This window comes from Lutjanus erythropterus, chromosome 18, assembly GCF_056507025.1.
Source record: "Lutjanus erythropterus isolate fLutEry1 chromosome 18, fLutEry1.hap2, whole genome shotgun sequence".
Lineage (NCBI taxonomy): Eukaryota > Metazoa > Chordata > Actinopteri > Lutjaniformes > Lutjanidae > Lutjanus > Lutjanus erythropterus.
This window is the reverse complement of record NC_139334.1, coordinates 36450548-36585000: the sequence shown is the minus strand read 5'-3', so window position 1 is coordinate 36585000 and position 134453 is coordinate 36450548. Positions and strand designations below refer to the sequence as shown.

General features: G+C 39.0%; 2 protein-coding genes across 2 annotated transcripts in view; one reads left to right on the top strand and one right to left on the bottom strand.

Moving 5' to 3' along the window:
- Positions 1–14892, bottom strand: part of vrk1 (VRK serine/threonine kinase 1) — a 17749-nt gene extending 2857 nt beyond the window's left edge. The window contains exons 1-11 of the mRNA XM_084742713.1: positions 14737–14892; positions 14337–14499; positions 13809–13864; positions 10363–10432; positions 9680–9767; positions 8866–8974; positions 7922–8014; positions 5990–6122; positions 4536–4656; positions 4265–4323; positions 2164–2333 (exon numbers count right to left, since the gene is read on the bottom strand). Of these exons, the coding sequence (XP_084598839.1) occupies positions 2164–2333; positions 4265–4323; positions 4536–4656; positions 5990–6122; positions 7922–8014; positions 8866–8974; positions 9680–9767; positions 10363–10432; positions 13809–13864; positions 14337–14499 (1062 nt within the window). The 5' untranslated portion in view covers positions 14737–14892. The remainder of the gene's footprint in view (positions 1–2163; positions 2334–4264; positions 4324–4535; positions 4657–5989; positions 6123–7921; positions 8015–8865; positions 8975–9679; positions 9768–10362; positions 10433–13808; positions 13865–14336; positions 14500–14736) is intronic.
- A 6911-nt stretch (positions 14893–21803) lies between these two features.
- On the top strand, positions 21804–119606 carry LOC146311411 (protein phosphatase 1 regulatory subunit 37). Its single transcript, XM_084743011.1, has 9 exons — positions 21804–21963; positions 52204–52304; positions 52486–52605; positions 56478–56625; positions 61353–61508; positions 62277–62389; positions 70056–70197; positions 71641–71807; positions 117754–119606. Exons 1-9 carry the CDS (start codon positions 21804–21806, stop codon positions 117904–117906), a joined length of 1260 nt encoding a protein of 419 aa, XP_084599137.1. The 3' UTR covers positions 117907–119606.
- The last annotated feature ends 14847 nt before the right edge of the window (positions 119607–134453 follow it).

The following is a 134453-nucleotide window of genomic DNA, read 5'->3' as shown; positions in this document are numbered from 1 at the left end:
AAGTTCATTTTTACAAGAAAAGTTGCAAAAATGTTTGTGAATGCTGTCAATTACAGTTCTTAGAAAGACTGAAAATCAGAATCGGCCAAAATCGAAATCAGTAGGTCAGACCAGTCAAAAAATCAGAAATCGGAATCAGCCAAGAAAATTGAAATCGGTGCATCTCTACTCTAAACTAATGTTTAAATGTCTTAAAATTAAGACATTTATGTTTTTAACTAAAATCATGAAGAAGAGAGTTTGTCAAAGCTCTCAGGGCTTGCAGCGTTGTCTGACTGGTGAGTTTGATGAAGAGACGATCACTGAGGCGAGGCCTTGACTTGGAGATGAGGCAACTTGACATTCTGGAGCCTCCAGCCTGTTGTGTGTGAAGTCTGAACAAATGCAATTATCACTCTGCCATCTCAGCAGTCACCTCACACACAAACATCCAACCACAGAACGACAAACAGAAACATTCTGGCTTTTCTTTCTTCTGCTTGTAAAGTGCATTTAAAGAGTTGGGTCAACAAAGATGAAGGTTTCTCAGAACCACTGCTAATACAGCAAAGACAAAAACTGACTGCATCATCTCTGTCCTCTCTACAGAAATCAAACCAACTGTGGGCTCTGCTGAGGAAAGAGAAAGGAAAGGTTGCCACTGAGACAGTCCTGCACTTAATGAAGGCAATCAACTCCTCCGTCCATCCTCCTCCTCCTTCCTGGGCCTCTATAATGAAGCTCCACTCTTAGCCTGAACTATCACTCACCCCCCTGCCCCCCTTCCCATTTTTGCCTCCATTTTGACAATTGCTACCTCATGATCACCATGCGGCGCCTGCTGAGGTGAACAGATTGGCGGGATAATTACATACAATAACCAGCGCCGGGGCCCGGTAACCCTTCGGCTGGCAACGCTACGTCCCCGGTGGCATCTTCCATATGCACAGAGAGCGAAAGAGCAAGAGAGGGAGAGACAGAGAGAGGGACCAGAGGAGAAGAGATGAAACGACAAAAAGGAAGATGGAAAGCAGGAAACCAATATATAAATAAAAAGAAATAACATAAATATTACAATACAGACCTATTACAGTATTGAAACTTTGAGCAACTGTGTAACCGTTACTTCTCACTGTAAAACACTGCTTATTAGTGGTGCAACGGGTCACAAAACTCATGGTTCAGATCATATCAATGTTAAGTGAATGAAAAGAGAGGCTGTAGATGGAAAAAAGACAGAGCTGCTCTGAGCTGAGCTGTGTTGAAGGGAAGGCAGTAGATATCCCTCAAGTTGCAATAAACATCATAATCTTACAATCTATTTTAATGATGACGGGCCAAATCCGAGTTACACCACTGAAAATACCTCCAGCCTGGCCTGAGACTGACACCTATGTCTGGTTCTAAGGCCAAACATAGATAAATACTAATCTTTAAAGAGCCACATTCCCCCCTGGTCTGTTATTTATTTATTATTTATTATTATTTGCTGCAGTGTTTCTTACAGGACCTCTATTTTATTCATCCATCTAGATGTTTTTGGTGGTGGTAGAGTTTTGGAGGCATCAACCATAAACATGTCTGCCTTCTCTACAATATAATGGGATCAAATGGCTCTCAGCGTGTGGTGCTCAAAGCACCAAAAAATACATTTGAAAAACTCAAAACCAGTGTCTCTTTCCAGAAATCATGTTCCTGTTACCAATCGTGTATAGAATCATTTTTTCAATGAAAAAGAAAAAAGTTTCAGTAGATTTTCATACAGGAGGAAAGTAGTTCCTACATAAAACTATTCACAAGAAGGTGTGCATATTACTTTGAGTAACCTGGTCATGATTTATGGAAAGAGATGTTGTTGTTGAGTTTTTCAAATGTATTTTTTGGTGCTTTGAAAACCACAGGACTAGTGCCATCTATTTTCATTATATTAGAGAGAAGGCAGACATCTCCACAGTTGATATCTCCAAAACTCTGCAACTCACAACAACACAGTATAGAAAGATAGACAGCACTACAGGCCAGAGGGAAAATATGTATGTTTGATTTTGATTTTGGGGTGAACTGTCCTTTTAAGAACTGCATGTACATATTTCCATATTAAATGAAGCAGAGAGGATGTTAATTACTTGAATTACCCATGTTGCTGGTTTCTGTGTGTGTGTATGTGCGTGCGTGCATGCTGACCTTGGCAGGAGATGAAACAGCTCCATTGACAGGAGTGAACTCCAGCTTGCCGTCATCTTTTGCCTGCACAGCCTTGAGTCCAGCCTGCAGGATGGAGCGCAGCTTGTCGTATGATGGTTTGTCCTGGTATCCCAGAGATTTCACCTCCTCCATGAACCTCCGGATCTCATCTACAACACAACAAAGCCACACTATGGTGCACTGCAAATGGAAAACAACACACTGTTGTCACCATGATGTTCTGCTCTGGTCTCAGTGTCCTGCTTGATTCTGTTTGGTGTGACTTTCCTCAGACTTGACACACAACCACAAACACACACATAGATGTAGTTGTAAACAACAGTTTGGTTGTGTTCAGTGGAGCAGAAGGGAGGAGGTGTGACGTTTCATGTTTGTCTCCTCTGCTTGAACAGATACACTGCCTGTAGGTCAAAGTGTCAACATTAAAATGGCAACTCTTACCACAGCGAGACAACAAAACATCAACGCTGCCATTTACAGTCTGTACGAAATTTATTTGCTGCAGTGTTTCTTACAGGACCTTTATTCTGATAAGAACCAAGTAGGTCTACGGTTAAAGGATTAGAATTACATGTGGAATGTTAGAAATGACGGCTGTTATTCACCGGCATAAAGGAAAGGTTGATATTAAAATATTTTATAATGATTCAATATAAACACTCAACAAAAATCTAAAGGCAACACTTGTTTCTTATCATCAATAACAGTGTCCTATAGATTGCTTGGTAGCCCACATCCAAGTAGGTTGTATGACTATACAAATTAGCTACCATTAGCATGATCCTGTAGCAGCTGTAACACCCCAATGAATATTTCTTCCCTGAATCTCTCATAACAATGAGTTCAACATTTCAACTGTTCACTGGAGAAAGTGATTAGCTGGTTCATGAAAGTGCCGCTGACAAACGCACCAATTTTATGAAAAGTTGGACATGGCAGCAGGGTTATAGTTAAATAGCCAGCTAGCCAAACTCAAACCTTGCCTATCTTATCCCTTTTGTCTTATGGCTTCAGCGGGACATCCTCGACAAACAGTTGAACTGGTATCACTGGGCTCAGTGGGCTGCTGTCTCTCTGCTCTCAGCTGCCAGTACCTTCAGGCTCACTAGACTGAGATGATTAACTGTTCACTGCGCCAAATGAATAATTTGTTATTTTAAAACGTTTGGCTGCATCAGCCCCAGGGGGTTTCCAACCTCTTCACTCTCAGTTTTTTTGTCTCATCTTTACATTTATTTTCTCTCTTTGGTTTGTCCATCTTGTTCAACTCCACTAATTATGAAAATGTTTTAAATTTATCCACCTAACAGAGACAAGGAAAGGGCGGAGCCCAAGTAAAGTTAGAATGCACTAGATCAAAAGGAATTGGCTGGGAGAGATGCTGACAGATGTAATAACCAACCACAGACAGTCAGACACACAGCACTCAATTATTTTTATTTAAGTGGGGGCTGGGGTTATTTAAAAAGATGTATGTCTTTAGGTGGCTATACACATTTTGAAAGTTTAGATTGTAAAAGGTCTTAGAACACTATATGATGGCCATTCCTGTGATGCTCTCTCATTTCCCATAAGCTGCTGCAGCAGTTATGGGATTGTTACAAATTTATTACATAGATTTAGTGGACAATTTAACCACTTTTCACCACTTGAGAACTGATGAAAATGGTCACAAATCCCAAACCTGGACATTTCTGTAAGAACTGCATTTTTATGCGAATGGATGGCGAGTACTTTTGTTCTGTGGATTGCTCAGAGACCTCTTTATTAATCCATCATTCAAATGCTCCTGATCTCTAGATTGTGGCTTTGGAGTTTCACGAGGCTGTGAATATCCTAGAGGTCACTGTAGGTCATTTTATACAGGAAGTTCAAGTTTAAAAAAATTGTCTCACTACAATTCAATGGTTACTATGGAGATGTCCATCTTCACACATGAATACGACTGGGTTCTTTGAATCAACAAGAGTCTCAGCTTTCCAGTAAAACCCAATTCATGCAATTCCAGTACTGTTTGTGAGCCTCAGTATGCAGAAATATTCAAATAGAATAGACAAAAATAACACTGTGTCTTTCTTACCTGGCTTGTCTTGAGAGGAGAAACACTTGGTCATAAATTCTGAGAGGTTTTCTCGACTCCTGTCAGGGAGAAACGAGTAGCATTATTTTCTGCAGATTTAAAAATTCTCAGTTTAACACCCCTCACTCTACTTGAAAGGTCAAACTACTAAATTTCTTTGTAGAATAATCATTTTTTCCAAATCCCAAACTTTTTCTTGTGTGGCCGCAGCTGTTAGCCTCATAAATTCACTGAAAGAACCCTGAAATGAATGAAGGTGAGCTCCTCCCACCTGATTTTGGAGTCTCTGACGTAGAGGGGGTCCTGCAGCTTGTCCTCCCAGGGCAGCTGTCCACACAACCATTGAGCCATGCAGTAGCTCAGGATCTCCAGGTCAGCCCGCCTAGATGGAGCTAGATCCAGACAAGCACATGAACAGCAGCAAACACCATCAGCACCTTCCTTACTATACCTCGCTTCCAACAAATCCATTAAACAATTCAACATTTTGAAAAATACCCTACTTTACTTTCTTTCTGAGAGTTAGATGAGAAGATTATTATCAGTCTCATGTCTTACTGAAGTTGGAGTCAGGACTTATCCTAACTTGGCATGAAGAATGCAAACAGAGAAAACAGCTATGTAGTAGACAATACTGTTTATCCACTGTGGCTTTCCTTTTTTTGCCTCAGTGACTTTACTTAACTTACACAGAGTGATGCAATCAGTGGAGTAACAATCAATCAGTGTGGATCGATGTACTGATTCAACAATCAACAATTTAATAGCACTGATGGACAGTAAAAACATTGACTGACAATTATCTTAAAGAGTCGCCTTTATTTTGAAATTTCTATATATGTGTGTCACCATTTCTGTGGACGTCCTCACTAAACATTCTTAAAGTGCTACTGATGCACTGATAATGGCAAGTAGCCAAGAAAAAGACGATGCAGATATTATCAGGAATAAATCAGCAGTGTAGAAATCTATGGAAAAAACACACTGTTGTCCTGGATGTGCATCCAGTCCATTAACCTGTCGCTCTCTCTATGGCAATATTAGCTGCTCTGTTTCAGAAATGTCAGGCTGAAGAAACGTGAATGTGGGATGAAATTCAACTGTGGTTTTCTGGTGGGAGCTGCAGCCAGTTGTGAGTAAGAATAAGTATAAATAATGCATATTATTTGTTCAGCTATGAAGCAGAGAGAAAGTCTGCTATTCACTAGCCTAGTTTATGCAATGTATGGTGACTAGCAAAACACAATTGTTTTGTCTATGTTGTCTGTTCTTGTTGTTAAGCCATGTTTGACATGTGTTAGTGCAGTCAAGTTAAAGTAAACTAAACCAATTACAATTATTTATGTGTCATTTTTCTTTGATGGCCAAAAGCAGAAAAGAAAGAGGCTGCAGCTTCTTCTGTTACTTAAATATGGACATGATATCGGCTCATATTGGTCACAGGACCCTGAAGTGACTGGCAGACTTTGTGATATTGGCAGAGATTGTATAATCATCCAAAGAATCAATGAAATAATGTATCATGATGAAAATTGTTATTTACCCCTCTTAGTGGCAAAATAGCAAGAGTATCACAAGTTAATGATAGCAGAGATAATATTCAAGCTGTCAAATTATCCTACTTGTGTTCACACTGTAATTAGTGTGATCAGTGGCAAAACTCTGATGACATCACAGACCTAAAGACCTGTCAGTCTGGTTTTAACACGCAGTATTTGGACCTACATGCTCCTTTGTGGGCGTCGATGCTTGTGAACTCGATGGTTCCGTCGTGACATCTCTTGGGGTCTTCCTTGTACTCTTTTACGACACTGTCAGGTGCGTACCTGTATGCCAGCCCATAATCTACTAAGTAAACCTATAATTCACAAATACACCAATTGAGACATGCATGCAGAGGTACACAGACCAAGAACAAGGTCACACTGTATACTTTATACATGTAAACAAATACATTTATGTTTTCAGGAATCAAACTTTATTTGGGAAACCAAATCCACAACTAACTGTAATTTAGGGTCTTAGTTTTCATCCAAATTCAAAATATTGTAATTGAAGTTTTTGCACAGTTTCTTGATACTGGGTTTGAACTGGGTGTGCTTATGCTCTTCTTATGAAAATTATGTAATTAAATCTGCAAACAAATCATGACAAAATCTATGACATGCATTGTCCTACTCACACAGGTGAAATAAAACCTCTCTGTTCCCACTTTATTTTTTTAATGCAGAGACAACTCAACACGTAACTGAAGCTGTTGAAATTTATTTTGCATAATATGGTCCAGCAGAAACTACTGTTTATGTCAAAGGACTCTGCTGGCCAGGGTTGCCAGGTCTGCGTTTTCCCTGCAGAATCGGGTTACCGTGGGATTATTTTTTTTTGTTTTGCATACAAATTACATTAATAACATCTATTAATACACATCCACATTTGAGATGGACACACAGACCTGGCACATATCACATGAACGTCCTCATAAACACACACATTAAGTGTGTCTAGGCTCTCCTCTTGTCATTGCCACTTTTACTGGCCATTGGGCGAGTTTTATCACACACACACCTGCCAACCTTGCTGGTGGCTTTGGAGAGAGCATAGAAGGCAGCTTCAGTTCCCCATCATTAAAGGCTCTCTGACATCAAGGTAGAGCAGTGAAAATATTATAAATACAGCGTACTTTTAAACTGATGCAGATTTTTTTTTAGGTGTCTATAGGTGTGTTTTGCTGCTGACTCTGTCCACAGAAGTATGTTTCTCTGTTTCTCCTGAGGAAGATCAGTCTAAACGTGATCAGCCACACCTACACAGTCTTTAGAAATGGTCTACAAAGTGAAATAAGCTGTTATATAATAACATTTTTATTTTTACTATTTCAACCTAAATTTGCAGAGGATTTAAAATGCATATTTCATGTACACAGAGATGGTCAGGGACATGTTTAGCCTTGTGTAGCACAAAGAATCAAAGTATAGGGAACAGATGATTCCGGCCTGGAATTTATATTGCAATTCCACCTACATACGCTTCATTATTGTGCTTGTGCATTGTGCTTATAAACTACAGTTCATTATTGTCTTTAATAAGGAAAAATACAATAATTAAACCAAACCTACATCTCAGTTACTCCAGGGGAAAACATCAAAATAGCATAGCTACACAAAGAAAAAACAAACAAACAAACCCTTACCTAATATTAAAATCCTGAGGGGCCGATTTTGTCATTTATAAATAGCTATTTAATAACACCACCAATGATACATTATTAATCTTCAAATTAAATATTTGCCCCTGCCTTGTTTGCTAGAAAAAGCTCTTAGCTGCTGCCATCTAATCTCCCCGTTTGGAACACACACACACACACACACACACACACACACACACACACACACACACACACACACACACACACACACACACACACACACACACTCCTCTCTAGACTTAATTGAATCTAATGAAGCAGCACAAGTGTGTTATGATCAAAAAATACAATCATCTCCCTGCTTTCAAGGAGCAGTGCTGGGGTCAGAGGAGCACTTTAGCTTTCCAAGATTAACAAACGCAGCACTGAAACATTTCAGGTTCTGGAGGCACATTTCCTTTTTCATTCCCCCAAAACAAAATGTGATCTGATCACGTGATGCTTCTACTGACCTGGTTGGGATCACTGTGGCTCAGCATAAGGTTGGATGCCTTAATGTCAGCATGCACATACTCATGATCATGGATGTACTCTACGATATCAAGCTAAACAAGAAAAAAAACAGTGACACAAATATTAGTACTGAGAAAGAAAAAAAAACATGCGAGTGAGGGAGGTACAGCACCAATTATTTTTTAGGCAGACAGCAGTACTTTTACACTCCATTCTGAAGTTAAGACTAGGGCTGCTCCTAACCATTACTTACTGACTGATTGATTAATCAATAATTAGTGCAGTTCTAGCTATGCCGATCAGTTCCACCTACATTAAGGGAGTACTAGCTGCAGAAGAAAAACAAAAACAAAAACAAAAGCCAAAAGCGAGTCGAGCCAAGCCATACTATGAAGTTGAAATACAGCTTTAGTTTACTTGGCAAGCTTACAAAAAAGGCTACAACAATACCTTCAGATGTCATCTGTCATGTGACCAAGAGTATCTAACATGACTAACTCTGATCACCCCAGCCTCACCCATTATGTGCATAATGAAGATGACAGAAAAAAGTTATTACTGCCAAATGTAAATGCAATGTCCCCATGTTTAGACTTCAATATTCAGATACAATGTGGCTGCAGCATGATCAGAAACACACCCATCATCCTGCAGTAATATCACAAGCTAGAAATAACTATAGAAATGATATGAGGCTGCAAAACAGCATCAAAACCACCGTGAATACTGGACACTGTGGAGGCTACAATGGACAAGACAATGACAAAAACTGTACACAAGCCACTTTGGGGCTTTAAATGCAAGGGAGAGTTTAGAGCTGTCGGCACAGATTCCCTCAAACTGACACTCCGACAATTTAATGAAGCTGTTGTTTACCACTTGACTGAAATTCACTGGAAATAATGCAAGTAAAATAAAAACATTTGATGATGAAACAACCAACCAGTCGAAGACCGAGCTGCAGGACCAGTTTTCGGGGGAATCTCCTTCCACATTCTTCAAACTTCTTCTGCAGGTCTGTGCCCAGCCGGTCAATAACCATGAACCTGTACCTGAGGGTATACAGAACATTGCTTCAGTACCTCTGATTTACTACTGATTTACATGTTGGTGTAACTGAGTTATCATTTGCAGTAAAAGCATATATGACATATGGTACTGTGGAAGAGGACAACTTTCCAGTGGACGCAGACCCTGAAGATAATGGTCAGGGAAACAGTTTTACATGGTGTCATTTGCAGTAGATCATATTTTGGTACTGCCCTTCTTAAACTTTTTGTGAAACTGGTTTGTTTTATATCCTACAAGTTAACAGAGATATGAGATATGAGTTCTCAGTTAGAACTTACATATCCTTACAGAAGAAATGTATGCTCTTTAGAAATATATGTTGTTGTATTTACATAAGACATTTCTCTGTAAAATCGAACGCTGTTGAAATTATAGACCTACTTTATTATTATGAAATGTAACTTCCCCTAACTGTTTTACTGCACAGTTATGAATATTAACTTTTCTGTGTTTTTCTTATATGTTGCATGTTTAATTATTCAAATAAGACCTGATATTAAAATAGTTGCAAAACACAAGGCACTTTTACATCAGGAAAAATCTGATCTTGTTTTGTCTTCTGTAAGATGTTACTTTTATAAAACTAAAACTAAAAATGATTAAAATCTTTCCTCCAAAAGCTAAAAGCCTGAGTGTGCACCAGTACTAAGTGTGGACCCTGTGAGTGCTCCTGGTCAAAGTCTTACCTCTTCCCTCCTTTCTCATGCAGACCTGAGCCCCAGTACTTAGGAACTCCCAGATTTTTCAGCTTGTGAGACTTCATCCAGCTCTCAACTGCAGGATAAGAGGAAACTTATCAACAATGTTTGAAGTACTTTTTCTGGCCAAAATGTCCTAAATCTATGTACAGAAATGTATGAAATGCATACCATGTAAATGTGATGCATTTTGAATACTACAATGTTAACTGGTGTGGGTGTAAGTGGGCGATGGCGGTGATGCTCAAAGTAATAAGAGTATAATTCCGTGGGGGGGAGCTGGGCAGAGCGGCCGCAAGCTAATCTGCTGCTGGGACAAATATTTACCAACAACATGAGATTCCAGCATGAATAAAATATGAGCCTTTGGTTCCTTAGTAATATAACAGTTAATTGTCAGGGGAGATTGACATTTGGATTGTTATTATATAAAATGCAAAGCTGTGGCCTGGGGGCCAACGGCGCTGCCACCAAAAGCTTCCTTTCCTCTGCAGGGCCTCTCCCTGCATCAGCTACAAGACTGTCTTTTTTAATTAAGAAAGTTGTCTTTCTTTTATTTGTTTGCCCTAGTGGTGAGAGACTATGTTGTGTTATGATCACAAGGCTAAGTCTGGCTTATTGACATACTTGTAGGTGTTTGTGTGTTGATAAGGATTGATAAGGTGGCTTACTCAGATCAGGCTTAGCAGCTCTCATGTAAAACTTGAGCTCAGAGAACAGTGGTCCATTTTCACTGGGCTCCTGTGGACAAAAAAACAAATGCATTCATGGCCAGATTTCATTTAACACGTGTTTAGACCAAAAATAGCGCTGCAAAAACAAGGAGCTGTATTATTTAGGCTGTGTTGCTGCATGTGCAGGTGAAACAATGAAATGCAAAACTTTGGAAAGACATCACTGGCCCAACAGGTGGAAGGTAAACACAATACAACAGTCACATCAAAGGTCAAATGACATCTAGGGCTTTGCATTTGCACAACTGTGATTAAATGGTGCTAGATCTTGTTGGTTTATGTTCAAACATAACACTGAGGCTAATCAAAGTCTAATATGAGGTTGCTTGACAACTGGATGCAGTCTGATATCTGCTGGAAGGGTTATTATATGGAGCCTCAGCATCGCCAAACAGTCGGGGCTTTGGGAAGATGTAAATGTGAGTATTCTGTTGTTCAATACACCATGAAGGTGTTAGCTGGTGCTAATTTGTCAGAACCAAGGCTAACTTGGCTATGAAGCAGTTCTGATTATTGATTTGCTCCATGTCAGGAATGACGATTTTTCAAAGGGACAGCTACCACAATATAAACAGCAGGAAAAGTTACTGACTGAGCTAACGTTAATTAAACAGTGAAATGCTGCATTGTAGAAATTTGGTGTCATTAAGGAGGACAGCAGTGTAACATGACCAGGCTGAGTCAAGTAAAGAAAGGATCTGATTTTCATCTGCTATATTTTAGTTGATAGTTGTTGTGGAATTTGCCTCACTTGCCTCACTAGCTCTTAGACTGTTCCCTGAGTCTCTCTTTATATGGGTGACAATGCAGTTGTGAAGGGTCCAGTCATAGGTCATCTAACCTGAACAGGCACACTAGTAGTTGGTCACTCTGCACAACTACAGTCCACAGCTGCACAAGTAGGAGAGTAGTGCATCCCCCAGATACTTTCTCCTGAGGTCCCAAGGTTATGGCTTATCGGGCAGACAGACTGTCTCCACATTCTCTAGCAGGGCACAATACATGAGCAAGGCCGACAGATACAGTGATTTAGAGCAAAGAGGTGCATAGCTTCTTGTTTTGCACTTATGCCCAATAGAATTTGTGTACACATAGATAGACACATCAGGCCCATACATGGTGGCGTGTCAAATTCCAGCGAATGTCAGGGGACAGTTAAATACCTTCACTCGAGAAGTAACCTTCAGAATTGGGTTGGCAGTCACAATATTCTCAGTGTATTGCTAATCTGAATTCTCCTCGATCGAGCTTCATTAAATACTCCTGTGTAAGTCATCTGGGACTCCCAAACTCTTCTTCAATGTTTGAGTGAACCATTCTTCAGAATTTCCACTACAATAGTGATCCATTAAAATATATGTCCAGATACAAATCATTACGACTGGCTCAGAACATCTCTACTTTCTACATTGTGAATGGGCTGAACAGCCACTAACAGACAGCAAGTAGAACCAACAAGTGAGACTACGGCTGACAGTTAACTAGACAGGGCCTAAAGGTTCAGAGAAGGGCTGCACAATTGATTGCAATTAAAAATAAAATGGCACTATGGCCAAGCGCAATATCAAAATCGCAGAATGAGACACAAATTGCAATTTTCTGAAAAAGGAAAAATGTGTGAGAAAACAGCATTATAATGAGGTACTGTAGTGCTGCAGAGAAGACCTGGATTAAAAATCTCGTTCTTCAGATGAAAGAAAACATGTTTGCTTGGTTTAGACCACAATAAATGTCATCACAATTTTAAGAGAGTTTTTTTTCATTGAACATGAAACTTGTAATGCAAAATGGATCATTTCCACTAATCATACCACAATCACAATTTCAGTCAAAGTAATCGCAATATGACTTTTTTTTTTAACCAAATCATACAGCCTTTCATTCAGTCAGCTGTTGACTTGGTGTGTAATATCCTGACAAACAATGGATAGCTGCAAGGATAATGTTGAGGAATATTTCTGTATAACCCACCTTTTACTTGATTTGGCCAATTTTATGACATTTTTGTAAACTGAGAATCTACAGGTTATAAATGTACTCCCTTAAAAATCTTTAAACTTGGAGACTGATGGTTGTTATAGAATGTGAGTTCTCTTTCAACATGATTCACTGTCAGGTTTCACTCTGATAAGTTTTCATCTTTGTGTTTTGAGCCAACCCACCTGGTTTCTTTTAGTCAAACACTTCTGAGGAAAACCTGTCTACGTCTAACTGGTCTTAACTCATTCCAATCAAATCATGTACTTGAGCTTGCCAAAGGACAATGTGACCACTTTTGGGGCCTTTGTTCTAACCCACTGTATCTACTGTCCTCTCACACTATGATTAGAAAAAAAAATATGCCAACTGGTTTGACAGCTTCTTAAAAACAAAACAGATACCACCGTGAACAATATGTAACTGAACACTAACACCATTTACACCTGGTATTAAAATGCAATCTGTATCTGGATAAGTTATACAGATAAGGAAAAAGCCGATCCTGAAAGGTGTAAACACCATGTGATCAGAATGTGTGAATCTGGAGGTAGTCCATCTGGCATCGTGTTCGGATCTTATGTAGATGTAAACACAATCTCTACATCAATCTGGGTAACATATCTGGATACAAATCACACTTACCAGGTGTACATGGGGTGTAAGTTACTTACTTAGGTGGGCTAAAATTGTATCTAGGACCAGTGTTTCGCCTATAAGCAAATAGAATATCCAGGTCACTTGACAAACTTGTCAGTACAGCATATAAATGGAGAGGCAAGAGATTTATCTTATTATCTTTATTTTACTTATCTCTTTACACAATCATTATACCTGTGGTATTTGTGCGCTATGTATTGATGCTTAATATCCAGGTCAATTAACACACACCAAGGAGAGGAGTGGGGCGTCATCTTATTTCTTGAAACTTCATTATTTTCAGGTACATGCACACACTTCATATGCAGGTCAATTCACACACCTGTGAGCAGGCTAAAGCATGTACAGTACATGAGAAACTGCACTTACATGATAATGTCAGCACAACAATTATCACGACAAGCACCAGGTACATATCGATAATGAAGGAGGAAATACTTATCATAGATTCAGGACTATTAGTGTCCAAAGGGAAAACAGTCCTGCAACTTCACATGCAAAGTGCACAGTAATGGTACAGTGTAATGGTACAGTGATGCAAGGTATTAAGCTAAGTTTCCCCTGATCGTCAATGTGCATAATTGATGGTGTATTGTATGGCTGCAAGAGCTCTTCTGGTGCCCACAGACATCCAAGATCCAAAAGGAAACAGGAGGTAGTATTTTGCTTTTTAAAGGAAATGCACGTGATGTATATAAAACATAACATCTATAAACCTTTCAGGTTCTGAGGTTGTTTAGACTTACCACTTTGATGACATAGCGAGCATCCGCACCCACAGGTTTTGCAGAGTTCTCATTAGCTGGGGAAAAGAAAGGGAATCATTTCTTACCAATGTAGTACTAAAGCTGCTGAAAACTGTTCCTCTTACCTGGAGTGCTAAATAACATTTACATTGTTTTGGTGTGAGCTGCGAGTTTTGCTATGTGTATGAATGTCTGCCATCAGATAAATGGAAGAACTATTTCTTTTCTACATTACTACATCCACCATCCATATCACTGTGCAGAAAGTAGACAGGCAGACATCTCCATATGTAATTTCTCGAAAATTCTGCCACTCAACAACTATCCAGACAGATTAATAGGACCACAGGTAAGAAGAAAAATGTGTATTTTTAATATTTGGACTAACTGTCCCATTAAGGCGCTGTGTTATGTCAAAGAAAAACTGCTGAATGATAAAAAATCCAGTTGCATCATCAATAGATGTACTTTAGCATTGCATGTTTGAACTTTTAAATGGGTCATCTTCAGCCCACCGTCTATTCTTACCCAAATATATGAGACCAAAGCCGCCCTGGCCGATTGGAGCCCCCAGCTTCCAGGCCTTCTTTCCAGTGTCTGTCAGTACCTCTCCGGGGGGGAACTCCTCTGCCAGCTTCCTTTTAGCTGGAGCTCTGCCTTTCCCTGCCGCCGCCTTGCCTTTTGGAGGCATCTGAAAAACACACAGTCATCTGTGGCGTTAGATAGTGCTACACAGCGTCGTGCAGAGTGGATGAGGATTTTCAAAGCATAGTTTAGCAGAGCTAAACTCTTGATCGCGAACAGACAATTGAGTTACCATATGACCTAATTTGAGCTGATCGAAACAGGCTAACAAGCTGAATGTTCTTCTGTTTACAAACGAAGTGAGCTAAAAGCGAACCACATCCTGAGATCTCCCTGCTGTTACCTGTTAGCTAGTACTGTTAAGTGTCTGCACCTCTTCCGTTCAGTAAACACAACTATTTAACATTACAGCTACCAGCATGTGTCGTTCTAAGCTAACAGACCAACGAAGAAGAAGACGACAAAGCTAACAGCCTCCTGCCTTAAAACAATAAAGTAGGTGGAGAAAAGCTACGTTAGCTGCTGAACCGGCTTGTCTAAAATTACGTTCTTTTAACTGTTCGTTAGCTCTCATGCTAACTGTTAACCGCGCTGTCTCGTTAGCATCGATATCTCACGTTAGCTGCTGCGTGACGACGTTTAAAAACAAAACCTCCAGGATATCTAAGAAGACGACATAACACTGACACTCACACAGTTTATGAAACGGCAGAAATTAATACACACCGTGACTTTTTTGGTTTATTGACTGTCGATTAAGCTGTAGGTATACCGACCAAACTTCCCGCAAAACTACCGGTCAGGAAGTGGCGTCACGACACTTTGCTACTCTATTGGTCGGTTACACTGCGTAAATTAACATAGACTCATAACACATAACACATAACAGAGACTCCGCGTAAGTATACGTGCTTTGATTTCTCCAGCTTCCTGTAAAAGCAACAGAAGAATCCGCACAGTATTCCTGACTGACAGTATTTCGGTCCCGTATGTGACAGCAACCTGGAACAAGTTTGTTCAGGATTTATGTTGGGAAAAAATATGGACTCTTCCTAATAGATATTTACTGGTTAACAAAGTTAAAGAGATTACCTTTAAGCTCATTCACCGTTGTTATCCTGTCAAGTCATTTTTAGTCAGGTTCAAGAAGGACATTGACACCATACGCACTTTTTGTAACATGCATCCAGAAACTGTCTACCATTTGTTTTGGACTTGTGAACACACTCGGAGTTTATGGCGAGGCATTTGCCGCTTTATATTGGACTATATCTATGATGCTTTTGTACTTTGCTTTAAGGATGCACTGTTTGGTTTTACAAGTTATAAGAAAGAACTAGAAAATGAGTTTTTTCTATGTAATCTCATTATATTGCTGGCCAAGTTCTATATCCATAAATGTAAGGTACTGAAAATCAAACCCTCTTTCTGTGCCTTTAAAAAGGAAGCAGAATCCTACATCAAAACTTTACATACCTCAAGTAATAGAAAAGCTGTGAAAACCCTAATATTGTGCTCTAAATTTAAGATTCTGTTATAATGTTAATTTGTTTTTGAGACAATTTTATTGCATATATTTTATTTATTTATATTGCAACATATTTGTAACCCCTGGCAGTGCCTACTTCTCCCTTTGGTGATCCTTGTTCTCTGATCCAGTGTAATAATTTCTCAGATCACTGCTGTTATGTTTTGCATAATGCACAATAATGGTTATAAAAAAAAAAAGCATACGTGCTTTGAACTCTTGGTGGGAATATATGATGTTTGAGTTTACTTAATAGGTACGGAAGAAGAATTTTCACTAATTTACAGTTAAATATGTCAAACGAACGTCAAACATAAAATTAACTTCCATGTTTGTTCTCAAGGAACAGTAACATCTGTGAAAGTAGAATAATAATCACTTGTGAAGGGCATGTTGGCAGTGGGGGGGGGCGTAAGTGCAGTGTCCCAGCAACCATTTTGTAATGTTAACACAGGTGTTACTAATGATGCTAGTTAATGTTGTGTTCCATTCAGCTCAGATAGAGTCAGGGAGCTGCTGTTGTGCATGTTGTCTGACTGGAAAGGCCCTGCTACACTAAACTGACGGGACTTTAATTAATATAACTGATAACGCCTGTGTTTACAATACTATTTCATATCAGTAGAGCTGCTGTGACAAAAGTAATTTTTTAAACTTTACTCGACTGTTTCCATTTCATGTTATTTTATACTTGTAGTGCATTATAAATGAATGAATGAATGAATGAGTGAATGTTTTTTTTTTTATTATTATTATAGTTTCATGCACAAGCAATGTGCCCAGCCCAAACAGGCTTACAAGACACCATTATTTAGAAAACAGACCAGGAACCAGAGTAGCAATATAAATTACAATTAATGTTAAATAATGAACCATCCTGATGTTTTTTCCAAGCTTGAGAAACAAAGTTAGCCAACTGCTCCATTCTGTCATCATCAGAGCACCAGAAGATGTCTGGATTTTGAACAGACATTTCACCGAATATTGGTATTCTTTACTCATCATAAAAAGGACAATACAGAGGAACAGAAGTTTCATTCTCAAATTCTCTTAAATCACACACTGCACAGAACCTGTTGTCCTCCTGGATGTTTTTAAGTCTACCAACATCAAGTTTCAGACAAAGGATTCCTGTTCTCAGCTGTGCAACTAAACACCTCTGACTCCTTGATAAGTTGGGTGTAACATAAGACTCAGACTGTAATTGCTTGATTTAAATATATGTTTGTAATTTTGGTTTTAACAAAATATAATTTAACCATTTTGTCTCAAATCTAACAAGTAACTTTATTCAACAATTGTGTTTAATTGTGCAGTTTACTCCAAAGAAAAACCTTCTTCTTGACCCTGTTTTCTGACATATTAAGCAGATGATTCCACAGTCTTATCATTTCACATTTTGGCTTTATTGAACCAGGAATCCAGCCCAGATCACCCTGAACAGACAAACCACCCAAAGCATGCCTGTCTAGATGTTACAGGGTTAAATATATATATATATATATATATCTGTGATTGAAGTGAGTTGTAAGCAATTTGTTCCCTCCCACCCCCTCTTTCCCAAAGTTGCGAAAGCTCATGCAGGCTGCAGGAGCACTGCAGGAACACTGCAGGAGTACAGGGCACAATATTGTATATTGATGACAAATCATCTACTGTAAGTTGATCAGCTGTTTGTAACATTGTTAATTGTTAGTCAATGTTAAGTTAAGCCTGTTAACCTGAAAACAAAAAACCACTGCTCTGAAATAACACACTGTGAGTTTGATGCCTGCCTGTCTTCCTGCCTGCCAAACTCCATTAACATGTTGCTCAATTTAACAGTTCTAAACATCTACTCTTTCTATAAGAATATTTAGGATTTCTTACAACTCATAAACAGACAGTTACTTATTCAGTGAACATTTGGCATCAATTTGAACTCTAATTAACACAAAACAGGCAAACAAAAGTAGTTATTCTGGCCTGAAATAGAAATTTCATAGAGGGACGCTGTGGCTGTCCATCCTAATTTTTCCAAGTCCAAGGTGATGTCTTTAAATGTCTCCTTTTGTCAGTCTAAAACGTGAAGATATTCAGTTCAATATGATAACGAACAAAGAAAAGTGAGAATATTTCTGTATTTTAGAGGCTGAAAACAGCATTTTCTGCCATTCTGTATGAAAAATGACTTTAATAATTAATCAATTATCAAAGTAGTTTATTAGTGTAATTGTTTTTTGGTGAGCAGCCAGATTTACAAACCCATCATGGCATTTTCCTTGCCCTTGGCAAATGAGCAGTCTTTATTGTTGAGCCCAGTGTTAATATTTTTCTTTTCACTAAGCCATGTGTCTTGTCACTAATATTTTTGGAAAGTGATGTCTAGCTGCAAATAAATCACCACAGTCACCTCAGTCCTTGCTCTTGGTGGGAACTGTTGGGTTTATAAAGAGTACGGCGTAGACCTGCTTTATATGAAAAGTGCCCTGAGATATATAAATAAAATTTTATTGACTGACTTGCTGGTGCTTAAACAATGAACATATGGATGTAGATTGTTATTGGCATATTCTGCTTTACAAAGGAAACAGGCACTTCATTTATTGCCAAAAATGAGTTATAATCATTTTTGTGACATTAAAGACAATCTGTCATGTGGACAAATATCTTCTCTTAGATGTGTTGTATTTTGAAGTAAAAAGGGGGTCAAAATTACAGTAACTGCAAAATGCTGCAGAGAAACCACAGCAAATCACCATAACTTCAGTTACTATATTCAAATATGTTAAGAAAAGTCAGTCAAGTAACTCTCAGACTGAGCACTACAATGACTCTGATCCCAGCTGTGAAAATACATTACATTGAAATAAAGAAATCAGTGTCATGTTTAATCAGAAAAGGTTCAGTGGTTTATAATGTAACTTCAAATTCTCAGAAACATTTCAAAACCAATGAAATAATTTGATTTTAAAACTTACTTGGAACATCACAAGTGTACTAATAAATGTAAATAAATAATGATAATGACAACGTAAAGAGTAACAGTAAAAGGTGTCATTTTTATTTGACATCATTATCAGGATGTTATCATATCTGTCATTCTTCTGCTTTTTAAAGCTAAAGTGATCAGATGAAATGGAAGTTTCTATCTTTTGTTTTAGTGTGACCCAATATTTTTTGGTACGCTCTGCAAGGGTAGAACACAGGAACTTCCAAATAAGGTCAAAGGTTAAACCATGATTGATAAGTAGAAACAATAACTATAAAAGCTATAAAAGTGACACATTTCCAATGATCTGCCTGCAAGTATTTTGGTGCAATAACAAGAAAACTTTAAAGTCATTTTTCTCAGTTCTGCACTCTGGGAAGAAGATTTTTTTTTTTTTTTTTTTTTGCCTTCCAAAGGCAGTGGCCAATGTGTAAATACACATGCAGCTATAAGAAGTTCAGCTGGGACCCACTGGAAATCCTGCTGTCTCATGGACTCAGAGGGATGGAATCAAGACCAGCTGGATGCTCTGAGGACAGCTCATGATGTGGCACATGTGAGTATAACACCATTAGTGCTATATGAAAAATGTCATAATAATTTTACATGCAGAAAAGAAAAATGCTACTCACAAATGTTGACTATCAGTGATATGTGTGTTCATTCTCATTCTTTCATGTCTATAATAATTGATAACTTATGTTAAAACTCATTTTTTCAAGGTAACACAGCACTACAATTTACCTGATTAAATTTTGTATTTTCTTAATGCTTTATGAACATGTAGACAGTTGGGCCTGTGTCTCTTGAGGATTTAAGAGTCCACTTTATGTAGATTTTTCATGGCTTAAATTTCTTGCTTATCCTTCATGCTTTGAGAGTTTTTGATAAATGTGACTGTAGCCTCGGGTCCCTTTCTTTGGTGTGTCAGCAGCTGATAGAAAAGGAGAAGAAAAGTGGAATTAATTAATAGCTAATGCAATGATAGCTCCATCTGTGACCTCAGCACATACCTTACTCTGTGATTTTGACACATAAGTCTCATTGCAAACCTTAAGGGAGAAATCAGCTTACCATATTTTACCTGCATCAAACATCAGGTTGCATGTTTAAAGAGAGTGTGAGATTTATGGGGTTCTATCTGCAGAATATGGCAGAAATGGAACATAATATTCATGTGTTCATTAGTGTATAATCCCCTGAAAATAAGAAGCCCTTTGTATCTACAGAGGGAGCGGGTCCTCTTCCGTGGAGTCTGCCATTTTGCACTGCCGTGTTTCTACAGTAGCCCAGAACAGACAATCCAAACACAGGCTCCATACATTCTCCTACACCGGGGGTCTGCAGCCTTTGGCTCTGGAGCCACATGTGCCTCTTTAGCCCCTTTCCAGTGGCTCCCTGTGACTTTGGCAAAAAAAATGCATTGAAAACATTGATTTTTTTTTTCATTGTTGTAGGTCGAAAAAAGTCGAGACAACCCAACATACTGCAACAGAAATCTTAGGTTTTGAAAAAGTTTTTACCAACTACTGATCTTTTGTTGAGATAATTTACTTCTTTCTTTAGACAAACTTAAATCTTTGAGTTTAAGAGACCCCAAAATGTATTTCAAAAATTATACTGTAAATTCATTCAAGTGAAAGTGAAGATTTAAATTTTTATATTTTTGATTAAAATCATTTTATTTTCAGGTACCAAAATAATGACAAATCAGGTTCACAACTCACTGTGACCAAATTTTGAAAAGCATTTTTTTTTTTGAGTTTCTAAAACTCAAGTTTCAATTCAAGTTTATCTGAAGAAGAATCTCAAGTTTAAAGTTTATTTCAAAATGTAAGAGCTTCAGTTGGGTTCAAAAGTCAAAAATCTTTTGCAGCACTTTGCCTTGAAATTTTGAGGCATGTCAGCTATTTCTTTTTACAGGGTAAAGTGATTTTTCCATTTGCCAACTGTAAAAATATGTAGCCTTTGCACCAAATTTTTAAAAAAGTGTTAGTATTTCAGGTTTCATAGTCTGCATCTATGGCCTTTCTGTGTAATTTTGACAGTGGCTTGTCTTCTTGAGTCTCTGTAAGGTAGCTATGGATGCTTTAAAAAGTCTTCAGGGAAAAGAAAGAATTTAATAGCTCCAGATAGATTATTTCCCCCCTTTTTTTTTGGCCAAAAATGGCTCTTTTGATTGTAAAGGTTGCAGACCCCTGTCCTACATGCTTGGTTGAAAGGGGAGGGTGAGGTCAGGTGTTTGCAATCTGCAAGGTCACCACTAAATGTCACTAAATCCTACACACAGGACCTGAAAGATGAATTTAGGTCATATAATATAAGAATAATAAAGAGTCAGGTAAAGCACAGCACATTTTTAAACATGATCACGCCTCAGAATCCTGTTTCTGCAGGCACTTACACCCTCATGCTCCTGCATGTGACCTGCCTCATTCTGAACCAGGAAAACGTCTGGTTAAAGATATACTTTCCTCTGCCATTCCTACTCATCTCATTGCATATATTGTCCTGAATGTTGCTGTAAATGCTGAATTTGAATCGGTATGTAAATGTGTCTTATTTTGAATGTGTCATTTGATACAGACATATTGGGTTTCACTTGTAACCCAGAGCACAACTCATGAATAAGATATTGTTTCTTTAGTGTCTTGTCTTTCCAAGTGATCACAGAGTGGAGAGAGCTGCACTTCACATCAAGAGGGCCAACGGTGCAACTGCTCGTACATCAACTGTTGTCCACATTTCTGCTCCCTCTTTAAATTAGTATTACTTCAGTAAGTGTTGCCATGGCTCTTAGAGGTGATTGGCTGTGGCAGCTGTTGACATGTTGAGTGTTTTCTGCTAAGTGAACTGACCATTTGTTTTTATATTCCAATCAAAAGCTCCACAGCAGAGTCCTAACAGAGGGATGACCCGCTGCAGTGACAATGATGAGCAGAGTGATGATGGAGCGGAGAAACCCAACAAGAAGCAGAAGAAGAGAAGTAAAGGAGAGAAGCATGTGTCTTTCCCCCCTGATGAAAAGATTGTATCTGGCTTTGCAGAGCACAGGAACACGGACAGAGAGGGTGAGCTGCTCTTTAACTGTGTGTTCAGTCTGTTTTAATGTCAAGATGAGATCATGCTGACAGTTTGGTCATCTCAATGGGAACAATTATTGTTTGAATGAAAATACCAAATAGTTTAGTATGAAGACTGTTTCATTTTAAGCTTCTAAAATAGCAGCATACTTTTGTTGATTTTTTTCACTCATTCTCTATTGCATATTCTCACTGATTTGGTCTTTACTGGATATTAGTGTGTGCATTGTTTTAGGTAGTCTGTTTAATTTGTCTTTTATTAATAAAAGATAGTATTGGTTCCAACACTAAATTATAATTACAAAAGTTCAGTCTTTGAAGCTGGACCAAAGTTATATGTCTAGCTATACAGTGGAAACCTAGACCAGGGGTCAGCAGCCTGTGTTCCCAGAGCCACATGCAGCTTTTTTGCCCCTCTACTGTGGCTGTGGTTTTCACAAAAAAACAATTTATGAATAATGGTTCTTTTATTTTCTGTCTTTTATAATTGTCTCTTTATTTTAAGTTTCACTTATTGTTGTAGGCCTAAAGTGACTCTTACATTCTCCAATTGTAAAAGCTTGTAGCCTACACCAAATGAAAACAAGGCCACAGGCCAGCTCTGGATGCCAAATCCAAAGAGGAAAAGTCTGAGAGGAAAATAATAATAATAATAAATATATAAAATAATAAAAATAATTATGGCTCTTGGCAGATTATTTTCGTTTCCGATCAAAAATGGCTCTTTTAATAGTGACAGTTGCTGACCCCTCACCTGGGCTAAGAAAACAATAATCACAACAAATAATAACGGCACAACTGAAAGAAAAACAATGAGATCAGCCTGCAGTAAAGAAACACTACTGACACCAATGTGGCCAAGTGTCTTGGGCTGATCTAACTGAGCAGGTTTAATAAGAAAAGAAAATAATAAACAGGACATGGAGACATAGTGTCAGTGCAATTATCTGTAGGTAATTTCACTAATGGAATATTGCCAACAAGGGGGCACACTATCTCAAGTATGAAAAAAAGCTTTTAAATCACAGTGTTATGGTGGTAGAGAGCTCAGTGGTCGATGACAGTCAGCCATCGATGACTGGGTCCATTGGCCCATGCCTAGCTGCCAGTGGACAGACTTTGACAATATGTATTAGGCCTGGGCAATATCAAACTATTATGATATATCAGGGCGATGAATAGAAATGCTGAAGGTGTGATTTTCAGTAAAATTGTGAGCTAGGCAATGTTAGATAGTATATGCTACAATGACTTCTATCACCAGTTTTTAATGATTAGGTTTTCACGCAAATTCCGTGATATACCATCAACCCCAGTGAAATATCAGGAAGGTATGAAAAAATAGATACTGCCCAACCCTATTATTAGTATGTATCAAATTGTTCCCAATCAGATGCTTTTCTCCAAGACACAATGAACAGTCTCTTGCATTTCAATTCATGAACTCTGTTATTTAAGGATTGTCCATCATTTTATCCATGAAGTAAACAAGCCTGCCCATGTCTGTAAGCATCATGTACTCACATTCATATGAGGACAGACAGACACAGGGGCTGAGCACAGCAAAGAAGACAGAGTAGTGCAGACATACTAACGTAGTCAAATCATTGAAATGAAACATTGTTTTTTCAACTTTTTGGTGCTGGCCCGATTGGGCAACTGGCTGATTGAATTTACTGACCTTTTCACTGAATGGAACAACAGACAATCATTGCTGGACCCAGCTTAGCACACAGACTGGAATCAGGGGTTGACAGCACCTGGTTCAGTTCAAAGGGTTCAAAAATACACCTACCAACTTCTAAGTCTCCCAAATTTACACATACAGTATCTCATTTGTTTCGTCCATACACAAACAGAAATGTAAAAATGGACACTAACTATATTCTTTGGCAAACAGCCAGAGATTTTGTCCTAGAATCTCTGAAAAGTTCTTATTTCAGGTGGTAAAGAAAATCAGCAGTGGCTGAATTTTATTCTCGTTTTTGTGTTTTACTGAGGTATCAAATTATGTATCTAGAATCATAGAAATTCACTAGTATTGATGTCGAATTCTACGTTTCTTTAAGAGACTGTCCTTGTCTTTATTTCTCTTTCTTTTAATATCTCATTTTCATTAGTGTATCACACTAAAATGTCTGAAATGCAGTCTAGCTTTTGAAGGATACAGAAGGATCAAAACGTTTAAGTGTTTCAGTCATAAAATCCTCTGTAGTCTCTCACATCTGGAATTTCCCATCCCATAAGGCTGTGGTTGACAAATCGAGATGCCTTATTGGTTGATTTATTGTGCAGACAGACATTCATGTCCTTCTCACTTCTCAGTGACTGCCATCTTCCCTGTAGTACACACACACACACACACACACACACAGTTTACCGTATGGCATTTTGGAGCCCCTGAAGCACTTGTGAACGGTGGCTGGTGGCTCACTGGGATGCGGAGGCATTAAAGCAGTGAATGAGTGTATTCCTCTATTTTAGCTGACAGCTGCCTCACCTTGACAGAGGTAACGGTGGCCTACCAACAGAGCTGCAGCAGACACCAGGTCCAACCCAGAGCGCACATCCTGCAACAGCTCCAGGTACACAGCTTCACACATCACTGTTAGTCTCTGTAAGTGTCAGTCAAACAGCGTGAGGTTGGTCCTCGTGTTGGATTTACTGTTGAAGTTTCTGTGGTGATGTTATCAGAGGCTATCACTGCTCATTCTGCAGCACACTAACTTACTGTTTTCAAACACTGTAAAATGAAGAAGTACAGTAATCGCAGGGATGGTTTCACTAAACATGGATTTTAGAGTCCCTCCACGAAGTTCAATGTTGAGATTGTAGCAATTCATGTAAATTCAATCAAACTGTGCAGCTTTGGAGTTTTGTCAAAAGTCTGCAACTTCTCTGCAAAGATGACCAATAATTGTTGCTTTCTGCAAATTCTAAAAACCATAGCATCAGACATGTACATCTCAATGGACCAACTCAATGTTATGTTTTATTATCCATTATTTTTGGCGTTTATATAATTTTTTCATTTGTCATCGTTATTGACATTTATCAATGTTCAATGAACTTTTATATTTCATAATTTTGTGTCTCCTGTTTTGACTGAATTTGAGCTCCAAAAAGATTAGCTTCTTTATGAAATACCCCCAGGAGCACTTCTCAATTTACAAATAAAACGTTGCTTTTGATTTTAATGAGTTATACAAAAAAATCACAACTTTGTTTTGCAATTTTCACTTGCTCCTGCAATTTCTTTGCAAAAAAATGAGACAACAAGAGTTGTGATTTGTTAGAAAAGCTGCTGTATAATAAGGCATTTTAGGTCTCAACAATCCCCAAAACAGCCTGCAAAGTCCTGGAGGGCCTGACTTTAAGCTAGCACAGATCAGACCTGCTGTATTACTCATACTGTAAGACATTCTTTTGTGATCTTGATGACATGGGGGCGGACAACTTACACAAGAGTTCATAGACAAGGTGGAGTCATTTTGAGCTTATTCCAGTTGAGAGATTTGCAATTAATGTTTATGATTTTAAAAGGCAATTTGAAAATGTGTGTGTATGTGTGTGTGTGTGTTAGTGTGTGTCCACTGCCTCCCTCCTTCCCGCCCCAGTTTCTTGTTGTGCTCTCATTGCTACAGTCCATCTCCTGTTGCAGACTTTTCTTGGGGTCTTACGACTAGACCACCTTGTTTCTGGCTGCACTAAAACATGTTTGAGTTGCTTGTTCAACTCTCAACACAACACATCCTCACTCCCAACTCATCAAACAAAGCAGCATGATCAGTGGCCCTACTTTCAAACTATGAAGCTGTATGTGCCCCTCTAGCATCAGTTTTGATTGTGCAGGTTAGCAATAATAAATATGCAGAGGGTATTTATGGGTATTTTTTTCAAAATAAAAGCAGAAAAACTACTTGGGTAGACTTAGGAAAAGAACATGGTTGGCAGGTTTGGGCCTGGTGGCTAACAGTCATCAACCACTGAGGCCTCTAACATCCTAACATTGTGATTTAAAAGCCCTCTATAGTTGGTAGTGTGTGTCCTCTGAACTGTTATGAAGCAGGAGTTGTTACTGTAGCTCTGTTTTTGACATGTTCCCTTTATTAATTTCTCATTCAAACCTGCCCAGTTATATGAACCCCAGACTCTTGGTTACATTGGTGACAGTGGTGTTTCTTTTCTGCAGACTGCTGTTAGTGTGTTTCTTTCAGTCGGATCATTGTTATTTGCACTATTGTTTTCTTAAAGGACCAGTGTGTAATAATTTCAGGAATTTATGTACATAAATGAGATATATTATATATAAGTATGTTATTTATTATTATCAATCAACGTAAACTCATAATCTATATGTTCCCGTTACTTTAGAAATAGCCATTTATAGTTACATACTGTCAGGTCGACTTACGGAGATCATCATCCTGCGCTGTCTACTGCAGCGCAGAGTGGACAAACTGCAATAACAGTGAGTCTTGGGAAGCCCATGGCGACCTTACGTAGATGCCGCATCGTAAACACGGAAGTAGATGGGGAGGATAGATGCGGGTGATTGCTGGCAGACCATTTAGCGTTGTGAACCTTGACTGGCACAGTTTTGACAAATGGAGGATCATACATACACTGTACCAGAACAAAAAGCGGCGGACAGTGAATCCCCGTCATCCAAGAAGTGGAGACGCAAAGAAAGTAAACGCAAGCATGACAGGAAATGACAAAAACACGAATCAACATCAGCATAGCGTTTACACGATGGAAATTGCTGATGGAGGACAAACATTTTCACAGTGACGCCGAGGTTGCCTGTTTTCTGCTGGACAGGTAATTCATCCTACACACATAATTGTAGTTTGTTTTGAGATAGCTGTCGCTCGCCATTTTGTCCGCTGATGGCCACCGTACTCGTGGTGAGAGAGGGGCGGTGTCAGGGTAAATCCTCTTAGTTGCAATCTAAGGTTTGAATGCTAGATGCCACTGGAAATCACACACTTCTCCTTTAACTTAGCTTTCTCAGTATTGCTAGCCCGCTAACCAACAACATCGCCCAACCCTAATGATTTAAGTTAAAATAATTACATGACTTGCATAAGCTGACAAATGTAATGCAACATAATGCAACGTAACGCAATGCAACCTAGCATGACATAAGGCTAATATACAGGACTTAAATCCCTGTCTGTGTTTGTGTGACCCATCCATCCACCCCACCTCCTCCATACACAGGCTTTCTCACTCTTTATACTTTGTCAGCTGACTTTGAGCCCACATTAAAACATAAGGCAAAAGGGGCACCTCCAGAAATGATGCTAAAGGGCTGTCTTCAACATTAAAACATGAGGACAAGACCAGGCTGCTCGACTATGTTATGTGTCTTCATACTGAGGCTCCAAACCAAGGCTTAAAATGTGGCTCGAACTAAAATGTGCAGACGGTTTGTCGATATCAAGATTATTGTCTCGGATCTCAAGAATATGTCTGCAGTAAGCAAACAGGGTATGTATTGTATGGCCTTTAGTTTTAAATTGACACTGGTAGCTTGACATCACACAGTGCTAAACAAACATAAAAAGGCCTTTTTAACCCTTTAAGATAACATTTCCTGTCATATTGTGCACCTGTCTAACAAAATATGCCAAAAGAAAACAAGCAAAAAACCCAATCTAATTTTTTGTATTTTATGCAGAAATCCAAATATGTTCTCTTCCTGTAAAACAAAATTTGATGGCATGGTACGTTGGGTTACAGCAACTTTTCAAAGTTCAGGTCAGATTTCCTCCTAGCGTTATGTTATGCCCACCCTGTTGCACTGGCAAATATGTCACGATGCAGAGGCTAGATACTCTGACATGCTGTTTCAACTGGACTGTACAAGCTCAGGTGATTATTGCCACTAGTTCAGTGCTTCCCAATACGGAGGTCGGGGCCCCTCAGTGAGTCATACGATGAATCTGTCGGGTTACAAGATGAGGTCTCAGGTAGGAAACAGTGTGAATGTAGATTAAAGGTTCATTCTAAACCTTGAAAAATGACAGTTGAGAAACAATCTCACTAAAAGGTCAGGCTGGTAGCAACTCTGGAGCTGCTGATCATGTGACATGAGCTTTCTCAGCAGATGGAGCTGCCCAGTTGTCATATATGTATATTTATTTCTGGAAAAAATAAGATCTTAAAAACAAAAGGCTTATTTTGTGTATTGTGCTTTTTGTTTATTATTTGTACTTTTCAGCCTTGTTTGCTTCTTGGTAGGGATGAAAGCTCCAACGTTATCTGTCCTATTGGTACTTTGTAAGGTTTGGTGTAATTTATTGTCACATAGCTTCTTCCATTTTGTGTCTGTGTTGATGTAGAGCAGAGAGGCCGGTGGTAGAGACAGTGAAATGAAACGGGTAACTCAAAGATTACTCAAATTGACAACAACTACGCTTGTTACTGTAAGTGGAATAAAACTCTCGTGAGTAAAAGGCCAATACTTGAACAGTAGACCACAAATTTGTACACGTGGTGGGCGATATTTTAATGTGTTCTGTCCAAAGTCTGTCATCCATCTGCTGTTTTACACAAGCACAGCACATTAGCTTGAAATGAGCTAAAACCAAAGCTGTCTGTATGTTGTCAAACTGTTTAACGTAGTTTGCCACATATGTTAAAATGAGTCAAACTGTTTACTGCTGGATGAGACAAAGAGCCCCTCCCCTCTCTGGAGACAGTGAATCAACATCAGAGGGAGGAGGACAGAGGACAGGATGAATGATACTGATGGATGTCTGTCTTCTACATTATCTCTAAACATCACTCAGTATTTTGATTTGCTTTATTGACACTTTGCTTCTGACTTTGCTGTTGTAAAATTGCTTTAGTTTGTTCTAATTAATTCTAATTCTGTTCTGAATTTATTCTTCTTTTAATATATTATATTTTTTAAGTAATAAGAAGTCATAAAGTAATTATTTAGTCATAAGAAAAGTACCATTAAATTACCATATTGATAAGTGGTATTGGCAAGAGTTGTAGTATTGATACAATCTTAACGATATCCCTCCCTAATTCTTGCCTTTAAATTACAATAGTTTCTCCCTTTCAGTCCTCTAAAAATGATTCAAATTAAACAATCAGAGAGGGGAAAATTACAAAAAGCCCACAAAAGGTTAGACATTACCACAAAAGAGTTTGAATTCAAATAGTCCCCACAGATCCTCATGCTAGAGGTCTAAACTCTAACCTGATGAAACCTGCAAAGTGAAATATTGCTTTAAAAGAAGTGTGTGTAACCCTGTTGTTCTATGCAACATCAGCAACTCTGCTCATAAAATAACTGTAGCATGCAGTGATATTACAGCACTCCAGAAAGGATCAATATCAACACTATAACCTGGTACAACTCAAGCCTCATACACTGTCAGAGCAGATCCGACTGCAACCACCACGTTTTATTAAAACAAAGGCACCTTCATGTAGCAGCGCAAAACTACAGACAGACAGAAATACTGAGTTTGGAGCACCAACACATACTGTATGTACACACGCTCGCTGTGGCACACATCCATACTAAAATCCCATGGATAATTTGAATCATTTGGTTCCATCAGCCTCAATCAGAGTTATTGTTGCAGAGCGCTAACAACATCTCCACTCCAAACTAGAGGCTAAGAGCAGGTTAACTACAGGCCTCAAATACTTCACAGCTGTAAACATCACTTACACACATGCACAATGCTGTACAACACAAGTTGAGATTGAGCGAAAGGCATTTTTAATTTACAAGTATTTTAAAGGTCCGGTGTTTAAGATTTAGGTGGACTGTTGGCAGAATATGGCAGAAATGGAATATAATATTCATTAAGTATGTTTTCATTTGTGCTGAATCCCCTGAAAGACAGATCTGTTTCTTTGTTACCTTAGAATGAGCCCTTTTATATCTATAAATATCAACCGCCATATTTCTACAGTAGCCCAGCAGGACAAACCAAACACTCTAGAGAATGCCTTTTGCTTTTTTTGTGAGTTTTTGCAGCCTCCTAGTCTGTCCTTGGAAGGGGACAGTGAAGCGAGCGGTGTCCAATTGGTTGCAATCTACAGCATCACCACTAGATGCCACTAAATCTTACTAGGGCTTCTCCCTCAAAGTCAAAGATTTGAATCACCAGGTGGGGATTCTCAACTGACTGAGTCTTTTTTTTTTTTTTTTTGGGGGGGGGGGCTTTAATGCCTTTTTTATGAGATAGATTGGGGGAATGACATGCAGCAAAGGGTCATAGGCAGGTCTCAAATCCATGGCTGCTGCACTCATCCACGTGAGCTACCAGGCCACCTCAACTGATGTTCTTTAAGTCTAACAGTGGAACTTTTTTTTTTTAGGCAAGTCAGTGTGTACTGTACATCCCAGGATATTTTAGTGCCTAGAAATAGCTTCAGAGTGAGCACTCCTCACTTTTATGCTGCTAAACCTGGATTATACTCCCAAATGCAGACAGCTGCAGACACCACGAACATTTCTTAGACAGAGTCAGCTGTTCAGAGGAAGTCTGGTCAGGCAGGGTGGATAGAGTAATTAGCACACATTAGCTCTGAGAGCTAACTTGGCAGGGTTACTATATTACTTGAATGTCGCTGTCACTCTCAACATCTTGCAAAACCCTGTTCCCAAAACTGTTCCTTCAATAGAGCATTGCATCATAGTCTAAATCAAAAGAAGTAACAAATAGTTGAGTATTTGCATTAAACAGCCGAATCTAATTCAACTAACAAATTCTGAGTCAGGTGCAGCCCTAAATCCTACACACTGTTTTCTAGGTAGCGGCCTCCTTCTCTGCCTTTGTTGACACATTACTCCTTTTCTCTGTACATTAGCATTACCTGTAAATCAGTGAAACATTTTGAACTACCCCAGTCTGCAGAACAACAAAAACACTGAATGGTAATGCACAGAGATGCAGTAACGCAATAACGCAATAACGCACTTAGGGATGGGAACTGATAAGATTTTTACGATTCCAATTCCATTTTCGATTCTGCTTAACCATTCGGTTCTTTATCGATTCTCTTATCGATTCTCATTTGGAAAAAAGGAGAACAAACAGGAAGCTAGACGTGAACTGGAGCGAGTACTGCCAGCCTCTGAGCCAATCAGACTCTGTCTCTCGTCATGGTCATCTAAATGTAATGCATGAGAAGGCATTCATCTAACCTTAACAGTTAGTAATAGCAGGTTTTACAATGAGGCAAATGGTGCTAACATGATAGGCAGTATTAACAGCAGAGGACGTGCTAACGTTGCTGCTGCTGCTGGGTTGAGATTCACTCCGGAGCGGAACGAAAACGCGACATTCATTCAAAGTTATCGCATGCTGTGTGTGCAGATGTTTCTGCATATTTGTAGTATTTCCTCCCTTTGATGAAATAGTCACTTTGCAAGTATTGCAAGTTGCCCTGTTGTCATCCTTTCTCGTGAAATGCAACCATCGAGCATTTGTGCTGCTTGGGCGCCATGTTTCCTGCTGGCTGTACTGGTGAATAACATCACCACACACGTTGCGTAGCTTGCGTAAGCGCACTTCGCGCCCACTGGAATCGATAAGGCAATCGTTTGCAAAATTGGCAAACGATTCCAAGGAATTGAAACACTGGGGACCGGTTCTCAACAAGAACCGGTTTTCGATTCCCATCCCTAAACACAATGGTAGTTGTATCTGACCATGTTCAGTTCAGTTCAGTAAGTGAATGCTGTTGAATTAGATTTTTGTACAGTCTAATTATTATTCATAATATTTTAAGTAAATCGTTTTGTGTCTTTATTAAATAGTGCTAGAAGAGAAATGAGGTTTGAAAGAGATGCAACAGAAGTCTCCAGACCAGCCTTAGATGTTGCAGTTCATAGTCAAATTCTTAACCCCTGAGCAATAAGGATGCCCCAATATACAGTTAAATTAAGTCAACATGCAGAACATCAATTGCAAAGTTTGTCCTCTGCAGCACATTGCACCCTTATCTGGAAAAGCTGTCCAGTGTCCAGTCATTGATTGCTTGATTAAATGACACTTTTGTCAAGTCTGACATTTGTCTTGCATCATAGTAGCTCTGTTACAAACAAACACACATTGCTGGTAGGTTAACTTTCATCTCGCATGACACAGTTCTACTGCTTTGATTATCAAACTGGTAGATACAGAGCTGATACAATAACACGATTAATCAATTAGGCAATCAACTGAAAATTTATTGGAAACTGTTTGAATGTGCCAAACATTTGTTATTGCAGCTTCCAGCTTCTCAAATATGAGGATTTGAGGCCTTTCTTTGTCTTAAATAACAGTATCTTTGGGTTTTTGACTGTTGGTCACTCAAAAGACCCATGAAGACATCATCTTAGGCTACGGAAAAGTTTTTCTTTGTTCTCTGACATTTGAGAGACAAATCGATTAATTAGATAAATCAGTAATGAAAATAATTGTTGCAGTCCCTCTAATGTCCAGGAGCAACAACTTGCCAACAGCAACCACAATTTGATTCCCTCATAAAACAGAAGCAGTCAGTTTTCATAATATTTTATACTCTACACAACTACAGAAAAGAACTACAAACAAAAGGTAACAGTTTGAGATGTTAAGACAACAAACATTAACAAAGACATCCAAAACAATGTCAGCTTTGCTTTAAAAACTACATAATAACCAAATAACACCTGTGTCATGGGTATGATGGTGTTACATCAGTCTGCACACTAGGGCTGCAGCTAACGGTTATCTTCATAGTAGATTAATCGGTTGATTATTTTCTTGATTTATCGATTATAGTTATTTGGTCTGTATTGTCAGACAGTGGTGAAAAAGTCCAGGATGATGTCCTCAAATCTCTTTGCCACAACCCAAAGATATTCTGTTGACCGTCATTAAGGAGTAAAGAAACCAAATGATTCTGCCATTTGGATGCTGCACTTGGTCATTTTGCAGTCTTGATAATTGTGCAGCCCTACCTGAAATGTTGAATGTTGGTCATACAGTTTGCAGGTGAAAGGACAGCAAACAGCACAGTTTTGTCTGTAGCTTATATCAGCAAACTTTAGAGGACCGCACATATGAACATCTTGTATGACAGTGTATACTAAATCATTTAATATTGCAGGTATTTCTCACTTAGGCATTAGTCCAGGTTTGTTCTCTACCAGTCCACATTTCAGTTCAGCTGGACTAAACAAGGCTGGTGTGAACCCGCCCTCACACAACAGGACAAAATAACTGGCCAAGCAAAGCTGTGTGAGTGGTTTAAAGGGATAGTTCACCCAAAATGAAAATCCAGTCATTATCTGTCATCGTTTGGGAGATGCTGCAATGCTGTTTTCCTGTGAAAATTTTGTAGAATAAAAAACTAAACCAGACCTTCAATCAGCATGATGAGTAGATAATGCCTGAATTTTCATTTTTGAGTGAACTATCCCTTTAAGGTTTGTACAGACAGAAACCAAAGGACATTTTCACCTCACCCGAACGACCAGGAATTTGTCCTGCCATTTTCCTCTTCCTCTAAGTTTTGTCCTACTTCTTCTTGTCTCTGTAGTTGTATTGAGCAGCTTCACAAAGCCCCTGGATGAGGAGAGTTTTTACTGAAGCATTTTCAACTCTTGACTTTAACTTGAAATCCTCAACTTGAAATATAATAAGTGAAATGAAATGAAAAGACAAAATGAATCTATATTTAGAGATGCATTGCTCTCAGAATGTATAATCCTACATAGGCCATACTGATATCAGAAACCCTATATTTGTCTGTAATTTTCCACACATATATTACAATCACAGTTGCATACACTCTCTAGTTCAAGCATAAAAAAATCTCTTTGACACACACGCACACATATAATCTCTGCCTCTCTAATAAAATAAACTCACTTATTTTCTCTTAGCCACACTTGAAACACACAGTCTGCCATTTATAATTCATTTTATGTACATTCTTACTTTAGTTGGACCAGCCATGTTAAGGCACGCTGTCTCCCTCCCTCACCCCCCCACCACCCTCCTGCATAAATTTTACTCGAGATCAAGGGGAATTATTTGTGGAAAATTAGAGACTTAGCAGTGCTTACATTAAGCATACAGCCGCTGTATTATCTCCGAGGTGCTAATGAACCCAGTTGCATTGGAAACGAATGTAGGTGGTCCTCCTGAAAGAGTAAAATATGTATGGTTAAGCATTAGCTAAGAGGGGCAATATTTAGACCAAAAGGGCTGCATGCGAATGAATCCATAATAAGACGATGCAAAACGAAAAGACAAACGCCTAAAGAGCAAATTTATTAAATTAGGTCTTTTCAGGCGCGGGGCGATTCCCCCAAGGAGCAGCGTTGAAGACTATTTAAAGCTTTTTTTATTGCACCCTTGGGCCCCTTTGCACTCCTTTGAAATGTTGTAAGTGGATAAAACAGCATTGCTGTTCGTGACATCTTCATAGGAGTGGTAAACAATAATAGGTTGGAGGCAGCCAGGGGTCTGAGGCCCCAAAACTCTCTGATTTCTCTGTGCACACTCCCCTCTCTGTTTCTGTTTGGCTCACTCTGTGATTAGAAAGGTAATTGAGATGATCAAGCTCCGTCTCTACACGACTGTTTTGGCACGAGGGAAGAGCCTAACTGCACTGATTTATATTCAAATTGAGAAATAACTGTGAAACACATTAGGAGCTAATACAGGTGGTCTCTCCCCCAGGGAGAGACGGGAGATTTTTTTGACTGATTGATCGATCATTATTTTGGTATTTAAGTTAAAACGGATAAAAACTGAAAACAGAAATATCCAACTGCTCCAAAATAATAACTCTGATTACAGCAAAAGCTGAAACGATGTAGACTGAAACCATATCTTATTATCTCCAAATACAAAAAATACAAATACAAGTTAGCTATGCATATACGCACATATGCAGACACAGACACAGTAGACATATATACAGCACATATAAATATGAACACTTGAACACAAGCACATACACTGTGTATGTATGTGTGTATGCAAACTCTGTAGAAAATAAAGATTTCATCTCACAGATTTAGTCCATGCAGAAGGATGTTTGAGCCATGTTCCAAAACCATTGTCACTTTTGTGTCTGAAGCAACGAGTAATTCATCAGTTGTCAAAATTTCTCTGATTCCAGCTTCTTAAATGTGAATATTTTTCTTGACTCTTCAGTGACAGTACATGGAACATCTTAAGGTTCTGGACAAAGCAAGACAATTAATGGGCCATACAACTGATGGGCAGATTAATTGACATTGAAAATAATTGTTAGTTGCAGCCCTACTGCTGTGTAAAGTTTCACCAGTCATGGCCAACAACTTCATTCATTATATATACAAAATATGAAAATGGATATACCATGTAAACAAAGCATGATGGGATAACTAAGCATTAGTCATTTGACAAAAGTTTCATTTTAAAATGACATATGTTATATTATTATTTATTATTCCTATAAATAAATTATTGCAGATAAATACTGGTTAGGATCTGATTTGACAGATTGTGTTAAAGCACTTCATTTGAATTCTCAGGCAAAATGTTCTATAAAAGCTAAAGTATGTTTATGAAGTTTTTGATGAACTTTTTGAAGAGTGTTGTTTTTCTCTTTGCAGAAATCCCTTTTTTTCATGAAGAGACAACAAAAATCACTTTCATAGGAATGAGTTTTTATCCAGGCTCAGTTAAAACTTGCATGTTAGCTCTCTTATTGTGTTGTACTCTTTTCCTTTACAAATCCAAGCAAATAAATGATCTCACCAGAGTTTAGGTCACATACATCAGTTTGTGTGGAGTTAAACAGATGGATTGACCCAGTGTTCCTTCTTCTATATTGTGCTGATGCTGATTTATTGATTGATTTTTGAGTAGCATGATATGATTAAAAACAAATCAAATTATGATTTTCAAAATGATCCATGATCAGTGGAAATGATCATTTTTGCATCTCCATATTCATTCTCACTGGAAAAAAAAACAATTAAAATCCTGATGATGTGACATACAAGATTTGTAGGTCAGGACATCTCTGCAGCTCTACACTACTTCATCATGATGCTTAATGTTTGTCACATATTTTACCTTTAGCAAAAAACTGCAGCTTCTGTGATTTGGATATTTCACTTAGTATTTCAATTAATTGTGCAGTCCTAATTGATTTATTTTGGTTTACAGAGAAACTAATGTTGTTTGTAGGTTTTAAGTATTTTAAGTAAAGTATTTTCCAACCCTCCAAACACAAAAGGATTGTAAATGAAGCACGCTCAGACTATGAGTTTGTATTCTTCCCATGATGTTTGGAGAATAAGCTCGGAATTAGTTGCATGTTGGCAAATCTTCTAATGAATAGCTTAGTGGTTGTTTCCCTTGCAGATTATTCAGTTGAGTGGACTGAAGAGAAATCAATTACCACAACTTAACTTTCATTATTTATCCCACAGCTAAGGGAAAAAAATGGCCTTACATGACAATATGCCTCTCTTAAATTCATGGGGTCAGATTCAATACCCACAAATGTTATTTTCCCGAGATAAATCCCTCTGAGGAGGGGGGAGGAAGGGGCGAAAAGACAAGAGAAAATCTGTTTTTACAGACCACCGCTGCTTTCTCAGCTCTTTTGATTAGCATTAATGTTGCACTGCGGAAGTCTGCCGGCACAACTGTTATGGCTCCTTCCACACACACACACACACACACACACACACACACATAGACAGAAAGCTATATCTCTCCCTGCCTGCCTAATTCTAAAGGGAACATTTTTTTCTTTTAAATTAAATGCATGCTGATTGTTATTGCACCCCCCTCGTGTGGAATAGTCTGCAGCGAGGTAAATGTCACTAAGTAAGTGCCACACTTTTTTCCTCGCTGGTTGTTAGCAGCCTTTGCATGCAAAATAAAAGCAGAGAGAGGAGAAGGAGGAGGTGGAGGAGTGTTCCTGCGTGCGTCTGAATGCGAGCGCTTATCAGGAAACAGCAGGGGGACCGGACATATGTCGCTCCTCTCATTACAGGCCGAGACGGCGATAACGGGGCGGTTAGTGGCGCATTTGAAATGCCGTACAGTGGCAGCCGCCGCGATCACACGGAAAAAAGAGAAGCGGGGAGTATGGGTCGGGATGAGGATCACCACGGGACCCGCCGCTAACACACTTCAGTCTGTCATTCAGACGGCCTCCACACACACACACACACACACACACTGTCAGACACAACATGCTTTATTTAAAACACACTGACTCCACAGCCTTTCTATTGTAGTTTTACACGATTTTGCTTTAATGCGGTTTGGGAAACAGCATGCATAACTGAAGAAGGATAAAACCTCGTCGACGTGTAAAAGAGTCTATTTTACATTCTCTGCCTCTAATTGAATTTGGAGCAGTTGCAGTTAAACTGAATGGCATGTGTGATGCACTATTGGTGGTGCACTATTAGGCTGAATTGAATTTGCACGGTTGGGTGGTCGCACAAGTAATATGAGTGCTTTTGTAAGTAGGATAATATTACAGGCCTGGACTCACTGAGGGTTCACACAGGGGAGACACTCCGTCACCAAAATGACCAAATGTTGCAAAAAACCAATCAACACATAAAGAATCTCTGTCAAGCTCATGCATATGTAAACAATATGTTAATCATGTAATTTCCTCACATTTTACTTGTTTGTTTCTACATTGTCCCTCTTTAACTCATAACTCCCCCAAATGACAAATCCACTGAGGGTTGGTTCACCCACATTATGAAAAAACAGAAACATCACGTTAAGTGCAGTGGTTCACAACCTTTTTTCCTTGGACCCACCCCTTATGTGAGAAGAGCTGAGCCCCCCTCAGCCCACACACTCACCAGTAGAACAAGCAATATTAATTCTAAAACTCAACCGTCAAAAATGAACATCAGTTATGATTGTTTCCGTTTTTAGAACCTTTAAATATGGTGTCTCTTTTCTAGTATAAGCTTAACAGTTTTTCTTTTAACAACCCAATAGAGTCAGCTGCCAGAAGGTGCTGGGGGGCCTCAGCAAACTGGGGGTAAAATGAAGGGAAATGCTTAAAACATGAATAAATGAAATCGAATTGTGACCAGAGCTGCACAACTACTCACAACAGCAATAAAATCACAAAATGGCCAAGCGCAGAACTAGAACCAAATCGCAATTTTTTGAAAAAGGAAAATTGTGAAAACAGCATTATAATGAGGTAATGTAGAGCTACAGAGATGACCTGACCTAAACATCTTGTTCCCCAGATTGTTTGGTTCAGACCTCAATAAATATCACATCATCACAATTTTAATAGTTTTTTCACTGAACATGCAAAATGATAACTTCCACTAATCGTATCATATCTTGCAAATCACAATTTCAGTCAATTTTTTTTTTAACAAATCCTGCATCCCTATTATTATGTGTATCATAAAATATAGTTTCAATAATAATTTGATATCTGTATTTTTACTTTTGGCTTGGTATTGTAAATAGTTTTTTAAAGACAAAGGGGGGCCACAGCGGCAGGTTAATGCTACTGGGGGCCTCTGTGAACCCCTGGGCTAATACATACTCAGTTGTACCACCAAGGTCATGGAGGCATGGTCTGCTCTGTAGCCTATTATTTCTCAGTTCCGACAAAAGAAATATATCTTTTTGATTAGTTTTATATACAGACTTTTGCATGAAGTTATTGTTGTTATTTAAGTTAACATTTGCAAATATAATTTTTGGCAGCCCCAGCAAAGACAAAGCATTGCGGACCCCCAGTGACTTGCCGCGTCCCCGAGGGGGACCTGGACCCTAGGTTGGCAACCAGTGCTCTAGTGGAGTGTAGCCATACAGTCAGTTTTGGTTTTATTTGCTGAATTTTTCAGATGTGTCTGAGTGTTTTTGCTCACACACCTCAGTGTTTCTAAGAAGTTAACATTCTACATCTGTACACACATTTAAAGTTCCCTCTTGTCAAGGGAACATTATGTGTGACCTAAGGGATTAGTAGGCATGGGATCACCGGTCCCACAGTGTAATATCATTATACTTCACAATATGATTATATTTGTAATAACATATAATGTGATATACTACGTTTGATATATATCTAATATCTGATATATGTAAGGAGTTAAAGTTGTCAGTCTGTTCATCTCTATTCAAACATTTCTCTTGCAACAAAACGGGATTCTTGACAGGCAGACAGACAGACAGACAGACAGACACTGTCGTAGAAACTGCCTGTGACCTCTGCTGACCTCACTAGAAAAAACCAAAAAAACAAAAAAAAAAAAACTTCACCATCACACCATCATGGAGTTATTATTCAAGTCCCAAAAAGTTTCATTTGCATTTGCAATCTTAATAATTTAGAGATCGATACCTGGTGTCTGTGTATAGATACAATTTTAAATCCCCTCCCGTAGTAAGTAGGTCACATATTTCTTTTCGTGATAAATAAGGAAAAACAACTGTCCAACTTGTCCTCTAGATGCAGACAGAACTGAAGTGCAGTGAATGTCTGAGAGGAACTTGTGAAATGTTTACAGTAAGGGATGCTTGTTGAAAGGTATTTATCTGAAATGAGCAGCATTTTAGGATCAAAACAGTGAATACTTTCTGTTCATCTTAGAAACATGAGACAGAGAAGTAAAAGGCAGCATGTAAAGGAAAGATGTCATGTGAAGATTCAAGAGCACTAATTCTACTGAGACCTACATTAAGGTCCAGATTCACAAAGAATGTGTTGCCAGATCTGTCTTTGTGTTTGTGTTTTAAAGCTTCAGCTCAGTGCACAGAGTTTGGGTCTTATCTGCTAATAAAGCTGCTACTTCTATTTTAAGACCAAGCCTTTGCTTTTAAAAAGGGAAAGGCAGGGCATCAAATTAAAAAAATATGTCCAGGTCACAAGTCCAAATTCTTCCAGTGTGATCACAGACCCATAAGAATGTACATGTATGATAGAGTATTAGGACCAGGCACGAGAAAACTGCTGTTTTGACTTTATCCTCTACATTTCAGTTTTACTCTCTACATTTCAACTTTTTTCTCTAACTTTTAGCTCGATCCTCAGCTTTATTCTCAACATTTCAGCTTTATTTTCAACATTGTTCTGAACATTTTGACTTTATTTGCTAAATGCTACTCCTCCTCTTATTTTATTTTAAATGGAATGAAATAATTTCATCTTTATTCTCTACATTTCATCTTTATTCTCTACATTTCAGCTACATTGTCAACATTATCCTAGACATTTTAGCTACATTCTCTTCATTTTTCTCTCCAAATACAAAATAAGAATAATTCTTCCACCTCTCATTTTTTTCTTTTATTTAAATTTAGCATTTTGAGAATAAAGTTGAAATGATATTTCAAGTTGAAATGATATTTCAACTTTTTCTGATAACATTTCAACTATATTCTCAACATTATTCCCTACATTTTTATTTCATTCCCAACATTCTGACTTTATTCTCAACATTTTGACTTTATTCTCCAATGGCATTTTTTTTTCCTTCTGTCATTGTTTCCTGTTATGATGAATTTATGTTTTTCGTATGCTATATTCGGTCTGAAAATACAGAAATCGGCCTGTCAACATCAAGTTTTTGTGTGTACAATGTAACTTCTCCCATGTTGCTAAACCCCAGTGACATGACCTCAGTGTATTGGGTTGTAGCTACCATGTCTGTATATATGTGGATAACTTTAAGTTCTTGTCTGCAACCTATGCATTCTAATTTATGTAGCCTTTTCTTAGATGGGATGTAATTAGATCATTATTTTGTGTAAGCTCTTTAATTTCTGTTTTTAGTCTTATTCTAATTGATTTTATCTTGAAATGATCAAATGTTTGTGCCAATGAACACACCCTGGTGACGCAAGAATCCCAGGATCCCTGAACACATCAGACTGTAAACACTGTGAAAAGATGGCCTATTTTAGCATCATCAGCCACATTCAGAAACGTTACAGAAAGTGTACATTTCTGATGGTGGCCAGCTATGTATTATAGACTTGTTTGTAAGAAAATACTGTCATAAATAATTCTGATAAGCAGTGTGTGTCGAGCTGAAAGTGGATGCTGCTCCCTGTGTGTGTGTTTTTCCTCTCTCCTTCCCTCCAGAATGAGCTGATAGAATCACACAGTGAGAAACTTGCAGAACTAAATTTAAAATTCAGCAGAGAGTTAAATGTATAACACACCCAAACACACTGCTAAAGCTGTACGACACCACGTTCACACACTCTGAAACACATGCACACACACACTTCCAACCAAGCATTCACCACTCAGCCTTGAATGTGTACATTATTTTTGACATCAACCATTTAAGGGGAGAGTATATTTTACACAAAGTGGCATTAATTAAGTCGCTAAATGCACGCTATCATATATTTCAAAAGCATTGCGCATGAACAAAGGCGGTGACAGAGGGAAATACTGTGAAAGTCAATTAGAATTTTATGTACGTTTTTAGATCTCTCTTTTTTAAATGATAAATGAAGTTACTAATTTTGTCTGTGCTCTTTCTAGACACTGCAGCTTTAATTGCTAATTGTTAACAGCGAACGAATACATTTGCATATTAATTAGCTCCCAATTTACATTTTTAATTTGCTGCCTTCAAAGGGTGTGAGATAAAAGGTCGTGTTATTTTAAATAATTTATCCTTTATTGTAGAAAAGATGCTGAAAGGAAAATGTGGGGGTGATTTTTAACCCCTAAGAGCTGTGAAAATGCATGGTAAAAATACATACAAATCTATATTTATTTATATTTTTGTCAGTTAATTAAATGGGCTAAGGAGGAAAATAGTGCAGTCAAACAGTTTTTAATACAAAGGCAGCAGAGAGGCAGAGCAGCTCTGGACGGTTGACTGAAGAATAGTGAATGCACCAGAGATGACTTCTGTGGAAGTCAAGTTTGGAAACCAGATCCCCCCTCTCTCTGTCTTTTCCTGCTGCTGCCTGTGTGTGTGTGTGTGTGTGTGTGTGTGAGGGAGGGAATGCTTTTCTTTTTATCACTCCATTTTGTCCTCTCTCCCTCCTGACACATCAATTGATTTGGCAGCCGACGCCTTCGGTTTCCGTCTTTCACCATGAGGCAGCGGCGAGCGGAGAGGGAACGAACAAGTTCAGAAATTCATTAAGATGAAAAACAGCCGCCACTGTATTTCTGTGAGGAGGAGGAAGTGCTGCGTGTGTGTTTCTCTCTCTTTCTCTACGTCTGTGTGTGTGTGTGTGTGTGTGTGTATTTGGGAGTGTGATATGGGTAGCCAGCCAGTTGCTTGCACATTCTTACTGAGCGTTGCTCATTGGCACGGTGCCACAAACAAACCGGTTTCACAAGCAGTCGCCAGCCGGACGCCAGCACACACTGACACTTTTTTTTTCTTTTTTGTTGCTGTTGTGACAGACCAAACAAAAATTCAGAGGTGACAGAAATCAGCACAAAGTCACAAAGAGAGATGGATGGAGAAAGCTGGACACAAGCGCCCAAAACAACTTTTCTTATTCTTGTGCTGGAAGCCAAAAATAATCCCACCAACATGGCTACCTGCAGACCCCACAGGTTTACTCTTTGTAACATTTCACAAGTGATTTATTCTGTCATTCCAGTTTTTCATGACTTCATATCATTGTTTCCTGTCTCTGCTTTTTTTAAAAAACAAAGTTAAAAGCACCCAGTTCCACCTAAGCAGTTTTAGTAGTTTATTGAGTTCATGTTTGCCGTGGGTCCTCAGGAAGGGCTGCAGTAATGAATCATTTAATTATTAAATTAATTAGCAACTATTTTGATAATCGATTAATCTGCTTTGGTCATTGTCAAGAAGAAAATGTCAAGAAAATGTCCAAACTCTCTGATTTCAGCTCCTTAAATATGAATATTTTCTGGTTTCTTTACTCCTCTCTGACAGTAAACTGAAGATCTTTGGCTTGTGGGGAAAAAAAGACATTTGAGGACGTCATCTTGGGCTTTGGGAAACACTGATTGATGTTTTTCACCATTTTCTGACATTTTATGGATTGAACAACTAATCGATTGATCCAGAAAATAGCTGACAGATTAATAAATGATGAAAATAATTGTTAGTTGCAGCCCTGCTGTCAGGGGGTCGGAGCTCTCTGTCACACAGTTGCAGCACACACAGATTTCCTCGTGTGCTCTGTCAACAACAATAAAATATTTTCATTTTACACAGTATGCAAATAACTAAAACTTTCCAAAAATAATAATTATCATTTTTTTTTTCCTCAGATGGCTTTAATTGCTAATAATCACTAATCACTAATCATTTTTTGAGAAGAAACATTTTTCTATGATGGTTATTTCTTGTAGTAGTTTATTCTCCTTGTATTTTAAATATGCTGGTCGGATAAGGGTTAAGGCTCCGCCCACCCTGGTTGAGAAAAATAAATAAATTGATTAATAAACAAGATTCCTTAAAAAAGACACTAGTGATGCCGAAGCCACTTGGATCACATTTAGTGATATTTTAATTTCTACAAATTGTAATAACTGATGACATGTTTATGATGAGTCAAACAAGGAGCTGGAGAGGGTGTGATGTTGTATTTTGGGTGGGAAGCAGAGCCGGCTGGATCTGACTATTAACAGCTTTAAATCAGGAAAAACATACACACATCTGTAGGAATCTATAAATAAGAATAGTTGATAATTTATTTTCATACTGTATATATTCCAAAACTGATTTATGATTGTTATTTGTTGATGGAGATATAAAATGATGAGTCTGGTCAGTGCTCTTGCTCTAACACTCAGGTGTAAGAATGAATGCAGGTACATTTTCTGCTCTAAAGGGGTTAAAGGAACCTGATGGTCTTTTCCTGCTGACAGTGAGCACAGTGACAGTGAGGGAGAACAAACCCACCAATCAGGTTTCAGAGGTAGAACTGTAGTTTTCAGCAGTCTGGAGTCAACACACACAATATAATGCAATCTATAAAAATATTTGTCACGTGTAGCGAGGAAGTAAAGAAAAGGAGGGAACGGCACAGATATATCGCATTTCTTAATCAAAGTCAGAGAGCAGAAAAATAGATGTACATCTCTGTTTCAGGGTTCAAAAGAAGTTTTAAAGGTTATTTTATTAATTTCATTTAATTATTACATAAAGAAATGAGGGAGTATATGTATAGTAATTGCAACTTTGCATATGTTGCTTCTTTTATCCTAATAATTTTGAATAAATTTGTGTTTGGCACATTTATGGCACAATTTGGGATCTTCCAAATAGAAGAGTGAAATATTAAAAAAGAAAGAACAAAATTAATGTACTTGACAAATCAAATAAAAATATATAATGATGATTAAAACATGCCCAGGAATCACTGTAAATTGTTGCACTTTGGGGATCAAATCAAAAGTAACAATTAGGCCTAATGACAGTGAGGTGAACTTTGAGCTGTCTGAGCTCACAGCTTTATTCATATATATAGCGCACACACACACACACACACACACACACTGCACATATACACACATTCTCGCTCAGTGTATAAGTGTGTAAATGTGCATGTAGACACATTTGTGCATGTGTGTGTGTGTGTGTGTGTGTGTGTGTGTGTGTGTGTGTGTGTTTCAGTTAAGATGATTACGGGGGGAAATTCAACCACCTCTACCAATTACACACCAGCCTCTTGTATACATAAACAGTGCAATTTATGTCCCATTGATCTGTCTAATTCTTTCAACAGGAGCACATTATGGCCGCTGGTTTTTTTTTGTGTGTCTCCCGCCTTGCTCTCCTCTCTGTAGCACGAGAGCCGAGCGAGGAAAGCCTTCCAAGTCCTTTTGTACTCCCCGCGTCCCTTTGAACAATGAATCATATTTAGCTACGAGAGACGAAACAAGGCGCTGCTCGCAAATAAGGCGGCAATTCAGTGAGCCAGCCAAGATGAGTCTGTGCAGGGGAGGCAGTTAGAGAGCCGGGGTTTGACTGACACCAAGGGGGTGACGAGGCTGAAGGCTTTTTGGAACCCTCAGCAGAATTGGGCACCCCCCACCCTATTTTTTTCTTCTTTTTTTTGGTGGGGGTTCGGGGTGGGGGGTGTTGATAAAAAACAACAAAAAGTACAGAAGAGAATTAGGACAGCATGTGAAGAATTCTGAAATTAAAATCAGAATTGTGACTGTATCTTTAGAATTCTGTCTTTAAACTCAATAGGATCCTGACTTTAGTCTCATATTTCTGAGTTTAAAGTTAGATTCTCACTTTATTCTTGGAAACCTGATATTATTTTCAGAATTATGCTTTATATTAAGAATCTGGTCTTTAAACTCAGAATTCTGACTTTATTCTCAGAATTCTGACTTTAAACTCAAAAGAACATTGACTTAAGTCTCAAATTTCTGACATTAAACTATTTAAACTTGTAATATTATTATCAGAATTCTGACTTTATATTCAGAATTCTGACATCAAACTCTGAATTCAGTTTTTATTCTCTTAATTCTGACATTATGCTTGGAATACCAACCATATTTTGGGAATTCTGATGTTGTTCTCAGAATTATGATGTCAAATTCAGAAGAATCCTGACTTAATTCTGATATTTCTGTCTTTAAAATCAGAATTCTGAGTTTATTCTGTGAATTCTGTCTTTATATTCAGGATTTAGACTTTAAACTCAAAATTTGGATTTTATTCTCAGAATTCTAAATTTAAGCTCAGAATTCTAACTTTATTCTCTTTAAAATGGTCAGATTTTAAACTAAGAAGTCAGAATTTTGAAAATAAAATCATAATTCTGAGTTTAAATCAACTCAAATACATATTTCACATATGGCACTAATTCCCTTATGTCAAAAAGATACTGTAAATTTAACATAATATAATGAAGTGGTATTAAAAGCTAGTAGCCCTTGAAATGTGGTGTACAAACAAGTGATACAACAAACATAACGTTAAATGGTTGTGTCAACGACAATCAGAGTTCAGGTTTGTGGGGGGAAGAAATCATTACTGGTTATCATTTTATTGTGTCATTATTTTCCAAACTCAGCTCTTGTGCTTGAGCCTGGCGGTGGGTGTGGTTTGATCAGATCTGTCTGACAGCATCCTGGCAACAGAAGCAAAAAACATCACAACACACACTCATCACATTCTGATTGAAACAACGTTAAATCCTGATTAGTGCACAGAAATATATGACAACACCTTTTTCCAGCTGAGCCCCGCCCACTTCAAACCAGAGAGGAAATCAAGTCAAAAACACAAACACAGATATATCTCATATCAGAACGCATCAGTCACAGTATGAAGCTGATTGAGCCTTTAAACAACCTCAATATATTCTTCCAGACAAAACAATTATTATTGAAAACTTGCATTTTAATTATAAATGTGTAAAATACTACAATTTAAACCATTCAAATAAAATAAATAAACTCAAAAACTGAAACTATATGTTTGTTACAGCTTTCGTGTGAAAAATACAAATGACTAGAGGAACCAGAGAGAGACAAACCACATATTTTAATTTGCTCACTTTGGGGGCCCCCTGGTGGTCCCTAATTGATGATTCCACTAACTGATATTTTAAATGAATATTCACTTTTCATGCTAAACATCCAATTACCTCCCAGAGCTGCGTTCTTACAGAAGAATGCTTTGAAAGATTTGATCACAGACTGGTGATGTTCTCTCAGGGCAGCAGCTGCTGACCTCAGCCTGCCCTGATCAATGATCCACTACGTTTCAGATACATGACGGTCTTTAAATGTCCACACCTGTACTCGTGTCATGTCAGAGAATCTCACCCTACCATCATCTATAAAAGGAAGCCTTAAACAAATATATCCCAGCTCTCTTTCCTTGTTTTGCTTGTCAGTAAAAAAAAAAAAAAAAATCTGTGTTTTCCACCATCCGCACAAATCTGCCACCTCCGGTGATTGATGCAGTCAAATTAGATGTATGTGGAACACTGGCTCTGGCAAATGAACACATCAACTGATGACCAGCTGTTTCTAATTATTATACACTGGTTAATTAGGACGCCGTGTCACCATCAACGACGGCGGTAAACTGTGTGAAATTCATAATTCATGCTCTGGCGTCCAATAAGCCTCCCTGATGAAACCGGTACAGTGTGGCATGGATGGAGAGGCCGTGCGGAAAGAGACTGGGGAGGGTGGATGGTGCACTGCTGTTGCCAAATATCTGTGTGTGTGTGTGTGTGTGTGTGTGTGTGTGTGTGTGTGTGTGTGTGTGCGCGTGTGTGTGTTCGCGCCTTTCCCTCACACCTCCTGCTTCTACCCCTCTCTCTGTCTCTCTCTCAGCAGGGTGTGTGTGTAGGTGGCAGTGTGAAATGTCTGGATCTTAAAGGTAAGCTTCGCTCCCTCATTATTAAATATGATTGAGGACTTTATGTGACTTTCATGATACACTGAATGTTTCTCTCATGTTTAACATATTCAGTCAAAGTGTAATTATCATAGAAATAATATAATAACAGACCTGAGGTGTCCTGAAAAAATATTTTCATAAAAATGTCGCAACTTTTGCACAAAGAAGAAAAAAACTCTTTCATGATAAACTGACATCAGTAAATAACAAAGCTCTCAGTGTGATAGTTTTGATCCTGTATCTTAATATACTTCACACACACACACAAACACAGTGTGTTGATTTATTGAAATGATCTTGCTAAACAAAAAGAGTCAGTTCTATGTACTGAACAAAAACACAATGAACTGACCGACACTGGAAGTTTTTGGCTGATTCCAGTATTAAGGAGGAAAAAGAATCTGATCTGCACATATCTGTCAATATCCTTTATTTTTCAAGAGTGTCAGAAAATATTGATAATATTAAGTATCAGGATGTTATCTTTCGTGATACTGTATTGATTCTTAAATGGTATATGCAAAGATACACAGTAACTGTTAATTTTGTGTTGTGTGTAAACCCTGCCTGCTAAACAGCAGTGTTGATATCTATCCTCCCTGTTCAGATTGTATAAAAAAACATCTTTTTGTAACTTATATTTCTTGAACTTAAATTTAATTTGTATGGTGGTGTGTTATTCCTAAACTTAAATAAAAAAAATACAATATATACAATATATCACCTTGCTTACAGTATCACAATATATTGAATCATAACCCCTGTATTGTGATACATATTGTATCCCCTGATTCTTGCCGATACACAGTTCTGTTATTTATACATATACAGTCCCGAATGACATCAGGGCACTGAAACAGTAAACTTTCACTGGTATGTTTAATAATTAATAATAACTTTAAGTAAAAAAAGAAGCAATGTAAATTAAGAAAAATTATTAAATGCACAGAAAATGCTGCTTGTTCAGCTAAAAACAAAAAATACAATCTGCATTATGTTCTGTAAAAAAAATACCAGACACAAACACACAACTCTGTGGTGGGATTATTCCATTTATTTCTGACGTAGTTTCAAAGTTTTCAATAATTTTCCAGCAATTTGTCAATATATGAAACAACATAGAATACAGTAGATCCCTTATAAGAAAATAACATCAACAAAGAGTGACTCAGTCATGACTGTAGATCTCATGCTTATTCTGACTTCGATCCTGTATTCATCTCAACCCTGAATCCTGATCTGATACAATCACACGTATACACAAGATACAACATGATCTATACATAAACAAGATCGAATATGATGGTTTGATCAAGGCTCTGTCCAGTGCATACCTTAATCCAAGAAGGAAAAATTTAAAAGAAAGAGAAAGGAAAAGGGAAGACCAAAAATAAAGATAAAGCATAAGATTACACATGGACATCCAAGTACACAAAGTAATTAAATAAAATTAGAACAACTATTATTGAGCAGTTTACAAAGATAATCCGTAAGGATTTTAGAGATAAAACCAAACCTTTAACAGCATTCTTAAACCCTGAATTTATTTATTTATAACCATTTTCCTAACTCATATCTGATACCAGTTCAAATACAAACCTTCAACACAAATTCTAGATTTGATCAGTCAGAACTTAATATGAATCTTGACTTTAGATCTAAACACTGCACCTGACTGTAATCTTTACATTAAACTGTTCCTAATCCTCATTCAGATTTGTACCAGTGAGCACTGGACACTGTGTCCTCACTTTGGATGTCTTCAAACTCTTCCAGTTCTCACTAGTATGGAAGTACAGCAGCAGACACATCTGCATCCAGCAGCAGTGTAAAGTTGTGTGTGACGCCATGATGGGCGTCACTGTCGTCACGCACTGATGACATCTGACTGCGGGTGTCGCTGCCTTATTATCTTGCCGACGCAGGGCGGATTATAAAAATGGGATTTCAGATGGCTCTCCCTTCCACCCCACACGCCCTCTGCCATCGCTCAGTGAAATGATTATTGTTAAAACAGAGGGAAAAAAATCATTTTGGAAATAATTATGATAGTAATTATCATTCCCCCTTCTTGGCTGGGGAGATAAGAATTAACCCAGGAGAGAGAGAGGGAGAGATTGAGTCTTAAAAGTCACATGAATTTGTTTGATCAGTCACAGTTTGATCTGGAGTGTGACTCCTGATCAGGGCTGGGGAGCAACAGTAATCAGATTACCAAATCTGTACTGTAATTTCTCAGATGCATTAACAAACACATATCAAATGTAATATTGCTGTATGGGATATGAAGAAGCAAAACCTCACAGTAATCAGATTACAAACTGGGAACAGTGATCCCATATAATCACTCCTGAAAACATAATAATCACTTAAAAACAATAGGATTAGTGGTTGGATTACTCAAATAAAATCAAAATGCGGAGAGAATAAAGAGAAACAGAAAAGGTTAATTTCACATATATCTTTACAGATGGCAGATGGAAGTTAAAAAGTGAAACTCACACTCTTCAGATTGTGGCAGAGTGACTAAAAGTAAAAGTTACAGAACTTTATTCATCCCAAAGGACATTTATCACCCAAGATACTCTGCATACCTCATAAAATGAATATATACATAGTATGAATATAATTATAAGTACACGGGCTATAACAGTGAAATTCAAGTTTTGGTAGGTACATCAAATTTAGGGTCATGACCTTATTCCTGGTAGCAGAGAAAACCATGCATGCAGAGAATAACAATTTTGTCATTAATGAAAAAAATTAAAAAAAATAATTATATTACATTAGCTTTATTTTTACTTTAAAAACTCGCCCCAAAATGAAAACTGCATTTTTCCTCTTACCTGTAGTGCAGTTTATCCATCTGAATATTTTTGATGTGAGATGCAAAGTTTTGGAGATATCAGCTATGGAGATGTCTGCATTCACACTCACACACTTGTGGTGCTCAAAGCACCAAATAAAAAAAGAAGAAAAAAAGAAAAATTGAAAGAAATCATTACGCACTTACTCATGATAATCCACACACCTTGTTCAAGCAGTTTCATGTACGAACTACACTCACCAACTATTTTAACCTTTATTTATTCAGGGTAGGTTCACTGAGAGTGAGGCTCTCCTTTGCAGGAACACCCTGATCACACTTAGAAGCTGCCCAGTACAACCACAGTCTTATCTGCCAACCACTGAGGGTTGGAGTTAAGTGCCTTGCCCAAGGTTACCTCAGTAATGAAGGAGGGGCAAGTGCTGTCTTTCACTTTCCCCACCCAGATTTATCCTTCCAGTGAGGGGATTGAATCGGCGACCTCGCTTCTCTAACCTTTAGGCCTCCATCTACTATATCACCACACAGGAGGAAGTGTGCATCTACTCATGGACGAAAAGGCTCATGCTTGTGACACCGTGGGATGTAAACAGTAATGGCAGCTGAGCTGTAACCTCTCGTCCATGAGTAGATGCACACTTCCTTCTGTGGGATAAAATGGTTGGATATAGTTCAGTTGATAGAAAATAGTTCCTTCACAAAACTGCTGTCAACAAGGTAAACAATCCAGAGAAAGTGACTTACCAAAGTGAATGTCCTAAAGTCATATCCTTATACTTCTAATATATCAATACGAGTCAAATAAAATATACATGCACACTACAATAAAACAGAGTAGAACAGAAGGGAAAGTAGAAAACATTAAATTAAGGGGGGTACAAGGTACAAAAAAGTATGCATTAATAAATGTGCAGGATACCAAATTAAAAAGTGCAGCACTGTTTTTATTTTACATATGTTACAAATTACAAAGGTAGAAATGTAAAGTTCAAATGAAAAATGAATAAAAGAAACATGAAGAGTACAAACAAAGTGTCCAAACAGGTGCATGACAAGCAAGCAGGAAATAGCATAAAAACAGTAGAGAAAGTAAAGGTAGTGGTAATGATAGTAATCCTGTGTCAGTGTAGTAGAGGAGGGGCTGTAGCTTTAAGTAAAAAAAACAAAAAACAATTGCAAGTAAAAGTCCTGCATTTAAAATCTTAAAGTATCCTATAAAAATACAGTCTGTAGGGAAATATAGTCAAGTATACTCTCTGTATCAGTGTATGTAGAGTAAGTATGATATCAAAAATCAAAATACACATCATGCTGAACAGTGCATGACAATGTTATTGTATATTAGTCTCATTATTATTGCTGATAAATAAACAACATTTTAATGTTCACTACTTTCAACACTGTTGGGTCCATCAATAATCAATACTAATTCTTCATATTTTACAATATTTAATAAATGTTTTCTATTAGAACAGATAAAGTAGTATCAAATGAAACTGCACTAGACTAGAACTACACTAAGTAAATGTATATATATATATGTATATATATATATATATATATATATATATATATATATATATATATATATGTATATATATATAGTATAGAGTTAAATGGTTGATTCCATACTCAATATGCAGTTGGAAATAAAGTGATTAGAGTGGATTTAGAGGTTTTGTAAGTTCACTGCACATTATTTTATTGATTACTATGCTGTGCAGGCAGTCAGTAATCAATGGACACTCCAGCATTCACATCTTAGAAGTCCAATCATGAAAAAGTGCGTCTTGTTTCTTCTAGCTGGAGCTGTCATCATTATTTCTCTTTCTGATTGTCTCTGCCTCAGAACTTTATTAAAAGAAAACATACACACGCTCACAGATAAACTTTGCCTATAAAGGAAGCTGTTTTGTCATGATTTTTGCTGAAATGTTCATTTCAGAGAAAGGATAAAGCACATTTAGAGCCGTGCAATTTTGCCTGTTAGCAAACAGCCTCCCAATTATCTTGCGTTTGATTGCTTGCCTCTATCAAGGTGAGCGATTAGACCAGCGCTCCTGTGAAGCTCTGGAAGTCGTCCTGAAATCGCTGCACTTTGATTTCATCAATCTGCAGGCAGCCCAACTGGAAGAAAATGTGAGTTTTATGAGCAAAACTTATTTTCCTCATCTTCGTCTTCCAATTCCAGTACAGTTTCATATTCAGTCCTGCCCCTGTATCAGATTAGAGGCTATTTTTTTCCTTCCAAAAGAACTTCATAACATTCCTGTCAAATTTGGGGCCTTGCTTTCTTCATTTTTTCCTCCTTCTCTTGCAGGGAGCATCGTCCTTGCTGGATATGATTTTGTACTATGAATCTACAACCCATCTTGACATTTCTGACAACAGCAGTATGGGAACATCGTGTTGGAGGGCCCTTGCTCATTTGATAAAGCAGGTTGGCTGACGCAGTAGAATAGTAATCTTTTCTTGTAGGCTTTCTCCGGGGGATAATGTACATCCTGGAAAGTGAGTTTGTTGCACATTACATGGATTGAAGATGCAGGGCAGAGCAAACAGGGTGAGAAGTTCTCCCACTGCGAACACCAACATAAACACATCAACACACACGCTGCATTACTGCAGCATCACAGATAGCATTAGCAGGCATAACTGATTAGCTGTGTGGTGAGAAACAATTGGTCTGAGTCCAAATATGACTACTGGTTTGCTTTCTTGTCTGTGGGATCAAAGAGGGAAAACAATGTAAGGACTCTGAGCATGACTCAGAGTTAAGATTATTTGGTCAAAAATGTAAGGACTCTCTCTGCATCAGCCGTCATGGAGCTCTTGAAATTGACTTAGTTTTAAACAGTTTCTCACTTCACTGCTTTGATATCTTCAGTCTCGTGGCATCGTAATCCAATGCTTTTAAAGAGAACTGACATTTGTTTTGACAAATTAACAAAATCGACATTACTTCAGGAAATTACCTCAATGTGCTGTGAGTTCACATTACAAAGATGAAATACATCTTTGGAGGGTAACACTCTCAAGTCTCACAGTCTCATGAAAAAAAATGATGGAAGGCGAGGGTAAACATTTTCCTTGCAAAGCCCTGCTCAGACCAGAGACTGGCACAATCAGAGTTCATCCACAAAATAGGTTCTACTGGAATGGTGACTTTAAGGCTCATTTATGGATCACATTCGATATGCATACATATATGGGCGGAGCCTTCTGTCTGAGTCATTAATTTCATCCGCATTTCGGCAAATTTTCTGAAAGCTTACGGATAGGGACAAAATGGAGACGTGCCACCAGTAGTCATGGGGGGCAGTGTAGCAGTTCTGACTGTTCTTCTGGGTAACTTTTGACTCGGACTGCCGTCCTCTAGTGGATGTATTGCTTAACATCCATGCTAACATAAAGGCTGCATGAAAGTATATAGGCAGTGCAAGTTACATCGTTTGAAACTGACGTATGTATGTTGTATTTTTGTACCTACAGGGGACATAAATGAGCCTTTAGGGACTACTTCCAGGGCTACAAAGAGGCGAAGTCACACCCCTTCCAGTGAACCACTATGGGACCTAACTTCAGAAAAATCTGAACTGTAGTCAACAGTGAGAGACAAATAATTTTTGGATCGCATTTGAATTTTGCCATGGATTACACATATGACATTTGTCGATTTTCAGAATAATTTTTCAAGTCAAAAAAGTCACAATTTGTTGTGAAACTGTCCAGACTGTGAAGATACCTAATCAGAAAGACTACACACCCAGAAGTCTGTAAGTGAGGTTGTGACTTTCATGACTTCCAAAAGTTAATGTTAGCCGATGAAGCTACGATGTCTGTGTGTTTTCACACTGAGATGTAGTCACACAACAGGGGTCTAACTCATTCTTTCTCATGCCAGCTGGTCCAAGGACCAGAGGATGCTGGGTGAAACACTTCAGGTAAGATAATGGTACAATGGACAGCGATATTTGTGTTGACGGTGTATATTGTACAAAATGTAGGTCAAATGTAGGTCAATGAGCATTTTCACACCTACCTCACAAACCTACCTACCATAAATGGAGACTTGACTTGTAAAGTTGTGTTTTAAATTGACAAACATCATATGTGCAATTCATGGCACAGTTCAAATGGAATCCAATAACTATTTGTGTCTCACCGTGGACTACTGTTCATATTTTTTTAGGTCCCATGGAGCACACCAGAAGGGGTGTGACTTTGCCTCTCTAATTGGTGGACTATAGCTGGCTTGAATACACCTCGTCTCACCCTGCCCTTCCAGACTTGCTCAGCTGCTAACTCTTTAGAAGTTCACAGTGTATTCAAGAGACGCCTGTCTCAGTCTGTAAAGCACGCCTCTGTTGAGGAGTCAGTCACACTGATTAGGGTTATATAAAACATGGATGTGCAACAAAGCTGATATTGCTACATTTTTACCCCTGTTTTGAACTCTCCAGCTCTCTGTTGCCTTAAAGGACTAGTGTGTAGGATTTAGTGGGATCCCAGTCGATCAGTGAGGATGTAGATTGCAACCAGTTGAGTACACCTCGTCTCAGCCTTCCCTTCCAAGTGTGTAAGAGAACCGACAGTGGCAGCAAAACTCAAGAAAAAGCCGTTTGGTAGGGTGATGTTAATGAAAGGAAACAAAAACGAAAAATGATTCTCATTTTCAGGTGATTATACATGAATGAAAACATACTTATGAGCATTATATTCTATTTCTGCCATGTTCTGCCAATAGATCCCCCTAAATCTTACACACTGGACTTTCAAAGATCAGCACTGTTCAGATAGTTTGGTCAACCAAAAGGCTGAAATCATGGTGAAAAATTTGCACAGATTTATGTAGGTCACAGACCATAGAAGCTCCATAAAAATGAATTGAATATGTTTAGAAAGGCTGTTTTAAATGCTTGTCTGATGAGATCCTGACCATTAACTGTATATGAACATGGACACAATAACAGCTTCTCAGAAAGTGAAGCCAAAACATCTGGATGAACGCCGCCCCCTCCATGTTAGCAGATGGGACATGAGCCAAACTAAAAAATCAAAGATGGTTTCTGTCATTTTCAGTCACAACGTTTGTTCAAGTGTTCATTTTTCTCATCAGATATCTGATCCTATAAAAAGGGGGTTTCATGTCATGATTAACAGCTGACCTCACAATCGAGCTATCCAGCTGTGTGGGCGGGACTTTGGTACCGCAGCTCCAACCCCGATCACTATCACACAGACTCGTAGACTGATGATGTCACCAGCACAAGATGGCAGCGCTTCCCAGGATATTTTTGTACAGTGGGAGGCATGACTTTGGTATTTACAGTTAAGGGTCATGACCAGAGCTGCAACTATTGATTACTTTCATTCGATTAGTCCGCCATTTATTTTCCAAATTAAGTAGTTAATCATCAGTCCAAAACCCAAAGACTCTTTTTTTTACTGTCATAAATGACAAGAAGAGGAGCAAATCCTCACATTTAACAGCAAATGTTTGACTTTTGTCCTTTAGAAATGACTGAAATGGTTAATATATTATCAAAATGGTAGGCCATTAATTTTCTGTCTTCTTTAATTGATTAATCGACTGATCATTGCAGCTCTTGTCATGACTCTAATAAGCATCATCTCTCAAACTTTCATCCAAATCCTACTACAAGTTTAATTAGTTTTAGCCAACCCTGCATACCACAGATTATGTTTATATACAACTAATTTGCTTCGTCAAAATGTATTCGACAAAGCAAATTGGTAGAATAGAAAGGTATTTTGTAAAAAAACAGGGCAGGTTTTATCAGAATGACTAAATTAAATCTGCAGCATTGTTAAACTTAAAGGCATTTTTTTTGTTTCTACTTTTGGTTATTGAATTACTGTAATGTCTGTTCAGCTGCTGCCAGTACCATTCTACACATATCAGAGCTCTGTACGTATGCCACCAGCAGCACCATCCCAAACCTCCTCCCATGATGGCCCATATCTGCCCCGACCAACCCTCCACATCATCCTGCAGTATCCACCTGACCGTCCGTCCCATCACTCAGGCTTCCTCTTCTCTTCCTCCTGCTCTCTCCTCAGTGTTTGATGTCAGGGAGGACAGGCTGGCGGACGGTCCAGTGTGAGAGTGGAGCTGCTCACCACCACCTCTGTTTCGACAGGCCTGAGTGATGGTGAAGCTCTTTCTTTCACCACACATCCTCTCCTTCTTTTGTTCCTTCTCTACTTCGGGGCAGATAAGACATTCTGATGTGTCTTCAACTGTTTCTTTGTCTGTATTCATTTTATTTCTGCGTGTGTGTGTTTCAGAGTGTGCGTCTGTCCAGACTGGATGTGTGTAATGTGCCCGTGGTCGACTACCCGGCCCAGTGTCTATCTAGAGCTCTGCTGACCAGCCGGCTCACAGTGCTGCACCTTCACAACGCCCAGCTCAGTGGCATGCCACTATACACACTGGGTATGACACACACACAAAGTCATGCTACACTGAGATCATGTTTGTTATCATGTGTGTCTGCATGCATTTGTAGGTGTGTATAGGTGTGTGGTTCTGTATGTGTGTGTTTGTGTGTGTGTGTCCTGTGGCCAGCAGGACCAGATTTTGACCTGTGACCCTCTCTGTAGGTCTGGACCCGGATTAGAAGCCTAATCTCTTACCTGTCACTTTACACACTGCTGCACACATCTATGAAGGCTCTGGCAGCCAGGACACACAAACACACACACACACACTAACACACACATGCACAATACACGCTTTGGAGACACAGAGCCTCTTGAACAAAAACATAACCTGAACATTTCTAATTGTTTTCATCCTACATTTGGTCTGTACACACTCCCACACATATTAAACAGCCAACTACACACACACACACACACACACACACACACACACACACACACACACACACACACACACAAACACAGATGCTGCATATGAACACTTTCATTACCCACAAATGATTAAAAAGGTCAATAAACAAAAACAGTGAGGTCTGGGCCTCACATTGATTGGTTGATATTGTATCTCTGAGTGGTAACTGTGGCGATGCTGAGGGGCAGTGGGAGAGTGGGATACTGCTGCGGTCACATGACCCCTTCCCACATACACATACATAGTGTTTGCACCAACGTGGTTTGGTCAGAGATACTGGGATGTAAACAACGACTGAACTACATGCTGGATATTTAATTCAAGATGACTTCAGGATGTCTAAACCTGAAAAAGTTCAGTAAAAACATGTAGATGTTGCTAAAAATTACAGAGATGGACTCGGTCAGTAGGAAAGGCTGCAACATTTTGAGAAACTCAGATTAACAGGTGGTGAAGGTCTGTAGTTCCATATTGAACTTCCTTGTTTTCTGCCACACCGTGATCTTTACACTGTGGACATTTACTGAATATCTAAGACTTAAAGGATTTCAGCCTGACCTTTTACTAGAGCAACTTTTTGGATCAAATGCAGTCTGACATAAATGTATAAACAATTAAAACATCCCTCCTCAAACAATTATTTAACAGTCAACTGAAGAAATACTAGCCTCATACTGTTGACCAAAATTGACCATTTTGAGTGACATTGCTGCCTTCAAATGTTACTTATGAACTTGTATGAAGTCGGTAGACGACTCATGAACTCAGAGCTTTCAGACAGTATCTTGAACATGGTAAATGTGACCTTATTTGAACACAGCAAATCATCAAGAATCGTGGAGAGTTGAGATGTGTTGTCTATGGTCATTACCAGCAACATGGCCAACCTCTGGACTGATGCCATGAAAATACTCTAAACAAAAAACAAACAAAACAAAAACAAAAATACACTCACAACCTGGGAACACAACGCTCAGACAGCGGTTGATTACTGGTTAGTTTTAACAGACTTCAAGCGCCAGTGTGTAGGCTTTAGTGGCCTCTAGCAGTGAGCTTGCAAATTGAAAATGCCTCATCTCACTCTCCCTTTCCAAGTGTGTAGGAAGAACTACAGTGGTCATAATAGAGGAGGACCCACTCCCTCTCTACATATACAGGGGTCATTCTGAGGTATTGGAAACACCTCTCAGGTCTTTTCAGATTATACACTAATGAAAACATACTTACAAATATTAGATTCCATTTCTGCCATATTCTGACAAACTCATAAAACTTACACATTGGACCTTTAAAGTGCTGAGCTGGAAAATGATATAGGCCTAACAGTAGTAATTCTGGATTCGTTTGCTCCTCAGATGGTCTCAGGTCTTTCCTCTGACTTCACTGTGTCCTGAGATTTTCAGTCGTAATGCGCTCCAGTCCATTCCCTTAAAAAACTAAAATATGTTGTTACTTGACTTGTTATCAGGGTTAAGGCCAATAAATAACTAATCTAGGCCACTTCAAGTGACAAGTGAGACAAAGATTGATATGTAATATAAATTAATGAAAAAAATATACATACAAAAACATACTGTGGTCTGCCATGTTTCTGCAGATGTGATGTCAACAGACAACAACTCTACAAGTACCAAAATTTTTGCAGAATTTACCTGAGGGGTATTCCACAAAGAAGTAAAATCTTTTTGAGCTCAAACTCAGAAAGAAATTCTCAAATAAAAGTGCACAGAGTATTGCTAAATGTCAATAGCAACAACATATGATTTCTTTTCAGAAAATAAAATAAAAAATATATATTAAATGCAAAAATATTGTGAATAATAAAACATTGATTCAGTTCATTGAGATGCACGATGTTTGTGTGTTGGACTGCTGTGATTGGTGGAACTCATGGGACACAGCTGACTGGTCAGATTTGTGGAAAAGAAGCAGAGTTTGGACAAAAATGCAAGGTGGCACAGAAACATATGAATTAGTTGAATTTGCTTGAATTGTTGCAATTGCAACATTGCAACTTCCTGGATAGATAATTTAAAAAAAATCTAGTTTATGATTAAATGTCAAGGCAAAACAGTCCCTGTTTCTGACTTTTGGTTGGCACAAAAATCAAAACAGTGAACAGAACCTCTCATCTCGTCTCAGCTGGCAGCAGAAGAAGAACCAAATGGACGCAGTATGCTGCCCACTCTTCCCGACAACAACTTGTTCCTCCAACATTTTCAGCCATTTCCTGGATCTCTTTGATATTTTAGGGTCTCCACAACCCACCTCCTCCTCCCACACTCATCTCTCATCCCACCCCATCCTCTCTGCCTTTACCGAGCCCGCCGCCACCTCCCCTTCTTCCCTCCCAGTGGGGGGTCCCAGCTGAGGATCATTGTCTTCGATCGGAGGGGCCTCTGATTGCGGGATTGGGCGCTCGCGGTGGAGTCAACCGGATCAATCCCACCGATTCCAACATTTGGTTCCCACTGTGCCTGATGACAATGTTGGCATTCCACATGCAGCCCAACAGGCTTGATCAAATCTGCAGCATCGATCTGGATGCAAGGACAGCGAGGGCTCAGGCAGCACGGACACATGTGTGCCACAGTACAGTGCACATTACACAAATACACAAGGAATGCCCTCAACAAACAAATAAATAAACTACACCCCCCCAAAACAGCAGCAAAGATGTGATAAAGTACCATAATGAAAAGATTCTAACAATGGCCCACAGACTGACATTTTGAGGAGAGGGCATTGAAATGTGACAAGTGTTTTGTAAGGTCTGCTGTGCCGAGGAGTCCAAACTCTGCCTTCAACAATGGCTGCTTCATGTTAGAATGGTGCAGGAGTGCTACTTGATCTTTACCGCAGTAATTGCAGGAGGCGGCGATTCCTGCTGTGCTCTCGTTTTCATGCTCAAGTTCACTCGCCATCAATCAGTCTGTCGCAGTTCCAAGTTGGAGGCCCCATGTTTGGCACTCATAGGACATGTTAGTACAATGGATCATAACTAATATCACTTGAAAACAATCTATATGTCTTAATTGGGGCAGTGGGTGGGTGGTTCCTTCCAAAGTTAGTGGAACAAATTTCCGTACAAACCAGTCCTTATCACTGCTAGCTTCTTCGTTGTTTGGAGATGCATATAGCCCACGGCAGCCTCATCTGGTCATTTTACCTTCCAGCAAGAAGCTTCTCCAGTTGAGTGTAACATGCAAGAGCTTCATATTATCCCTGACCCCCCACTGGCTTCCCACTGTGGACCACTACAGTGAACAGAATAACTTTCAAGAACCAGTGTTATAGAAAATCTTGGTATTTGTCAACCCAGGTCTTATTCTAATAATTGTGGGCATGCTCACTTTGCACTCGCCACCTCCATTACAGAGATTCAGGAAACAAAAACTCATACAAATGTAAGTTCAGTAAATACATCATTTTACTGTAATGCAGCCTTTAAAACCAGGCAAAGACAACACTTATGTTAAATCACAATATAACAAAATCTGTCCAGATACCTGGTCTGATGCTGTGATATGATATAGCACTGATATAATGCCCAGCCCTATTCTGGTTTCAAAAAAGTACTGTAGGTCAGTTTATTCATTTGGAGCATTTTGTTATATATTTAGAACATTTTACACACCACACAAAATAAATTCCCTCCATCTTCCCTCAAAAACTGTTACCAGGGCATGCTGTGTGTCTCAGAGGAAGCACATGTGATTTACTTCCTGTTGTTGTTTTGTCTGTACCACAGTCCTTGCATACTGTAATATCTACTTTAAATAGTGTGCAGTTCAGTATGCAATGGGTATGCAAAATCGTACATACTGTTGTAACATACATACAAACTTGATAAGAACTTTCAGAGCTAACGTTAACCAAGACAGTGAAAGAAGCCCAGTTATCTCCAACAGCAGCTTATTTAACGAGCTGATAAATTGACAAAGATGTCAATGAAGTTGTCGATGAATCACGTTAAGTTTTGTTGTCCATGGTTGGTTCAACATCCTCACACTGGCTGCCAGCGTGCTAACGTTAGCTGTGTTGGACTTTGAGATATATTAAGTGTTTGACCAGGTGTTTCCTCAGGTTTGACGTGTTGCCCTCAACAGCATGACACCCACTTTGCTCGCCCTACTTACTGATTCTTGGTTCACAACAGCATTAATCCCCTTCCTTTGTCTTCAATGACCTTCAGTTTGGAGACAAATTGACAAGTTTGAAAAGAATGATCTTACTTAAAGAGAATAATGTCAGTTTCAGATCCTGTTCCACATCTTTTGAACTCTCTTTTCTCTTGCTTCTTAAAGTTGGTGCACTGAAGTCAAACAAGGCTTTGCAAGAGCTCCACCTCACCAACAACCTGCTCAACAGCTACCAGGACGCCCTGCAGCTAGGAGACCTACTATGCTACAACACCACTTTACTGATGCTGGAGCTCAGCAACAATTGTGTAGCAGACGGTGGTAAGCTGTTCCTCTTTGTGACAAGGCAAAAAAAAATATGTATTTATTCAAACTTGCACAGGGCAGAGTTGATATGTAAAAAGTCATGTGTTCATCACCATGTGGGCAAGACTCAGTAAGTGAGAACACAGGGATTCATCCTGTTTATGAAATGTGTTTAATGGGGGACATATCTGTGCTGAATGATAGAATAACAAAGAAATAAGGATATGTTGTAAGTATTCCTTTAAACCTGAGGCAAAATGTTTCATTACAAAATGCATTCCTAAATTTTAATAATAAATTCTAAATTGTGTGAGTAAGAGGCAGAGTAAATGTTTGCACAAGTTGTTTGCAAGTGTGACACATAATCTTAATGATAATTATTAGTAATAACTAATTAGTAGTTAGTAACTTTGGCAGCCCTTGTTTAGGTTTTACTAATTAAAGTATGACCCACCTAACTGCCTGTCAGCAGCTAACAAACACAGTGAATGATAGGTAAATACAGTGGGAGGGGTCATCACACTGTCAGCTTCCAGTCCAGCATTAATATTATCTAATTAATATAGATATGTGAAAGGTTGAGCACATAGCAACTGCCTTCGTAGTTACTGGAGCTAAAGTCATGAGTAACACTGCAGCAACACTCCCACTTAACATCTGTCAGTACTATTTAGCTTCCAAACACAAACACAGACAAGTAGTTCAGTTGAACATGTTCTGTTAATTGCCATGACTTCATGTTTTGGTTTTGTTTTTGTTTTTGTTTTTGTTTTTCCTGTCCAGGTCTGGAGGAGCTGTGTGATGGTCTGAGGCGGCAGACGGCAGGTCTTAAGGTCTTACTGCTGAGGAACAACCAGATCACTGCAAATGGCATGGTCCATCTGGCCAAGGCTCTGGTGAGAAACATTTTTAGTTTGGTACAAAATCAATTAATGCCAACAGTCACTATATAAATATTTTCCAATGCCAAAGAGCAGACTTTCTCTTTAAAGGACCAATGTGAAGGATTTAAAGGCATCTAGCAATGGGTTTGCAGAATACAAACACCTAATTTGAGTCAGACGGCCTGACTGTTGAGTAAACAACAATACTCCTACATACACATCTACATTCAAGTGGATACTCACGCCACATATCTTTGTAAAACTCAATGCAAATCATTTCAACATGCAATCACACCAAGAGGTACAATCAATGCCACCAACAAATCAACAAAAAAATACAAAATTTAGGCTACTCATCTATGATGCCTCATATTACTCCACTGATCAATAAAACTCTGACACAATCCTTCTTATTTCATTGGCAAAGGACCAGTCGATCTAATCCAGTCAAATATTTAGGCCAAAACACACGATTAAATATCCACAAACTGCTTTGCATCAGTTCAAATTAGCCAATCTTCCAGTTATCATCTAACATAACTTGCGTTAGCATGTAGATGTTAGCAGTATCTTGGTGTCAAAATGGTGACTGCACTCTGACCTTTTGATTGGCCCCTCGCTTGAGCCAATAGTAGCTTCCCTGTCCTGTCCACAGTCCACAATAGCCAATAGCAAAGAGTCTGCACTGAACAGAAGTGGCTGTCTCTCTTCTCTTGCGTAAAGACAGATTATGCAGATGAAATACCAAAAATGACCATATGCAGTTTAAATAGATGATATGAAGGCAGAATGGGAAAATTATGTAATTTTAATTTTAGTTTCATTGAGTATGAACTGTTTTCCACCACAGTATTTGTTTTGACTCCTTTATATGCATGAGTTAGTTTCATCAAGGACAAAAGCTCTATAATGTTCTATGCTTCAGTTACTCTGAAGAAGAGATTTTTTTGGCCTAAATGTCTTTTTTTTAACACCTGGACATACCTGTAGAAAAACATGGAAATTCATTTTCTGTGGAATTGTTATCACAACATGGGACAAGATAAGGCTAAATAGTCTTTTCCAGCTAATAAGTCACAGTTAGAGGTCATCTGCAGCATCTGTTTGTAGGAAAATATTCTCAATACTCAGTGCCAGTAGCATTTACAGTAATTCTGTTAGGGGGAAAACTATCAGAGTGTTATCTTTCAAAGAGATCAAAACCATGCATGTATCACAACTGGTTCAATAGCAGTTTATTTTGGGTTTGCATGGGAGAGGAATTTAAAGCTTATTCTATATTAATTTGCAGGACAGGAATATGGTTTAACTATTCAATTCACCATAAATACTTATTCTTAACTTAACATTTACTTGTAATTCTAAGCTAAAATAATTAGTAGGGATACCCAGATCTATTGGCTGCTGGTTACTATCAGAGAATACTCAGTAAAAGACAAGTTGCAAACTAGTTTGTGATAGAGATTGCTGTCATCCCATCACCTCATCAACTCTAATAAAAGTCATGTCTGTCATGTTTACTCTCTGTTTGAATGTTAGCGAGGTAGCTAGCCAGCTGTAGATTGTCAGTACAGTAATGTAGCAGAGATACAAAACTAAACACTTCCTGTATTTGTTTCAAACTAAAAGCCCCCTAGTTTCAGGCCAAGAGCCTTTTATTTCTTAGCAAGGCCTTTTGGGGTGGCAGTAACTCAGGACTTGGCTTGGGAACTGGTTCATGTCCAGGATGGACCACAGTGAGGTGGGATTGCTGGAGAGGTGTCAGTTCACCTCCTGGGCACTGCCGAGGTGCCCTTGAGCCAGGCACCTAAACTCTAACTGTTCGGGGGGGCTGACTATATGTATGTATATGTATGTGTTTGTGCATGGGTGTATATTTCAGGCCTGTCTGTGTACAAAAAGTTACAACAGAGTGCAATTTCCCGCAGGGGATAAATAAAGAATGCCTTCTTCTTCTTTTATTGTGAAACATTTGTGCAAAACTGACACTTTCAGTTCTACTCTCATTCATGGAAGTGTTGTATCCGTGTTGTATCCATTGTGCTGCTGCAGAAGCAGAACTGGTCAGAGATGAGCAGGTGGAGTGGAAGATTACCTCTACTGAGAGAGACACAGTGCTGCAGAGAACAGTGTTTGGTTTCGGACTATTAGGAGTATTTTTCTTGTCAAACTAAATTATTTTTGAGTTTACTAGCGTGTTTGTTTGTGTGTGAAAGCTGAAGATGTTGATGTGTTTTGCTGCTTGAGAAAAGTCCAGTGTAGTATTGTTTTTTTGAGAGTCAGGAATCACACAGTGAGCTAGTCCTGATCATCCAAGAAGACAGGGGAATTTCCAGCATATTTGTTTCTCTTCCCTGCTGTCAGCTTCAGAGAAACTTGCTTTGATCTGCTCCTGTTTTTACTGTTAAAGTCACTGCATTACACTGTTAATGCAAACTCAATAATTCCTGTACCTGTTTCAATTAAAAAAAAAAAAAAAAACTACCTACTCTCTTTACTCTGCAGCAACTGAGTCACCCGTAACAGCTAGTGATAAAATTTGGTACTGCTGGTCCAGTTTCGCTAAACACAGATAGCACGCATAAGTCTCGCCGACGTCGGCCTCAGATCGTGCGTCGGCATTCTCCTCCTGACGTCTGTAAATACATCGGAAAAGCATCGGCCCATAGCAGGGACATGGTTTGCCAGAGGGCGGGATTATGCGCCATTTGAAAGTCGGTGATAGGTCGGCTGTGGATCGATACATTGCACGTTATCCAATTGGTGCCACTGTCAACGGAACTGAGAGCAGGCTTTGGAGACGGAGAGGCTACTTCATGTCAGCCAGGACTAGTCTTCAGGTAAGCTCACTTAACGTAAATATATAAAAAATAGCTGTCTTATAAATATGACATACAGGGTTAGCAAGATAAGTCGGGATTTAGCAACATAAATTGTTAAGCCCTGACTGGGTATGTTATCACAGGTGAAGAGCCCAGATGCCGACTCCTAACAGGCTAGTTAGCTAGCTTAACAAACGTTAGTTGCTTAGACCTGACCAGCAAATGTATCAACTAGCTCTAACTTCATTTAGCCATTGCTAGGTAGCCATAAGTCTTTCCAGCACGTGAACAGTCTCCACCTAGACAGCAAATCAGTTTTGAATTTGGGAAAGGGTCAGGTAACGTTAGTAAGCGTTAGCTGTTAGCTAGTAGCTGGTGGGCTTCGGTGTTTTTACAGCTGCGGAGTTAACTTTAGCAGTTACCTGGCAGCTAATGAAGGGAAGCTCTGCTCTGCTCCATTTGTAAATATGACTCGGTGTAACATTTTCTCATAGTTCAGTACTGGTTATGGACTATTGTTGGTGTGTTTGTACTGTAAGTGAAGTTAATATCCATTTCACGTAGGTGTGTGGAAAACACAACAGACTCCAGTTGTTTCTGTCATGTCCCTCCAGTCACCCCCCTCCGCCTCTCCTGTAGAGCTGGCCGGAGTTCAGCAGCTATCCGCGGTCAAGCCGGGGCTGTCAGACCGACCCGCAAAATAATACACGCAAACTTTTTGTGGTTCATATTTTCAAGTCATGCTTTCTGCTGGTGCTTCATACAGTGTTGCCTGTGACACTGTATGAAGCATGGGTTATTTGGAGGCCTTGTTGTGGTGCTTTTTAACACCTTTAATAGCTAAAGAGCATAGGCAGCCGGGAAAAAAGGCATAGCTACGTTTTCCTTCCTTGGTGTGTCTATTTGTACGTGTACGTGTCATGGAGGGACATGACAGAAACAACTGGAGTCTGTTGTGTTTTCCACACACCTACGTGAAGTGGATATTAACTTCACTTGCAGTACAAACACACCAACAATAGTCCATAACCAGTACCGAACTATGAGAAAATATTACACCGAGTCATATTTACAAATGGAGCAGAGCAGAGCTTCCCTTCATTAGCTGCCAGTTAACTGCTAAAGTTAACTCCGCAGCTGTAAAAACCCACCAGCTACTAGCTAACAGCTAACGCTTACTAACGTTACCTGACCCTTTCCCAAATTCAACAATGATTTGCTGTCTAGGTGGAGACTGTTCACGTGCTGGAAAGACTTATGGCTACCTAGCAATGGCTAAATGAAGTTAGAGCTAGTTGATACATTTGCTGGTCAGGTCTAAGCAACTAACGATAACGTTTGTTAAGCTAGCTAGCTAGCCTGTTAGGAGTCGGCATCTGGGCTCTTCACCTGTGCTAACATACCCAGTCAGGGCTTAACAACTTATGTTGCTAAATCCCGATTTATCTTGCTAACCCTGTATGTCATATTTATAAGACAGCTATTTTTTTTTATATATTTACGTTAAGTGAGCTTACTTGAAGACTAGTCCTGGCTGACATGAAGTAGCCTCTCCGTCTCCAAAGCCTGCTCTCAGTTCCGTTGACAGTGGCACCAATTGGATAACGTGCAATGTATCGATCCACAGCCGACCTATCGCTGACTTTGAAATGGCGCGCATAATCCCACCCTCTGGCAAACCATGTCCCTGCTATGGGCCGATGCTTCTCCGATGCATTTACAGACGTCAGGGGGAGAATGCCGACGCACGATCTGAGGCCGACGTCGGCGAGATGTATGTGTGCTATCTGGGAAAAAACCATCAGCTGATATGAAATACACGATCCCAGGAGCAAGATTAGTTTTGTTGAACCCTTAAAAGATTGGATGAGATTCCATCCTAGTCCACAGCTCTCATACTTGCAATCTAGTCGCTTTTGATCATCCTCAACGTCTTTGGTGAGAAGTCAGAAGTCTTTTGGCCAATCACGGTCAATATAACTGCGTCATCTTCTTTTCCCTCTTAAATATGCATGTGAACAGTGGATGCTAGTTTTGAGCAGCACCATAGAAAAAAGGGAAGTCTTGTTTCCTGCAGACTACATAACATGTTGTTTAACCAGCTTAATTTTAGCTAACTAGTTGCTAAAGTAACATTAAGCTTCCAGATCAAGTTGAAGGGTGTCCTAACATAACCTATCAGATCTTTCCCAACCTGTTTAGAATGGAAAAAGTGCCAGCTTGTTATCATGTCAGCTAAAGTTAACTTCATTTAATTGTATATTAACCTACAACGTTAGTGTTACAGTTCAGGATCATTTTGCTGAGTTAAGGCAAACTCCCACTGCAACCATATTGTTATCCAATTTTAATGTCCATCATTGTCGTAAGAGGGAAATAAAACAAAACATATAATGAAACAAGACCCACCGGTGTTCCAGTTTAATGACAGAGCATGTTAACTGATGACTCGGCAAAATAAGTCAGTTGCACCATATTTGATGACCCATCAGACTCTATGACCCATCAGACTCATCAGACTCTATGACCTGCACTGATGGAAAAGGCACTCAGTTCCTTTACTTAAGTAAAAGCATTAATACCACAATGTAAAAATACTTAAAGTCCTACATAAAGTACTGAAGTAAAAGTCCTAAGTACTGTAAAGTAACTTTATTTTTACTGTAATACCTCACGTAGTACTTTTTACTTTTAATTTAGCTCCTTACTTAGTACTTTTTACTTTACTTTTACTTTAATACCTTACTTTATATTTTTTACTTTCCTTTTATTTTAGTACTATAGTTAACTTTTATTTAATACTTACTTAATACTTTTCGCTTTACTTTTAAAGTATTAAGGTAAATGCGAAAGTAGTTATATCTACAGAAACAGAAGGAACAGAACAGGAGCAGAAGATGTAGGTCTCCCTTTAAACTGAAACAGAAGATGCACCAGAATGCTTTGATTACATGTTAAAGTCTCACAATGTGTCTTCTGGAGGAGGATGCCCCCAGACCCCCTACAGGGGATTGGTTAAGAACATGTCATCCTCTTATGAGTTTACAGATCCGAGCCCTCATTCCATGCTAAAGTTAAAGTCAGATAAAACGTGAATATGTACCAAAGCCACAGTCTTTTTAGTAACAAATTCCCTCTTTGTGTTACTGCCTCTCCACCACAGCTCAGGACAGAGACAGACAGAGGGAATTACATGACTGTAACTTTGCAGGATATCCACTTGATATCCACTTCTATTTTTGGCCATGGAGTGACTGGAGTAGCCCCATCAGCTCTGAGCTAAACTGTCCGACTGATACCTGCTCTCCTCTCTCCAGTGTTGAGGAAGTGAAGAGCGGTACAGAGAATCCCCCCTCTGAAAATGTCCCGCCTCCACACGTTTCATTCTACGCTCCTAATAACATGCATTCCTTCCGCCTGATTGACGGCATAAACTGCACCTTCCTGTCATGTGAGTGGCGATTGTGGAAGTCAAAAGGCTAGAAATTAAAGGCCTGCCTCGTACGCTCACACACACACACACACTTCCCCTGTCTCCTCCAGTGCTACCAAAAGAAGGAACAGTTTGATTAAATAATAGATGTGTGTTAAGGAGGGCTGCTCATGTGGCCTGCCAGTCATGGGGATAAGTAGATGTCCTTGCAGGCCATAATGATGATAATTAGACCCGTAGCTGGTTGTGTCGAATATGATGACGAGGAGAGCTGTTATTAACCTTTCTGGTTGGTGTGTGTGCTTTTTTCTCTCCGTCCTCATGGTTTCTTGGCTTGTCTTCACATGTGGGCCAAAATCCACTTGACTTCCATTTGTAGAATCTGGCTAATGATGTCTAAATTTGTTCAAAAAAGTTGTAAAAATGATAATTCTGAGGTGAATATGTCACGCAGGGCTCTCGTTTTTGTCTACTTTGCCTGCATCCACTGTTTTTTTGTTTAAAGCCAGCATGTCATGTGTGAAAGCATACTGTGTTTTTGGTGGTTTCACACTCCTACCCCCCTCAAACTTCTCACTCTCAACCCTCCCGTGGTTTACGTTTGACAGGCTTCAACCATGCTTGACTCTCACACACTCTCAACCACGCAGTCGCCTCTTTAATTGTCTGCTATTATCCCTGGTGCATATCCATTCGAGATGCTCTTCCTCCCTCTCCTCCTCCCCTCTTCACCGGAGAAGCTTCTCGCCACGCGTTGGATGTGGTGTTGCCTCTGTGTGCCGCGACTCAGTGAGGAAAAAAGGGGGGGACCCTCTCAAGTGTGTTTGTTGTCACCGCGGTGCAAATTAACTCAGAAGAAGACGCTCCCCGGGTCTGTCGTTTGCCTTCCTGGCTTCCTTTCCGCCCCCACGCTCCCTCTCTCTTCGGAGCAGTGACCAGAGGAATTTAACAAGGGTGGCGAGGCGAGGGGACAACCGAGGAGTGGGTGGCGCGTTCCTCTTCAAGCTGTTGGGCAACATGGGCCTCTGGTGCCCCAGACACCCCCAGCTTTATGTGCCAGCTAATCAACCTTCAATGCTAATGTGGCTCTGGAGAGTGGAAACAGAAGTTCTGAGCCTTTAACATGAGAGGAAACATTGTGAAAAGGAATAATAATCATCGCATAATAATAATGATAATTAAAACTTCTCAGGCTTTTCACGCTCACTTGCACACTGAAAGTAGCACACTGCACAGAGTCAAAAGCAAAGCTTCATTGTTGGGTAAAGTCTTTAAAAGTTACTTTAAAATGTAAAAACAGTGATTAAAATTCTGCAGTTTGTGTTGTTAGCAGAAGTCTCTGGAAGCTCTGAACAGTGTTTAGTCCCTGCTGAGAGCTGAGATGAATGTTAATCAGCGTAACTTCAGGATCACTGTGTTGCAGCCCATGCTGAAGGTCCTGCAGGTCCTGGATCTGGGCGAGAACCTCCTGGGGAACGAGGGGATCCAGGTGATCAGGGAGCCTCTGATGGTGAACAGCTCAGTGCTGCGGCTCGGCCTGGCCCAGACCAACATCACCTGTGAAGGTACCATTCATGTACAACGTGTCTTTTACATGCAGCAAGTTTCTGTGATTGTATCTGAATTTACAGCTGAAGGAGACGCAAAGGACAATCAGCTGACTGTCCATCTTGGTGAGACCTGTTCAAATAATCAATGTTACTGAATAGAATTAGAATAAATAGAATTGTAATGTAATTACATTTAATATATTTTTGATAATTATGGTCACAGTTTGGTTCAATTTGTGACCAAATTAACAAACTAGTCATGTTAATGTATTCCTATTTGTTTTACCAATAAATTTGCATATCAGTGACTAGTATCAGCACTGAGCACCTTTGAGATATCAATTGAAATAACCCAGTACCAAGTAGTATCTAAATGGCTTGCTGCACCACAGACATTCTTCATGAAGAAAAACCTTTGAAATAAAGGTATGAATGAAGTCCTTCATTGGTCTCTGTGTCACTTTAAGGGTACTCATATAATAATTTTTTAAATAATACGCATCTCTGATGTGATACATCTTTGGTTCAATATCTACCCACTTGCACATCTTTGTACAGTAATTGAAAAATCGGCATGGGGCTGCAACAATAATCATTTTCATTATCAAATAATCCGCTGATTGTTTTCTTCATTAATCACTCTATAAACTATTAAAAAATAGTGATAGTTTAGGTCTTTTTGTCCAACCAATAGCCCAAAACTGAAAGATATTAGGTTTTCTATTGTAGAAGACTAAGAAAGCTAGAAATATTCACGTTGGGGAGTGTGGAATCAATTATGTATTTGGAATTTGTGATGAAAATGAAATGCTGAGAATAAGACAAAATGTTGAAAATAAAGTTGCAATGTCAAGAGTAAAGTCGAATGAATTGGGAATGTGGAGAATACAGTCAAAATTTCAATAATAAAGTCGAAATGTCGAGATTAAAGTTGAAATGTTGAGAAGATATCGAATAAAAAAAATAGAAAAAATAAATAAATAAATAAAAAAAAAAAAATAAAAAAATGGTATGGTAAGTATTTTCTTATGTCTGGCACTAATACTGAAAGTTTGACTTTATCCTTGACATTTAGACTTTAGTCTCAACATGTTAACCTCACAACAATTTGTCTTTCAACAAAAAATTCCTTCCTCTATATGTTTTTTTCTTATACCTGGCTCTAACACTCTTATGTAGAAGCAGCATGCTTACCTAAGCAGGTTAATATTTTTGTTCTAGAAACATTTTTAGAGGTGGAGCTGCTCTGGATGCAGAATGTAGCTCATATTTTAGCCAAGTGTCTGAAGCCAAACTACAGACTTTCTTGTTAAGTGAAGTTTAAACCAAAAAGAAATGTTATGTATTCATACCTGATCTAAAAACTGCAGCCTAGACAAAGACTGTTACTTAAGGTAACTAGCCAAGAGCTAGCCATACAGCTACCCAGATAACAACGCCACATTCTCTTTGGTGCAGGAGCTGTGGCGTTGGCAGAGTTTCTGGCGGAGAGTCGTCAGATTCAGCAGCTGGATCTCCGTCAGAATGAGGTGAAGGTCGGAGGCTTGATGGCCCTGTGTCTGGCCCTGAGGATCAACTGCTCTCTCGCTAGCCTGGATTTAGACCACACCCCCCCACAGGAGCAGGTAGGTGAAGGTAACAGATGTGAATCCCTGCTGTTGAAGTACAGCAAGTCACCAGCGTCTTTATGTGCTGTTTCACTGGACAGTTAAGTTATTCAGTTCAACATGTCTCCCACGGTTGGAGCATTTGGTAAAGACCAGCGGTCAGCAGCCTTTACTATCAAAGCCATTTTCAGCTGAACAGGAAAAAACTAAATCTGTCTGGAGCTGCAACTGTATTCATCAGAAACTTTGATTTTTTGGGATTTAGCATCCAGAGCTAGCCTCGGGTGAGTTAACACTAGCCACCAGTAAAATTTAGGGGAAAGGGCACTGAACTGTAGTCGTAGGGTACAGTACATATTATAGTTGACAAAGTATTAAAATCACTTTTCATTCCATGTAAAGATACACATTTTTACAATTGGACAATATAAGAATCACTTTGGATACATGAAAATTTAAATGTTAACAAAAAAGAGCTGTTCTTAATTTCAGTTGAATTTTTTGACAAAGCAGAGAGCCACTGAAGAAGTGCAGAAGAACCGCAGGTTGCAGATCCCTGGTATAGATGGAGCTGTTGTGTCATTTTATGGTAGAAAACCACATAAATAAATATGGTAGAACTTTTCCTACGGTTGGAGTTTAGTTCCATAGTTTCCTGTAAAAATACAAGTTAATACTTTTAACCAAAGCAGTGTTTTGCCATATTATTAACATGAAAATACCATATAAAGGTTTGTGCCATGAAATATAACAATGTAACCATATAAATTACCTGTATAAGTGCTATATAACAGTTAACTGTAAAATTAACAGTCTAATGTAATGATTTCATTTATAGTGCACATACAAAAAAATATTTTGCCATTAAACAACTTTTAATTGTGTTAGTTAGCGAGGTGACGCTGTCTAAAATGTGTAATCAATCATAATCTACTCAACATAACTTGATATAGACAACATAAATAGCAAAACAAATACTCAAACATTAAAATACTGGCAACTGGGCTTGTCATTTACTCAAAACACATCTTATAATAGACATTTTATGGTAAAACCTATGTCACGCTGTCTTACTAGAAAAAGACAGAGGTGTAATATTGTGCAGTGGTTAATTCTCTGACTTGTTACAGTCACATAATAATAAGATGATGAAGCTGCAATGGACACAGTGATCACCGAAACAGCATTAATTAATTGCAAGTGTATTTTTGAGTGAACAGTGTCACTGTGAGGTCCATTAGTATCTGTCCGGGAGCTTTCAGTGCTTTCATTGAATTTTTCCTTCTTATTTAGAATGAAGGAGCATTGGTGACTTGAGGATTACTTATCCTTAATATCTTGTCTTTGGTGATGTATTCGACTCACTGTGGTCACAGATTTGTCACTTGGAGACACAAGTAAGTCATTTGTGTCTCATTTCATCAGTGATTCTTGTTTTTTTTTTTCCTCTCTCTTCCATCCATGGCTGCAGAGGCCTGAGGAAAACGATGCCATAACTTTAATACATGCCCCTGCTGGATTCACAAAATAATTACCCACACTTGCCATCTGTTTGTCATGATTTTATCTCTGCTAACTTATTTGCATATTAAAGCATTAATTAAAATCTCCAAGGAACGGAATGCTTACTTTAAAATTAACTCTGAAGGCGATCCGTGCACAGCTTCCAAAGTTGTTTTATTTTTGTTTGCAGTGGTTTTCTGTTTGTCTGCGTGTTGTTTACACGATTAAGTCTGATTTTTATGAAATGTCTCCTCTGGCTAAAGTCAAACGGCAAGATGTGCCAGATTTTGGAGAAGCGGCTTTTTAAGAGCCATGACGCTTTTGTGAATGTGTGTCATTATAGCTGGGACTTCTTCGTCGTCTTCTTCTTCCTCACTTTTTGCACATGCACCAAAGCCTCCATATTGGCGGCTCTGTTTTCATGCTCCTCTAAGCCGCCGAGAGACGTGATTAGCATTTCCACCATTGGTGGGAGTTAGTGCGGCTGGGTATTTTAAGGGAATGGTAATAAGGGAATTTTTAAGCTCTGTCAGGTTTTGGAGTCACACAGCTGGGATTTGTCTTGGCGTGGCATATCCAGGTGGGAGGAGTGACGATTGTATTAAAAAGCAAATCTTTCCATCAGAAAACAGCGGGTGGCCAGATCAAGTGTTCTCGCTCAGTCACATTCCCTGGGTCGCCAAGGAATACGTGAAAATTTCATTCTTCTGAAGGAAAATAAGTGTGGGTATGAATGTGAGTGAGTGACGGAGGGGGTTATGGCAGCACTTTGTGTGTGTTTGACAGAGTCGCTGATACGGAGTTTGTGTGTTCATACATGTGCCTTTTGTATGTGTGTGGTTTTACGACGATGCGGGGGGCAATTTAAGATGCGCATATTTAAAAGGCGAGAAAAGAAGGTGGCAAGAGGGGAGGAAATCTGGGTTCTCTTGTCTTTGTTTACAAGAGTCTGATTTTTCATGTCTGTTGCCACGCTGCTCCATTTGATCACTGGCCTGTTTGCTGTTAATTATTAATTATTTACCCATCTAAAATATTCATGCACCCTGGCCCTGGTGGAAAGCAGCCTTTTCCGAGGGGCAACTTCTCTCTGTAGCCACTGCAAGGTGGAGCTGTTTATACATCCTTATCAGGGGGCTCTGTCAGCCCCACTAATGAACTAAACTTCCCCCTGCCTACAGCTCTTAATGTGGGTCGGATGAGGAGCCTCGGCAGCCTGTTTACCTGTTTGATGCTTAAATATTTGGCTTTGGATTTGGCCAACGTGAGCGTCCTGTCAGCTGTTCTCCAGCAGAGGAGTTCAGTGATAACGCAGCAGAGTGTCCTCTCCTGAATGTCGCATGTCAGCAAGGTGGAGCTGTTAGAGAGTGGTTGTCTCACTGAGTGATAATTACAGCAGCATGCAGTGTGTGTGTGTGTGTGTGTGTGTGTGTGTGTGTGTGTGTGTGTGTGTGTATGCAGGAAGGAGAGGCAACAGGAAGGAGGTTCAGTAGCTTGTTTCAGTGGTCCTGTGGAGGAGGACGTCAGGAGCAGTTGTGGTTCTTAAAAAAGAAGTCAAAGTATTTTAAAACTTGAAGGGTAAAGTCATTTTCATTAGCTTTACTTTTACATTGTTAAATCAAACCTTTACTCAGTGGCCACTTTATTAAGCACACCTTTACAGTCTCTTGCAGTTGTTCTATTTTTAATGTTCAGTTTTTGTTGACATTGTCAGAAATGTGTAAATTCAATTTCATGTTTATTACTGGTGTCATAAATACAGCAGTGGGTCAGAATGTTAGAAAGACCTCTGAATATAAAGCAGTCCAGTACATATAATCACTAACTATGATTAAAATGCTAAACCTCTATGACGTCAACAGCTGGATTACATCACTGAGGCTGTGAGTCCTCTGTAGTGGTTGTGGGTTTGACTCCTGCCTACGGTCCTTTGCTTCATGTCATTCCCCTACTCTCTTGCTCCCTTTCATGTCATGTCTTCAGCTCTCTAAAAACAAACAAACAAACAAAAAAATCCACTACCACTACTATCTTGGAACAGTTGTTACGGTGCAGGGCCGAACTAAACCATTACAGGGCCCAGGGGCAAATTTGAACAGTGGGCTCCTATTGAACCCCAAGCACCCACCATTTGTATCAGGCCTATTGAACTATTGTTCCGCAAACCAGATATGGCCCTTTTGAATTTTTCTATGGCCTGCAAGAGTCTACCTGAAATACCCTTGCTCCCAAAAGAGATTTCACTGGCTTGTTTCCTGTGAAGTGAATATATTCTGTGTTTTGTATCTTTAGTTTCTTATGTTTGAATATATTATATTATGTGATTCTGTGCCTGAAAGGATGTATTTTTTGTGCTGGTTGTGGTCATCTATACTTAACCCTGTGTATACTGCTAGTGAAATGGCCAGAACACATGCTAAAGAATTGTGACTGGCCCAAAACGTTTGTGTGGCAATATTAAACACTCAGTGCTGTGCTAGTCTTTGTTTTTTAACATTGTGATCATGTTACCATGAAGATGTTAGCATTTAATTCAAAGGCCTAAGTATAGGCTTGCAGAACCTTTAGCTTGGCTGTGTTGTGTAGTGGCTACACTATGTCAGCTAGAGCTGATCGTGGCCATTCTACACAGTGCTGGTGATTCCAGATCAACATAATCAGATGGCCAAAATGTTCTGATGCTGAAACGCTGCTGGTGGGACCTGCAGCTATGTGGAGGATGGATCAGAACTATGGTGCAGATGTGCCACGCCCAGTGGTATCAACGGGTTAACCTTGTTTTAACCATCACTGATCTCCAGTAAGAAACAGCCGTTTGTTCAAACTACGATTGGTTGCAAATAATGTTAATGACCGATATCTCAAATTCAAGGCTACAGGCGATGGTCAAAAATATCTGTGAACAGATGAGCTGTGACTATCTTTGTTTCATCCAACAGCCTTAAAAGCTGACTCCTCTGTTAGTTTGGTGTCTTTAAATGATATTTGCGTGCATATAAGAGGTAGAGGAGTGACATCTGAGAAAAGATCCGTGTGTTTGTATGGGCCCATGGAGAGATTGCTGTGGGAAATGTTCTGCACAGAGGGCACCATCTGAAGGAGCATGGTTTCTTATTTTAGGAACAGCGTGAAACAAAAAGGTCTCTTGGTATGTTTTCGGGCACCCTTCCTGTCACGGTCAGTCCCAGTAGGGTGGCTAGGTGACAGGACGGCCTGACCATGCATGTAGTCGGCACTCAGGTTTCAGTTGCATCATGATGACACCGATGCTCTGGGGAACAGAGTACGTAGGCAGACAACAGCAACCAGGCAGAACAAACCTCCCAGCAACGCCTCAGAGGGCAGCAGGGAACGGCTCCGAGCAGCCGGGGGGGACCAGGGTTCACACTGCCACCACATCAGTCAGTCACCTACTGGAACCACAGCACACTACACAGCACACAGAGATCAGAGAGCAAAAGAGAAAGACTGTTTTTAACAACTTTTAACCAAGTGAAGAACCAGAGAGCATCATATTTCTGATGACCTAACAAAAGAAATTCACCCTTTAATGGAAAACAGGATGAGTTATAGAAGTTAATAGAGTTCTACTGAACTTAAATTTTCAGTATTGCTCTTGCAGTCACTCAAAAAATACTGAAAAATGTCTCCAGACCTTGGACCAAACTGCAGCCAAAATGTATGACCACATACATTAAGTATAGTTGAAACACATTTCGATGTGACATACAGTATCATTATTGGTATCGTCGTCACTGAAGCCAAATCATTGAAAAGGCAACAGCAGGATGGTACAATATATCCATGACCATTAGAGCTCTATTTCTACACCATTCAGATTCATAATTGGATAAAAGTTCTTTTTTTTAAAGGGTCAGTTCACCCAGGTGGTGAATGAAATTTCATTTATGGGATTGAAAAATGACTGTCCCTGTGATGCTGGGCCTTACTGTAAGATCCAGCTCCCTCCAAAGAAAAAAATGACCAGATACTAGGACTACACAATTAATTGCAATTGCAATAAAACTGGAATATGGCCAAATACAAAGTCCAAATTGCATAACCATGCTAAGTTGATCAGGAGGATCATGAGTAAATCATGGTCTCTCCAACAACCAGCATGATCTCCTTTGAAATGTATATTCTAGTGCAGAACTTTAGTTCATTTTTGACCTTTGTTGACAGTCTGTCTTTACATGGAGCTAAAATGAATACAGAATGTTCACTGAATGAGTTAATCTCTGTTTAAGAAATCATTAATATTTTTTTAGACAGAGTAGATGTTTATAATGGTTAAATTGAGCAATATGTTAATTGAGTCTTTAAAGTAGCAAAGCAGTCAGTCACTGAATGACCCAAAAGTCACCCAATTCCAGAGTGTGTATTCACAGAGCAGTGGGCTTTTGTTTTTAGGATAACAGGCTGAACTTTACATTAACAGACACCTGACGGAGTTATGATCAGCTGATCAACTGACGGTGAAGGACTCATCCTCACTTATCACAGTCAGCGTATAGTGTTGCACTTTTCATGTGCTGGTGTAGGTTCAGGGCTCAATACTCCCAAACAGACATGTGCACAGACAGCTGTGGCTGTGACAAATATTAGTTCACTTTGTACTGTGTTTACTGGAGTCTGCATGGAGTCCAGTGTCCCTGAGGAGGAGCCAGGAGGAAACAACTCACTCTAGTATTTTGAATTTGGATAGCAGTAACCATTTTTGGTTGCTAGTTTTACATATTCCACTTTAAAGATTGTTAAGATTTTGTTAGTGTTTTCAGTTTGGTACCCCCAGTTTCAGTGCAGTTCACTTATTCGCCACCACTGTGGTAAATATGGACATGATTCATGATCAAAAACAGGTCAAATCAGGTTGACTTAACTAACCAGGCCCACATGTAGTCTTGTCCAGTGGCCTCTTGCTCTGTCGCTCCCTCTTTTTCTTTACTCAGCATCCTCTATCAACATCCTCTTTGGTCACCAGTTTTGGCGTGATACTGATGGCGCTCTTTGCCAGCATTTACCCCATCCCGGACCTGAAAACCTCCTCCTCCCAGTGGTCCAAAGCTCCTGTGCTGGCGTTGTAAACACCAGCACTCCTCTGGTGTTCAGATCTCCAAGTCCGGGCAGTACGGCTGAGCTAATTAGGTAACAGTGGCTACATTTAGCAGCAGTTTACTTCACTGTCCGTCAGGAAACTCTGTAAATCACAGAGAGTTGAGGTGGAGCAGAGCACATCAAAGGGAAAAATATTTTCTACATGTGATATGATCCACTTTCACCAAAATCATTCACATAGGTCTACATGCTTGTCGCGACCCCCCCACCAAAGTTACATGGTATGGAAACAGGCGAATGGGATGTTGCTTTGACTGTCAAATTTTGTTGTCTGGAAATTCTGTATCCCAACATAGATCTGAAAGCCTTCTCAACACTGACAGGAATATAATTCTATTTGGCACCTACTGAATCTTGGAAAAACATGTTTAAAGTTAAAGTTTAACATCACCTGCTACTAGGTTTTATATCAATTAATGTGAGGCATTTTCATCAAAAACAACCAGGACCTTGAACATTGTGAGCACAAAGTAAACTAAAGTAATTCAGCAGTTCTTAAAACTGCACTTTGACACAGCTGTCCCTGTTAGTTGATATTTTACTTGCAAATTCTTAAACAAATTTGCAATTAATCAAATTACATCCAAATTGAACCTGGGGTTTTCTGGGCTCTGGAGCTTGGGGCTGTTTGCTGTCTGCTTCGCCAGATTTGTAATCCAGTGTTTCCTCCAGATTTGGAAAACCACAAATTTTACAAGACGTGACCACAGTGTCCCTGATTGACGCTATGAAAAAAAATAAACAGCTGGTATATTTCTTTTCCAATATATTGAGCCCTAGAATCAAAACTCACCTGCATTGTGGAGGTTGGAAGCTGAAATTAGTCACTTATCTGGAATCCTGGACAAACCCTATACCTATAACCCTATAATGTGTAAAAATAATAATAATTATTATTATTTTATTAAAAATGTTTGAATTACATTGTGACCCAGCTGCCTAATCAGCAGTTAAAAGATGCAGACTGTATGAATTCCACTTTTGAGAACTTATTTGAGCAATTGAATAAGTAAATGAGATGTGCTAAGAAAAGAGTCCTGTCAGGTTTGGACTCTTGTCAGTGAGTCTGTTATCAAATCAAAGCTGGACTCGTTGATATGAGCTTCATATTAGGAGTCTAGTGAACATTAGTATTCAGAACAACCAAATTCCAGTTGTGTCCCCCACTAAAATGCAACATTACTTGTGCAGAGAGTCGACTGTTCCTCCTGATACCTCTGAAAGGGACAAAGCTGGATGAGTCACTCCAGCAGACGAGGGGGCTTTGGTTGCTGAGGGGGAGGTGGTGGTGGTTGTTGGGAGGGGGGCAATCCCCTGTCTCTCTGCAAACACAACAACAACAGCAGTAACACACTCCTCGCTGCACTCCTGATGTATTTTCAGGCAAAAACAGGCATATTTGCCAGCTGTGTAATTTACTGCGGCTCTCATTTGCATATTAAAGCCTTAATTAGCCCCTCTGAGCGTGTGTGTGTGCCTGTGTGTGTGTTTGTGTCTGAGTGAGGGGTTGGGGGGGTGTAATCACTTGGACGTGTAGTCAGGGGAAGGGGGGCGATCAGCACTTCGGGGTCTGGCTCGGGGCCGGAGGGGAGCCGAGTCACCTCCCGCCCTGGTTCCCCCCGTGGACGGGCTGGTTCTGATCCGGAGCGAGGTGGAGCTCTTTGATGAATAACACTCGACATGTCTCCTTGTCATTTTTAATCACTCACACGCCTCCGAACCGGGAGGTGTGACCTGCACTATCACAGGAAGAAGAAGAGATGTGTTTTTTACCCTCTCAGAAAGAGGAGGTGATGGAAAACTGACAGTGGGGAGAGAAGGTGGTAACAAGACACTGCTCACTCATTAAAGTCTTCATATTGTTCAAGCTATAGTAGAACCTTTGCATACATACACTCACCACAGAGTGTTAAGTGTGGATTTGAAACCTGACCCAAACATGACTGTACCTTATTTTCCACTTCAACTGGCTTTAAAGTTACAAAACTTCTACACACTGTTCAAAAATGTTACAAATATACATCGATCAACCACAACATTAACCCCAAAACAGCTCTGACCCATCAAGGCATGGACTCCACAGACTTCTGAATGTTTTATGTGGTATTACTGTAAGTTTCATAGTGTGGGCTTGTTCTGTCAGAACATCCCACGCATGTTCGATCAGATTGAAATCTGGGAAATTTGGTGGCCAAGTCAACACCTTGTCAACACCAGGCCACTTTTTCCACTGCTCCATGGTCCAGTTCTGGTGGACAGGGCTCAGCATGGGCACTCTGAGTGGTATGCAGCCCTTTACGCGGCAGGCTGTGATGTTCCGTGTGTTCTGACACCTTACCATCATAGCCAGCAATAAATTTTTTCATCAGTTTGTGCTACAGTTGCTCTTCTGTAGGATCAGATCAGAGGGGCTAGCCTTCGCTCCCCAATGTGTAATGATCGATTTGGATCAAAATATTGATTCAGTGTTCAATGATTGATGCAAAGTGACAATACTGGTTTATATTGTCATCTTTAAGAAACGCCTTTATTTTGAAATTCCAGTGTCCACTGTGATGAGATGATCAATATTATTCACTTAACCTGTCAGTGGTTTGAATGTTGTGGCTCATCAGGTTATATTCAGCCCAGTGTCACAGCAGTTCATGAAAAACAATCTGTAGATTCATGTACATCGACAAAAACTGACAGTATTTTTCGTGACAGTCGTGGCAACTTTGAAGTTGAAGGTAAGGACGAAGGACGAAGTATGAAGTACAAAAACATCTGCGTTTGAAGGAGGTGCAGACTGTAACTCAGGAAGCAGGGGTTCAGTTTCTGTGTGACAGCAATGTGTGAATGTTGATTCTTTCAAACAAGACATTTTAACTGAAGTCATGATCACCTTTACTATGAAAGTGTGACCAGATGTTGCATATTTATTGTTTTGAAGAAGTGCTTATTTTAACCCAAACCACAATCTTTTCCAAAACTTTCAGTAGTAGTAGTTGTGGCCAAACTTAGCCAAGACCTTTATTTTGATGGTGAAATGTTGCATATTTATTGTTGCTAACTTGATCACGCAATGAGATTGACAGTGGATAATACATTGATTTGAAAGTTGAGTTCCATGAAAAAAAAAGGAAAATTCGTGTCCATGTCCACAAATCTTTTGTGAGCTACAGTGAGACTGTGTTGAATGTTCTGTAGCTGCATGTTTCAGCAACTCACTGAAACTGATCTATACTACCAACATAAATAATGAACCTAAAGCTACACCAGTGCACCAGATGAGAAATTCTAGATGTCTTGTGCGTCATTAAATTTCCTTTTAATGTCATCTAGAATTCAAAATAAGGTTCCTGCAATATGGAGTAATAGTTTTTGGGAAACTGACTGAGTTGCTTTCTTTCTGACGATGATGTGAGAACATTGATATAAAACTCATATCTTTACAATAACAAACTTAAAGCCAGGACATGGTTAGCTTAACATAAATCAGAACCAGGGGGATTATTCATGTTACAGATGCTCCTTTCAAGAATAGAAAAAATATATTGCATAGTACAATTAGAAGAAAAAATATTAAAAAATAAAACGGAGACAAAATGGCAATAATAAATAAAGAGAATATATACAGTAATGGTATGTGCTTTGTTTTCCCAAACAATAACATACTGTTGTTATAGATATATATTATAATAGAACAGAAGTAGTTATAGAATAAGAAATAAGAAAAATAAGACTTATGTGTACAATGCGCATCATGATATAAAAATATATAAGACTGGAGGAAAAGAAAAGAGCTTGCTTGTCTCCGTCCAAAGTAAAAAATATATATATACCTCCGTAACACCTCTACAGCTCACTAATTAACACTTCATTCTGTATCTCATTTAACTAAAACTGTCAATTAGTGGTTTTAGCTGCACACATGATATGATATGGATAATATAAGCTTCAAACAGGTGGTGTTCATTCTTGGTCCATCTTTTTTCGGATTAAATTGTATTAAATCTATAATTGTCCATGTTATTACACACTTCATGTCTCTGGAGCAGCTTTTTAGACCTACATATCCAAATTTTTAATGAGCTCTTATGAGTGTAGACTGAGACACTGGTTTACAATTGACACGCACGATTTAATTAAAGGACAGTTTCACCTAAATAAAAGAACATATAGAGAGAAGGAAAAAAACCCTAACCTTAACATTACATTATGCTGTCATATCTGGTTGGTTTTGGTTAACTGACTAATGCCTGCTACAGTTATCAGCAGATCAGCTCTGTAAATCACATCAGTTCTACAACATTATGTTGTACAACTGGCCTTATAACATTTAATGACATCTCTATGACCAGTCATAATGGCACCACTGTGGTCAAGGGAATGATTCATTACATTTTTGACTTAACATTTAACATACTTAAAGACATCCATATGATAAGTCCAAAATCTATCACTGTAGTTGAGATCAAAGAAAAAATTCATGACAGTTATAATGGTCTCATGACAACCAATGTCAAACACAATATAATGGTTTCATTTAATGTTAATAAATGAAACTAAATAGTCTCTTCAAGTTGTGCTGACAAACACATCCCAAACATTCTTAATGTTGTATGTATAAAATGACGTGTCTGGCTGAATGACACTTCATGACAACTGTCATAGGCATTACATTGTCATTGCATACATTTATTTTCGATATCAAAGGGAAAATTGCCTCAACATTGAGGGCACAAAATTGTGAATTTTCCTTAAAAGATAAACATAGCACTGTCGCACTGGTTAGCACTGCTGCTTCACAGAAACAAGGTCCTGAGTTTGAATCCCCCAGCCGGCTGGGACACTGGGGAGTTTGTGGCTGGGTCAGGGCCTTTCTGTGTGAGTTTGCATGTTCTCCTCGTGTCTGTGTGGGTTCTCTCTGAGTTCTGTGGCTTCCTCCCACAATCCAAAGATATGCATTAATTAGGTTAACTGGTGACTCTAAATTGTCCATAGCTGTGAATGTGAGTGTGTGGTTGTCTGTCTCTATGTGTCAGCCCTGCGATGAACTGGCAACTTGTCCAGGGTGAACCCCGCCTCTCACCCAATGACAGCTGAGATAGGCTTCAGCCCCCCGCGACCCTCCAAGGATAATAGTAATGGACAATGAATGGATGGATATAACAAGAGTATAAGATGACAACAGATATAGCCAATAAATCGAGTGATGAGAAGAAGACGGTATTGTGGGTAAGTGAGCGGAGATGGGACTATATGACACTGCAGTGGTGTGTGTCAACTCATTGTCGAACAGCACAGACAGTACAGCTGGCACCAGAGTATAGATACTGTAAAAAATGAGTAGTGAAAGCATTTCAAATATTCAGTATCAATATTTATTGGTATATCGCATGGTAATATACCATTAGAAGTTAGAACAAGAGAACATGAGAGGACACATGTTGTAATTTGGGTGTACAGTCATTTTATCTGCACATCAGACTGATTTCAGAAGACATGGTCATTGCTATTTCTATGATACTTAATAGTAATATAAGACCTATAATACACCAAATGTACAATTTCAGTAGTGAAACTAAGTTGCTTTATCAAAACTTCATTTGTTTAGCAGCTTTGCTGACACACAGCAGACAGTGCGATTCAACATTTTTGAGGAGCCACAAGGTCGTTTTATGCAGAGGAGGCTTTTCTCAGTGGTCATAGCCCAGTAAGTCCACATTCCCCATTCAGACATGCAAGACGCTCGCTCAAACAACTTGGCATAATGACCAAAACACTAGAAGTTCTGCAATTGATATGGGCCTCCTCTGCATAAGGGGGCATATGTATATCAGCCCCGCATAAGTGGGGGTATCGGATCGCATCGCCTTTCAACGGGCATGTCCTGAGGCGCCACGCTCAAACAGTCACCCATCAGCAGCTGGCAGCCTCTCATCTGACTACCATGAAGCCCCATGCGTGTCTATCTCTCTCGCTCCCTTCATCCACAAGCCACATCCCTTTCACTTTTGAATGGCGGGCTGACTGCAGAAATTGCCCCTGTCCACCATGCGCGCTGAATATTTAACTATGAATATGAAATATCTTGGCAAGACTTCAACCACCTTCAAAAGTGAGAGCCCCTCCAACTCTCTTGGCATACACACACTCCCAGTATCCCCTCTTTTTTGCACTCGTGGATCGATCATCCCACCCCTGTATGGAGGGATGTCAGGAGAGGAAGTGGTGAATGATCTTCTCCGGTTGGGCACCAAAGTCACTGACTGAAGGCGAAACTCCCGACACTGAAGCTCTGTGGATGATAAGGTGAGACTCCTTCAACACAGTGCAGGGTTCTGGTGGAAAGAGGAGCCTGACAGAGTGATGGAAAACATAACGGCTCAGGAGTTCTGCTTTGGCGGCTTGCCTCTTTTTGCTTTTCTCTCCATTCAAGGCCCTCCCTCCATCCTCATTGCCAGACATGTTTCCCCTCTCCTTCACCTTCATCCACACAGGGGACAGCTGGGCCTGCTGCAGATCAATACTGGCCTGTGATGATCAGCACTTAACATGTTGTGTCCCAGAAATTCAGTAGGAAACCAATTTGTTTATGGAGATTTAATTAAGTTAATGTTTGAAAGCAGAACAGTAGCTGGGTTTGAAAACTGGGCCTTTGTCAACCTCCACACACCCCCAGCTTGATGTAGAAATAAAAGAAGGACCTAAATGAGGTGAAAGAAGTTTGGGCACGTTCGAGGCCACAGTTAAACTGCGCTGTCTGTGCTCTGGACCAGTGATCTTCACCTGATGGATCCTTGAGGACGGACATTTTTTTTATGGTGACTTAGCAGTGACTTTTAAGATATTCAGACATTAATGCATTTGTTTGACACTAGAGTACTCTAGAATACAGAATGCTAGAACCTGGCTTTGTTAGTCAATATCAGGATATGGTGCTTGAGAATTTTTCTTGAGAAAGAGACTTCTGTCTCCCACACCAGCCATGTTGCATAATGTGATGTGAAGAGACAGATGAAGCAGTCCAGGTACGGTAGTGTGTAGTTATGGAATGTAAAAGAATTGTTACTTTTCTGCAGAGTTGGTGCTGGGAAATAGGACAGTGGAATGGCAAAAAGTTTGTGTCAATATGTCTGTTGACTCTAGCCATGTCATAAGAATCGACACCTCAATACCAAGTTGATGCCAAAATTCAAAAAGCATGACAGTGCTCATTTATTTACCAATTTACCACCTCTGGACATGAGAGGGGCAGCATATACAAGTGTTCTGCCGTTAAATGTGAAAGGAAGAAAAAGAACACCTGGTGGCACAGAAGCGCAACAGCATGTTGAAGCTGTAGCAACAGCTCTGCTTTAGCTTGTAAAAATGAAAAACAAAAATCCTTATCCTGAAAGACATTACTATTATCTTTGTTTGAGACAGCTTGTATTGTTGTTTAGCCAACAACATTCTGTGACGTCTGCAATGGCCAACCGCTACAGGCTACCGTATTAAGGGTAACGTAATGTAACCATGACTCTTTACCACTCTAGTCTGTGTCATCTGTCACCAAAATATAACTTAGGCATTTTAAATAAATTTCTGGACAGACTAATGGTCTGTCACTTGTCATCTCTCTGAGTTCAACTTAAATTCAGAGTTTAGCAGCAGAAATTACTTTTGCACACAATGACTTTCCATGGCAACATGATCCACTGACAGTGATCTGCATCAGGCTAGGTAAATATCCCCTTCAGTCTTTTGTCCTGGAAGCTCAGCAGAGTTTTCATTTAATGAGGCAAAGAAAAATAACAACGCTGAATTTTATTATTGTTATTTATTTATTTATTTATTTTGTTGTTGTTGTTTTTCAGGGTTTTTTTTTACTGTGGTAGTGACCTGGATATTGAGAATCATATAATTTCATACGTATTAGTATTGACTATGTCATTTCTGGTATTGAGACATTCTTAGTTGACACTAGAGCTCTACTTTCTGACCTGTATGTCATGGGTCTTGACAAAGTTTCAGGTCAAGTGTCTGTGTTTTGCTTGAAACTAATTTATTGAGTGACTGTTCCATTCATCCGTATCCATGGGTGCTAAGTGTTGAATGAATATATGAAATGGCCATGGAAAGGAAAAGAGATGATGTGTAGCCTATGTGTTGTATTAGTCTGGCTAACTAATGGTCAATAATGGATGACATAATGCAAAAATATAGTTTCAGGTCTCTTGTCAGGCTCAGTTATTCAGTCTGGTCGTAAAAGAAGCCGTTATAAGCTGAGTCTTCAGCCTGCACAGAACTTAAGATGCACTTTGGTCTATTACAAGATATTTCCAGCCAGGTTGTCATAAAATTAAATAAGCACGCTCATCCTTTTCTGTCAACACTAATGAACTTCTCTTTTATGTCACCCAGAGTAATTTTGTATGTAAGATACTAGGGCTGGGTATTAGTACTATTAAAGGTATTGATTGAAATAACCCAGTACCAAGTAGTACTGAAATGTCTCCAGTCAAATGGTACCTGCATTCAATCCTTTTGATGCTCAGTGCAGACTGTTTACATGGTTTTGATTTCAGCCAGTCACTGCAAACATTCTTCATGAAGAAGAATCCTTGATCTTTCAATCAAATGAAACCTCACTGGTATTGGTATAATTTTAATAGTACTGGCATTGGTACTGGTATAATTTTTTAAATGATACCCAGCCCTATAAGATACTGTATCTAATGGCTGGATTTGCATTAGGTTTACGGTTAATATTCATGGTCCCCAGGGGTTAAACCCTACTGAATAAGGTGATCTTAAACCCAGGCATACATTGAACTTTCAACATACAGGATTAATTGCAATGATATCGTTAACAGTTCACAGATGTCATGAATTACTTGATACATTCATGCTCCTTCAGGGGAAAAACTGTTTTGGGTGGATGGTCTCATGTGCATTGCAGTCCTTAGGTGCAAATCTTACATTTTAGCCCATGTAAATGATAGACTCTAATGCAGGACGTCAAAAAGACATTTCTTTGTCCTTTGATGTGTTACAGCCACCCTGGATTTTCATCTGAAGGCCAAACAGAAAAGCTCTCCATCGTCTGTTGACAGTATACCACTACATGTCGCACTGTCCTGTCTTGCATGTCCCTCATCCTCTATCCTAGTAACATCCTCCACTGTCCCGTTGCCCCCCACCCCCTCCCAGTCCGGTCTAGGCACCATGGGGGGGGAGGTAATTGGATTTGTTGTCACCTCCACTGGCTGGCAGGCCCGGCCTGTCTGCTCAGCTTAGTGATGAAGACATCAGTGTGACAGGGACCCTGGGAGAGGATCAGCTGGTGTCCTGGATGCTACTAATAAAGCTGTGGTCATGCCACGGCCATGCCGCCACGGCTGCAGCCAGCTGTTACCTCTGCCACCTCTCCCCCAGTGCTAGTGCCCATTCCACAGCTTGGGGAGTGGGAGGGGTGACACACTGAATGAAGAGTGGGCAGCCTTATTAAAGCAGATGCCAGTCCCCCATTTGCTCTGTTGGAGAGGTCAGAGAAGCGCTCCCCAAACACTCCTCAGTGGTTCCGGGCAATGCTGGCACCAGATCCCAGTGTCCTGGCATTCCCTGTGATGCGCTGTGTCACTAGGCATCTTATTAAAGCACTGACAGGAAGCTAGCCAAAGTCAAGGTCTGTAGTTTAGGCTTCACTGCAGTTGTCCCCTGGTTCACCCCATTAGGGATCAATGGGTTACGTCCTTAGTGTCCTGCAAAAGACACCATCTTTAAACAGTCTACTAATTGATGCAAGAAGAAATTCTACTTGATCTTCTCACAGATGCTTGTACACTTTTGAGAATTATTGTGGCTTAGATATTTTCCTCTTGTAGCACATAAAGATGTGTGGCTCTTAGTTAAAGTAAAGTGCTAAATAGAAAGCAGGAGATACGCGTTTAAGTGTCTCTGCATAGCAGTTTGTAATATTACTACAGTACATATATTGGAACATGAACAAGCGTGATGGAGATGACCTGGCACCTGTGTAGCAAAGGATGTGGGCTAACTATATGATGGCAGTGTCAACTGAAGTTAGCATTTTCAACAAATTGTGCATTCTTCAGATTACCACAAATGATTTAACAAATATTTCGACTTTAAAAACTTGTTTTTTTGTTTTTTTTCACTGGCTGTAATTTAGATTTTTCAAGTAACCCAATGTCTAGCTTCAGTATGTACCTTCAGTGGCCAAATGATAGGCCTCACTAAAGCTTTTCAGCAGGTTATGGTAGGGTTATTTACATTCTTGACTGCAGCATATAAAAAGTTCTCAGTACAAGATAAGATAAAATAAGATCCCGGAGGAAATTTGTCTTGGATACATACAAGAAGTTCATACATAAACACAGAGCTGTCACTAGTCCACAATCACAGGCATTCAGTACCTTCAGTACATGCACAGACTGCCATCAACCAACACACTGTCCATTGCACAACATGTCTGTTTTACATAGCCATCATAAAATTACATAGTTATATTAAAAACAACATTACATTACATGGTTAGGCTACGGTTAGCTTCCCATTTAAGCTTTGATGGACAAAGGGACAAAAGAGTTCTTAAAGTGGTCAAGCCTACATTGGAGCACTCTAAAGCATCTGTGGGGGCAGCAGAAGTTGGTACTTATGATGGAAGACATGAATGGCGTCTGAAATAATCTTCTGGGCCTGTCTGATGATAGCTTGTTCAAAGACAGACCGGAATGTGAGATTGCTGCCTGACATCCGTGTAAGACAGGTAATCTGGGCCTTCAGTACAAATACGAGTCCAAACTGATAAACTTCATTGTTTTTTGTAAATATGTGCTCATTCTGAATTTGATGCCTGCCATATGTTCCAGAAACAGTGGGAAAGAGACATGTTTACCACTGTGTTACCTTTTCTTTTAAGAACTCTCAGTAAGTGAAATGGAAATCACTAATTATTGAGCTTTTATCCATGGGTTTGCCTCCTAGTTACCTTTCTACAAGAAACTGAGACTGAGCCTTTATTGTACTTTTGAAGTTTTGAAAGTAAAATTCTTTCCCATTCTTGCTCCTCAAGTGGTCAGCAGTCTGGAGTTTCTGTTGTCATATTTTTCGCTTCATGAAGCACCACAGGTCCGGACTGCAGGCATGCCAGTCTAGTACCCAAACTCTTTTACTACAAAGTGACAATATTTGGAAAATATTCCAAGTATTTGGAAATCATTGCATTGAGCCTTTATTTACATTTTACACAATGTCCCTGCTTATTTGTTTCAAGTTAAGAGTTCAATTGTTCTCTGTAGTCAGATATCTGCATATGAATGTGTAGTCAAGGATAAGATTTTGGTATGGAAGCATTCTGGTTTTTGTTTTTAGTCTGTTTGTAGTTCAGGTAGCAGTGAGCCATCATGTTTGAGCAGGCTTTGATTGCATACAGGTAACAACCAGTCCATGTGGAGAGTAAAAGGCAGAACCCATTGGCCAAAAAACAATCTCAGGAAACCATCAGCTATCTTCTGTGACAATTTAGATTTTTAGTTTTATTTTGTAATTGATCTACATCTATATGAAGATATCTGTTTATAGATATTAGCCTCTTTATTTTTTTATTCTCAGGTCTCAGTTGCACTGAGAATATAAACACTACCATTACATGGATATCCACTGGCTACACCAGAAGCCTTGAAACATTGGTTGTTGGCCCACAGAGTCTAAATCGTTGTCAGATGATCACTGAAATTAAGGCTGTGCCCACTTGACTGACTGGCAACGTTAGCTATAATGACAATAAATACAGACATAAGTAAACTCCTCTGGGAGCTCCATTATTTGTTTTTGCCACAGTGACTGATGGGTAATCTTGCTTGTCAACTTCCAGCAAAGTGATGAACTGTTGTTCCTACCTTTGAAATGAGCATTTTTTTGCCCTTTACAATCCTACGTAACATGACTTAATACCCTGTGCGGTCAACTCCCAGGGAACTATAGATGCAGCACTTAATCAATTAATCAGTTATTAGATTAATCACCAACTATTTTCATAATTGATTAATCAGTAAGTTTTTTTTGTTGTTGTTTTTTTGGGGGAGAAACAATATCTGATTCTCTGATTCCAGCGGGTTTGTTTAGTGGATTAAGATACACTGCACCTTAAACTGATCAACTCAGACCAAACGTGGTTGATCAAAGGTATCAGGTAGTTTAAGATCTTCCAGAATGTTCTCCCAGAATATTTTATATGGTTTATATGCAAGATGTGAGCTATGTTGCAAATTATTTCCATTCTTCCTTATCCTTCCTTCCACTTCAGTCTGTTCTACCTGAGAACACAGGCAAATTATCAATGTTTCTACATTCTAAATAAAAGCCAGATGACTGCTGCATGAGCAATGCATGTGCCCTTAAGGAAACAACAGAAGTCTATCATTATTTCTTTATTTGCTGCATGTATTACTTTGGATGTACCGTGAATTTAAATATGAATAAGAAGGAGACATTTTAGTGTATTTCACTTTTCATAAAGCAGAAAGGTTGCTGCCCATTTAATGTTCAAGCTGGTTTATTAGATTCTCAGTGATGAGTGCACAGTCAGTTAAAAAAAAACACACACACAAACTTCCCTCTGCAACCCTCTCATTGCCAGCTGCTGCATGTCACTGTTATGCCTCTGTGTGATCCCCATATTGGTGAGTTCAAGATTGCTAAGAAACAAATAGAACTGTGAGGAGGTCAAAGGTCAACTCAACAGCAGACATTATCTTTGCATAGTACGTAAGACTTCCCGTTTGACTCGTGACACAGATCACACATATGATGTTTGTGAATTTAAAAGATAATTTTTCAAGAGCTGTCAGCCTGGGATTAAGAGAGCTTTCACACTGGCACAATCCTGACCCATTCCAAAGCGGGCTAACCCTGACTTTAGCCTAGGGCCAGCTGGTCCTGCTCTGGAGCAGGGTTAGCTCCAAGTTTCTGGGGTTATCCCCTGAAAATTGACTAAAGCCAGGGCTAAAAGCTGTCAGTGTGAAACGGGGCTAAATGATTTGGGACAGAAGATAATCAGCCAGGTTAACACAAAACACTGTGTGGGTGTACAGAGGCTTTAACCCAGAGCTAGAAGAGGAGCAGTGTGAATCAGGCTTAGCTTAAACCAATGTGTCTGTGAAAAGGGGCAAAGTCATCCCAGGGTAAACTCTTAGACCAGGGCTAAGGATAGCCCTGGGCCAAGGATGTGTAGTGTGAAAAGTCCTTAAGTGGTTTAATACAAAACTACAATAAACCTACCGCAAACTGAGATTTTCTGTACTTGTAAAATTATGTTTTAAATTGACAAACAAATTCCACAATAACTGAGTGATGATGTTATTTCCATTCCCTGTTTGGCTGCTCTGCAGATGGAGAGAAAACAGTTGGAACCTTTCACAAACACAGAATTACACACATCACTATTTTAAGGCTCGTTCTACCGATTAGTGCTAAAACAGGTGATGACAGGTGGCTTGTTGATTACTAACGGTGATTAAGATGCTCTGACAGATGACCTGGCATTGCTAAGGTGTAGGTGACCTATTTTCCATCCACACACCTCACTACTGCACGGTCAGAGAACATGTCGGGGTGACTGTTGTCACCTGAAACATTTCTGTACATATGGCAGCTCAGCTGACTCCTTCACATGGACTGCTTTCCTTTCTCCTTTGCCTGTTCCTCTATGTTTGAAACACACATATATATATATATATATATTCGCTTTCTTACATATTACACATAGCGACTACCAATATTCTCACATAAGCTTCAAGTACACATGTATGGCATAATGCATTTAAATACTAATGGTTTTATCACATAACTGCAGTGCTCTGATGAATAACAGCTGATACAGATTCCTCACTCGTCTTAACAGTATAATATTCACATTCACAAGCCAACCTTTCATTTCCATCTTCCATATTCCAATTTTAAGGTGGAACTAAATACCACAGTGCAAAACACTTGGGTGGGCAGTGCTTTGTTTTGTGTAAGAGGTATGACTTGTAAAACAGTCTGTTATTCAACCAGACAACACAGAGACAAAACTAATGCAAGGCAGTCCCTGAGGGCAGGGTTTGCCCTCAGGGAGTCCATTTAGGAAATGTCACGGACATGGAGGTTTTTTATTGAGCCCTGGATTGCATATTCACCTGTGTAAAGACCCAATCACAGGTAGCACCCCGGCCACTGTTGACTCACTCTAAGTCATTAAATGCCACAGAGAAGTGGCATCAAGGAATGTCGGACATTCTTCAGTAAGCTTTTTGGCTCAAAGTTCAGTTGTTTTAATGGAGGCAATGACAGAAAATATCTAAGAATACTTGAATACAGACAGAAGCGTAAAGATAAACCTATCAGCTCTGGCCAAGTCTCTTGCTTAATTCATGGGTGTGTTTTAGGCCAAACATGCAATAAATAATCAGAAAGTCAGCTCTTGTCACATTTAAGAAGCAGCTACACCAGAAATGCAAGCATTGGCAGTGTGATGGTGGATTTTCCAGCAAGAAACAAAGACAAAAAAAACTGTGAGCAAGGAGACAGATCTCCTGGTTTGAGAAGTGAAAGCACAAGAGAACACAATATTTTTCATGTGTAAATAGTTTATTTTACATAAACACGTGTAAACAGTAATGCAATACATGAACTGTTAATGTAGTGCAGATATGTTACTGGTTATGTTTTACTTATGCTTTATTTCTGTTAGAAAATACATTGATAGGACACTTTACTAATCCACACTCCTGTGTGGGGAAAAGTCTTGACATAAATGAAGGTGTTTTGTGATCGTAGAGATGTGCGCGTGTACCTCGGTCAAACATGCCGGTTGCTATCTTGTGCAGACAGACTGTTTGCACCACAGACATAGTACTTCAAACAGGTTTTAGCCAGTTTAAGTGCTTTTGACTCCAGTGCACCAAGTCCAAGATAGCAAATGCGGCTGGCCACACCTTCGTTTTGCCTTCATTTTTAGACCTCCCACCTATGGCTGCACAGACTAGCCACAAGTTTATTTGCTATCTTGCAGACGTGGGAAAACTGGCAACTGCGCCGTTGTAAGATAGTAATACTGTCACTGGTGCATCCACTTTGCAGCGAGTGTGTGAGAGGGCCCTCAGAGTCACAGAGACACACCAGTAGCTCTAAAAGGCTGTATAATTCTTTGACCTAAATGCTCATGTTTAGCACGTATGATGTTGTTCACCATCTTAAAATGGATTCAGACAGAGTGAAGTGAATGTTCGCCTCTCGTCATTCATACTGTCTGTGTAGTTCATGTCGATTTGACCCAAACAGCCGATGTGCCAGCTGTACACATGGTAGTGTTGAGCTAGCTAGAGATTGATGCTTCAACTGTGTGTGTGAGAGTTTGCCTGTGTGTGTATTTGTGTTCAAAAATACTGTTTCTTTGTGTCATATCCAGAGGTGTTGACTTAAGTCTCATGACTTTAACCTAGGACAGACTCAAGTCACAATTTATTTTTTTCTAATTGATTTATGGAGTTTTAAACCCTTTCAACAATTTTTAAAATTAATATAATGGTCCCACCTTTGGTCATTTCCCTCCAGACTCTGCTTTTCATTTTGTCCATGTAACAATACATTAATGAAGCAGAGTCATAAAGCCTCAGGATGAGCGGAGATTTTTCATTTTACTTGAAACATTTTCATCCAGACTTTTGACCCTCTGATGGCACTAGATAAAAACTCAGAGGATAACTTAAGTTATTACAATTCATCCTGAGGGGAATATGAACGTCTGAGACAAATTTGGATTTTTTTGGGCAATCTATCCAACAGTTATCAAGACTTTTAACTAAGTTACACCAGTGTGAACCTCGTGGTGGTTCGGGTTGGGTTGGGCCTTATTTCTCATATATTTCATAGGCTCACATCAAATTCAGACTATACTATATTTATTTATTTGTTTGTCTGTTTTCATTTTTCTCCCCAATTTAGTCACCCTGCTGTTTGGTACATAGAGGGAAACTTGCTAAGAAAAATTGTAATTGGGTTTGGGCTGAAATATGCTATTGAGGGTTGAGTTCGGGTAGAGTTTTGTCAGCATCGGGCTTCAATGGCCTCAACTTTTCCAGCATGAAGCACTATCAGGAGATCACCAGAGTCAGGAGGCTTCATCATGTTGGGACTATGAAGATATTTACAGTATTTCAAGGCACTACGTTTTTCGCTGCTTCAGTATTTCAGTTGCAGTGAGATTCAGAGGAAAGAAAGAAAAAAATATTTGTCAACATCCATTTAAAGACAAGATAGAGTGTAATCTCCTGCAGCCAGAACAACCAGACTGAGTTTCACCTGTGTTGATTTAGGGAGAAAGAAAGTTCTAAAAGTGTGAAGATCAATTAGGCAGAATTAAAGCGGCGCTGGCTTGGGAGAGCATGGCCGGGGGTCTCTGTGGTGGTCTCTCCAGATAATCAGCAGCCCAGGGCCCTCCATAATCACATGGAGGAGTGTTAGCTTTCACACACTGCTACTAAAGAGAGGGATTAGAAAGCTACACAGTCTGATGAATGCAGGGTGTGTGTGTGCTGCTAGACAGGGCATTGTAAGTTCAAGTTCAACTTCTTTATTGTCATACACAGAGTGAGGCAGTCATCAGAGTTCAGGCTAGTGCAGCAAAATCTATTAAGAAATGAAACACCAGGATCAAGGGGCCAGCTGCCCTGAGACCACGTAGGTTCCTTTTGTTTTCTGGTATCAAACCAGACCTGGGTCCTGACATGTCCAAATTAGATCCAGTCTGATCTGGTTGGGAATTGTCCCACTGTAGTGCTGCAGATCTTGGCAGACCCAAGTCAATATGTATAATTTCCAAGCGGGGAACTATAACTAAGTGCATTATTCCACTGCATGTGTTTTAAAGTTTTAGTTACTAGTTACTTTGCAGATTTAGATTATTAATACAAAATATCAATAATATCAAAAATGAGCAAATAAATATATGTCATGGATTAAGCTACCCTGCAGTCTTATGTAGTATTGGCCTGTTGTGCCGTTTATCCATTTACATTTGTTTGTGAGGGTGGGTGTGTATGAGTTGCACAGTTTTGGAGATATCAGCTGTAGAGATGTCTATCTTCTCTCCAGTATAATGGGGCTAAATGGAACAAGTCCAAGCACCAAAAAAAAAAAGTTTAAAAATTCTAAACCAGTGTCTCTCTCCAGAAATCATGACGTGGTTGTTCAAAATAATCCACAGAATTTACCGGAACTACTTTCTGTCTAATAGAAAGAAAGTACTTCAAAGTCTGTTGATTATCTTAAGCAACCAGGTCATGATTTCTTTAAAGAGACACTGGTTTAGAATTTTTCTGATACATTTTTTGGTTCTTGGAACAACACGTGCCATTTAATCCCATTATATTGTAGAGAAGGCAGACATCTCCTCAGCCAGTATCCCCAAAACTCTGCAACTCACACCAAACCGGTAAAGATGGATAAACAGTACTACAGGCAAGAGGAAAAATGTGTATTTTTGATTTTGGGGTGAACTGTCCCTTTAAAATGAGCTTCATTTTTACCAGCCACAATAAAAGTGAAGATTAATGGATCAATCATTATAATAAGTAATATAATATATATATATATATATATATGATTGTGAAGTATATTCTTACTTTTAGTACATTAAGTATAATTTGATAGTAATCTTAAGGATTTTGAATTCAGAGTTTTAACTTGTAACAGTGTTTTTACACAGTAGTATTGATACTTTTATCTCCTGGTCTATTTGGACCCGCTCTGATTCCCCATTTGGATTGGATTCCTTTTCATTTTATTAATTTCTGGATTTGTGGAAATCCATTTAAGAATTTTGGACCCCACATCCTCAGGAGGCTGGAGGTTCACTGTTTATGAACTGTGTGAACCAGATCCTGCATGATGACCATGTAGAAGATCCCTGTGTCAAAGACCGTACCATTTTTTAAGTGAAGTTATAATGTTCATCTTTGGGCTGTCACCATATTAACTTCTCGCCACACAATGATCGTGGCCAAAATAATTCATGAGAACAATATTATGCAGATATCTCTAGAAAATCTGAATGCTACAGTCAAATTCATCTTTTTACTTTACTTATTGTGTATTTTCTGTCTTTTTTGGTAAATGAATTACACTCAAAATAGAGTTCAGGTGGAGAGAGAGTCTGTGAACATAAATGTTTGCAAGAGGTGCATTTACACTTAATGGATAGTGAAAAGATTGACTGGATTATTTACACAGGTTTATAATATGTATATTATTGAGATGATGTCATTGGTAGATTTTTTTTTATCACAGTTATTGTCATATAACAACACTCCTATTTCACATTTCACATGTTTAATTTGTTAAAAAGGAGTTTTCCTCTTTTTTTTTGTCACTGTCAACAAATCTCTGGTACATTCTGACCTCCTCATCTGTCTGTGGCTCTCAGCTTCAAGCCCACTGCTTCCTTATGAAAACACAAATCTTCAAAACAGCTCAAAAATGTATTTTATTTATTTATTTATTTATTTATTCATTAAGTATCAGTATTTTCACACTAAATCACTACAGGCCAATGTAGTTTACTCAAACAGGAGGAAATAGTGCATTTATTGGGGACTATTTTCAGCAGCGGATTAATCCACATTTTGGTTTGAGTATTTGGGGCAACAGGATGTGTGTGTGGGACTGAGTCCTCATAAACCACAGTGTGTGTGTTCATGCTAATGAGGGAACTCGTCAGCCAGTGTAACACTGTGGTTCACTGATGTGTTTTTAATAGTTTTTGGACAAAAATAGAGCTCTTTGGCACAGAGAAATAATAGATATCAGTGTTTTTGGGAGGGTCAAAAGGGGCCACTAAGGTAGGATAATCCAGGCATGTCAGACCTTTTATTGATTTATCAGTAATTATGAATATCTCAAATTCAGTGTACACAAATATCTTGAAATACCTTGAAATACTTTTACATTTATTTAATGTATAAATAAAGATTCTTCATGACAGTCAGTCAGGTCTCATCTCAGTCTCACCTGGAATTTCAGGATTAAGACAAAGAAAAACAATCATTTTCATCTCTCCTACAGTTCAGAGAAAAAATCTGCTAAATTAAAGCATTTTAAATAAGATTGGGTCATGTTTCAGTTCATACGTGAAAGTAATAATTAGGTATTTCTTGTCATATCTTGTCAATTAAAAATGAATTTTGATTCAGTCTGTCCTGAACACAACACTATTCTGCACACTTAAACTCCCCAGTGAGCTGGTGTCAGTGTGAGAAACACAACTGTCATCTTATGTATCATTTATTTGTTCTATTCATATCCAGATATCCATTAAAATATCTATATATGTATCAATATTTTTTTCCTGATGAATCAGTTTCTCAGCTCTGTACGTTACCTCGACATCAACGAGGCTGCGAGCCAAACTGCTGTGGATAAATTCAAATGCTAGACTGGTAGAATCTATTCCCTGAACATCTGCACATGAAGTCAAGTTTCTGTAGAAGACTGCAGCACAAAAACACAACGATTTAACAAAAGACAGAGCACGCTCAAAAATCTAATGGTAATAAAGAGCCTGTTGAATCAGTTAAGATATAAAATCTACTCAGCGTAGTTTGCTGCAAATGTGTGTTTCTGTGTATACAGGCTTCACACAGCAGTTATAAAGTGTCTCATATTCAGCCTCCTGTTTTTACTCCTGTGACTTTAATTTTGCCTCTTTGCTTTTTTAATCGTCTCTCTTCTAGTGAAACACAATAAAATTATCTAGAGCTGCAACAATTACTTGATTACTTGTCATCTATTAAATTAATAGCCAAATATTTTGATAGCCAATTAATTATTTTGAGTCCTTTTTTTTCTTTCTTTTTTGTAAATGTCCAAATTCTTTTCTTCTTCTCAGATGTGAAAATGTTGTGATTTCTTGGGTTGTGGACAAAACAAGACATTTGTGGACAACGTCTTGGGCTTTGAGGAAACACTGATCAACGTTTTTTCACCATTTTCTGACATTTTATAAATAACAGATTAATTGATAATGAAAAGTAGTTGCAGCCCCATAATTATCAAATCATAACTTCCTGAATATGTTGCAGTTGTAATTAGCTGAAAAACATCCCAACATGTAGAGCAGCAGACTGCAGTGAAGGCTGATAACAGTGCATGTGTATGTTAAAACGGAGCATGGCACCACCTCCCACCCATGAAACAGCAGGCATCATTTTCATAATTGTTGTAATGAATACTCCAGCTCTGGAATCAGTTGTATTATTTTTGTGTTTTCATAGGCCGCATTAAATGTGTTTGTGCCACATGTGATGCTGCAGTGCAAAATCAAAGTCATTTTTTGGATTTTTTGGCTGCAAAATAACAAGAACATAATAAAAAAAGTGACACTTTTCACACTTTAAAATTGCACTTTAACACAATTGATCTTAATTTGCTCAACAATCACATTGAAAAATATAATTTAGTTGTAGTGAGTTTACGTTCACGTGTTTATCTCTTATTTAAAGATCACCCAGCTGGATTAATTCTAATGGATTTCTTTTTTTGTCTCTTGTACCCCCTGCATTGTCAAAACTTCACAGTCAAACGCCTCAAATACAACATAGCTTTGTTTCTCACTGATGAACATGAAAACATATTCTCTCATCTGACACACACACACACACACACACAGAGAGACAGAGGGAGCAGAGATTTGGTATACAACAGTGACATCTTCAGTTGGACTGATGGAAGGCTGCAGAGGACAGAGACGTGGCAGAGGAGGAACAATAGAAGAGCGTCTGTCAGTCTGTCTGTGTGTCTGTCCATGCTGGTAATTACTGCCATTTATAGGTAGAGAAAAGGGCTGAGTGAATGTGCTCAAAGTGCATTCATTAACATTTACTCAGCGTTATTCCACCTCCACTGAATCACAGAGTGAGTCGTCAGTTTGTTGTACAGTACGAGCTGTTCAAGTGTCCTGATGGAGGAAAGCAGCTGACTGAAATGATGCTGTTCCGTTCAGTCTGTGACGATGATGGTGGCTGGACTGCAGAACATTAAACCACATCAGGATAAGCAGGTCAGACTGTTGTTCTCTGCTCTAGAGAAACATACTGGAGCCTCCTCAGCTGGGTGTTCAACCGCTAGACTTTCTTGGTCCTGACCAACAACCCAATCACAGTGTCCAGGAGGGCTGTCGCCATAGACCAGTATTGATGATGACTGCGATATTAAAAATGATGAAATATTTATTTTGTGTAAATAATCCATCTTGACCTGCTGTTACAGTTGTGGTTACAGACTCTCTCCACCTCCCCTCACTATTTTTTTGAGTGTAATTTATTCTCCAAAAAGAGTGAAAACTTTTTTTCAGATTTTTTGTAGATATCGTGATAAAATCGTTACTGGTTTTGTACATTTTGACAAGTTTTGTTTCTTCTTTTTTTGAGGATTTTTGGACTTAATAAGGTGCAAACTAACAAGATAATAATAAGAAAAGTACCTAAAATTGCACATTAAAACAATTTATCTTAATTTGTTCAACAATCAAAATCAAATATGTGATTTATTCGTATTGAGTTTACATTCATGCATTTACCTCTTATTTAAAGATCACCAGCTTTACTGATACATGGAAAGAAAGAGCTGTAATTTCAAATTATTTCTCTTTTACCCCACATCATCCCACTCATCAGTGAATGACTGCATTATGACTCTAAAGACATATTACCAGGGCTGCAAATTGTTTTCATTGTCGATTAATCTGTCTATTATTTGTATTATTTGTTATTTATTTGTTTTATTATTATCTTGATTGTTTGGTCCATAAAATATTGAAAAGTATCAGTGTTTCTCAAAGTCCAAGATGATGTCCTCAAATGTCTTGTTTTGTCCACAACCCAAAGATATTCAGTTTACTGTCACAGGAGTAAAGAAACCAGGAAATATTCACATTTAAGAAGCTGAAATCTGAGAAAGTAGTTTTTGTTTTTTGTTTTTGTTTTTTTTGTTTTTTTCAAATTACAAAAACGACTCAAGCCCATGAATTGATTTTCAAAACAGTATGCAATAATAATAATCTATTAACCAATAATTGCAGCTGTAAATATCTCTCATTAAGGCATTGAAAATTATTGGTTTGATATTTAAACTGAAATAAAGAATGTCACATTACTGCTACACAGAAAGGTCAAAGGTCAGGGAGTCTTTGTTTTGGACAGATTCAGTCTGAGACACTGACGTGTCCTGCAGCCCAGATCTGCTTTGTGATACTCAGCCCTGCTGTAAATGATCACTGTATTCAACCTCTTCTATTTAACATGTATAGTGGTGTTATAAATATAATAAATGGAATACAAACACTATAATGTAGCTGTAAGTGATAAATAATGTATTTGTCCCCATATGAAGCATCTTTATCTGGTGCATAACATACTGTATAATGAATGCTGGATAACACAACATAACACAGTGTGAATTGTTTTTAATTATTATTATAAACTCATAAGTCTTTATGCATATTAAATGTATAGTTATTTAGTTTTAAACTTGTGTGTGAATTAATTTTATGGTTACTAATGCTTTACACTGTTAATGTGTGTAATCATATATAATGCTTAACTGTGTTATCAAGTATTCATTAACTGTACACTAAACTAATTATGGATGCTTCATAGGAGAAGTTATAATCATTCCTTAACACACAAATAAACTCTTTAAAAAATGTGTATATGTTTGCTTATAACTGCATTGACCTCTGGCCTGTTAGCTTGACAGTCTTGACACTGCTGATATCCAGATTTGTTTTGGACATTTTAAACATCAAGCACTTTCCTCTTGAAAGAAATTCATACAACATATTTAAAAAAAAATAAATGATCCTTTTCCATCATGAATGTACAAATTATCATGGACTCAACCAAAGTGTTTATTTTTGTTTATTAGATTGAGTGAAACACTGAAACTTAACCCAATCAGAATCTGGGAGGCAGTTTTAATCAGTTGTATTTAAGAAAAACATGTGATCAGTTTCTCATAAACTGCTCTGCAAAACCTGACAAAACAATTTTTTGCTTTGCGTATTTTGTTTACTTAATATGTACAAACTGTGCAATTATCTTTAGTGTCAATTAATATTTTATTTAAAGACTTTTCCACCCTGAGGAGACGCAAAAACCGGGGTAAAAAAACAAAGAGAAAATCCTGGAATTGACGAGAAATGTATCATATGTGAGTCAGTAAATGTGTTGGCTGAGGAAACACTGAGCCGCTGCAGAAATTAATAACTTACACACCTCCAAATTTAAAGCACTCGCATTGTTGATCAGCCTCAACAATATGACTTAAAAAAAGGACACAATACGCCACTCGCATAACACTTGAAACTGGCATCTGAGATGTCATTTACATATATTAGCATATAAAGTAATTGGCACAGATGCCAAGGAAGCAGCCGCAAACAGATTAATTGTCATCGAGCAGTCGTGGTGACATAGTTAAAAATGAGCTCCTTTTAAGGCACCAATTATCAGAGAATTTCCAAAGTAACCTTTTTTCATCAGCGCTTCCCTTCCCCACTGTTGTCGCCTCGAACACACACACACACACACACACACACACACACACACAGTGGAAGACAGACATGTAATATGCATAGTATCAGCATCCTAAATGTATAAATATTGTAAATAGCTGTCTGTCGTCTTTCAAGTTGTGCCTTTGAAATCAGGCCGTGCCGCATCCCGCTCTGAAAACGAGCACATGTGCCTTTGTTTAGCCCGAGACGAGAACAAACGGCGAATTCTCACACACACTCATTGTGAGAATCCGTAATGAATTTTCACAGATAGAAATAAGAATGCCTCTGCTGGGGCTTCCATATGCTGTTTTCTTCTCTTTTTTCTTTTTTCATGAACACATTTTAATGCTCTGTGAGCCCCGGTTTAGGCACAGGTATTGTTATGCTTTGTGCGTGTGTGTGTGTGTGTGTGTGTGTGTGAGTGTGTGTAAATGTTAAAATTGATCCGCCTCTGAACCTGCACATGTTCACATTTGACAAAGAGCATCTTCTTCCCTCTCCAGCGCTTCATCTCTTCAAAATAAGACTTTGTGTCAACATTTTAAAAGCCCACGTCCTCGTGCATCTGACCCTGCTGACCCATCAGTGTGTCTCACTGTCCGTCCTGTCCTGTTCTGTCCTGTCCTGAGCCAGCCTAACAGATTGTGTCTTTTCTCCCTGCTAATAATAATTGGATGGTGGCTCCATTTGCGAGCTTGTCTTTGGGAATGCAGGTAACAAATGAGCTAGTTTAAGCTGCCTGCACCTCAGAGAGCTTTAAACGCTCGTCCCCGGCAGCCGCCGCGCAGCCATCTTGACTAATGCTGAGACGACAGACAGACAGAGAGGGAGGCTGAGGCTGAGGTTCAGACTGATCCCACGTGGAAACATCAGGCGGCAGAGTTTCCACATCACAACCTCCTGAATGTGTCGCTGCTGAAATTGGGGTTCAATCTACAGAAGACATACCTGACATGTCAGTATATTTTGGCAAATATTAAATATTTTAACAAGCAGATAAACACCTAAAAGAACTTACCAGTTTCATTTTAAAGCACAATCCATGATTAAATGCTTAAAATGTATTAGAGCTGCAACAATTAATGGATTATTCAACAATTACTAAATTAATCACATACTATTTTGATAATCTTTTAATCAGCTTGAGTAATTTTTTAAGAAAAAAGTTTTTGAAAATCTCTGATTTCAGTGTCTTAAATGTGAATATTTTCTGGTTTCTCTAATTCTCTCTGACAATAAACTGAATATCTTTGGACTGTGGACAAAGCAAGACATTTCAGGACGTCATCTTGGACTTTGGGAAACACTGATCAACATTTTTCACCATTTCCTGAAATTTTATGAACCAAACATTTAATTGATTAATCAAGAAAATAAACAGCAGATTAATCATGGATGAAAATAATCTTTAGTTGCAGCCTTAAAATGTATGAAATTCACTAAACTCAGTATTTAAAATTCTTTCATGAAAGCTGTTTTACTGTTTATATTCAACGACATGAACATGAGGACACTAGTTGTCTTCTGCTGCCATCTTGTTGTCTGTCTTGATCAGTCCTCTGCTTCCTTCCTTCCTTGCATTTTCTTTTTTTTCATTTTACCCATGTGTCCTTGCTCACTATGAATTGTAGCCACCTCTCATGTGTTGTGCTGATATCATTTTTTGGCAGTGGTGGAAAGTAACAAATTAGATTTACTCAAGTAATTTTTAAGATGCTGCTGCTTCCATTTTTTGCAGCTTCAAATTTCCACTTCACCACATCTCAGAGGACAATACTGTACTTTTTACTTCACTACATTTATTTGACAGCTTTAGGTACTTTAGCTGAAACAAATAATCAGCTTCTAAAATATGATGCGCTGTTGTCGATCGATCTTCCCAGTTTTATGTTTAAGTAGTTAAGATTAGCCTCACCACAAGCAGGTACAAACTGCTGCACATGACTGCATCAGTACTGATCATCCATATGTGGGATAACTGATACCAATAAGATAACAGATATTTTCTCATTTTTGTATTTTAAAAAGAAGTTCAACCTGTAGTTGAAGTGAGCAGAGATAAATGATTTAATAAATCATAATCATTATCATCATTTTTTTAATCAAAATCTTCACATAGTGATCATAGGCTTTTTTTATTTTACTGAGGAATTCAAATTTAATCCTTTGAGATAATGATCAAATCGCATGTTATAGCTTATTTATTGGAAATAATTTTATTATTAGAGTAATAAGTAATAATTATATTTTCAATTAGCAGGACAATGATTTATTTATGAATCCAGATGTCTAATGAGTAGTTTCACTTTTGATACTTTCAGTATTGTTAAACAATTAATAATTTCAGTCACTTTTTAATCAAAAATGTAAAACATTCGCTGCTTCCATCTATTTAAATGTACAGATTCACTGCTTGTCTTGATCAAGATTTATGATTTATTATTATATGACGTTTTTATGACAGTGAATGAAAAGTTTGGGGGTTTGGACTGTTGTTTGGACAGAAGAAGACATTTGAAGACGTCACATTGGGCTCTAGGAGATTGTGATGAGCACTTTGACATTTTATAGACTAAATGATTAATCAATTAATTGTGTGAATAATCTGCCAATGAATCAGTAATGAAAGTCAGCATTAGTTGGAGCCCCACATGTAAGAGTATGTAAGGTGGTGGAGTTCCGCTGAACTGTCTTATGTATATTTATTGTTGACTTTATAAGATATTTTATGGTGTCTTTTTAACTTTTATTTGACCAGGGACAACACCGTTTAACTCTGCCTCATTTATAGCTGATCACTAGTTGTCCCTGTTGAATAAACTACTCAAATAAAATGAAAATTAAAGAAAGAAATAAGCTGCAGCCCCATGAGCACAATTCAGCACACTAGACTGAAACCTGCTGTCACTTCAAAACTGTTTGTCCTTTTCCTTTAATGCAAGGACTAACATGAGACAACAACTGAAGTTATTTGTCTGTGGATGCTGTCAAAGGACAAGTCTGATGATGATCCGTATTTTCCTAGTCAACAAAGCCCACGTGCAGACTAACACCAACATGTATTGTGTGTATAAAAAGCCTGATTTTATTCCTCTGAGTCCTCTGAGCTCCAGTTTTGTCCAAAAACTATTAAAACACATCAGAGAGCCACAATGCTGCACAGTCTGACATGTTCCTTCATCACCAGGAACACACACACTGGAGTTTGACTCAATTCCATACACACTGTCTCACTGCCCCAAATACTCATCATGTGGAAAAATCCACCACTGAAAATAGTCCCTAAAAATGCACTATTTCCTCCTGTTTGAGTTTGTTTTTTAAACAAACATACAGATTAACACATAGTTGGTTTTTGGTTGATTCATGAGATTTGTTGACAATAACAGAAATAAAATCAGATTTTCTTTTAAAGCAGGTTTTGAAGTCAGTTTAGTCGTATTTAGTTTTCTCTTCCTAATCATCTCGCAGTCCCTTGCAGGGTCACAGCCCCCACATTGGTAACTGCTATAAGGGACATTGTATTCTGCATCTGATTGGTTGAGCAACACAATTGACCTCAAATTTGTATGATGGATTAAACCTGGACACTCTATTTGTATATTGGGAACCAGCACATTCTGTGTTAGCCATCAAAGATGTCTGTTAGCCCTGGCTGAAATATAATAATAGAAAGCACACACACACACACACACACACACACACACACACACACACACACACACACACACACACACACCCAGAGAGACCAGTCAATTGGAGCCCTTGACACTCACATTAGAATTTTGACATGGCAGAAAATGGAGGAGAATGTGAAGAAAGAAGTAATTGTGTGGTGACAAAAAAGGAGTTCCCCCTGGCACCGAGTCGGGAAACAAGACTTTGTTTGGATTTCCAGCCCTGACAGAAGGTGTGGAAGTGTGTGTGTGTTTATATATATATATGTGTGTGTGTGTGTGTGTGTGTCTGCCCTGATGTTGCAGAAGCAGCCATTGAAATTGTTCACACACACACACACACAGTGTTTTTTTGCATGCATGAGTACCTGTGCAGTGCTGCACTTCAGCACACGTTTACATGTACATGTGTGTGTTCGTGTGTGTGTGTGTGTATGTGTGTGTGCGCACTCCCATGTGTGTTTATATTCCTTAATGACTTTCTAATTCAGGGCCAGCAGGAACCTGCCTTTATCTCTATTAGTTTAGTAGCAGGGCAAACAAAGAGAATCTGTGGCCGTGGCAGCGAGCCAGAGGAAGACTCAGCCGTAAAAGCACTTGTCCATCTGCGTCTCCTCCTCCTCCTCCTCCCACACTCTTATTCCTCCTCTCTGGGTGTGAAACGCTCTCCTCCTCTCCGTCGGTGGAGGGAGAAAAAAAAACATCTTGATTCGAGACTCAGCAGTCCGCTTACTCAATCTCGAGGTATTGATTGTGCGGAGTGTGTATCGGGGGAAGGAGTGTGTGTGTTTGTCAAATCAGTAAATTAGTTTTTCTTTGCTCAAAGTCTGGCACCTATATTCCATGTAGTCACAAAATATATTAAGGCATGGCACTCCCATGAGATGTACAGTGATTTTACACATCAAAATGCACAAGAAGGACTCAGTAAAATCTGATTAATTAGCATGTCTGTTAAAGAACATGGTGGAACATTCAGCACATGAACAGTAACTGGACAGTGTCAGACATGCTTCTTGATGTTTTTTGTATATTTTTATTACAAGCTGCACAACTGGGTTAAAAGGCTGAAATGCTTGGAACAAAACTCTCAGATTCTTCAATGGATCGTGATAAATGTAATTCTGATTCACTGTAAAGACAATATAATTAAGAATAATGAATGAAAATGAAAATTTAAAATATGTAAAAAGAGAAAACTCAAGAGACAGTGGAGCTCTTGAATACAGCTCAATAACGGTTTAGATCAGAGATTCTCAACCTTTTTCCTTAATTGGTCCTTTTCTTATAATAGAGTAAACTTAAATATGGATGTTTCATATAATATTCAGAGTGTAACAATAAGAACAACTCATAAACTGTACAATGAACTGCAGGAAGTTTGTGTAAAAGGAGCAGTTTGGATGAATTTGGAGCAGATTCTTTCCTGTGAATGTTGCATTAGACAGTTTTCCAGATATTTTAGTAAACTTTTTATACAATCTAAAGTATGTATGGTTTTCTTTTTATTTTTAACAAACAAACATATTTATTAGACTTGACAAATTCAGAGTGTTCTTCTCCCTGACTCTTGGCCATTGTTCTATTAGCTCTTTGAACTTTCCTAATGCAGAATGAGTCTGTTTAGCAGACGGTGAAGACTCTGGCCTCACCGTGTTCTTTTCCTGTGAGATTGTCATATATAATAATCTAAACTTTAAAAATTATTTAGTTTAGTTTTCTTCACAGAAATAATTGAATGCAGTGATATAGACCAGGGCTGCACAGTTAATTGCAATATTATCAAAATTACAATATGGCCAAGTGCAATATCCAAACCACAGAACCAGAATCAAAGTGCAAGTTTTTGAAAAAAGACAAATTTGAGAAAACATCATTACAATGAGGCACTGTAGTGCTTGTACATCTCTCTCTCAATCTTGTAGTTTTTATTTGATGTAAAAATAAAAATCATTTCAACTAATCATGTCCCAATTAGAATTTCTGTCAAAATAATATTGTGTAGCTCTAATAGACTGTGTATTTTTTCTTATATATTACTTTGTGTTTTTTGTTGTTGTTGTTGTTGTTTTTTTCAAATCTGCTTTCCATATCTAAATTTTACAAAAAAAACATTTTTACTGATGAGAAAAAGGCAAATTAGACAAAATTAATACTGAAAAATATAATGATTTAAAGTTATAACCAATCTGGTGTCTTGTTAGTTATGTTTCTCAGTTATGTTTCTCAGTAATGTAGACCTACCTTACACACAAGTCACACAAGAGACAGATTTATTACTGATAAGAAGATCATTGATTGTTGACTGTTGTCAGCTACACTGCAGTCACAGTGAGTCAGTGACTACAGTGATACTGAAACAAACATTTTACAAGTAAGATACAACTATTAAATTACATTTCAGTGATCTCGAATTTAAGTATTTTCATTTGAAATTTAGCAGTATATTTATTATATCTTTTTAATTTTTTTTTTTCATTTCAGATAGATTTAGAGATTCCTTAGTGTACCACTAGAGGGAGCTCAAGTACCAGCAGTTCTTCTACTACCATAGTTAAAGAATCTAGGACTTAAAGAATAAGGTTGGTGATAAACCAGCGCAGCAGGAGCCACCAAGGGCTTCCTAAATATAAATATATTAAGGAAAAAATCACAGAACATTACAATCATTATAAAATTGTTTTTTTATATATATATTGCATTTTGACTTTCTCTGTTTTTACTTTTTCATGGTCAATATTGGACACTTTTATCTCTCTGTCGCTCTCTAAAAATCCTGCAAATGAAAAAGAAAAATCACATGACCTGTTCAGACTCGTGTCAACACTAAGACCTGAACCTGTGTGAGGAGTCGCACACAACAAACAGGTAGTGAACTGCTGCATTAGTGTGTCTCTCACTACTTTCTGACTGACTGTAGCTCTCAGCTCTGAGCTGCTTTTCTCCTGCTGAAGATGTGAACATTTAAAAACAGCTCACAGATATATCATTTCTTTTTTTTAAGATTTCCTAAAACAGCTGCTGACTGTACGTTTTGGCAAAAGTTAAACGGAAGGAAAGAGTGCGTTTTTGGGGGACTATTTTCAGTGGCGGATTAATCCACATTTTGTGCTGTAGTTGATATTTGGGGCAGCAGAACAGTGTGAGTGGGACTGAGTAAAAAATGTACAGTGTGTGTGTTGATGGTAGTGAAGGAACATGTCAGACAGTCTAACAGTGTGACTCATTCATGTGTTTTTAATAGTTTCTGGACAACACAGTGTGTGATCAGGCTTTGATACACACAGTACCTGTTAGTAGATCACTCATTCTTGAGAACTGGGAAAAACCTGTATTTTGAGGAGCTTTTGATTTTTATTGTACTGGAAAATATCTTTTAAAAGATCAAATTCTTGGCTATTAAAACTGGCCCCAACCACCGAGTGGTTACAATTTTTTATTGAATGGAATTTTATTGAATGGAGTTTTTAAACCATAATTCTTATTTAGCTTTGATTTAGAGTGTTGGTATAAAATGTAGAATATTACCAGATTTGTTCTCCAAGTGCTTTATTATAATTAAAGTTAACATAGGGCATGAAATCTAACACATAAATGATCATTTTACAGAGCAACCTAACCTCTGACCTCTAGAGCTGAAGCACCCTGGGGCTCCTTCCTCAGGGGGGGAGGGCAGCTTGTTCCTTTGTGTTCACCTTGTCAGCCTCATTATATGGCATATGCTCCTCACCGCTACAACAGCCGCTCGCTATATGTTGACTGTGTGGTTGTTTTGTGCCGGAGCACTGCCAAAATGATCCCATGTGACTGTGGAGACAGGCTGACATGCAGCGCTGCGCTCTGATGTACGGGGCTCTCAACACTACATGTGCACATGGACGTGCAAAAAGAAGTAGTCCACCAAGTTTCCAGGAGAGCAGAGGGAGCTCCTCCACCATCCTCCTCCTCTTCCTCCTCCTCCTCCTCCTCCTCCTCCTTCAGTCCTTCCCTTTCTCCTCAGGACATGCTGCCTTTGAACAATGAATGAGTTGTGGAGAGGGAGCGACAACAGCTGTACCTCCTCTCTGTGGAGGTATGGAAGGGTTATGAGAGTGTTTACCAGCTATCACTGATGTCATATGATGACAGGTATAATTTAATTCACAATACAGTGCATGTGGTGCAACTTCACCTCCCGCCCCCCCAGGTTCAACATTCAACTGAAGAGTTAAGGACAGGGTTAGAGTTAGGCATGTAAAGGGGTTTTCACACTGCACTTAGCTCCAGCCAAAGAGAGCTATAAGCCCCAGGCCAAGAGCTTTCACACTGGCACAATCATGGAACAATCCAAAGTGCACTAACCCTGACTTCAGCCTGCAGGGTTATCCCCTGAAAATCGACTAAACCCAGGGCTAAAAGCTGCCAGTGTGAAACAGGGCTAAATATTAGAGGAAGAAGATAATCAGGTTAACACCTGTGTGTTTACAGAGGCTTATACCCAGAGCTAGAAGAAGGCCAGTGTGAATCATATAGCCCTGGGCTTAGCCTAACCCTGTGTGCCTGAAAAGGGGATAAGTTATCCCAGGTTTAACTCTTAGCCCAGGACTAAGGATATATAGTGTGACAAGCCTGTAAGACTTGTGTCAAGGCTGCAGTTACACTTCTGAAAATAAAATAGAAAGTGAATTGCGCAATAAGAACAAAAATCTGTTTTACAGAATGAATAAATAAATGAGAGATGATGGATTAATTGCTCGTCAATTAAAGGCAGTGCACATCCAGCTTTTAAAATGTTCAATATCAAATTTTGTCATCATACACATACACTTTGTTTCTAAGTGGATTGATGCACTGTATACAATTCTGTGTGCAAAATACACAAAACGAGTTCTTTTAGTTTAGTTTATTTGCACATTATACTGTATATACATATAAAAAGGATAATAAAAATAATAAATAAAATAAAATAAATTAAAAAAGGCTGGTGAATAACTCCCTGATATAAATGATAATGCTCATACTTCAAAGTGTCAAGACTAAATAAATGAGATCCAAAAAGTGCTACAAATCTTTTTGAACAGTGATAATGTAGCTGTTGATTGTAATGATGAAGGTAGATTGTTCCAAAGAGACGCTCCTCTGTATTTCAACATGTATTGATTAAAGGATGTCGACAATGGAAAGTGCACGGCAATTCATGAGTTAGATTTAGATAGTTATACATAAATACACAAGTCTGGTTTATGTTCACATTACAAATTGATAGCAGTTTGTATTTTCTGAAAAGAGGAGCATATGAATTGGATCTTTGAGCAAAGCTAATCATTCTAAAGAAATTCTTTTAGATTAGCAAATCTTGTTGAAGAAAGGCATACTTTGTTTTGGAAGGCAGAGAAACTTCTTAAAAAGAGTGCAATCACACCTAAAGGCTCATATCTTCAAGTTCATCAATAAAATGACAGTTCACTCCGTAATGGAAAACATATTTTGCCCCTGGCCTGTAGTGCTATTTATCCACCTAGATTTTTTTTTTTTGGTGTGAGTTGCAGTGTTTCAGAGATATCGGCCATAGATATATCTGCCTTCTCTCAAATATAATGGGACTAAATCACAACGTGGCAAAGGTTCAAAACCAGTGTCTCTTTCCAGAAATCATGACCTGGTTGCTCAAGATAATCCACGACCTTGTTGTGGATTCCTTGTTGAAACTACTTCACTTCTAGAAGAAAAAAATAGATTCTAAAGTAGTACTACTTTAGATTCAGTAGATTCTACTGCAGACAGACAGTAGCAGGATTATGCCCACAAGTTGGGATGGCTCCATGCCACTTTTTCTTGTCAGATACTGATGTCACAACTTTGATAGATGAGACTAGTGTTTCCCAAACACTGTGCTGTGAAAACCACTGCTTCAGGCTTATGGATCGTACCTGATTGTGCTATTTTTCCCTAAGATATCTGATCCAGTGATTTTGGACAGTATTGGACCGCACTGTAAAGACAAAAAAGTTGGGAAAACTCAAAGTTTTAAGGCAAGAGAGTACAATATATTTTTTTTCTTTATGTTTTCAGCCCATCTCAAATTCTAAAACTTTTAAAAAGTTTTACCAACTACTGATCTAAAAGAAAGAAAAGTTAGTTATCTCAACTAAAGATTATAGGTCAGCAAAAGTTTGAGCTGGGCTCAAAACTATTGCAGTGCACTACCTTGAATTTTTAAGTCATTGCAACTATTTTTTACAGTGCATATTGATACTGAGTATCAGATTGATGCATCCCTATCCACAAGTGGCATTATGGGAAAAGGGCCAATTCTAACATGTAGTAAACTGCTATCTAGAGAAGAACCCCCACTGTTACCCACAGCTGTGGACCGTAGATGGACTGAAAATCAGGCCCATAGAGCGTGAGCACTGCAGTCTTCTGTCTCAGCTGTTTTTCATTTCATATTTCACTCACAAACACTTGTTTTATAATGAGTGTGTGGAGGAAAACATGCTTCTGGGCTCCAGCAAGTCACATGATGAGCAGAAAACTACCTCACAGACACAGATCCAGCATCCCAACAAGCTTAGAATATAAGTTTGAAGTGAGGTGACATTCACCACTGTACCTGTGTGAATGTATAAATCAGCTGTTCTGAGTTTTGTCTTGTATCTGTGTGTGTTTATACAGATACACAGCAGTGTGTGTGTGTGTGTGTGTGTGTGTGTGTGTGTGTGTGTGTGTGTGTGTGTGTGTTCCTGAGTCTCTGTTGACCTCTTTGGGTCCTGTGTATGGTGTCACTGGAATCCCTCTCTCTCTCTCCAGAAGGCAGTGGCTGGGACCTCTGACCTCTAACCACAACACACACACGGACACACACACTCAGACACACACACACAGACAAACCTCTTCCACCGGCAGAAGGTTGCATTGCTGTTCTCCACATGCCCGCCTCTCACCCATCCAACCCCCCACACCTCCTCCTCCTCCTCCTCATCCTCCACCTCCTCACCTACCCCCGGTGTTGGCAAAGGCATCTGTGTGTGTGTGTGTGTGTGTGTGTGTGTGTGTGTCAGGCGGGCTGCTGCGTGGTGAGCATGCCCTCTGTCATTCACGCAGAGCAGCCCTGTCCAACTGTCACTTCCTGACAGGCCGATAATCAATCTCTTTATTAACTGCTCTGCTGCAGACCGCCGCCATGAGGGGAGGAGGCTGGGAGGAGGGGGAGGAGGAGGAGGAGGTGAACAGAAAGGGAGGAGGGAGGAGAAAGAAAAGAGCATGCTGTGGCTTTGAAAGTTTATTTGATGGTAAGGAAAAGGCAGCTGGTTTTATGGTTTTTACTTTTATTTTGGAAGGTTATCACAGTTAATGAAAATTTGAGGCTATACAAGCCACTGAGATATGGATTCAGTGCACACTTTTAAAATGCAGTATTTTGTCCTTTTTTGCTTTTAATTTCATGTCTTTAAGTTGTCATATTGTTCGTTGTTGTTCTAAATCCAAGGACAGCCGATTGTAAAGCTGTGGTCCTGCTAATGACCTCTACATGGTGGCTGTAAAGTCACACTATGTTTCTCCTTTTAAAAGTCCCACAGTCAGATGACAATGTTGTGAAGACAATATCCGTGATCCACAGATCCACAAAAACAACTGAGAACACTGTAGTATGCATGTCAGGCCAGTAGTTGGCAACTTTGTCATGAAACACCACAGAATAACACCATGCACCCGAGTATAGATAAATACTTTGTGAGATGTTTGCTAACACATTTGCCACACCACTTTTTTTTTTTTCAACAGGTAGTCATTTCATGTCACATTATTCAGTCTAACATTGGATTTTTGTTTACCTGATTTGGTTTTACCCAGAATTCACACCACAAACATAGATTTTTATGGGTCAACATTTACTCTGGTAGCTGTTGTTTGAAGAAATAAGCATTTCCCCAACACTTTTTATTTAAATGTTAAGATTAATGTATTTACAGTGTTGAACTACAATATTTTTCAAGATGTCCTCTTACCTAAATGACAGAACACAAAACATATAGAAGTGCTGGTCAGAACCAGTACTAGCGACAGGCTTGAACCTTACATTGGTTATGTAAATCAAGTGATGTTAAATGTGAAATGGCATCTGGAAGTGACATCAGAGCAGAAGTCTGGGTTTGACCACAGATCGGCACTGAGATTACAGACTTACTGATCCAACACCCTCCACCTAATTAGCTTCTAGAATCATCTGGGCCACCCCAATAATTTCACACATGTATGATATTTACCATTTAAAATTTGGATGGTTACGTCAGTACACAAGTGAAAGAGAGGTGTTGCCAAGCAACAGTAAACTCCAGTCCTTGTGGCTCACATGAGTTTGCATTCTACTGTTGACAGATATTAAAACTATTCTAATCTCACCTCCAGGTCTTACTGAAGAATAGACGCCACATATTGACCGCATTTCCCCAAACATTTTCTCATCCAGGCTTGTTTGTTAACTTCTGCTTTTATTATTTCTCACTGCAAAGCATTACTGCAGCGAGTTGTTCCACTGCATCGGTCTCCATTTTTTTACGTCTGCTTCCAAACGAAATCAAGCCAGATCACGTTTCTCATGAAATCACACAAGATCACATTCTTCATGAAATCAGATCACGCTCGCACTGGCACAATAACCTTGTTGATATCCTGTGATGTGTGGTGTGCCATTGTTTTCAAATCTTGTAGTGTGTGGGTGTTTGAGATCAGAGAGAGGAGGATCTGTTAAGTTTCTCCTGATGTGTGTGATGCAACCAGATGTTAAAACCTGTTATTGTTTTAAAACACCTGTAGTGTGGGGCAACTTTAAAGAACTTCAAACTTCAAAGAACTCAGTGTTGATTTTTGGTTTCACAGGAGACATGAACCCCAGCCTTCTGGGTTTAAGTGTTCAAACCCACCCATCCACCCCAGCCTCCTTCCTTACTACGGCCACTAGAGGTCACCACCTAACAATAATATGAGTCGTAATAAGCAGCTTGTACAGATGATCTATACATCTGTTTTTGCTGCAGTTTTTAATACCATGTTTATTTCATTCACAGTTATTTTTGTTGCCATTTTATGGCTCTGGCACAGAAAGTTGATGTCCCCTTTTAATCCCACCTACAAAACACTGATTGTTGTACATAAACACAAAACAACGAATAGTGAGTTCAACCATTTGAATAGCTGAACAAATCAGAGATATGAGTGATGTTTGGAGCTAAAAGAGGCTAAAAAGCTGAGTTGGGTGATAATCCCAAGACCGACCCCTTTCACACTGAATGATCTGTTAATATAGAAAATATTTATTAGTACAGCATTAAAGAAAAATATGCTTCAGGGTGTTTTCTTGATTGACAGGTGCTTCAGTGATGGTGCTGCTTGTTTATCACACTTCAGGTCCACTCAGGCTTCTGTCCCTTTGCATTTTTGACAACCATACATGGATCTTTATGAAAATCACTGGACTTGGTGTCATTATCTATTTGCGTGTGTTTGAAGAGACAAAGCTGAGAGTGATGACAGAGAGAATCTGGCTGGAGCTGCCGTCCAGACCTGCTGCTGCTGCTGTTGCTTTTTGGGATGCTGGGCTTTCCTGACAGCATCACACCCGTCATCACAGCGATAATTTATGAGGCGGGAAAGTGCATCAGTGATTCTGGCGACCAGCAGCTAGCCAGGAGTCAGCACACTGCCTGTCTGCTGCTCTGTCCTTTCATTCTCCACCCTTTCATTTGGTTCTTCTGTCACTTTTCCGCTCGCCTCTTCTGTTTATCCTCCTGTCCACATTTAGCTTGGCAAAATTCTACAGCAACTTTTAAATTTTTGGGATGTTTGGAATAACTGGGAGTACACTTACAACCATGAGCCACATTCTGTCAAGCTTGCCCAAAGGAAGTCTGGGAAACCTCTAACTGAAGAGCATTGAATGAAGCAGGTTGATGGAAGAGGGTGAGGTCAGGCCTGTGCAGTATACCGGTTCATACCGAAAACCGGTCTTTATTTTCATTATGAATGAATTTTTCATAAACCACCATACCAGTGAACAGCCCAAACAATGTCTGGAACGTGTGCAGTGGGAAAGTGTTTCAGCGGGGACCCATTTCACTGCTGCACACCAACACCACAGGCGTGCTTGCTCTAGGGATGTTCCTGGTGACTAATTTCCCTGTCTATTTAGACTAGTTGAGTAGTCTAACACTAAGAAAACACTCAGAAAGCAGTTAAAATTTAGCATTATTTATTAATTTATACGTTTGATTATATAGTCGTCCCCGCCATGTGATGGTAACCATACTTTGAAGGGGTCATGCTTTTACCTGTGTCTGGACATGAAAAAAAAAACATGATACAGTCCTTATGACAGTAAAATGGGCTATTTAAAGCAAATCAACTGCAGCGATTCTTACCTCATTAGAAGAAAATGTGGGCAAGAACACTGTTGCATGGAAAAAAAAATACTATCAAATACAGTGAAACCGATATGAGTTTTAAAAAAAAACCTGATAAGAAAATTTTGTCATACCACCCAGCCCTAGGTGAGGTGATAAAATAAGTTTGTTGCTGTCACCTTTAGTCCCAGGAACTACTTTTCAAGGAACTAAAAGGTTCCTTCAGCCTGTTGTTGTCTATGTTTCCACCACAGTCAAAAGACCTGCAAAGATTCTACAAATTAGTCCGCTAACATTTAAAAAAGTTGTTTTACATATCATTTTTATGTGTGACTATACAACAGTGAGTATTTGTCTTTGTCCTGAGCATTAATATTCAATAAGCCTTGGACTTCATCATTGGCCCATCTGTTGTATGATTTCCTCTATAATTCCATGCTTGTAGTGTCTGCGGCTGCAGGTTATTAAAAATGGTGACTGAAGTAAAATGCTACAAGTAGTGTACCAGTTAGAAACGTTCAGTGAACTTTTGGAAAGTACTATCCCCCTCATCAGGGACTTTTTGGGGGTTAAAATGTCCCTGGAACTTCTTAAGTTCCTCCAAAGGTTCCTAGTCTTTGGGAAAAGTTCCTGTGGTGGAAACACAGCTTTAATAGTTTAGTTTGGGACAAAGTAACATCTGAAAAACAAGTCAGACAATTTTTAACATGGATGCACCAGATAGACTTTTTACTCTCCCAGTGCCTGTTGTAAAATCTCTACTCAAGGTATCGTTCCATATTGAGGAAGGATCAATGCCAGATTTAAAATCTACACCACACAAGGACTTATCTTGTTGGTGCTGAGAGGTGTTAAAGTGAAGTTGGGCTCTGGTGCTTTCTTTCTGATCAGTTATGTACAACATGCATGTCATGAAAGATGGTCTAGGCCAGTTTGAAGTTACACAACATCAGGTGACTTACCTCACCCAAACCATGATCTTTTCCTAAACCTAACCAAGTTATTCTGGTGCCTAAACTTAACCAAACTGCCACAGTTAAAAAGACTTTCTGGCAGTGTCTTATGCAGATGCTAAAAGTTACCTTGTGTATCAGTCTGAGACACCGAGCGGCGTAACAAAGACGTAACATTTGGCGGCCTGGGATGAGAACAGGTTGAAAACAAGAGGCCGAAGATTCTTGTAGAGCCATTAAGCAGTGACACTGCTGTCAGTGTTTCTGTTATGATAGAAATCTGTGGTTTGGACAATAATTTCTATAGAGAGGCAAAGTCATGCCTCTTCTGGCACCTAACTTTGGAAAAAATATGAACCATAGTTTATGACTAGAGACAATTTGAACTGTGCCACAAATTACACATATGATATGAAGCTGAGACGTAGACTGATCCCTGAACAACAGACAAATTTGTTGTTCACTGGACAACAGTTGCATTTTACAGTTTTCCCTGGTCAGGGGAGCTTCTTTGTGAAAAGAATTATACAAATCAACATTTTCTCGTCACTCTTTATTAAAACAAACAAATGTAAGCCCTGTTTGTTTGATATCTGTCACATGTAGTTGTGTTTCATTTGTATGTGTATATGAAAGGGTTCTCACAAGTTTCTAAGGCATGTTGTTAACCCTGATGCTTCTGGTAGATGTTAATGTCTCCGTATTTGTGTGTACTTGTGTGTGTGTGTGTGTGTGTGTGATCCACAGGACGAGTTCCTGATGGAGACTCAGACGAGGCTTCAGTCAGAGATCATCCAGCGCTGCCTCGCCAACGCCAGCCACTCCCACCTCGCCACAGAAACCTCTGAGATGTTACCCACCGAGGCTGACGGACGAGCTGACAGCATGACTACAGCCTGAGCTTTCACACACACAAACACACACACACACAGAGGAGGAAAAAGGCTAACCTTGTACAGATCACCTCAGAAAGCACTCATGGATTTAGTCACACAGACGCCGTGTCCCAGTGTCCCAAACCCAAACAGCTGACTAGCAGATATATGCGAATAATAATTCTATCGCAAATAATGATAACCATAAAACTCCAAATCCGGGTAATAAAGGCGGAGTAGAGCTCCCTAATGAAACGCCGGCCTCCCCGCTGCTTCCTGCCTAATGTTCCCGCCGAGCCGCTCGCCACTTTCCATAAAGCAATTTTGCAAGCCCACTTCAAACGTGAATCACCTAGAAATGAAGAGAACTGCCCCCCCACCCCCACCCCTCTGAACTCCCCCACCATCAACTCCTCCTCTCCCTACAACACTCACACTACACCTCCAAGTGTGTGCGTGTCTGTGTCTGTGTGTCTGTGTTGCAAATCCCTGTTTGCTTGTGTTCCATCATCACTTAATGTTCACAGTGATGCATTGCGGGACACTCCTCAGAGGTGTGTGTGTGTGTGTGTGTGTGTGGGGATGTAGCGTCATTACTCTGACATTGGTAGCAGCCGTGGACTCAGCCAAGTTCCATCTGCATTAATCAGCTGAGAAGCAGAGGCAGGCAGACGTTCAACAGCAACACAATGTGAAACAATTGAGCGGGGTGCATGCAGCTACAATAACAGAGTCTGTCTGTCAGGACGTCTGCATGTTTCTACAAACTGCTGTAAAAGCAGGAGAGCAGGCTGGGTTTTCTGCAGGTCGGCTTCATGTTGTCCATCCAGTAAACTGCTGGCTGGCCTTTCTTATTCACATACCACACCAAGTCTGAGTTCTTCAGCTTGGCAAGTTGAACAGAGATCAAACTGAGAACAACAGTACACACTTGACATAATAGCATTATTGTTCAGGCTCAGGAGATTACACATACCATTTACAATTTCATTTAGTAGATGCTTTTATCCCAAGCAATGCACACTATGTCTGAGAGCTAATACACACATCCTACACCTCATCCCTGTAATAAACTCCACCAGTTACAGCTGTGGATTTTTGTCTTATTGTAGTGAAACAGCAGCATATTCCTATCCAGTTATTGGACTTTATTGAGCGATACGGTCATAAGAGAAATATAGCACCTTTAGGAATAGTGTGGTGTGTAATGTGTGTATGGCGTGTGTGATAGATATAGTGAGGGAGAGGGAGCATCCAGCTGAGAGTGACGGAGGAGCAGAGGAAGAGGTTGCAGTAAGTTGTCACTCTGGCAGTAAATGTACAGTTCAAGTGACACTAAGTCACTTGTGTGATGGAAAAAAGCAGTTCTTCTAAACAAATCATACTTTTTAGAAAATAGTTGCTGAAAACGTGAAAAGACTTGAGAATTATGTAGCACTGAATTGTGGAGCTAGACTGTTAAACTTTTGTTCACAATTTCTGTGTTCAGGATTTTTTGGGTGGACTTTAAACATAGTTTGGTGACGTCCCGGAGCCTTGGTCCCTCAACACTATTTAAGCCCCATGAACCGACACATGAACGGCATGGCTTCCCCCTCCCCTCACTCTCCCTGACAGTCAGTTACAAACGTACCTACAGCGACTCTCTCAGTCCAAATCAGTCCAGCAGTTCACTTCAGCTCACTTCAGTTCCAACAACCTGACACAGAAGAAAAAAAATACCATCCTGTCACCGTCCTCTGGCTCTGGTGGCTCAAACATGTCTTGACATGTCCAATAAAGCTGAAAGACGGAGCGACCATGTTTCAGGTGGTTTTCAGGTCCTAGTGGTGTTGGACACTGAGACAGCGGAGCGGACACACCCCCAGGGTTTTTGAGACCTAATTAAACATAATTAGTGATTTTTTTAATCATTCAAATTTGGCTGGGTGGTTAATAACACATGTTTCTATGGTGTGAAAAACACAGAAGACACATTTATTGTCAATAAACGCTGCAGCTTTTCACGACCAAGAAACTGCTGGAAAAGTGATGTGGGTCAGTCCCAAAGTAAGCTGAGCAGAAAGGTTAAAGATAGCAGTAACTTTGTTCCTATAACTTCAGCCCCAGTGCGATCATATCCCTCTCAGAAACTTTGTGATCCAGACTTGACCTGCAGTGTCTTTTGGAGACTTTTTTGAAAATAAATCATCATCATAAATCCAGCACTGAATGTCTGAATGCATCATTATTTATTCATTTTTCTGTGTTGAAAGTAGTTAGTGTTCATTACATTACATTACATACATTAGCATGTTGTTAGCTATCCATTGGCAACCCCATGATGCCTTGGGTTGAGTCTGTTGACCAGTCAGAGGCTGTATTCCTGACTTGTCATGTGTGTCAGCTCTGAATGTATTGTCCAACTGAGTTACATGAGATTGACCCTTCTAGGACGGCAACTAATGATTATTTTCATAGCCAATTAATTGATCAATTGTTTTCTTGATTAATTAATTAATAGTTGTTTAGTTTATAAAATCAAAAATGGTGAAAAATGTTGACCAGTGTTTCCTGAATTCTAAGGTGACGTTCTCCAATGTCTTGTTTGGTTCAAAGATACTCATTTCACTGTCATATAAAACTTAATGAGCCTGTTACTTTTAAGAAGCTGGAATTAGAGACTTTTCAACTCTCCTCTTTAAAAACAACTCAAACCAATTAATTGATCATCAGAATTGTTGGCAGTCAATTAATCAATTAATTGTTTCAGCTCTAGGCCCTCCAAAATAAATGATGCGATTATCATCACAGGTCAGCAAAACTTTTTAAAATTTATTTAAAAACTTAAGACTTTGAGTTGGGTTCAAAACTGAAAATCTAATGCAGTGTGTTGCCTTGAAATTTTAAGTTGTCTCAGCTATTTATTTTTCTACAGTGTATAAGGCAAAATCACTGACTGTAAGGCAGGTGCAATCAGTTCAGATTTATTGATCACTGGTGCTTAAGTTAAGAATTTTCTTCTCAGAAGCTGCTGAAACCAGGTTTTTATGCTCACTATCATTTATGAATCAAACTCAAGTGCGGCATCGGAAACAATCTTAAGAGTTCAAGTACAAATCTAAGAACATTTCTACTGGTGTGAGCAGATTAAGTGGACCTGTGTGCTGTCATCTGCTGTGCTGGATGTGACAGCATCAGTTTGGTCTTTCTCATGACTGATACATCCACAGCAGCCTGTTCTGCCTCTCTCCTCTTCCTTCTCCTCCTCCTCCTACTGTGAAAGATCCAGTGATTGACAGATGAGATCAGACGAGTGGATTTAGCAGGGGAGATCTCTGCCTTCCCTCCATGGATCTGAGATTCACACCCAGTGCACCCGTACATAACCCCCCACCCACACACATACACGTACACACACACACACACACACACACACACACACATACATCCACAGTTCAGACAGATGACACTCCACTGCCCCCAAGCCAATGTGGGAGGTGGGTGTGATTTTTCTGTGTGTGTGTAAGCAGACTGACAGCAGCGTGTGGCTGCCTCCCCCCATTCCCCACCCCCAACTTCACCTGGTGTTTCAGCACCTTGTCTTCATCCACCTCCTCTTCCTCCTCGACCTCCTCCATCATAACCCATGTGGCCATGGCGGCCTCCCAACCTCCCTCTCCTCCAGCCAAAGTGGCCCCAGGACTGGTTTCCAAACCCAAACCCGAGCCCACCGATTGGACCCCCCCCTCCCTGAAGCCTGGCTGCTCTGAACCTGATCCAGTCCTCATGGCAGAGGCAGAGGAGGCAGATGCCTGGGCAGTGGGAGTAGGGCAGCGTCCATGACAGGACCAGGACTACTTTATCATACTTAGGAAGGAGTGAGGGCAAGGCATGAATATCAGCACACACACACACACACACACACACACACACACACACACACACACACACACACACACACACACACACACACACACACTAATACAAAGTGAGAATAAAGCAACCAGCATCCACATACATATGTAAAAATGTAGGCCTGTGTAGTGTGAGCTTCACTTTCTTGTGCTCATACTAATTTTTGAACTGTATTATTAATGAGGAGAGTTTAATTAAAGCAAGCAAGAGGCTTCATCCTCACAGAATATTCAAGTGTCAGATAGAGGGAACATCATGAAAATTCTCCAAAATGGGAAGGGTTCATCCTCATGGAAGCATGAATGAAATGCAACCTGTAAAGTGTAGTATTTCATTTGTATGATGATCATGCTGGAGGACAGACAACAGCTAACCAAAAACCAGAGGTGGCAAAAGTACACACTATCTGTACTCAAGTACAAGTACAGATACTTAAGCCTGAACAGATACTGTAAAAAAAAGTAAAAGTAGAAGCACTGATTCAGCTTTTTTTTAAAGTGAAACAGTACAGGCTCTGAATTGTACTCAGAGTATGAAAGTAAAAGTTCATCTTCTGAAGGACATTTCTACTGACTGTTTCTGTGTAAAGTGAACAGCTTTTCTCCACAGTCATACTTCATTTTCCTCTTGTGATTTTCTGTTGCGTCTTTCATCTAGTTTTTGTCTTTTTTCTGTTTTTTACATTGTTTTTTTCTTGTTACATCATGTTAAGTCATTTCAAATTGTCATGTCTTTTTCGTCTTGTGTCTTTTATGTAATTTTCGTCCTGTTATGTATTGTTTGCTCTTTTAGTTGTTTTTGTCTTATGTCTTTCATCTTGTTATGTGTTTTGTATTTTCATCTAATTCCGTTTTTATTTTTATTTTTATTTTTTGCTGTTTACATCTTGCACTGAAACTAAAGTAATGATCCTGTAATGAGTAGAAAGTACAGATATTTGTGTCAAAATGTAGGGAGTAAAAGTGAAAAGTTGTCAAAAAAGAAATACCTTAGTAAAGTAAAGGTACCTGAAGTAGTTGTACTTAGTTACTTCCAGTCTCTCTCAAAAACATTAGATTTTATTTTATTTAGGGACCATAAATATCAACAGTACATTAGTGGAAATCTGGCCATGATCTTTCATGATGTTGAATCATGGTGAAGGGAAAAGTGTGGCCTGATGTTGATCAGAACCATTAGGACTCATCATTTGAGAACCATGAATATCCAGCCTGGTGTCACTCCCAACCAGTCAAATACACCAGCTTGGTCAGTGGCCCTTCACTTCAGACTAGGACACTGTAGATAGTTCTAATAATTTTGCAACATCCAGGTAGACTATCAAAATAAAGGCACACAAATGACTTGGTTCGGTTTAGGAAAAGATCATGGTTTAGACTAGATTTAGATTAGATTTGTCAGGCAAGTTCATATATGTAACTTATGTACCTTGTATAGCATGTGTACATTACAGTACATAGCACAACCACCCCAAATAACTGCTACACTCTGAGAAATAAAACTCACTCATGGTTCAACTTGTTCTCAACAGACACACTACGTACACATTACAAAAAGTATCATATATACATTTGCATTTTGAAACATAAAACAGCCAGTTTAACAATCTACTCAGTCCAGCAGAGTAGGCATGATGGGAAATGCAGGCTGTCACTACAACCTACTTTACAAACCAGAGCAGAGTCTGTTCCTCCTACGACATGACATGAAGGTAAAGATCTGAACTGTGGCAGAACTCCAGTAAAATGGATTGATTAAGGGGATTCCAGATACATCTATATTTAGAAATACCAAGGCACATGAAACAATAATTCCTGGGTGAAAGTCCTGTGTTTATTGGACTCATCCATCCACCTCACCTCCTCCAAACACAGACATTCTCGCTCTTTATACTACATCACTTGACATCGATGCCACATTGAAGTATAACGTTTGAGGAGAACCTGCAGCATCATAGGTTGAAGCTGTATTTGACATGTTGGGAGTGAGAACAGGCTGAATATCTACAGTGCCTATCTGGCAACCAAAGAGTCTGATGGATGGACAAACTGCTCGTAGCAACACATTTTGAGATCATACTCCTTTATTTCATTTATGCATCACATGACATATGATGTGTGTGACCCCACAAATCATTAAAATGACATAAGGATCAACTTCAGCATGTATTTCTTCATGTCTGTGAGTAACAAAATGTTCCTACAGCTTAACATAAAAATAGACCGGGCTGTTGAAGTATGCACGTAGCATGTTGTCCCCTGTTGGTCCCTGGGGGATGATGAGGTGAAGTTTTCTCCAGCTCTGATGGAAGGAGCAGGTCAGTGCTGCCTGTAATCACTCATCTCACTCTGACATTATGGCTGAGCAATTAGGCAGGACAGTTGTGTACTTTACTAATGAACAATGGTTGAACGAAGCCTCCCTCAACGCTCCCATCCATCACCCACAAACATCCCCGACTTCTCCAAACTCACACACATACACACACACACACACACACACACACACACACCGCTGGCTCTCTAAAACATGAGCATCCACTTCACACACACACACACGCGCGCCCTGCTGTTGCTGGGCTGTTGGAGGTGTTTCCATCGGTTTGATGAGTTTCTGGCCGGTGCTCTCAGCCTCCCTGCTGAACGTGTGGCTGCCTCTCCTTCTCCTCCTCCTTTTCGTCTTTCCCCCTTGTCAACACAATCCCTCCATCCATCCGTCCTGAGGCCCAGGCCCGGCGGGGGCCGTTCCGCCCCTCGCAGCGTCCTCTGGGTGCTCTCTGCGTCTCCTCTGGTCCGCCTCCCACTGCACACACACACGTTTGTGTTTGGACACCAGAGAGGACCTTTGATTTATTACATCAGTTCTCTGAACACACACACCATACACACATAGTTCCACACTAGTTATCAACTTTACCCTGACGAGTCTCAAGTTTGAACTCATTAACTAAAAACTAATTTAATCTTCAAACATAAACTCAAATCTTTTGTTTGTCAAAGCCAAAGACAAGACTTGTACTTGTATACTTGTGCTTGTATTTGTCTTTGTTAACATGTAGTAGGTCAGTGTTCACTTAAACACGTGAAACGCAACAAGACTAAAACTGTTCGGCCCCATCAACAGTTATTTGATGAACAACCAACTCTGTAACACTTTTGCTACAGATTTGTAAAGTGTTTTCAGGAGTATTTAAGCTGCACTGTGAATTCCTCCTGGATAATTTAAGACTATAGATTTATGTTATCATCATCAAGTTATCAGGCACAGCATGAGGACAGTAAGTACACAGGAAATATACAAGTAAACATGCAAAAAGAAAAATAAATAGAAAAATAAATCTAACTTTTAACAAAATGAAAATACATAAGAAAATCCCTGGTATACTCTATAAATATTAAAGATAAAGAATATCTGAAGAATACACAATATAAAGAATAAATACAAGAACACACTGTACTAAAGTATAAAAATATACAAAAGTAATATAGAAGGACACACTATACCAAATATGAAAATTAGTAAAAGTAGTACACAACACACTGTACAAATATATATAGGTGGACTATAAACAAGTACATTTACTTAACTGTTGTTTTTTCAAGTATTTTTTTCTTTCTTCATTACATTATCTCAATAATAGTCCTGTCTTATATCCCTACACATAGAAGCTGATGTGCTCTATATCACTTCATAAATCAGCTGTTTGTCCCAGAAGGTTGGGAGGTATGTATGTATGTATATATACTATGCCAGAGCTCACCCAAATGCTCCACTAAAACATGTACCCTGCAACATTATTTTGCAGCTGCAGCTGCAGCTACGCTGCATCCTGGGCTTGGCTCCACCCAAGACATTTGTGATTGGTTTAAAGGAAGGAAGTTTTTCCCCTATAGCCCTTGGCTGAGTGCTGGACAGATGATGCTTAGGTCACTCTTATGGATGAACTGTTGACACCGACACAGGACTGCAGATGGTTGCTTTGACTATGCAGCAGCCCAGCAGAGCAAACTTCATGCAATCAAAGTCACTGGAATAAGTAAGACTAATAATCTACACTTTATGTACCCAGTTTAGCAGCTAGCATGCTAGCATTTGCTTATTAGCACAAAACACAAAGTACAGCAGAGGCTGAGGGAGTGTCATTAGTTTTGCAGGAATTTTTAAAATGTTGACCTGATGATGACGCTGGATGAAAAGTCAGATGGTCACCAAAGTGATTACAGTTCATCCTGAGGGGAACATGAATATGCTGAGTAAATTTAAGGTCAACCTGCACGTTAGATATTGATATTCTTCTTGTTAAAACTCTATGATCCCAATGCACTGCACACTCTGTCTCACTGACATTAATGTTGGGATGAGCAAGAACTTTTTTGAGAATCTTTTAATAGATCCAAACACAGAAAGAGAAAAAGTGCACTCAGTGCTTGGTGGGCTTAACAGACAGATTAAAACCAGCATCACAAACATAAGAGTGATTTCAGATTCTGATTTAAATTTTAAATATTCATTTTAACAATGTTATTAACATTTCCTTCTTTAATCTTGGAAATATTGTCAAAGATAGACCATTTTTAACTCAAAAAGATGCAGAAAAGCTTTTATTACTCACTGCTTAGACTACAGCAGTTCCCTTTTTACTGGTCTGCCCAAAAAATAACTTTTCTCCAAAGCTTTAAAGGATCTTGCTCCTCAATAGGTCGGGGATGTTCTTTGTTTTTATGCTCCAGCAAAATAACTGAAGTTCTCTTCTGCTTTTCTTTTAAATGTTCCCAATGTGTCTCATAAAAATACTGTGTTTTTATGCCCCTACGTCAGGTCTGCAGCCTGAGGCTCTTTAGCCGCTCTCCAGTGGATCCCTGTGACTTTGGCAAACAATTTTATGGAAATTAATGACTTTTTGTTGTTTGTTTTGTTTTGTTTGTTTGTTTTAACATTTTCATGTTTCATTGTTGTAGGTCTGTATATATGTTGAGCCCAAGTCAAACTAAAAGTTTTACCAACTACTGATCTTGTCTTGAGATAATTAACTTCTTCTTTCTTCTTTAGATAAAATTAAATCTTTGAGTTTTCGAAACCACAAAATGTTATGTTTTAAAAATTATTGAGTAAATTCATTCAAGTGAACAACTGTTAATATTGTAATATTTTCAATTAAAACCATTTCATTTTCAGGCACCAAAATAATGGCAAATCAGGTTTACAGCTCACTGTGACCAAATTTTGAAATACAAATTTGTTTGTTTGTTTGTTTTTTTGTTTTTTTGTTGTTTGAGTTTCTAAAACAAGGATTCATCCATGTTGTTTATCTTGTTCTTCTTCTACTTTTGCTGCTACTATAATTACAGCCTGTATGCAGCCTGCATGGTTCACTGTTAAACATCAAGTTTTGGACATTGTCATCAAAATATTAGCTCACAATTCATCACATGGCGATTCAGAAAAGGTGACCAACAGTAGAAGTGTCCTATATAGAACAGACACTGAGACAACTTAAACTAAATCAGTTTGAAAATTAGGAAGACCTTGAATATCTGCAGCCAATTTCAAGGACAGTTTTGACCAACAGTAAATGTGAGACTTAAAATTAATCCTCTGGGGATCACAAATATCCAAATATACACCTTCACAGATTTACATAGTCTCATATGTAAAGAGTAAACTGTATATATATGGTGTCGTATAGACAGAGATGAATGAATTGCAGCCTGCGCTCACTGCTTACTGAAGACATTCTCCTTTGATAAAAGCCAAGAGGCTGCTGGTACTCATTAGTGGAGAAGAGGAAGCAGACTGCTCCTCTTCCTCTCTCTCAAGTTGGCCTGCTTGTTGGAATGACACATGCCCATTCATTACTGGGGAAATAGGGAGTGAAGAGGAGGAGGGGATCGCTTCTGCAGGGCTCTTGTGCCTGTGCCAACTTTTGAGAAACAGACGACAGGAGTGGAAGCGGGGAGCGGGCGAGTTAAGGCTGCGTGTACACTCCCGATGAAATCCAAATTTGGCTCATTCACAAAGGCTGTCGAACCGCAGCTGAACGTGGAGATGTGAGCAAATGTCAGAGCACTCATTGAGACTCCAGGTCTGTTTGTCTAATGATGAAGGAGCTGACGAGGCCTGACAGGAAGTGACGCAGTAAGAGGATGTGATGCAACTGGAAATACGACACTGATGAACAACTGCAGCAGATGATGTACTGAGAGGCTGTGGAGAAAAATGTTAAAAATCTGAGCAGGAGGAGCTGTGACAGGATGTGATCTCCTGGTCTGCAAAGGATGCAAGACTTTCATTCATGCAAGACTCTCCAACACTCTTTTCTAGATTGATTCCCTGTTGCTGACCCAGCCTGCCTCTGCCTTGGCATCCTTGGTTTCTGTTCACCTGTAGCTGTTTGGTGTTTCCATCCAACGACAATGCTACTATGTGAGAATTCCCATCTGCTTACCTGTGGCTGCCTGTGGTTCAGAGACTCTCTCTGTGTTGCCACGCTTGTCTTTGTGTGTACGTCCTGACAGTACTTACCTGCTGGCTTCTCAACCCTCTCCGGTATGGTTGCCTTCACTTGAACTGAACTGTGTTGAGCATTTGCCATCTCCTTCACCTGTTTCTGGATTTGGTTCAGCCCACCGAACAAACTGGAATATCAGAGACTCTGAGGAGATGTCATTGTCTTACCTGTCCAGCCGTGTATTTGTTGAGTCTGGTATTAAAAGTCATTACCAACTGTTCCTGGTCTCCTGTGTGCTGCAGTGGGGTCCTACCGCTACATGTTACTTGAGCCCAGGAGAGAGGAAAATATATTCTCTGTGCAATCTGCCTCTACAAAGCAACACTATTTACATATTTTTTATTTTAAAAATAATGCTACACACCATGTGTGTATTACTTGTGTGGAATTATTTTATGCAGTGATCCACAGGCACCCCTATAGTGTATATAGACTTGAGGGTATAGTTTTGACAATTTTTCTACTTTAAATTTTATATTAATTCTTTTATATACTTTTTCTAAGTATTCTTACTCACTCCTTTTCTACCTGTATGTTCTGAGCTGCTGTAACATGTGAATCTCCCCAGTGTGAGATCAATAAAGCTTAGCTTAGCTTATATCGAGGCCACACTTTACTACACTGAACGCTCAGTGTTTTTGCCTGCACACAAGATACAACGTGATCCTGCTTTTTGATTAGTCTGTGGGCACAAGGTACACATGTAGTGACATGAGTGTTTCACATGAACAAAAAAAGAAAACTGGTGAATCTATTGCTCTGAACTTCAGCATATCACCCCCTTGGAAGTATAAGCTATTATTCACAACAATGCAATTTTATGTGTCTTGAATTACAGTTTTGAAGGAATTCATGTCAAGTTAAACAAACTTTTAACTTATAGACGTGTATTTATTCTGTGAATGTATGTTGATCAGTCAGTTATTGGGCTCCTTCAGTCCTCCCCCGTTCAAGTGGATCAGTGAGCCGACAGAGTGACCAGACAGATCATACTGAATTATCAGGTATCATTAGGCTTGATGTTGTCTGTAAATAACAAAACCTGTTAATAGACAACTGCTGACCTGAGATAAAGTGAGACTGTCAGAGACGACAGTCTGATGCTGCTGTACTGTAAAGTGGTGACTGAACTCCAGCAGCCTCACACTCAAGCTAACGTTAGCTCTCCATCAGTAGGAACAGTTACTGTTCTCTGAAGGCTCAGACATTCTTTCTGTTCTTCTTTTGAGATCCTTTCCTTCCTAGGAAGGATAGGGAACCAGAGATCATGATGGATTTGTATGTTTATTTGTTTCACAACCTGCTCCACAACAGCTTTTTGCCATTTACCATTTCTCTCATTATATGAAACTGAGTTTTATCCTAGAAGGGTGCATGGCCTTGCTGCCCATCTAATGTGTTTTGGGGCTTTTTACTGAGAAAACAGAAGGCTCTGTTCTACTTCAAAGTCAAACTCTAACTTGGTTCTATAAGGTTCTAACTGTGTGAGACAGTCAGCACTTTGAAGCCATGCTTGAGGACCAGTCAGGTTCTGCTTCTTTGTCATGTTGCCGCCCTGCTCAGTGAAAAGGAGCAGAGAAGAGATAAGACAAATCTAACTCTAGCTTCCTAATAGTCTGGCAGCTCATGCTAACATGAAGAGATGAACAGAAAAGGATAGGTTTGGGTTTTCACTTCTTACTGAGATAGAGGTTATAGACTTAAAAAGCCTGAATCTATCCTTTAGTGTTTTGTTAGCATTAGCTGCTAGACTAACATTAGGAAACTAGTGTTAGCTGACTAGCATGGTAGCCAGCAATGCAAATAAACTTCTCAGAAAGATCTAAAATGATTTTAAAATGTAACTTACCTGGTGTTTGCACAGCTGCTCTTCGTGAGAACTCAACTGTTAACTCCATAATTCAGTAAAAAAAAAAAAAAAAAAAAACTCTGTGAAGCATTTGTGAGAATATGTTATTGAAGAACTGTTGGTCTTCTTTCAGCTCTTTAAAAAGTCTTAAAATCACTTAAGTTGTATAATTATTAAGCCATTAAGTTCATTACATAGTCTACATTTGAATTTATGGGGTTTTAATCACAATATAATTACTAAATTCATTCATCCAGATTCTTCTTTCTTTCTCTTTCCCCCTAAAACAATACATACATACATACGTACACACATACATACATATTACTTGTTTGGTAAAAATCAGAATCAATATTTCTGATATAAAACGAAACCTCATGAGAAATGTAGTAAAGTTAAAAAAAGTAAATTATTAAATTTAACTTTCTCAAATGTGTAGACACTCTGTTAGAACACTAATATTTACAGATAGAACCTTGTCATTCCAAGCAGGAAGTGAGTTCTTACAATTAGAGAGTTAAAAAAAAATCCCATTTACAAGTTAGATGATTTTAACATTTGACCTGTAACACACATTTATGGTTTTTGTCATTTTCATGAAGTAGACTTGTTCCACATATCATTTTTCCTGTTTGGAATACAAAAGAAAACAGAAAACCAGTCACAGCAGTAAGGGGCTGATATTTCTGAGCTTTATTAATGCAGGAAATAAGAGTTAACATGAGCCAGTATCATATCTTCTCACAATCAGGAGTTGGAACAAGGTCTTTTTTGTCTTATTATGTCTTTTCCATTTCATTACATCTGCAGTGTGTTATATGAGCTGATGGATGTACCAAGGAATTGTCTTTTTGACAATTTAGTCTCATCTTTTTACGATGTTTTTGTCTTTTTTCTGTTTTGCTATGTCTTGTTACATTTTTTTTGTCTTGTTACATCTTTCTTGAAATTTTTTTTATGTCTTGTTACATTTTTTGTTACATCTTATACATACTTTTTGTCTTATGTCTTTCTTGTCTTGTTGTGTCTTTTTCATTTTAATTCTTTTTTTGTCTTGTTACATCTTTTGCATAATTTTCATCATGTCTTTTTTCCTTGTTATGTCTGTAAGACATGAGATGAAAACAATGCTAAAGACATAACACTGTTTTGATCTCATGTCTTCTTTTGTCTTGTTACGTCTGTTGTCTTATTTGTCTCATTTCATGTGTAATGAGTCCTTATGCATACACCATGTTACATCTTTTTGTCTTGTATATCTTTTTTTGTCTTGTTGTCTTTTTCATGTCATTCTCTCTGCAGTGAATGTGCAGATACACCTTGAAATCATTGTCCCATCCATTTAAGATGAATAAAAATAATCAATTATTTCCCTCAAATGCATTAAAACTAAAGTAACAAGCCTGTTTTGAAAATGTTAGGAATAGAAAGTACAAATATTTCTGCTGAAATGTAGGAAGTAAAAGTAAAAAGCTGTCAGAAAAATAAATACTCAAGTAAAGTAAATACAGAAACAAAGTATTTGTACTTCCCAGCTGTGTGTATGATGAGTCTGTGTGAGTTTTGTTGTGTTGCTTGTGTCCAGCTCTGTATTATAGCAGCAGTGTATTTCAGGTGAAGGCTCTCAAACAACCATACATCCATTTTATCCTAATAACCTTCCTCCTCCTCCTCCTCCTCCTCCTCCTCCTCCTCAGGCTCCACCTAAAGAAAAGCAAAGTGCTGTTGCTCCTAACCTTGACACCTGCCATGGCGCCGTGCAGCCGTTTTGATAAATTTACATTAAAAGAGGTGAGGCGTCTGGCGGCGGAATCTGCCTTCCACCGCCTTTAATCAATGAAAACGTTTTTGTGGGCCTCTGGAGAGCGAGTGGAGCCCAAGATAAATATTGGCAGAAAAGAAAAATGTGTCGTCCTCCCCAATCGAGGGGGACATAATGATATTCAAAAGGAGACCCCCTGCTGAGATGCAAGGCAAACTGTTCCTAAGCAACAAAACACATTTTCCCTCTCTGAGTGCTCAGAACGAGGCTGGTGGCAGGGTTTTCGGGGAAGAGTGTGTGTGTGCGCGTGTGTGTCCCCTGATGACTTAAACCAGCAGTTCCATGTATGTGTCATCCTGTCTGTCTCCTGTAAGTGTGTATTTATCTATCTGGGTATGAGTTAGTCGTTTAAAGTCTGTGTAGGTGTGTGTTGTCAGTGTTTGTCTGTCAGTTCTGTATGTGTGAGCATGCGTGTGTGTGTGTGTATGTGTGTGTGGTCCCTCCGTGGATTAAGGGGTGTTAGGGAACAGTGACCAGCATCAGTGAGAGTGGATTCAGTCCAGATGCTGCCACACACTCACACATACATGGCTTACTGCAGCTGATGCTTGTATTAGATGTGATGGAGGAACATATATCATCTGAAGACAAATGTTAAAGGTTCTCACTGCTGTGTGACGTGCTTCTATCACACTGCACTGGCAACAAGTCACTCCAGTGATAAATAAACAACACACATGTTCAACTGTAGTAATAACTGAGTAAAACTACTCAACTGAGGTTTTAGAGCAAAAAGGCAACAACAAAGTACTGAGAACGTTACTCTGAATACATCTGAGGTGTTTTTCAACAGTCTGTTCTCTGAGACTGAAAACTAAAGGCTCAGATATCATTTAAAACAGAGTTCTCTCTGTACCACTGACAACAATAATATCAATATTATGTGCACTATTACTTTACACAATATACACAACATTATTGGCACTAATGCAATGCAATATAACTTTTAATATCATGTGCAAAATAATATTCATTATCATGCAAATATTACTTTAAATATCATGTGTAATATTACTTCCAGGATTATGTTCATCATCATGCTCAATATTACTTTCCTTGTCATATTCAATATTATTACCTTTTAATATCATTGACAATAATACTTGCAATATCATTGCCAATACTACTTTTTTCTATTTCAGTTTACTTATTTTACTAATCGATCTTACATTTATTTATTTTATTCTATTAGGCACTGTTATTTGCAATTTTGGAGCAATATCTGGCACAAAAATTTCATCTCATCTCATCTCACCCTCAGTAACTTCATAAGCAGACAACACAATTGTTCAGATTTGTCAAAATGACATGAACACTTGAAAAACATCACTTGTGCGATGAAATTTATAGACAATAAAGCTTAATTAGTTTACAGTTAGTTAACAATACAACAACACTGTGGACTGAGCAGATATGATCACTGAATTAACTAAAAAATGATACAGTATAATTTATAATAATAATGTTTTCATTTTCTAATGACATGTGTGTCTTGTTTAATAAAGAATATAATTTGTGTTCACTTAACATAACAAAAAACACATTACTACAACATCAAAATCAAAAAATTATTTTGCTTTATTAACATAAAGCTGCAGCAATTTACCAACTTATTGTTGTTTTGTAAAAAAAAATTGTCAAAGAAATGTTTATTTTTTAGAATGCATATGCAGCATATTAGCAGACTTCCCAGCATGCATTGTGTGAGAGTTAAAACTCTCCTGAGACTTTCCTTTTTATAGTTTGAATAAAATACATAAGATGGACTCTTTCTGTGTGACTTTCATACACTTAAAGAGAAGTGATGGATGTTTATTTGCACAATAATGAAACACTGTGAACATGATGAAGGTTAGTGTTGATCTCAGTCTCCACCCTCTTACATTTCAAATACAATAAATTTACTGGGAACAGTTTCACACATTACTGGAACTGGAAGTGTCTCCAGCTGTAAGTTCTCTGAGTTAAACCAAGAACTGAACTGAACTGAACTGACTGAGAAAATGTGAAAATAAATCAAGTTAGTTTGTAATGTCAGTCCATACTCGCAGTCCATGCAGTCATAAACTCTAAGCTGCATGTGGAGGACTCTTGCTATTTCAACAGGTATTTCTGCAAGTTTGTATTGTACTTCCATACCACAGGAGGACTCACAAGTGATAGAAATAAAGGAAGAAAAATGGTCAAATCTGCTGCAGCAGTGGCTGAAATCTCCTGCCTTTTATCATAGTATGAATCAAGCTCCGCAACATTGGATCCTATATTTCCCATAATGCAACCAATAAAAGAGAAGAATGTTTCCACCTCAGCCGACATGGACAAAAAGTCTTTATAGTGCTTAGAAAAGAGGGAATTTGACCATCTATAATTCCAGGACAAACTCCCTCTAATATTTGTTTTCACAGCAGTGACATCTTCGCCCACCCCCCCCCCCCCCCCCCACCCCCCCACCAATGCTGAATGTTCACCTTTTCTGAAACACCTCCAGTTCTGTTA

Coding starts and splice junctions, on each gene's coding strand:
- LOC146311411 (XM_084743011.1), top strand. CDS start 21,804: ATGACCCGCTGCAGTGACAATGATGAGCAGAGTGATGATGGAGCGGAG. Junction 52,606..56,477: donor TTGCTCATTTGATAAAGCAG/GTTGGCTGACGC, acceptor TGTGTGTTTCAG/AGTGTGCGTCTGTCCAGACT. Junction 62,390..70,055: donor TCCATCTGGCCAAGGCTCTG/GTGAGAAACATT, acceptor ACTGTGTTGCAG/CCCATGCTGAAGGTCCTGCA.